Source organism: Pipistrellus kuhlii, unplaced genomic scaffold (genome assembly GCF_014108245.1).
Source record: "Pipistrellus kuhlii isolate mPipKuh1 unplaced genomic scaffold, mPipKuh1.p scaffold_m20_p_2, whole genome shotgun sequence".
Classification (NCBI taxonomy): domain Eukaryota; kingdom Metazoa; phylum Chordata; class Mammalia; order Chiroptera; family Vespertilionidae; genus Pipistrellus; species Pipistrellus kuhlii.
In genome coordinates, this window is record NW_023425515.1 from 155,963,734 (window position 1) to 156,093,104 (window position 129,371).

Here is a 129,371-nt window from a genome sequence, read left to right on the forward strand (position 1 = left end):
TAACTTCTGCTACAAATGAAAGATCATATACCATGAAAGTCCTGAATAAATAGATAATAGTATAGCTGTACAAATATCAGATAATGTAGGCTTTAAGGCAAGACCCATTAGAAATTTTTAAAATATATATCGATATTTTATAAGATAAAAAAGATTTAGTATTAATTAATGTGAACTCAATTGAATAACATCACAATATAAGAAATATAAATTGACATAAGTTAAAGGCAAGATAATTCTATACTAATAGCTAGAAATATTAACATACCTCTCTTAATAACTGATATATATACAACAAAGATATCAGTAAGAAAAAAGATTTAAGAAACACAAATGATACTTTAAAACTGATAGATATAGAACAATACAGTGAAAGAACTTGTAACAGAGCATACATTACTTTCAAGTATGCATAGAACATTTATCAAAATTAACCATATGCTGGACCATAAAGCAAGTCTCAACAACTTGTAAATAAATAAAGTCATACAGAATATGCCCTATGAACACAGTGTTATGGCTATAAATTAGAAACAAAAAGCTAAATAAGAAATCCTAAAACTAAATATTTTGTAAATTATTTTCAAATGGCCTTTAAATGAAAGAATAAATCACAATGGAAATTAGAAAATATTTTTACTAAATTATAATAAAAACATATATCAAAACTATCAGAATGCTGCTGACATATTGGCTTAGAAGATAAGGTACAGCCTTTAATGCATATTTTAGAAAATAAATTTTAAAGGTCAAAATCCAATGTTTTCAATCATCTACTCAAAAAGTAGAAAGAAAGCACAGCCAGTGTGGCTCAATGGTTGAGCATCAGATTTTGAACCCAGTAGTTACATTTTGATTCTGGGTTGCACACTTGGTCCTCACTAGCAAGTACACAGAAGGCAACAAAACAATGAGTCTCTCTGATCATTAATGTTTCCATCTCTCTGTCCCTTCCTTTCCTTTCTGAAATCAACAAAATATACATATTTTTAACAGTGGAAATAATAAAATTAAAAAGCAGAAAATTAAAAACTACAATATAGTCCTAACCAGTTTGGCTCAGTGGATACAAAGTTGGCCTGCAGACTGAAGGGACCCAAGGTTTGATTACAGTCAAGGGCATGTACCTTGGTTGCAGGCACATCCCCAGTAGGGAGTGCACAGGAGGCAACTGATCAATGTTTCTCTCTCATCAATGTTTCTTTTTAATCCCTCTCTCTCTTCCTCTCGGTAAAAAAATCAATAAAATATGTTTTGTTTTGTTTTTGTTTTTAAAAAAAAAAATAAAGAAAGAAAGAAAGATTACAACACAGAACAGTAATGAAGGAAAAGTGATTATTTGAATAAAATAAATAAAAGTTTAGTAAGACTGAGGAGGAAGGGGAGACAGAAAAGTATTGTAGAAGGGGGTACAAATGGGAGGGAGAGAGGGAGAATGAGAATACATCTTTTATAATAAAAGGCTAATATTCAAACCAACCAAATGGCTGAATGACTGGTTGCTATGACACACACTGACCAACAGGAATCTCAATGCAGGAGCTGACCCATGGTGGTCAGTGCACTCCCACAGGGAGAGTGCTTCTCTGACAGAAGCTGGGCTCATGGCTGCGAGTGCAGTAGCAGTGGAGCAAGCCTCTCCCACTTCCATGGCAGCGCTAAGAATGTCCAACTGCCTGCTTAGGCCTGCTCCACCTAGAGAGCAGGCCAAAGACATTAGTTGGACATCCCTCAACAGCTCCTAGACTGCAAGAGGGCACAGGCCAGGCTAAGGGACCCCCACCAGTGCATGAATTTCATACACTAGGCCTCTAGTCTGTTATTAAAAAAAAGCATATCACAACATATTCTATATATTGTTTTAAAAACAAAGAAAAATTAGATATTATGAATAGCTTCATGACCATAAATTTTACATTGTAAATGAAATTGCAAATTTATTTAAAAACAAAGAATAAAACTTGGCTAAACTGACACAAGAATAAGTAGAAAACTTGAAGGATCGGTAGCTATTCAAAAAGTTGTTTCCAATTAAAAAACAATCCAACAAATGTAGACATTTCCTTTAAGCTTAGAGAGCCTCACTGGTTAATTCTTCCATATATTTAAGAAGAAAATATCATCAACCTTGCACACATTTTTCCAAATAATAGGAAAGTGGAGCTAACTTTATGAGACAAGCATAACATTGACTCAACAACCTGGCAAGGATTTTACAAAAAAGAAAAATGTTAGAGAAATTTTTCTCAAGAACCTGTAAAAATCCTAGACATAATATTAACATGTCTAATCTGGTATTATGTAAAAAATAATAGTGGCCAAGGCCAATTAAGGTTTATTTCAAAAATAAAATGTGTAGTTGGTTTAGCTCTCAAATTCAAACCATATAATTCAGCACAAATGGAATAAAGAGCAACATAATATAATAATCACAATAGTTGAAAGCATTTGATAAAATCCAATACCCCTTACTCTAAAAATTCCTAGAAAACTTGAATTAGAGTAAATTTATTAATTAGATAGATATCATCTTTCAAGTACTAGAAGCCCAGTGCCAAAATTCATGCATGGGGAGGAAGGAGGGTGTCCCTCAGCCTAGCCTGCACCCTCTCCAATATGGGACCCCTTGGGGGATGTCCAACTGCCAGTTTAGGCTCTATCTTTGTGGATCAGACCTAAACCAGCAGTTGGACATCTCTTTAACAATCTGGGACTGCTGGCTCCCAACCACTCAACTGCCTACCTGACTGCCTGCCTATTGCCCCTAACCACTTCTGCCTGCCAGCCTGATCAATGCCTAACTGCTCCATTGCCAACCTGGTCACCCCCAACTACCCTCCCCTGTCCGCCATCCTGTGGTAGCCATCTTGTGACCACGTAGGTTGGCCATCTTATGTGAGGGTGTGACGGTCAATTTGCATATTACCTCTTTATTATAGAGGATAGTACTTAATGAAATGTTGAATACTTTCTCCTGGAAATTGGGAATGAGACAATAATGTCTGCTATTACCATTTCTATTCAACATTGTATTGAGTATTTGGCTGATATAGCAAAGGAAGAAAAAATTTAAAAGTATAATAACTGAAATGGAAGAAACTAAAATGCCTTTGTTCAATGATAACATGATTATATGCAATAAGTAATCTAAAAAAATATATACAAATTAGAATTAATAAGTGAAATTAGAAAGGTTACCATAAAAATTGTATTTTATATAGCATTAATATAGAAAATAATATTTTTAAAATAATAACATTCACAATAGCATCAAAGACATGAAAAACTTATAAATAAAATTAACAAAAGATGTACAAGACACAACTATGAGACATTACTAAGAAAAATGAAAGAACACCAAAATAAATAAAGACATATGCCATACTTATGTATTAGAAAACTCATACTGTAAAAATGACAATTCCCTCCAAAATGATTCAATGGGATAGTCTCAATTTAATATTATCCCATTCAACATTTCCAGTAGGATTAGTTAATATGTTTTTGTGGAAAATGACCAGCTGTTTCTAAAATCTGTGTAGAAATATAAAAGGCCAAGAATAGCAAAGACAATTTTGAAAAAGGCAATAGTGAAAGATTTACCTAAAGGATATAAAGACTTGTTTAAATCTACATTGATTAAGATATTGTAGTATGATGCATGAATTAAACAAATATATCAATAGAAGACAAGAGAGGACTTAAAAATAAACCTATGCATACATGGTCACTTGATTTTGACAGATTTTTCAGCAGTACAGTAGGAAATAATGGACTTTGCATAAATGGTACTAGCTCATCTGGAAATTCTTATGGGGAAAAAAATGAATCTTGATCACTTCCTAACAATAAACATAAACTAATCCCCAATGAAATGCAGATGAAAATTTTAAAAGTGAAACATTAAAGCTCCTACTTAAAAACAAAACAAAATACTTTTATGATCTTAGGGTAAGAAAAATTTCATTAAACAGAGTACAAAATTGCCAATATAAAAGAAAAAAATAATCAATCTGACTATATAAAATTTAAAAACTTTTATATGCTAAAAGACAGCATGTAGAGAGTGAAAACTCAAACCACAGGAGCCTATATTTTCCATATGTATACACAGCAAAAAGTACATATCCAGAATTTTTTTTTAAAGAGGCCTACAAATTAAGAAAAAGAAAAATTGAACAGGCATTTCACAATAAAAGATATCCAAGTGGCCAACAGGTATTTGAAAAGTTACTCAACATTATTAGGCATTACAGAAATGCCAATTGAAATAAAAATACCACTATGTACCCAACAGGTGGGTTTATCAAGGAAAGATTACTGCCATCACTACAATGCCAACAGGAGTCCCCAATATGGAATGTAGTAAAGTAAGACAGTATTCTGATGAACAGTTCGTAAACTGAGAGAAAGCAGCCTCCAGAGGAAGCCAAAAGTACACTCCCAAGATAAGGGAAGGCCTGCTTACATAAAGAAAATGCCTACCCTGTCCCTGATTGGTCCATTTCTATGCAATGAAGAATCCAAATTTGCACCGTTTGATTGATCCACATAGCACTGTCCTGATTGGTTGGAATTACACATGCTAATTGGTCATTATGAAGCTACTGTGCTTGGAGGATAAAGATGCAAATGAGGATATAGCTTCATAGCTCTAACTGGACCAAAATAGTCTCAACCCATGGGTTGAAATACAAATCTAGGAACTCCTTTATAAGATTCAGCTCAGAAGGCAGGAATGCAGTCCCAGAGACTTGGCAGCCTAGTTCTGGAAAGTCAGAGATGTTTGATAAAGACCAATAAAAAGTAAGAAAGAAATATGTAGTAAGTTATATGAAGATTGGTGGAAAGGAAAGAAGAGAGGGAGAGAGAGGCTTCAATATAGTCAAGGATATTAAGCCTTGGGCAACTTCTATCCTGCTAGATATCTGACTCACTGACATAACTTGTACAAAAAACTTTACAACTACAGCATTCAATTAACTCCTAAGTACCAAGCTCTGAGTTTTTCTTTAATTAATGCCCATCAGGTATTTTATACCCATAATACAGGTGGAGTATAATGAGGCTTAGAGAGGTTAGATAAATGTAAAATATCATAAAACTAAAAGAAAGAAGCAAAAATTGGAATCCCTGTCACTTCCAGGCCATATTCTTAACTGCCACTATCTACCACTAACATAATAATCAGTAGTTACCTATCCAGATATGTTTAAAAACCTAACTAAATCACAAGGCCTAAGGTTCTCCCACTTCCCAAACTATTATATCTTCCTAACATTTATCTTCCTCTATCTTTGATGAACAGTAAAGATGTTACTCAAGAAAGGAAAAGTGATACGACAAACCACCAACTTGATTTCCTACAAGCTGTCAAAAATTGGGTCACTTAGCCTGGCCAGCGTGGCTCAGTGGTTGAGCTTTGACCTATGAACCAGGTGGTCACGGTTCAATCCTGGTCCAGGCATATGCACAGATTGCAGGCTCGTTTTCCAGTGTGGGGTGTATAGGAGGCAGCCAGTCAATGATTCTCTCTCATTAATAATTTTTCTATCTCTTCTTCTCCCTTCCTCTAGGAAATCAATAAAAATATATTTAATAAATAAATGAATAATAAATCAAGTCACCTACAATATGTGCAGAGTTTGCACATGCAGTTTAAGACAGCAGGACTCTAAAACAGTGTTACACAGTTCTACCCTCTAACGGCATGGAAAGGTATATGAAATTAGCAGCCCTAGCAGATTACCAAGAAAAATGTTCTACAAATGGGGCAATTTTCCAAAGAAGAGGGGCAGAGGGAAGGATGCTGGAGTCAAGCCTATACTACACATAGGATATATAAGATCTATAGATTTCTACAGACACCAGACAATCCTCTAGCTATATGATTTAAGCCCAGATACTTCACTTCTTCATTTTTCACATCTATAAAATAAGGCACTCAATAGGGCAGTAAATAAAATAGTAAACCCAAGGTGCTTTGTACCCTGAACACAGAATTGCTCTGTAGATGGCAGCCATTAATTATAACATTAATCCCCAGCTCAAAGACATGAAACAAAGCCCCAGAAAGGTTGTGACTTGCCCTTGGCCACATCCATTGAACACTCTGAGGAGATCACAAGTACAAGAGCCTGGAGCCCTGCAGACATCCTTTGCACTCTGGGAATTATACAAATGATTTATCAATGATGACATCTGTTCCTGAGGGAGAAAAGGCTCACTTTTAGCTGTGCTTAAGGCCAATCGTATAATAATCGTAATGCCTTGTGCTGCACGGTGCTTTTATTTTTCAAAGTGTTTCCCATCAATTACATCATTTTACTTTTAAATATCCCTATGAGTCAGGGAAGACATTATCACCATTAGTTGTTGTTCTTATTGATTTTTTTAATGCTCTGGTTGGTATAGAGCAAATACAGCCATTCCTATTTTTAAACTGTTTGTAATATATTTGTCCTGAATCCTGGTGCTTAGCTTTCTCTGACTTAATTGTTGTCTCCAAATTAGAAATGGCAAATTTCCTTGACAAATGTATGGTAAGATGGCTTAGAAAGAGAATCACTAAGGAGAAGAGCTGGAAAAGCATTTCTACTGTACTACACACAAATGGATTACAGAACCTGTATTTTCCAATCCTGAATTTCTGCAGAAGTCCAAGTTCGGAAGACCAAGGATTCTGTGAACTAGCTAATGCCACAAGTTAGCAGCTATTCACGTGGGTCCCAGCAGTTGCCAAATGAATGCATTTCTTAATGTAAATAGAACCAGAGGAAAGTCTAGGCCTCAGGGAATCTTTAAATCTGCCAAGTTACTTCAGCTACATGAACATGAGTCCTTATCTACTTTCTCATTCTAAGAGCAGAAAGTCTAATGCAGAAGGAGGGTTCTCATCTAGGTAAAGGTCAAGAGTCCCCAGATTCTGCCACTCAGTTCTGCCACTGTCTAGCTGTCTGATGTTAAGAAATAAAAGAAAGAAAGAAAGAAAAGAAAAGAAAAGAAAAAAAGAAAGTGACAAAGGCTTGCTCCACCAGGGATACATACCTAGGGAGAGTACCTGGGGAACACATCAAAGGGCCACCACACTCATCCTCAATAGAATGTAGCCAGATGAAAACAGGCAGAACATTCTAGATAGAGCAATGGGCATGCATGCATTAGCTTTGAGGAAGTTGCTAAAAGACATTCCTTAAGGCAGAATTTATGGGAACTGCTTGGTTATAGATGAGATCCTTATTTAATAATCCTATATAATAAAAGGGTAATATGCAAATTGACTCTAATGATGGAATGATCAGAACAACCGCTCAACCAGTCACTATGAGGTACACTGACCACCTCTCAGTCTCTAGCCAGCAGGGTGGTGGAGGGGGGCAGGGCCAGCTGCTGCAGCCAGGGGAAGATGGTCCTGATCGCAGGCCAAGCCTAGGGACCATACCTGTGCATGAATTTCATGCACCAGGCTTCTAGTATAAGATAAGCAGCAACCTTGTGAGAAAGGTCTATCTTTCCAGGGAATTTCGCTCTTTTTTCTAAAACAGTGTGCATATCTACAAAAACAAAGCAGAGAGGCACTTAGCTGCTCCACTTGCTTTGCTAGCTAAACATTATTGAATGTAAACATTCAATAAGGCAAACAGTTTCACAGCCCATCCAAAGCCCTATGAGGAATCTGATTTCATAGTCCAACTAAATCACTCACTAGCCATATGTCCTTGAGCCTCAATTTTCCCATTGTTAAATGTTGACAGTCAACTAGTTCATTTTTCTTTTCAATGTGCCACATAAGACTAACACTTTAATCAAAGGAGAGTTTTGATGTCACCTCCTGTTCTATGATTTTATGCATTTATCATAAAGCCTGATTTTATCAGTTATTTTTTTAATGGAAATAGCCTCGTATAATAAGACTCTTGAGGGAATGGTACAGGAATTGGAACTCACTTATAAAAATCAAGTAGCAATATGATTCAGCTGCTGGTTCTCTCCAGCCTGGACTGCACTTTGCATGAGAAATGAGCTCATCTTCAAATGTAGCAGATTCTGCTTGTTTGGGTAGTGCTTCTAATCGAGGCATATATATATTTTCCCTCAATCACAGGAAAACAAATTGTCAGTGGCATATTGCTTTGATATTTCAACCATTTGCTGAATTTCTACCCCTCCAAAATTGTGTTCAACAGAAGCATGAAGCATGAATAGACCAAACCAGAGAACCCAGTATTTATGAGCCCATTCAAACCTTATAAAGATTTGATCAGCAAATATGCCAATTGATACATCATAATGTTTTACAACTGCAGTTGTCTTGGTCTATAAAACTTATTATAATTCTGAAGGGATTTCTGCTTTCCTGGCAGACATTTCTGTTTTACTGCCACCTAGTGATGTATATTACAGTAGAACTGGCAATTTTGCTGCTGGATTTTCAGGAGGCTGAAGAAAGACTTTTTTAAGCGGAAGACACAAAATAATGATTCTGATAGGCATCTTTCTATCCTGCCTCACTTAACTTATCTCACCCTTCCCATTCCCCATCCAAATAACCCCCTCTACACACACACACACACACACACACACACACACACACACACTACACAGTATTCTATCCAGAATCTATAAAGCTCTAATATGAATTTATGCCCTGTGAGGTAGAATAGAGCCCATATTTTGTTAAAAAGCCCTAATTTTTAATATCTATCAGCATATTAACAATGTCAATATTTTTACCCCCATTTTATTCCTCTCTCCAAACTCTCTACCAGTTGGAATGCAATACAGAGACACTTCTAGTCTTCTGACAACAGAGATCCAGAGTTGATGTTGAGGAGTCACGATTGGTTCCTCAGGAGAATATTGGGCTAACCCTGGCAGACTCATGGCCCTGGACAAGCACACTGGAGTGTCAAGTGGAGCTCCTTTCTTGTGAAGGAGCAAGAAAAAGTCCCAGTTACAATGTACTGAATATATGAAAAGAGTTCCCATTCTACAGAAGCTCTATGGGTTCTCACAGAAATATGGGCTTTTAAAGTTCTATGATAATTTTGAATCCCTTTAGATCAATGATTTTCAACTTCAGGAAGTAGCATCCTCACAATGAGTATTTGAAATGAGGTCGAATGTATCTTTTGCAGGCCACAATAAATGGAGTGTACTCCTTGAATCGCATGCTCAGAAGTTAGGGATGCTAAATATTCTCATCATCTAGACATCCTCCATACTGAAAAATGTTCCATTCAGAATGCCAACAGTGTTGTCCCAGAGAAACATAGCATTCACTAAAGGACAGTGTTAATTCTTCATTCTTCCTTTTATTCTTGATAAGGATTTTCTGAACTTCTTCATGTCAGACTTTGGAATAGAATCTATGGATCTGATAATAAACACATAGCCTCCTGCCATGGCTGGTGTGGCTCTGTGGTTAGAGAGTCAGTCCTCCCACCAAAAGGGTTGCAGATTTTATTCCTGGTCAGGTCAAGGGCACATACCTGGGTTACAGGTTCAATCCCTGGAGCCAGTTTGGGTGCATGTGGGAGGCAACTAATCAATATGTCTCACATGTTTCTCTCTCTCCTTTCATCCCCTTTCATTCATCCCTTCCATTCTCTCTAAAAATCAATGGGAAAATTAACAACAACAAGAAAAGATACAGCCTCCCATTAATTTAAAAGGATCCCAGTGGGCATTCTGTGCATTCTCACCAATAGACCAACATTGTACTATTGTTGGTTTCTTTCTTTCTCTTGAAAATATGGTAACTGGCCAGGAAACAACTTAAAGATAACACAGTCTTGCTCAATCCAGATGAGGATACCCCCCAGGAGGAGGATGACTGCCAGCCAAGGACATTGTGGTCCAGAGCATCACACCCTCAAGAGACTGCTGAGCTGCGTTCTGATTCTCATGGAGATCAGACCAAGTGGAGGGAAATAGACCCTGGTTTCTCTTGTGAGCTACACTTTGTCACCTGCTCACCTAACAAGCGCCGCTTGTGTATCAGAGTCTCCCCATCTTTATCACCTACTTCTAGTTGTGTATGAACATGGGTAATAGGAGGGACAGCTACATTTCAGACAAACATTATATTGTCCACTTTGTTTCAGGCTCAGACCTAAACACCCAAATGAAATCATTTCATTATTTTCCTTCAGTAACTCCTCTCCACTCCTGGAAAAAACCCTCATGCAATCCCACCGCTGAGGCTCATCTGTTCAGTCCATGAGATACTTTTAAATCTCAGGGTAGAATCAATTTTAACACCCACTCCCACTACATATAAACTGAATTAGTGTCTTTATATATGTTGATTAAAGATATATGATTGACAGACATATAATAGAATATCACATATAAAATATTTGACAATTTTAGCAATTATCAACTTGAATACATTTTGACAATCCTGTTGTTACCCACGTCATTTTTTTTATTTTAATTGATTTCAGAGAGGAAGAGAGAAGGAGAAAGAGAAGGAAACATCAATGATAAGAGAAATCATTGATCATCTGTTTCCTGCCTGCCACCCACTGGGGACTGAGCCCACAACCTGGGCATGTGCCCTGACCAGAATTGAACTATGATCTCCTGGTTAATAACTTGACACTCAACCACTGAGAACAATAGCTGAGTATCCATGTCAAGTGAAGAAACTGAGTCTCAAAAGTCACAGAGCAATTAGTTCATAGAGTGAGGAACTTATCTCTAAGTTCAAAGCTCGTGCACTCTAAAACCACACTAGCTCTACATTCCACTCTCTGTAAAAGAAAGAGACCTGGAGACCAGCTAATATTATTATCACATATAGGTGACTATGTGTATGTACATTATATAGATGTTCTACATTCCTAGTCCACACTTTTCTGCTATCACACTGGGACCAGGAGATGTTCCTTTGAAAGCTGCAGTCTGTGATGGTTAGACTGCAGCTTGCAGCTGAAGTCAAACGAGGTGTCAGCTGTGTGTCAGCAGAGCCTACATCACACATAATGTTCACCAACGTAAGCTACTCTGGAGGTAACAGCAGCCCAATAAGTGGATATGTTTCTTTCATTATGTGGATAAATCATCATTTCATTTAACTGAAAGTGGCACATTGGAAATTTTCTGTTAATAGTGTATTAGAAATCTTACATATCTCTATTTTGTTTGTAAATACAATCTTGTTCTAAATCCTAGTGATTTTTCTGGAAATGTGGGTGTGGCAGATATTCCCAAGGCTTATCAGTAACCACTCTTCCTCTCTTCCCAGCTCACAGAGATCATACTTCTCAGCCCCCTTTCTTACTAGGTAGAGTCATGGTACCCATCTAGCCAGCAGGCTATTAGCAGAAACAGTACATGTGTGACTTCTAGAACTAAGTACCAAGTTTGAAGTGAGTAATCCTCCAGAACTTCTCTTGCCACAGCCATCATGGAGGCATGTGTTGAAATGGAGGCACTATGGGATCCACAGAGACAGATAACTGAGGCAACACACATAAGATCATCATCCAGAAGACTTGCCCAAATCCACAGCAGAGTCCGCATGAATTTAAATAAACTTTCTCGCCCTTGCCTGTTTGGCTCAGTGGATAGACTGTGCTGTGGACTGAAGGGTCCTAGGTTCGATTCTGGTCAAAAGCACATGCCCGATTGCAGGCTCAATCCCCAGTAGAGATTGTGCAGGAAGAAACCGATCAATGATTCAATCTCATCATTGATGTTGATGTTTCTATCTCTCTCTCCCTCTCCCTTCCTCTCTGAAATCAATAAAAATATATAATTAAATAAATAATAAATAAATAAATAAATAAATAAACTTTTGCTTTCTTAAATCACTGAGGGCCGAAACCGGTTTGGCTCAGTGGATAGAGCATCAGCCTGTGGACTGAAAAGTCCCTGGTTCAATTTTGGTCAAGGGCATGTACATTGGTTGTGGGCACATCCCCAGTGGGAGGTGTACAGGAGGCAGATGATCAATATTTCTCTCTCATTAATGTTTCTAGCTTTCTATCCCTTTCCTTTTCTCTCTGTAAAAAAATCAATAAAATATATATATTTTTAAAAAAAAAACAACACTGAGATTTAGGTGTTGCCTCTTACTACAATATAACTTGGATTCTTCTCACTAATACTGTGGGTGAGGTAATTTTATTTAAAAAAAAAGCATACACTCCTCTCTCAAAAATAATATACCATATGCATTTAATCCAATAGCCCGGGTCTTCTTCAATCTGGTCCAAATCTATCTTCTCAATTTTCTCTTCCACCATTCTGGAAATTAAACTAGACACTATTTCTTGACCACATCTCACAATTTTTGTGCTGTTTTGTTGTTGTTCTTTTTACCTCTACTTATATTATTATTTCCTCTGCATACCAGTCTCTTCCTTTTCAAATGTCAAGTTACTATCTATCTTTAAAAGGCCTTTATATGCTAACTCTTCCATGAAATCTTCCCTAGTTCTGCTATTCTGAAGTAATTTTTCTTTTCTTCAAATTTTATGTTTAGTTCTTATTAATACTTTTCACTTTATATCTTGCATTATGGTTATTTATGACCATCTTTTATCTCTCCTATTGGTAATCTTGAGAGGGACATTTAAATCTGACTCTTATTATTTCCTCAGCAACTCAACCCAGTGCTTAAAATTATGCTCAATAAATATTTAATAGATACAGATATATCAGTGATATTAATATAGTAAGTTTTATCATAAAATCAACTTAGACCCTTGGGGATGCTATCAAGAAGCATTCCTTTCCTCATCTACTTTCTTACTGTCTCCCAACCCCAAAAGCAGCATTATCTTGGGTATTAGTGGGTGGAGATATAGGACATTAAAAAGTTCTACATCTATATGGTGTCCCTCTTCTAGGCCATGAAGCACCATTAGGAAATGGAGCAGGTTTCTCTCTTTTCCCAGAAGCACTCAGGAATTGAGGGGCTATGGCACTTGGGCTTGGGAGCTGGGTAAGAAGCTTGGGACTGGGAGGAAGGTAGCAGCAACATTGATATTTATTGACAATGTAGGGTGAGCCTGTACCTGTGCTAAATGCTTTATGTATGTTTTATCACTTTCTCTTCCCAAGAACAGTAAGGAGACTGTATATAGCCTAATGGGTAGTGCATAAGCTCTATAACCACATTGCATGTGTTCAAATTACTGCTTTGTCCTCTAGAGTATAATAAAAGAGGTCTGAAAAATCTGGTTAATTAACTGTGTGATCTAGGACAAGGTATTTAACTTATCTCTGCCTTAGTTTCCTTAATTGAGAATAATGCTTCTTATCTCATAGAATTATGATGATGATAAATGTGATGGTAAGTATAAGACATTTAAAAGAGGGCCCTCACATAATACGTGCATAATGGATATTTCTCTGGGGGAAGAAAAAAAAAGAGTGATATAATTATTGTTATTATCCCCTCTTTCCAGCTTAGTAAGGCTCAAGGATATGCAAGTATTAAGTGGTGCAACTGAGATTTGTACCCAACCTTTCTGGCCTTAGAGTCAATGTTCTTAATTCTTCTACCATACAGTCTCTTTGAAACCCTCAGAATCACTAAGCAAAAATGTAGCAAAGAAAATTTATTCTCCACCTGACTGGATGAAGGAATGGTTAGACAAGATCACTTATAAGGTCCCTTTCAACCTTGAAATTCTGTGATTTATAGATGTCAACACCTAAGAGCATGAAAGTTTCCTAACAACCAAGGGATCCAGAGCAGAGGTGACCAGACGATCTCTCTTTGCTTTAGAACTTCTATTCTGAAGTGGCTCTCTAGAATCTTTTATTATAACCACATTTTCCAGGCCTCTTTTATTATACTCTAGAGGTTAAAATCATATGCTCCAAGGAGAAAATGCAATGCTTTAGAGTCAGACAGATGTGAATATGAATCATTGCTCTGCCATTTATTTGCTTTAAGACCTTAGGCAAATTACTCAACCTCCTATCAAATTAACCTCTACCAAGTTTCTGCACCTTATAACTTTCTGGATTCTGTCCTTCCCCGTAGCTAAGAATATTTGTAAAAATAAAATGTGTACATGACTCTGCTATTATCTTCCTTTCCCCATTGCAACAATTCATCGGATCAGATTTTTTTTTAACACAAACTAAGCCAAACATATTTTTTTTCCTATCAAATGAGACTAACAAAGTCTGGGTTTACTATGAAATGATATAAACTCACCAACTGGGATGGGTGACTTTCTTTCTCATGGTCTAGAAAACACCAATATGTATCAGAGAAAAGAAAAAAGGAGATTGATTCACAAAGAGCATCAGAGACAAGGTTAGTAATAGAAAATTCTCCATATCCCTGCCTGCCCCAGAGGCCTGGGTTCATTTCTCCACTTTGGTTCTATGAGAAATGCCCCTTTTGTTAGAGTTGGCTTTAGTGGAGTGTATGCTATTTATCACCAAGAGTCCAACACTCTGAGGCCAGATTTCTCATCCGTAGAACAAAGAAAATAATATATCTATAGGATCACTAGTGGCCCAGTGCATAAAATTCATGCATAGAAAAGGTGGAGGAGGAGGAAGTGTCCATCAGCCTGGCCTGCACCCTCTCCAATCTGGGAACCCTCAGGGGTTGTTCAACTGCCAGTTAAGGCCCTATCCCACAGAATGGATACTATCCTTTGTTACTATTATACTCTTGGAAGTTATCCAACCTAAGTTTGTTTTCCTAACCCTCAGTATCTGAGAGCATGAACTTTTATGGAAATAAGGTGATTGCAGATGTGACTGGTTAAGAAGAGGTTATGCTGGAGTAGAGTGTGTCCCTAATACAATATGACTTGTGTCCTTATAAAAAGGGGAAATTTGGACATAGATCCCCACACACACAGGGAGAAAGCTATATGAACATGAAGAAAAATATCTACAAGCCAAGGAATGCTATAAATGATCAGTGAGTGACCAAAAGCAAGGACACAGGCATGGAACAGATTCTCCCTCACAATTTCCAGATTCATCAACCTAGTGACACCTTCTCAGATCTCTGGCCTCCAAACAGTGAAACAAAAAATGTCTATTGTTTTTTAATCCACCCCCTTGGCAGTACTTTGTTATAGCAACCCTAGTAAAGAAAATATAGGGCCCCAAATTGGCCTACCTAATCAATATGCTACACAGTCCTGTATTTCCAGAGCCATGATAGAATTTTAAAGAGGAAAGAAACATAGCCATAATTACATTCTATTTTAAAATCAGCCTGCCCTTACTCATCTTTTTATCATTAATCATATAGAATGGGCCTGGGTCTTGTATGTTTCATGGGGAATGGATGCCCCACATTCTTTCCAGTATAGCTCAGTGTTATGTCAGTATTTGTCTCTTCTCTTTTCAGACAGGAACTTCACTGCAAAGTGTCTCATTTTTATAGTTCTATGATTAAACTGTTCAAAAGAACAGTGCTTTATAGATTCCTGTTTATAAACCCATTCTACTTTGGCTTATATGGGAAAAACAAAACAAAACATTGGAGTCCTTTTTTCTCTTCCTTATTCTGTTCCATGGTAAATGTAAAATCATGAAGTTTTAGGAGAGGGCATTCTTTGGTTTCGTTATTACAGCTATTCATCTTTCTTTGGAGGAAAGAAAGAGAGAGCTTACTCTATTGGATAAAGATGTTTCTCTGGAATCTTTCTCTGGTGACTCATAATCTAAAGCTGTTGAATTCAAGGAAGGCAGTTTTAAACACAGTATTTAATCTTATGGAGACATTTATTGCACAGCTTTTTGTTTTGCCTTGTTTAATATAAACCACTAGAGAGATGTTTCCTGGTTATATCATTTCATAAAGCAAAGTGTGAGGAAGAAAATCCAGATAAGAAAAAGCCATTCCAAGCCTCGCCAGTTTTGCTCAGTGGTTAGAATGTTGGCCCATAAATGAAGGCTCACGGGTTCAATTCCAGTGAAGGGCAGATACCGCTGTTGCAGGCTTGATCCTGGCCTTGGTCGGGACATGTGTGGGAGGCAACCAGTGAAAACATTGATGTTTCTCTCACTCTGTCTCTTCCCCTCGCTTCCACTCTCTAAAAATCAATAGGAAATATTCTTGAGTGGAGATTAAAAAAAAAAAAAAGCCATTCTTCCTTAGGAATCCTGATTTATACTTTGTCTCCTCTAAGGAACCTAGATAATAAAAACAATACCACAAATAACATTAACAGTAATAATAATGATGATAATGGTTAACTAAATCCACAGGAGGAGGTATAGAGTAGTGGCTATAAAGGCTACTTCTAGAGTCAGTCACATCTGAATTTTTAAAGCAGCTCTGACTCTTCTAACTATGCTCCATTTTTTATGTTCTCTCAGCCTCAGGTTCCTCATCTCTAAAATTGGAATATTAATTTCCTTATTTTATAAAATTCTTGGGAACATTAAATGAGATTTTGAATGAAAAGCTCTTATAAATAATATTCACTAAAAGTTAGTCGCTTTTTTTTTAGAAACAATAATACAATTTATTGGAAATCTATTGGGTATCAGTGGCTTTAAGAATGTTATCTCTAATCCTTACAGTAATCTTCAAGGTAATTATTGTTTGTTTCCACTTTAAAGATAAAACAGTTAAATTGTTTTTCCAAAGTCACTTAGCAGGAAATGGCAAATCAAAGTCCCTTAGGTCTGAAAAAAATATATCAAATTCCATCTGAATGCCTCCAAACTGATGGAAAGCTGAGCAATGGAAAGCTCCCTCCAATTCCAGGTTTCCTGTTGCCGTTTATAAAACTTTAAGTCAAGATAAAATAAAAAAAAATAGTCTTTAGTAGTAGAATATCTGATTTTGAGAGCAGGGAAGGTCATGTAATGAGAATAGAGCCACAGTTGTCTAATAATTATTCACTAACTACAGATAAGAAGTTTTCTTATAGACATTGGGAAACTGCAGAATGAAACAAGGCTGGAAAAAGATAATGATGCCAGATGGGTCCATTACTCAGAAAAGAAATACATTTTTGAGAACAGACCAAGGACAGGAAACCCTTTTATTGGTGGCTGCACCTGGACCTTGATGCGCTCCAGGAGTTTTTCTCAGGAACAATGACCATTCTCCGGACCCAGGAATGGACTGAGCTGTTTGTAACATCATAGAATATTAGCCACCTTGTAATCAGACTCCTGAAGGCCAGATTGCAGACTCTACCCTTTTCTTTCCATTTCATACTTGTAGCTCACAGTTGCACGTAATCTGTGTTTTTCCAGTAGTCTTAGACTCTACAGCAGCGGTTCTTAACCTGTTCAGATCTGCTAACAGGGTCACCTAAGACTGGAAAGCACAGATATTTACATTACTATTCATAACAGTATCAAAATTACAGTTATGAAGTAGCAACGGAAATAATTTTATGGTTGGGGGTCACCACAACATGAGGAACTGTATTAAAGGGTCGAGGCATTAAAAAGGTTGAGAACCACTGCTCTAGAGGAAGATCCACATCCTTGCTTTTTCTAGCTTTTGGAGGCCACCTGCATTCTTAGGCTCATTACCCCTTCTTTAAATCACTCTAACCCTCTGTTTCCATGGTTATATCTCCTACTTCCTCTTCTGTGACCAAATCTCCCACTGCCTCCCTCTTTTCTGAGAGTATCTGTGATTAAATTTAGGGTCCACTTGGATACTCTCCTCTTCTCAAGATGGTTCACTTAATCACATCTACAAAATCCCTTTTGCTACAGAAGGTAATATTAAGAAGGTTCCAGGAATTAAGAAGTGGGCATCTGGGAGATGAGCAGCATTATTCAACCTACCACATGCAAACTCCAAGAAGATATGGAAACTAATGCAAACAAATAGCAATACTTTCAGTTAAAGACAGACATCCTAAATAATAAAGAGACAATATGCAAATTAACCCTCACACCTTAACACCACCACAAGATGGTGGTGCACACAGCAAGGGTGGGGCCAGTTGCTCCGCCCACCACTGCAGTTTCTGCCGCCCCACTAGGGAGTGGGAGGTCTGGCAGCCACTCCATGCACCTGCCACCTGAGTTCCATCAGCCCCACTAGAGGGGCGAGTCTTGGTTGGTGCTCTACGCGGCTTCCATAGGGGTTGACCAGGATGGCAGAGGAGGGCAGTTGGGGGCAATCGGGCTGGCTGGGGAGCAGTTAGGCATCAATCAAGCCAGCAAGGGAGTGGTTAGGGGGTTATCAGGCAGGCAGGCAGGTGAGCAGTTAGGAGCTAGCAGTCCCAGATTGTGAGAGGGATGTCCCACCTATGGTTTAGGCCTGATTCTAGGCCTAAACCATTTGTCAGACATCCCCCAAGGGGCCCCAGATTGGAGAGGATGCAGGCTGGGCTAAGGGACACCATCCCCTCAAACACAAATTTTGTGCACCAGGTCTCTAGTATTTTATAAGAGAAAAAACAAATTATACAAAAAATGGATAAACCATTTTTGGTTCCTAGGATATGATTTGGTGGCTGCTTCTTCTTCTTCTTCTTCTTCTTCTTCTTCTTCTTCTTCTTCTTTGAAGGTAATTATTGTTTGTTTTATATATCTTCTCACATCCTTACCCAGGGAGTGAGCAGATATATTTTCCATTGATTTTAGAGAGAATGGAAGAGAGGAGGGAAATGGGAGAAAGAGAGAGAGAGAGAGAAAGAGAGAGAGAGAAATATGAATGTGAGAGAGATACATTGATTGATTGCCTCCACATGGGACCACACTAGGGCAAAAATGGGATCTGCAACCCAGATATATGCTCCTGACCGAGAATTGAACCCACAACTATCTGGTGTGTAGGCCAATACTGTAACCACAAATAAAGGGCTGACTCAGCTTCCTGATAGGTAATCCTATCTAATAAATAGGGAATATGCTAATTGACCCTCATGCCATTGCAAAAGATGGCAGTACCCACAGCCAATAGGATGGAATATGCTAATTGACTGCCCCACCTTCAAAGATGGCAGCGCCCACAGCCAATAAGGTGGGAATATACTAATTTACTGTCATGTCCTCAAAGATGAAGGTGACCACAGACACAAGATGGTGGCACCCAGTCCCCTCAGCCCTGCCAGGGCTACAGGCGCATAGCAAGGCTGAGCCCGCCCCCAGGCAGGCATCCCTACCTCCAGAGTTTCCCAGTCCCCTCAGCCCCCCAGCCACCTAGGGCCAACTCAAGTCACTGGCAAGCCTCAGATGGCAGCTTCCAAGCCACCTAGGGCCACCCAAGGCTCAGGTAACCAGGGCTGGCAGCAGCAGAGGTGTGATGAGGGCATCGCCTTCCCCTGATCACCAGGTCGCCTCCTGCGCCTGAGGGCTCCTGGATTATGAGAGGGGGCAGGCCAGGATTAGGGACCTCTCCACCCCTCCAGTGCATTAATTTTCATGCACTGGGCCTCTAGTTATAATAATAATGATAGCAAACATTGACATTGCTCATTATGTGTTAGACATTGTTTACTTATAAATCAATTAATCTCCACACAAAAAAAAATTATCCAGATTTTATAAAGAAAAGGAAACTAAGCTACAAAGTTAATAGATTTTCCCAATTAGCAAAGCTAGAATTTGAGCCCATATTCTTGACCATTTGAAATGAAATTTAATGAATGGACAGCAGTGGGGGGGTGGGCAAAAAGGTGAAGGGGATTAAGAAATACAAATTTCCAGTTATAAAATAAATAACTCACAGGAATGTGTGTAGCAAACATGGGAGATCAAGGTTGAAGTTAGGATATAGATTTTGAAATCATGGGCTGGGCAACCTCCATGGTTGATGGGAGCTCTTTGAGACACTGAACTAGAGGAAGGGGCTATCAGAGTTGAACCTTGTAACAGTGACCATGTGAAGGCTGGGCTGGAGGAGTGAGAAGGGAGCTGGCCACTCTCCTCTATGCCATGGCATTTTGTATATCATAGAATGTGCATGTGTGTCTTGCCCACTAGAGAGTGAGCCCTGGAGGGGACCTGATTATATCATACATTTCTGGCTGCATGTGCCAATAGATAAAACAGTAAACCACAAAACACAGTACAGTTAGAGGGCAGGAGGCAGCTGGTATGGATACTGGGAAGCTGCTGCTGCTGATGGAAAAAATAACATCATTTTGGAGTCCCTTTAAAGTGCCCTTACCCACATATGCTGAAGTCTTTAGCATAGTAAAATATACTTGAATATTTGTCATGTAGGTCCATATTCAAATCTTGGCTCTGTCAATGGCCTCTGTGGGCCTCTGTGGGATCTCAGGAAATTTCTCAACACCCTAAAACCTGTTTTCTTAATCTTTAAAATATAAATAAAATTATTTTATTGGACAATGGAACTTATAAGGTAATAGTTATCAGGTTCAAATGAAGTATCTGGCATATCCATGCAACTCAAAACTTTTTTTTTTTGCATTCTTATTTAATTTCATCACCAACTTAACTTTAGGTCCATGTTATTACTTCTCTCCAATTTAGAAATGAGGAAACTGAATCTCAGGGTAAAGTGTGGATTTATTCAAAGCCATAACACACCTGGCCTCGGATCTTCTAGTCTGTAATGTAGGTATTTGGATTAGAATAATTTCTAAAGGCTTTTCAGTCTCTGAAAGATTCTAAAAGAGAGTCGCCAGCCTCTGGCCAGATTTACAAAACTAAGTTCCCCTTAGCATCAGACCCTTTGAAACTCCCAGTGCTTATCTAATGCAAGATCTCAATTTCAGATTCATTAGCTGGATTTGAACTGACAAGTGTAAAATTTCCAACTATGTGCATATATCATAATGGGGGCGGGGAGAGAAGAGAGACATATATACTACTATTTGTAATACTTAAAACAATAAAATATTTTTTTTTAAAGGAAATGAAGCTTAAGGGAAAAAGAGGGACAAATGTGACCACAACAGGTGACATAGGTGGATTTCAAGGAAGGAGCTCACAGATCCTTGAAGAAGCACCAAACCACAGATTAGTAAACCTGTCAGCAGCCACACAACCTGGCACCTGCCTCCCCCAGGTGGATAGAAACCTGTCCTCGCCCAGCAACAGCCCTCAGAGTCCTTAGTGATCTGGGCGGCAGCAGCCGCAGACCATGAGCCAGGCCCTGTGATTGGCCAGCCTCCTGGGCTCCAATCCCCAGTCCCGCCCCGCCCTGCTTCCCCGCCTCCACAGGGTTACAGGGAGTGTGCCAACCCAGCACCCCTGAGCTGCCTGAATGGGGAAAGACAGCTTAAAAGGTAAGGATGTCCCCTCTGTTCTCTCCTAGTAAAGGGCTTAGGACTCGAAGATGCTGGGAAGAGAGGAGACCCCACAATCATAAATGTTGGCCCTTAAAAGATTGCAGTTCCTACTGGAGGGGGCTCCCCCTACAGAGCAGTCCTAATGCTGACCACACACCAAGGGAAGCTGGGGCCTTGGGAAGAACACTGGAAATAGATAGGTTCTCATTCTCTGTGAAACCTTGGTCAAATAACACACCCTCTCTGGGCCTCGGATCTTCTAGTCTGTAATGTAGGTATTTGGATTAGAATAATTTCTAAAGGCTTTTCAGTCTCTGAAAGGTTCTAAAAGAGAGTCGTCAGCCTCCTGCCATTTTTATAAAACTAAGTTCCCCTTGGCATCAGACCCTTTGAAACTCCCAGTGCTTATCTAATGCAGGATCTCAATTTCAGATTCATTAGCTTATTGCAAAGGCAGAATAGCCATAGAAACAAACAATTAAAGAAAAACACCCTCTTTCCTATGATTGGTGCTACTTCAGGTAAGTTATCTCATTGGATTCACCCCGAGTCCCTAGAATATAACTGGAATTATCCAAGTTTATAAAAGGGGAAACATCATCATAGCTGGTTATAAGATTGTATGTCCCACTAAGGTCCTGGTTACCATTCTAACCTCACAAGAATGCTATCTGGTGGTATCAGGAAGGAAGGTAGAGTCACCAAATTGCTCAGCAGACCAATTGTGCAGACCTTTTAGGTGGCAGTCCCAACTCTGTTAATGACTATCTATGTGATATTGAGTTAGTTACAATAACTATATTATGCCTGTTCCCTTAACTGCAAAACGACAATGATAATAGTAATTAAGAGTATTTTACTCCTGTCTTCCTTGGGAGTGTTAAGTGAGACAATATAGTTAAAGCACTTAATCCACCATTTTGATTGTTATTATTGGCAAGGATGTTATAGTTGCCGACTGGAAAGTCAATAGGAGAGACTTACTTATTTTCCACCCCCAGGGGTTCGAGGGGTTTTGAGAAGAATCATGTCTTCTGTGTGGAAGACCCCCCGTGCATCAGATGCAATGCCTGAGACTGTGGTGAAAATCATCGGAAGTAAACACTTTCGGTACCTTGTGGAGAAGCCGACGATGTAAGTTTATTGTTTGAAAAATATCTGTTTTGCCTAGATCATAATAAAATTTGGGTGTGTTTTTAATCTAGAAATTTACATTTTAACAATGCCATTCATGGAAAATGAAGTCATTAAGCAGTAACAGTAGAAGTAAAATAGCATTGAAAACTTCTATGAGCACTGTTTTCCTGATATTTTTCATCTTTATAATTCCCCATATTCCTTAATTACTTGGGCTGATTTTCCAAATAGATGGGAAATAGAAGCAGTGAGACATTTATAAATATTAATGGAGTATTGCTGCTTCTCTTTATCAAGTTTATAATCTACCACATGTAGTAATTTGGGGTGGGGGGATGTGGTAAGAGAGAAAGTCATTAGTCAATTTGCTATGAATTAAAGGAGTGGAATTAAAAATAAATTATAAATTGTAAAATTTTCACTTCTTCTTCTTATCCAATACTCCAAGCAGGGGCTTCTCAGAGCATAACTAAGAGGTCTTTCTTTCCTTCCAAGGTCACCACAGCCGTGTTTAAGGGAGCACACTTCTATATCTCTAAAATTAACTACACGTGTGGCACAGAACAGTGTGACCAGCTCTTCCTTCGAGAGTTGTGGTCAGAAGAAGGTACTAGACCTGCCTTTCATCTTATAGTCATTTCATAAATAGTATCTAGTCAATCCTTGGCTTTCCTTCCTAAGATGATTTCCACAGTCCTTTTCTCTATTTCAGAACCCAACAGAACAAACAAACAGAAAAAAAAATATCTGGCCTTACAAAACATAGGTGCAGAAAGCAATGGCTACAAAATCTGGCTATCATCAGAATCATCAGAGTGTCCCTTAAAATAAATATTTGGGGTCCAATTCAAGATTTAAATAATCAGAGTCTCTGAAGATGGACTCCTTTTATGGGGTGTAGGTTTTAGAAGCAAGTCTCAGATCCTCTGCTATAGAGTATATGTTTCAGTAGCAACCATCAGGACCACTGTTATGTGGTATCCTCCTATCTAATAAAAGATTAATATGCAAATTGACCATCACTCCAACACACAAGATGGCTGCCCCCATGTGGTCAAAGATGGCCACACCCATGTTGACACAAGATGGCCACCACAAGATGGCTGGCAGTGGAGGGCAGTTCGGAGGGACCAGGCCAGCAAGGGTGAACAGTTGGGTCAACCAGGCTGGCAGGGGAGGGCAGTCAGGGGAGACCAGACTGGCAAGGGAGGGTGGTTACCAGGCCAGCAGGAGAGGGCAGTTAGGGTCAATTAGGCTGGCAGGGGAGTGGTTAGCCTAACCGTTAGGGGGTGTCAAGATGGCAGGCAGAAGCAATTGGACATCACTCGAGCAGTCCCAGATTGGAGAGAGTACAGACTAGGCTGAGGGACACACACCCCCTGCCCCATGCATGAATTTTGTGCACCGGGCCTTAGTAAGCTTTAGAAGGAACCATCAAGATCACTGCTATGGAGTATAGGCTTCAGAAGGGACCATCAGGACCACTGCTATGGAGTATAGGCTTCAGAAGGACAAACTGGTTTTACCTTGCCTCCATCATATTGTCAGCCCCAAGAGGTTCCAAAGAAAGTGCTATGATCAGTAATGTTTGCCATAGCACTGGAAGAGGGTTTTGTAGCACATTAGTTGGGGTTCCTTCAGAGCTTAGCGATGATAGTGAATCTTGGCTCTTTGCCTTCCTGACCTTTGGACATTGAAAAAGTTAATATCTCAGCTTCAGATTGTGGAGGAAAAACACATCTTTCTAGTAGGGTTGTTGTGAGGAGCCAATGTTAAAAATATGCAAAACATCTTTCCATGACCTAACAGTATATTCAATATGCTTATAAATTGTTCTGCTATTATTATTGAAGCAAATTTTTCCATGGATACAAATCTCTTTCTATGATATGTTTCCATCCTTTTGGTACTCTATGCCTAGGAGACACACTAACTTTGTTTGTAGGTGAGGAAACCTGAGACACTATGATTATTGTAAGATCTCCTATCAAATGCCAGTTACTGTAAAGAAAAGTAAATAGGATCAGTTTGCACTCCATGCTGAGTTCTGCTACCCAGAAAGCAACATTACTGCTCTACTAATTCCCCTCCTCTCTAAGTTGTTAGTTTAGTTTCTTTTATCTCAACCCCTTCTTGTTTTCCAGGAGTCTAATATGTTCCTGAATGGGTGATAGGTGAAGGATACTTATTTTTTTAAATAATTCCCTTTGTCTTATAAGAAGGTGCCTTTTATTTTTCCTGTTTGTTGTTTTATTTTTATTAATCCTCACCTGAGGATATTTTTTCCGTTGCTTTTCAGAGAGAGTGGAAGGGAGAGAAGGAGGGAGAGGAGGGGTAGAGAAAGAGAGAGCAAAAGCGAGAACAAGTAAGAGAGAGAGAGAGAGAGAAGCCAATGTGAGAGAGACACAGGAACTGATTGTCTCCCGCATTCGCCTGACCTGGAGTAGAGAGTGAACTTGCAACCCAGGCACATGACCCTGACCAGAATCAAACTCAGGACCCTGTGGTGCCTGGGCTGGTGCTCTAACCATTGAGCTTACTGTCCAGGGCTTTCCTGTTTATTCTTTAAACTCAGAATCCAGGAAATAAAGGAGTACATTAAATCAGCTATATTAATCCTATATAATGAGAGGGGAATATGCTAATTAGCCATTATACCATGAGGCGTAACAACTGACCGAGAAACAACCAGATCAAAGATCACGCCTTGGATGTCAGCTGCCCAGGGCCAGCCCAAGGTACAAGCCAGCCTCAGATGTCAGCTGCCCAGCTGCCCAGGGCCAGCCCAAGGTGCAGGCAAGAGAACTACAAGTGGGCGGATGGTGGAGAACTCAAGGAGGGAGCAGGGCAGCAAGCTATGGGGGGATAGAGGGGGCTACAGAAGGGTGGGGTAGCAGGTAGAGAGCTACAGGAGGGCAGCAGAGAGCTACTAGCACGTTGATTTGTGCACAGGGCTACTAGTTGTAAAATAAAAGACATGGTTCAATTTTTTCTATGACAAATGTTTTTTATATTAAGGCCGTTATTTTTGTTTTCTATGGGCTTGATATTACTGTTGCTTGATTGACTTAAGACAAGGCTTTGCTAAGGTATTCCAGTTTTGTTCAAAAATAAATAATTCTCGCCAAAACTGGTTTGGCTCAGTGGATACAGCGTCGGCCTACAGACTAAAAGGTCCCAGGTTCGATTCTGGTCAAGGGCACGTACCTTGGTTGCGGGCACATTCTCAGTAGGGGGTGTGCAGGAGGCAGCTGATCAATGATTCTCTCTCATTGATGTTTCTAACTCTCTATCCCTCTCTCTTCCTCTCTGTAAAAGAATCAATAAAATATTTTAAGAATTTTTCCATTTAAATAAATAAATAAATAAATAAATCTCAAAAGCATTCTTATTGTTGATGTAAAGTCAGCCTCACTGCTATCATTTCATGCATGTCCCACAACATGTCCTCAAAGCATTTAGTCATACTGCTATATCTACACCTTTTAGTAGGGGGTCCAAGAAGGTGTTTTCTTTGGATTTAATCAGTTGAGCCTACTAGTATTAGTAAAAAGACCTACATAAGAAGCATAAGTAAAAAACAAAAAAAGAAAGAAGACTCTAAATGGAGAATCTGAATTTAAAAGAAAAATCACAAATGAATAATGGATGGAAAAACAGAAGTCTTTCTGTTTAACCACATTTAGTTCAGATTTTCTATAGGATATGTGGAGAAGATTAAATAGTATGTTACATCTGAAAGTTATCTTAAATATATACTAGTTAATCAGTATAATTTGGTAGGGCTGCTATATCATAGTACCACAAACTGAGTGGCTTAGACCAACAGAAATTTATTGTCTCACAGTTCTGGAGGCTAAAATCTGAAATCAAAGCATTGGTAGATCTCTCAACATTCTTTAATCCACAGTTAGTAAACACATAGGTAATAGAATGCTTGGACACCTTGGCAGGAAAGTGAGCTAAAACGAGAGGAAATCAACAGAGATATATGCAAAGATATATTGTCTTTAGTTAAGGATACGTGTAAATGATTATATATAAAATACTTGGGTTTTACATGATTTGAAATACTAGAAAAACATATATTGATTTTTGCTCCCAGGTCCTGGCATAAAACTCCTAAAAATCCTTGCAATTTTCTAAGAGACATCAGTACTAGGAACATTTTTTGTTGTTGTTGTTCTAATATTTGGTCTTTAACCCTGTTTCCTTATGCAGAGTTCCTAAATCCCTTGAAATTTTCCTGGGTAATGGAATGTCTTTTGCTTTAATGAGGATACTCTCAATGGGTTCCTAGAGAGCTTCAGGCTGGTCACCAGAAAGACTAGACCATAATTAAAAGCTTGGAACTGTCAGCACTCCCCCATCCAATCCACAGAAGAGATGGGCTGGAGACTGAGTTAATGATTGATCACAACTATGAGATAAAGCCTTAACTTAAAAACAACAACAAAAGAATAAGGTTCAGAGAGCCTCTGGGATGCAGAATGCTATGTGCTGGGAGGATAGTAGGCCTGAAGAGGCAATGGGAGTTCCATGCCCCTCCCCACACACTTTGTGCATCTCGTCCACCTGACTGTTCCTGAGTTATATTCTTCTAAAATAAACCAATGACCTAAAGGGTAAATAGTTTTCTTGAGCTGGTGGAGCCAGTCTGGGGAATTAATCAAACTGGAAGAGGGAGTTAGGGGAACCCTGAATTATAGCCCATCTGTCAGAAATACAGGTAACAACCTGGGCTTGGGATTGACATCTAAAGGAGGCAGAGCAGTCTTACAGGACTGAGCCCTTAACCTCTGGGATTTGCAATAACTCCATGTAGATGGTGTCAAAACTTAATTGAATTGTAGGGCACCTAGCTGGTGTGGGAGAATTGTTCGCTGTTAGGAAAATCTTACGTATTTGGTGACCTGTGGTGTGTTATAGCAATAGAAAGTAGAGGATAAAATTGAGTTTCCCCTTTACACCTGTGTTTGAGCTCATCATGAGCGGAATGGATCCAGATAGATAGTGTGGGAGGCTCATTGTATTCAGAATGGGACTTGTCACCCGAGGGGTAGTGTGCTTCATTCTGGATGTCACTTTCTAGGAGGTTCTCTGGCACACTAAAGGAGTGGACACTAAAGGTGTGGCATTATAGATGATCCAGTGTGTGAAATGTGGCTTAAGAGAACATTTATAGAATCTGGGGATTGAGTTGTTAACTAAAAGAGGAGTTGGGTTCATTTCAAGAAACTCCTGTGAGTAGAGATATTTCCAGTGAATAAAATTGGCCTCTATGGTTACTTCCAGTGCCAAGAATCAATGACCCAAAGCACTTTATTCCATAGTTACATTGCTGTTGGTACAGCATTGTTAAGCACAAGGGAAGGTGACTGCAAGATTTTATTGGAAAAAGTAGCAAATATTTGTAATAATGTATTTAATATTTATAACCAAGAAATATATAAAGTCCTTATATTTTCCCATGTGACTCTCCTAGAGCCTATATCTTATCATTTTAGCCCCTCAAAACCATTCATATTAATACATTATTTTTTACTTTCTTGTACTTTTTTAAAGTGTTAACATTAACAGCTATAAAAATTAATGCTTATATGGAATCCCATAGACATTCTTTCCATAGACAGTAACTGAGCACTTACTGAGTCCCAAGCTTTGAGGATACAGCAATGTACCTAAAGTTCTAGTGATGAGAGACACACAAGAAACATATAGACAATGACGATTCATGCGAGGATAGTGCAATGAACAAACATAAAGGAGGATCATAAAGGTATTTCAAATCTCAAAGGTATTCCCAGAAGGCCTCTCTGCATAAGTGACATTTGAACTGAGACTGCCTGGAGGTAAGAGCTAGAACTATCCAATGAAAATTATCCATGGTTAGCTACCAGTGATCTGGCTAAGCCTGGCCCAACTTTATCCTATTGGGCATGGCTCACTAGATTCCAATGTTCTATAAAATATGGCGTAGCCATACAAACATCAGACAGGCTTTAAGGTAAGACCCATTAGTAGGAATTTTCAAAAGAATATTTTATAGGAAAAAAAGGAAGATTTAGTTCTAATTAATATGAACTCAATTGCATCACATTACAATGCATGAGACATAAATTGACCTAAGTTAAAGGCAAAATGAATTTGTAGCCATAGATGTAAATATTAACATGACTCTCTCAATACTGATATGTAAACTAACATATATCAGTAAGAAAAATATCTAAAAAACAGTTTGGAACTAACTGAAATATAGAACACTACAAGTGAAAGCAATAGTTAACAGAACACACGTTATTTTCAAGACTGCAACTTTCTATAGGCTCGAAGTTCTTCAGATGTTAGACATCTGGTGTGCCTAGCAACTACTACAAGCAGCACCTAAGTCAAACACCTGGAATGCAAGCAGATATTTTTTTCACAAGACTGCCTCATCTTGCTCTATAAAAAGTGGGACAATGTCTCTTTCTGGGAGCACAGTGCCCAAAGATCAGGGCACTGATGTAGCTGCTGCTCTCCTGCCCGTGAAGTCCAGGTTGTGCCCACTACCATCCTCATGCCTCATAGGTCTACACAGAGAGTAAACATGCAAACATCTGAGAAAAGAGCATTCTGGCCTGAGGAAACTGACAAAAGAAAGCTTCTTGGTGTGTTTGAGGAGGAGCAAGGAAGCCAATGTTGGTGGAGCAGAATGAACAAGGGAAGAGGAGTAGGAGATGAAGTCAGGTAGCAGGTCATGTGGGCCATCGTAGGAACGCTGCATTTGTTCTATGGAGAATGGAATGTTCTTTATAGAATTGAGAGCAGTGGATGACACAAATTATTATTTTTTTAATTTTGTTGTTGATTTCAGAGAGGAAGGGAGAGAGAAAAAAACATCATTGATGAGAATCATTGATCAGCTGTCTCCTGCATGTCCCCTACTGGGGATTGAGCCCACAACCCTGGCATATGCTCTTGACCAGAATCAAATATGGGACCCTTCAGTTCACAGGCTGACACTCTATCCACTGAGCCAAACTTGCTAGGGAGGGATGATTTCTTTAGAGCAACTTTACATTTACAACTAAATTTAAGGGTAAGCTATAGAGATACCACATATATGACTCTCCTTACATATGCATAGTCTCCCCCATTAACAACATCTCCCGCCAGAATGGTACATTTGTTAAAATTGATTAAACTAGACTGATATAACTTAATCACCCAAAATCTATAAGTTACCTTAAGCTTTGCTCTTTTGTTGTCCATTCTATGGGTTTGGACAAATGTATAATGACAGGTGTCCATCATTATGTGTCATACAGAATAGTCTCACTGTCCTAAAAATTCTGTCTATTCATCCCTCTTTTTAAACCCATGATCTCTTTTCATACCCTTGATTTAGTTCAAACTCATTCAAGAAAATAACATACAAAAATTATTGTTCCCCATTCCATAGACCACGTGTATGTATCCAGAAGGTGGCAGGGAGCGAGGAAAGTTGTTGGTGCTGCCTCCTTTCATAGTATGGACAGAAGACCTGGCTCAGAAACTGTACCTTAAGGCACTGAGATAATTGGTGAAGAGCACCAACAGTTGCATGATTATTTTGCTTAGAATTGCAAAACAGGGGAGAGTGCAAGTGCAAAGGACATTAAATTTCAAGCCGGTAAAGGCTGGCTGAAAGATTTAAAAGCAGCACAGTCTGCAAAGCTCCTGGGTATCATCCACCTGTGGACATTGTGGTGATGCTCTGTTGTTGTTTTCTATAAAATGAAGGATTCTGAGGATTTTAAATCCTAACTACTCTGCTTTGTTTCTTTAAAGTGGGTGATTTCTAGAACTGGTAATTACTGTTATTAGACAGATTAGATTAAATCTCTATTTTTTTAATCTAGTTAAATAGATTTTCCTCAGTTCCTGTGTACTATAGAACTTTGATCTTTCGGATGCTAGTTTTATCTATCAGTAAGAAAGTTTGGAGGATCCAAAGGAAAGAGCATCTTCTCTGTACCTGGGTGAAGCGAAGGTTTGGATAAAGGAGACAGCACTTTAACTGATAATTAACCTACAATTGCCATGTCAAGGGCTGCCTGAGCACCAGGCTCAATGCTAAATATTTTATACATCTTATCTTGATAAATATTATTTTTCTTATATCACAGATGAAAGACTGAAAATCAGAAATGATAACTAATTTGCCAGAAGTCACACAAAATCAGTCACACAGAATCAGGCTAGGATTCAAAATCAGTACTACACTGCCTGAAATTATGTGTAAACTTTGCACAATTATGGGGAAAAAACACTTCCTTTTTCATTCTCTATGCTTTTATTTCTCAAACTTTAGTGCACATCACAACATCATGGGATGTTTTCCAAGAAGCAAGATTTTCTTGTCCTATTTAATTCCAATTTAATAATATCAGAGTGGTCCACATATCTGTTTTATCATCCAGCATACTGCATGATTATGGCCCATCTCAGGTACCTGACGTTCAATGGTCAGGAATCACTGTCATTTCCTTCAAGAACAAGCCCTTCACCCCATTTGGAATGTTTTTCCACATCTTATTTTCTCCTTCAACTGCTATTTTATATCTTAATTCCTTCATGAGTCATTTTCATCCCATTTAAGTAGATTGGGTTGGAAACTCCTCTATGGTCCCATATCTCTTTTTATATAATTCATTTTTAAGTTATCACCTACTTTTATAAATTTTAAGACAACATAGTCTGAAGACAATGAGTGGATTAGATGCCCACTACTACCTTGACTGAGTAGGTAGTAATGAGTAGCTCAAAGACCGGTCAGATAGAAGAAAATGTCCATAGTGTAAACATGGCTAATGGTGTAAGTGAAGAAAGAAGATTGCAGAAGAAAAGGGCTGTTGGGATATCATTGAAAGTACATCATACCAAAGGACAGCTGCTGATTGATTTGGTTACTAAGTCATCATATTACAATATGACCTTAATTTGAGAAATAATTTTTATTCTGTGAAATACTGTAGTGCAATTGTCATTTAAAATACATTTTGGTTATTTTCATTGATGTAAGAATTTGACTCAATATTATAAAGAAAGAAATGGATATTTGGGGAATAACTTTGAAAATGCATTGAATTCCTTGTCCTCGGGAAGGTTAAAAACCAAAGCTGAATGACAGCCACTTCAGCATTCTGTAGAGGGACTTTAGGTCTAGGTGGGAAGATGAACTAGATGCCTTTATATATGGTATTTAACTGATATTTTTAAAGAGAAGCAAAATCTAGTTGCTTAAAACAGAAGTTGTAAACTATAGGTGAAGACTTGACAGTAATGTAGAGGAAGGAGCATTTGGTCTGAAGTCTGAGCCTGAGTCCTGGACCTGTGCTGACGAGCAAGGTGACCTTGGGCAGTTAATCTCTCTGATCATCTGTCTTCTCATCTGTACAATGGTGATAATAATACCTACTTTTCAGGATTATTAGTACAGCATGAAAAGCATTATGCAAATTCATATGTGATAGTTGACACAGAAGCTTTTAGAAATGTTAGCTTGTATAATTACAATAACGAAGAAATAAATGATTCGGGCATAGGGTTGGCAGTTAAAGTCTTTTAAAATTTTTGCTGCCGAATAAATTTCTATGATAATAATACACACTATGGCTTAGGGAATTACAAAAGCAGCAGCAGCAGAAGAAAACCCCCCTCACAATAACATGTGCTACATTAGCACAGGCTTCATATTACAGCTTCCCCATGGAGTTCGGTGAGATTTTCAGTTGCACTCCCTCCCAAGTCTCATTTTATTTTTTATTTTGTTGTTGTCTTTTTTAAAAAGGGAAAGTCTGGTTGTGTTGATTATCTGCTATTACTTCCAAATAAGAACATGCTTTCATTTGCTGAAATTAGATCCCCAGTCACTGCCTTCGCATACTCTGGGCCGCCTTCTCCAGAGGGTTTGGGCCTGTTAGATAGCACACAGTTGGAAATCAGTGGCATTGAGTGCCTTCCAAGACTGGCAGACCTTTAAGATGGCATCTGGTGACCTTTTTGCCGAGTCCCTCGAGTTCTACATTTGAGATTTGATGTTCTTCAGGAAAAGGATGCTTCTAGCCACCTTTGCAATGTTCCTTTCTAACTCTGAGCGGTAGCAGAGGGTGGCACCAAAAGGCTGGTATGCAGGAAGAGCCCAGTGTGAGAGAGGGAACAATTGGATAGTTTTCTCCACGTTTATTTATCATTCAGTAATATAATAATCTCCCCTAATTACTGTAGTTCCCAGAGGACACAAAACTCTTCACTGTGTCCCAGCGAGCAGCAGCTGAAGTCAGAAGTACATGTGAAGAAGCGAGCTGTGTCTTGCTTCCAAGAGAGTACTGATGGCATTTTTTTTATTATTCTATTGAAATGGCAGATTTCTAGTTTCAGTACCACAGGTAGATAGCACACAAGCTTAGAAGAAAGAACTGTGAGTTTGTGGACAGCATAATAACCGAGGCATGTTGACTAGATATTTGTGCTAACAATAGACACCATTTCTCAGCTGGGAAGTCATTTTCATGATAATTTTAAACTTCTATGTATTTGTATTTTTTTTAAAAACAACAACAACAGATTAACAAGTTATTTTTGGTTTTTATATCAATATTTACTGTGGTTGTTTAAACAGACAGGCAGATATATTTCACATTTCTCAGGCTAATCTGTCCTGAGACTACCCATAAAAACATTTTGAAGGTGATTAAAGCAAAGATAATTGATCCCTTTATTTCATCTGGAAAAAAATAACTCTCTACCACTGTGCCCAGTCTCGCCTGTAAATCCTGCACTACCTGCTTTCATTGCCTCCTCCTCTATTTTCTGCGCCTCATATAATCCCAAACTTCCATGCAGTCTCTCCTGACTTTTCTATGGGCAGTAGGAATTTAGGTGCAACCAGGTAGACCGAGGTTTACATTCTGGCTTCACTACTGAAAAGCCATGTAGAATTGAACAAACCAAAAAATCTTTCTGAAACTTAATACCTTCATCCTAAAATAAGACATATATGAGCACCTATCCCTAGGGTTGATCTGAAGACTAAATAAACTAGTGTATGTAAGTAGCTAGTGTGACTGTCATGGGTTAAATGCTCTGTAACATTATTTTTGCAACCATTGCAAACCGTAGCTATTACTCATTCAGTTTTTTTTGTGGTAAAATTGGGGTACAAGATTACATACATTTCAATTGTACAAGATTATAATTTGATATCTGTATACACTACAGTGTTCACCACTGTATTTCTAGTTACCATCCATCACCATATAATTGGTCCCCTCATTTCCTTTCCCTTTCAGCCTCCCCTTAAGTCCCTTTCCCTCCCATAACCACCAGTTAATTCTTTGTATATATGAGTTTGTTTTTGTCTTGTGTGTTTTTCTTAGATCCCACAAATAAGTGAAACTATGTGGTATTTGTCTAATATTTTTCGGTTATTCCTCTTATGAACTTCAAATATCACTAATTCTTTATAACATTCACTTGACATTCATCTATAAGTTAATGAGATATGTTTCATATTATTTATATGAAATTTATGTCCATTTCTTTAAATACTTATATCTATATGCATAGACATAGATGTGCACATCATAGGTATACTCACTGAATTCTCACAAACATGATACACCCATGCAACAACCATCCAGATCAAAAAACAAAATAGTACCATTATCCTAGAAGCCCCCCTGAAATTCCCTTCTGGGCTCTACATCTCTCCAAAAGGTAACCTCTAGCTAGGAACTATCTGTATAACGTATAGAATCAAGTTATACCAACTGTTAACTTGATTATTTTGTTATTTTTAGACAACTAAGTGAAATTAAGTTCCTTAAGGTCAATGACCTTATACTACACATCTTCTTTCATTGCAAGAACTGTTTATACATCTTTCTTCTATATTCCCATCTTGTTCTGTTGTTATATGACTGTACCTGTCTGTCAAGGCCCCAGCCCTGAATGTGCCCCACTGTGTTCTTTGCATCTCCATAAGGACTACTGGGCAATCCTGGAGGAGAGCATTCACCCTTTAGGCTGATGCCACAAAGTCATGATCTGCAGCCTTCATGGCCACTAACTTTGGCCCCGCCAACTTATCTGCTGTCTTCCACTCTTCATAGCAGCTATTTCAAGCCATCTACCCTTAATCAGACTTCCTATCCTAGCACTTCCCCCTTGAGAGCCAACAGGTAGCCACACCATGTATATCAAAAGAAAATTCAAGCTGTCAGCAATTTTATCAATATCCTGGCACTAAATGTACAATAAATTTCCCTGCACCCTCACCTAGATCCCTATTACCCAACTTTGAGATTTCATTTTCACCTCTGTTCTCTCAGTGACACCCCATTTCACTTTGTCAGGGATCATCTTATTTTATCAATGATATTCTCTCCTTTTCTCTAATTCAGTTGGCTCTTTTCACAGCCCACTTCAGTCTAGTATACACCCCCATTATCTCACTGAAGTTCTTTTGCCAAGATTCCTAGTAATATCAATGGACACCTTTCAGTGCTTACCTTTCTCAGGAGTACCTAACACTGTCCACTATGCCCTCTCTCTGGAAACATCTTCTTCACTTTGCTGCTAAGAACTCACACTTTTGGTCCACCTCTACCTTACTGAAAATTTATTCTAAATTGCTGTTTAGGGCTCCTCTTCCCTCTATAAATGTAGGAGTTTCTCAGAGTTCTTTCCTAGGCCTTCTTTCCTTCCCATGCTGCCACAACCAAGAAGATTACTATAAAAAAAAAATCTAAATTATTGCCTATGGATTGGTTTTACTAAATAAACAAATACTGGGGTGACTGTTTTGTGCTCAGAGAGTATAACATGCTTTTAAATAGATCCTTTCTACTATGTTAATAATAACATCTTGAATTTATAGAATCCCTTCTAGACATACCTATTTTTAAATTTATTTTCCCAATTATAAAATAATATTTTCTCATGTAGAAAATTAAGAATATTTTTATGAGATGTAATGTAATATAATATTTGTATAATGTAATAAGGTGCAATGGAATCTTCTGAGTTTTACTACCCAGAGATACTTACTGTTTACTTTGGCCTTTATCCTTCTAGATATACTATGTTCTCACACATAAACACATATATTACAGACATACTTTGTACATAGTTGAGATAATTATATTTTCTACTTATTTGTAAACTGGACTTTTTTGTGTCATTGAAATTAATCCTAATTATTTTAATAGCTCTATACATTTTATCGTATAGACATAGAATTAAATATTCAACATATCCACTTATAACTAAATATTTAGAGTTTTTAATTTTTCTACTCTACTTTTTTTTCATAATTCACAATTATAAAATTTTGATTTAATAAGCTAAAGAGTTTCAATTTTCTGGCTCTTTAATACATCTTGTCAGATTACCCACTCAATTACTTAGATGTTTTGGTGTTGCCATTCACTTTTTTTTTTTTTTTTAAGTTTTCTATATTTAAAATGGTACCTTGCAATTGTTTTGACTTGTAAGTCTTTAATAATGAAACAAGGTTGAATACTTTTAAAATTTTATTATTTGCATTTTCATGAATCATTCCTATTGGGTTTTTATTTTGCTTTGCTTTTCTCTATTCAGGGGTGGAGAACATTTTTCTGCCAAGGGCAATTTGGATATTTATAACATCACTTGAAGACCATACAAAATTATCAACTTAAATATTAGCCTATTATATTTGGTCAAACATTTAATTAACTCACCCCTAATGTCCTGGCAGGGCCAGACCAAACATCTTTGTGGGCCTTATACAGCCCTCGGGCCAGAAGTTCCCCATCCCTGCCTATGTAACATTAAATTTAAATGGAGGACTAATGAAAGGAAAAGAAGCTTCAAGATGAGAGTTGAGGGAAGACACAGAGCAGACCTGGAGCTGATGAACTGCCTAGACTTCCTTCTTTATCTAGTTACAAACAGCAAAAATACCTTTCAGGCTTGTAAGCAAGATATGTGATTATCTAGCAGGGGTGTCGAACTCAATCAGAGAAGGGGCCAAAATCTAAAATCCAGCCTAAATCGCGGGCCGAATGGTTTACTGAACAGTCATAAACTGTCATTGTGATGGAAACGCAGCGGAGTGCAGTGATGACAGCGTGGTGCGGGCCACATTGCAAGGCCTGGCGGGACGGATTTGGCCCGCGGGCCTTGTGTTTGACATATGTGATCTATAGGGTTCATTTTGACACTGTCATTACTTACAATAAGATCTTTGGAGCACGTGGACAGATGATCTTTATGAGTATGAGGAAGAGGGGAGGGGAAACAAAGCCTAAGGAAATAGTTGCATGGCTCTCCATGGTAAATGATCCCTAGACAAATAACCAACATTTACTTCCATGTTCCCCAAAGGTGGGACACTACTGTTCTAACAAACACCTTCTGTTTTCTCATGCCAGCCTCACACATGCAAATCCACCCTGTGAGTAACAAAGTGCAAAACCTTTCTTCACAGCAAGGAGAAGGAGAACTTGAAGGCAAACACTCAAAGAGTGTTCCAGAAATCTGTGACTGATAATGCAAGGCAGATGAACAGAGACCCCCCAGCTCCTAATAATCTCACTGATCATCAAATCAGTCATGGCCCAGAAGAAATGCAAGAGAACAAGCCCCCCAAGGACAATCAGAAACTCCTAATGGGAGCACTTGGTCGCAGACTTCTGGATGGCAAAGTGAGTGACAAATACCTGAGCTATTCCTGGTAATGGGCTAGGAAAATTCAGTTAGAATAGAGGCATATATTCACACAAATGGTAATTGATGTATTTTGCATAAGATAGACTTAGAATGAATTTTTTAAATCTGAAAATGAATTTTAGATTATTGCATCTCTGTTGACCACAAATTGAGTTGGTCAACCTACTCTGGCTATAACTCATTCAATGATGGACATCCTTGAATAATAAAAGGGTAATATGCAAATTGACCTTATTGGAACCACTAGGAACTTGTTGCCATGGCATGCACTCACCACCAGGGGGCAGACTCTCAATGCAGGAGCTACCCCCTGGTGGTCAGTGAGCTTCCACATGGGGAGCTCTGCTTAGCCAGAAGCCTGCTCATGGCTGGCCAGAACAGCAGTGGTGGTGGGAGCCTCTCCTGCCTCTGTGGCAGTGCTAAGAATGTCCGACTAACGGCTCTGAGGGGACGCGGGCCTAAGCCATTAGTCGGACATCTCCCAAGGGCTCTGGGCTGTCAGAGGGATACCTGGCTGCTATCTTAGGCCCAATCCCCAGGGAGCAGGCCTAAACTGGTAGGTGGACATCCCTCAAAGTGTCCCAGACTGTATGAGGATGCAGGTTGAGCTAAGGGACACTCCTCTTACCCCCCAAGTACATGAATTTTCTCATGCACCTGGCTTTTAGTATAGTGATAATTATCACTATATATGTAAATCTGGGGTAGGTTGGAGGTAGGGTGGTCTGTCTTCTTTAACATTCCAGGGAAAGATCACTTACTTTCAAAATCCAGTGCAACCATATATAGAAATAAAAAAATTATCAGCTCAAAACTGTCTGGATAGAAATCTATATCACTGCACTCTTGTTCAGAATCAGCCAAATCATCTACAACAAACTAACATGATAATGAGGAATCTAAATGATTAGTATTTTGTAATTAAAAAACAAGAATAGCAGCAATTGCAAACTGGATCCAAATCAAGATAAAACTAACAATTCATTGATAACAAAAGTGCCATTTCCAAAAATTGTTGAAACAGCAATTAAACAGATATGTAGAGTAGGAGTTTTGCAGTACTGCCAAGCAGTAAGTGATAGCCAGATATTTTAGTAGAATACTGAAATCTGCAGTACACTCTAATATATTAAACTATTTTTAGTTTCTAATTTTAATAGCTCCTACTAAATCTCTCAGATACAAGCTAGTTTTCAGTTATATGAGAAAATAAAAGCCTATGAATTTGTGACTTTTGTTCATAAGAACTCTGAAAAAAATGCAATTTGGAGTAGTTAACAGCCCAACAATGGGACCTCAGATCATACTCTGAAAGATCTACTTGAACAGTGGGGTCCAGAAATAAATTGACTTGCCCAAAATGTCAGTGGCACAGCCTGTGCTGGAACTCTGGCTTCCTGTTTCCCAACTTATGTGTTCTTTTGGCTTTCTCAAAATGAGTCCTTGAATTTAGGACTTGGTTGGAGCAGAACATAATACATCTGCAGAGGTAAACTAATCTATTATAAATGTCTAAAGACCTCTGATATTTCACCTAATTTTGACTCTGGCATTAATATATTTGTTTTTGTTGCTCCCCAAGGATGACTTTGGTAAGAATATTATAGTTATAAAACACTTCATTATTTCCTGGTCATTTTCAGGTAAATTTTATTATTTGCTCCTTGGAATTAACCTGTGAGGTTATTTCTGCCACTATGGTATATAAATGATAAAACTGAGATGCAGAAATATTAAAGTTATAAACATCCAGATAAGATGTTTACCCAGATTTTCTTTTACCTTCTTAATATTGATCTTCCTAATTATAAAATATTATATACTCATGTAGAAATTTTAGAAAATGCAAGGAGAATACAATTGAGAAGAAGACAAAACTCGATTGAAAAGAAAAAAACAGCAGTATATAGCTTTCTCTTCTGTCCTCCATGCATAGATATAAAATAAGAAGCATGATGCATATACTCTGTTATCCCGCTTGACTCACTGCATAGTAAGAATTCTGTCCCAACTTCACAAAATTTACCTTAAGCATCCTCTTTAATGGCTCTATGAGTCATACTCAGGACACTTAAATAACATTTACTCTGTGCCAGGAGCTATATTGTAAGCTCTTTACATAGATTAACTTAACTACTCTCAAGCACCCAGTGAGGTAGGAACACTTATTACCTTCACGTGTGAAGGAACTGAGAAACAAGAGTTGAAGAGCCTTGTCCAGATCATAAGACTGAGAAGAGAAAGAGCCCAGCTGAAGCCCAGGTTCTAGGTCCTTAATCATCAAACTGTATTTATTCCTTTATACTATAAAGTTTATAGGAATATATCATGGCTCGTTTAACTAATTCCTTATTTTTGGTATGTAAGTAATTTCTAGATTTTCTCTTACAAATAGAAACTTCTTAATATGCCCCCTGGCACACTGAGCTGCCCATTCCTAGAACAGACTCTGTGTTAGTCATTATAATGGGCAGCATGTTCGCTGGGTAAGCTGTTCATGAGCCTCCATAACCTGACTCTTTGCTAGCACTGGAGCGACAGAGGGAGATGATGTGTCTCTACCCCACACAAAAAAACTCAATGAGGTTTCTCAGGGGAGGCTCAGTAGGGCTAACACTCAACCACCAAACACAGCAAGGCCTCGTGGGAGGTGTGGGCCTAATTGGTTCTGTCTGCCAAGTGTGTGGAGCTGGCCTGCCAGATGGCTGCCACAGTTGCTTGGTACAGAGACCCTCATTACCACCTTGATAAGTGGTAAATGGAATCATGCCTCAGTGAAAAAAACAAACCAATCAGAACTCATTCTAGATCCTCATCCCTCACACATCAATGAAAATAAGCTTTCCTGCGTGGTATCTAACAGACAATCTGGACTGAATTTGCTTCAAAAGAGGATTTACTGATAAAGACTTAAGCTAACATGGGTGAGGATGGGGCAAGTGAGAAACTTTTCTAAAGTAAAGATGCTGCTTGATGGGTATCATATCATTAATAGGAAGTAAGTAAAGCAGAAAATGTTAAGTAAATCCACTATTTCATGTGTGTGTGAGAACAGTTAGATATCTTAGAAATCAACCAGTACAAACCTTCATTTCACAAATGAAGAAGGAGAGGCCCAGAGAGCTTCATGTTTAGTTCAAAGTCTCACAAGTGAAGAGCCTGCCTCTTCTCACCACCAACCTTAGGATCTTTTTGTCTCCAAATTCTTCTCCTTATGTGTTTTTGAAAATATATATGTTGTTTACGTTATTTCTCAGAAAAATCAGTTCTGCCTTCTCTCAGAAAATAAAAAAGAATGTGTGACTAGCAACAAACTCAGTAGCACAGTTTCAAAAATAAAATTAAGAGTGTGCTTTTTATATCTGGCAGCATGAAAACGAAAGTGTTAGTGCTTTCATTTTGATAATTTTCACGGCTGATTGGTGGTGTTTCTTTTAAACCCTTTTTGTGTGTTTTATATTGCTTATTCTGCTCAATAGCACTGTGAGAAAACAACAACAACAACAAAAACAATAGCCCTGTGAGGGAGATAGAGGCACAGAATGTTATTTCCTTTAAGAAATGAATAGACAGATATGAAGGATAGTTCCACTTGGTTATGCATTGGTGGCTCAGATTCAATATGTTCAAAGCAAAATCTCTCATCCCACTCTTCATCTTGTGGTCTGTCACGCAAAATGGTCTCCCAGTTCTCCAAGTTGCACAAGCAAGAAACCTGGGCATGCTTTACGATCCTCTCTCCATAACTCTGATATCCAACTAATCACTGAGCCCTTTAAATTCTACTTCCTTTATATCTCTCAAAAATTGCCCTCTTCTTTATATTTCCTCTGACATCATCCTAGTCAGACCACTATTGTACCTCAGACTTTAATTATCATCAAATTGGCTTTCCCTTTCCCTCTCTGTATTGGTCAGCTATGATAATACTTCTGTGTAAGAAATTACTCCAACACTCACTCAGTAGTTTATAGTAAGTTATGCTTACATCAGCAGATATAAGCTAACACAGCATTAATTTATTTCACTTGGACATTCCCAGGCTTGGCTCCAGATTGAAAATTTGATTCAGGTCTGCTCTGTGTTTTTCTTATTGGTCTCAATCAGTGCATAACCCTATAGCAGATGTCATCATACTATTAAAATAAGTTGTTTCTTTATCTCTCTCCTTCAATGAGTCTATAAGTCCCCTGAGAATAAGATTTTATCTTGTTCATTGTTATTTCCAAAATTCTTTCTCTATGTAAGAAATGCTAGAGGCTTTCACATCAGAGCCTGGAAGAAGTAAATGTATGTATTTTTCCCCCACTGGTTCTTAATATTATGTTGGAGGTATTCACCAATATAATTAAACAATATAAAGCAACTAAAAGCATAATTAGAAAAGAATAGGAAAAATTGGTTTTAGATTATAAGATTATACACATAAACTCTCAAAACAACTAGTGAATAAACAACTAAAACAGTAAGAGAATTTGCAAAACAGAGTTATAACATCAATATATACAAATCAATAGACTTAATATATATAGAAAAAAGCAAGTTAAAAGATAAAATTCAAGACACCATTTACAATAACAAATAACTAAACAATTAAATTAACTAAATAAATCAAATGCTTAGACATAAGATTAACAAAAAATGTCTAAACCTTTTTGAAAAAAATAAAACATTCTTAAAAGACACAAGAGTAGATTTGAACAATGGATAGGCATGTATCTTATACAGAAAAAGTTAACATAATTAATCTATATCAAAATTCCCAATAACCTGTTTGCAGAAATATCAAAAGTCACCCTAAAATTCAGATAGAACCTCAAGTGTCTCTGAAGATTCTAAACCATCCTGAAAAAGAACAACAAAGCTGGAGAACTTACACTTCATTATTTCAAAACTAACTATAAAAGTACAATAACCAAAACAGTACGGCATTGGCATAAAGATAGATATATAGACCAATGAAACAGAATAGAGAGTCCAAAATTAAAACTTCACATAAATGGCCAAATAATTTTTCACTAGAATACCAAAATTGTTCAAAGAGGAAAAGATGGTCTTTTCAGCAAATGGTACTGGTAAAACTGAACAGCCACATGTAAAAATATGTAGTTAGACTCTTACCTAACATCATGAACAAAAATCAACTCAAAATGGATCCATGACTTAAATCTAAGATTTTAAACTATAAAACTTTCTGAAGAAAAATAAGGCAAAATCTCTTTTTAAAAAATATATTTCTACTGTTCTGTTGATTTCAGAGAGGAAGGGAGAGAGAGAAGGAAAGGGAAAGAAAGAAAGAAAGAGAGAGAGAGAGAGAGAGAGAGAGAGAGAGAGAGAGAGAGAGAGAGAGAGAGAGAGAGAGAGAGAGAGAGAGAAAGAGAGGAAGGAAGAAAGAGAGGAAGGAAGAAAGAGAGAAACATCAATGATGAAGGAAAATTATTGATCGGCTGCCTCCTGCATGTCCCACACTGGGGATTGAGCCCATAATCCAGGAATGTGCCCTGACCAGGAATCAAACCATGACCTCCTGGTTAAACCACTGAGCCATGTTAGCTGAGCAAGGCAAAAAATCTTTACATTGGGTCTATCAAAGATTTCTTAGATATGACTACAAAGGCATAGGAACCAAAACACAAAATTGACAAATTGGAGTTTATAAAAATTTTTAAATGTACATCAAAACACATTACCAACAGTATAAAAAGTCAGACCACAGAATGGAAGGAAATCATCTATTCAATAAGAGATTAATATCTAGAATATATGGAGAACTCCTAAAGCTCAACAAGAAAACAGAGTTTTAAAATGAGCAAAGGACTTAAATAGACATTTCTCCAAAGAAGTTAAATAAATGGCCAATTGCTCATAAAAATATATTGAACACAATTATTCATTAGGAAAATGTAAATTAAAATTACAATGAGATACCATCTTATGCCTATTAAAATAGTTACCTTCAAAAAGAAAAAAAACTAGAAATAAGGAAAGTTAGTGAAGGTATGAATAAAATCTGTTGGTAGGGATGCAAAATGGTTATAGGTATTATAGAGAACAGTATAGTGGTTTCTCAAATACTAAAAATAGAACTATATCATACCACTTCTGGATATAGAGTCAAAAGAATTGAATGAAAGGTTTCAAGGAAGTATTTGTACATCCATGTCCATAGTAGCATTAGTCATAGTAACTAGAATGGGGAAAGAAACCCAACTATTCACCAACAAATGAATGGATAAACAAACTGTATATGCATACCATGGAATAATATTATTGTAAAAGCAATAGGATTTCTAAAATATGCATTTGATGTCTCTGCAAATTGACATGACATCTACAATATAACTATTTTTTAAATAGTTTTATTTATAACTAATCTTTTAAGAAAAGTTGTTTACATTTCTAACTCTTGCAAGTTCCAACACCCCCCAAAAAAGTTACTAACTTTGTGTTAAATTTCTGTGCTTCATTTCTACAAATTCTTTGATGGAAACATCATAAAACCAGCCTTGCTCAGGAGTTATTTTGGCCATGGCATCATCTCCATGCAGTATTTTGTGATTCAAATTGGACCAAATTAGAGAAACCTATAGCATCAGAGATTGTATAGGTAGTCTGTCAATTCCTAAAGTCAGAAACATAGTGATTTTAAATATATATATTTTATATATATATTCAATGATTTCAGAGAGGGAGGAAAGGAGAGAGAGAGAGAGAGAGAGAGAGAGAGAGAGAGAGAGAGAGAGAGAGAGACATATGAAAGAATCAATCATCAGCTACCTCTTGCACTTCACCTACTGGGGTTCAAGCCACATCCTGGCATGTGCCCTGACCAGGAATTGAACCATGACCTCCTTGTTCATAAGTCAATACTCAACCACTGAGCCACACTAGCTGGGCAACATGGTGATTCTTGATGAAAATTTCCCCTTTTATTTTCATTGACACTTTGGGGACATTCTTTGCTTTTAAAAAACTATAACCAGGATGATTTACATTAGTAAAGGAACAAATCTGAAACCCTGTGTGCACTTGGTGTGAATAAGAGGTCATCAACATTCTGACACTATTTCTCTGTTCTTCCAATTTGGTGCTGTTCTTAATGCTAGGAATCATCAAGACATAGTCTTGGCCCACACAGAGTTTACAGTTTATTGGAGGGAGATATAGAAAATAACAAATAAAAACATAATGTAGTTTTAGAATTTACAAAATATTTTAAATGCATTATAACACATTCTTCATACCACTCCTGTAAGAAAAACGTATTTTCCCCTTTCATAGAGGAGGGCATAAAATTTAGTCAGTGATGTCTAGGTCAAAAAACTTTGAGGGCAAAAATTATACCTGCCTTGTTCATCTGACTCTATGGTGGTGAAAATAAAGATTCTCAATAAAGTTTGGTATTTAAATGAGAGCAAAAGGAGCTAAAGAACACCTTGACCTCATTAGCATAATGAAGTGTTAATAAGTACTTCTTCAGAACACTGTAATATAGAAGTATATCAAATTCTCAGAGACAGAAAAAAAAATGTGCTTGTAAATAGAAGTATTTTATATTGCAAGTAATTTTCAAAGACACCTACTGTTTGAACAATATGTCTAAAATACCTAACCAAATATCTTATAGAATGAAACTACTCTATGTACTGAATGTGGAACCTTTCTCATTCTAGTCTATAAATCAGGGTTCATATCTTATCTGCACAATTTGCTAGAGAATAAACTTTGGACAATTCTGACTTCAACAATGCTCTGAAAGCACCCATCTCTCTGTGTGAACAAATAAGATTTTCAATGTTTCCTTTCCTTTTCCCATACTATTCCTTCTCTTCTCCTCCTCCCTCATGGTTCAGACTGCTCAAATCCATATTTTACTCAGCTTCCAAGCCTGGACTTAAATATCATTGTTTCCAGACTTGGACCACCAGGTCCAGGTTAGGTGGCTCATGGACTGTTCTGATAGTGGCCCTCATGCCATGTTTTGCTTTCTGTGTCTCTCACACTCTGTCAGCTCTGTTTGAAAAGGACCAGGTCTACTTTGTTTACTGTAGGGCCTATAAGAGTTCGTAGCCCAGACTAGGCAAGCCATAAATATTTCTTTAATGAAGGAATAAAGTTACTTTATTTCTGCAAGCCTCAGCTTTCCAAGTATAAATGGGTGCTATATATAGGATCTACCTTATAGGATTATTGTAGGGATTAAATTGAACAAATTAAGCAAAACACCTACATGATGCCTGTACAGAGTATGTGGCCAATAAATGTTTTACTTTTATGGCTATTCTAGAACTCTCTGCTACTTCTGCTCACTCCACCCACTCTAGAGAGCCTCTTAATTTCTCTTTAAAACTAGAGGCTCTGTGCAAAAGATTCGTGTACTTGGGAGTCCCTCAGCCTGGCCTGCACCCTCTCAGTCTAGGAGTCCTTGGGGGATGTCCAACTGCTGGCTTAGGCCCAGTCCCCCTGAGGGAAGGAGGGGTGGGACTAAGCCAGAAGCTGGATATCCTTAGCATCGCTGTGGAGGTGGGAGAGGCTCCCACTGCTGTGCTGCGCTCCCCAGACATGAGCCCTTCTCAGGGCTTCTGACTGAGTGATGCTCCCACTCTGGGAGTGCACTGACCACAAGGGGGAAGCTCCTGGGTTGACCATTTGCCCCCTGGTGGTCAGTGTGCATCATAGAGATGGTAGTTCTACCATATTAGCCTTTTATTATATAGGCTGCTTTACGACGATAAAGCATCAAGAATCATAGGTTGCTATCTATACTAATAGGTCATTATTCAACATGACAACCAACTGAGTATGGCTATTCAGTTTTCAGTGAATGCTTCTGATAATGTCTCCTTCCAATTGCCTGATATTAATAATAACCATGCACCCTGATTTGTACCTGGGAGTTTATTTTCATCAGATATGGCAAAGTGACAGATATAAAGACAACTGCCTTTGAAAGAAGAGTTTATTATGTTTTCCAGGAAAAGGGGCATACCACACCACTCAAGGCCACATAGGAAAACAACAAAGAAACAAGGTCAGTCAGGAGGTAGGAGAAGTGAAGAGAAAGCACAGGCCATGGCCTTTATTGGGATTTCCTTGAGAAAGGCAAGGCAGGATTAACAGAGTAGAACTGGATAATTTAAATAACCCAGGGGACTTTGGGTATAGGTCTCCAATTATCTGGTATCTAGACCTTGGTTGATTCCAGGCAGGGGAAATATCAGCTCTGTGTGTGAGGGTTAGATAAAGGAGGTGGATGGGGATATGAACCAAGATCTGGCTGGTTTTCATATGAATAGCGTGGTAGCAGGAAGCTGTTCACTATCTCTAGGAATTATTTAGGACTGTGAGGGACAGTCTCTACCAGCCAGGCCCTCTAAAATATCAAACTCTTATAAAACACAGGAGGAAAGCATGATTAATACACATACTCCATGGCAAGAGGGAATGGGATGTTATCATTAGCCCTCGTTCCATCATTTATTCTATTGCAAACTTTAAAAACATTGTTCTTGGGATGTAATAGTCTGGGCTTTTAATCTCTTCTAGTCCATTCCTGACAATGCTCACAATTGTCTTTGTTACCCTTTCTGAATCTTCTAATTACAAGAGCCTAAGGATACCCCTTCTCTAATAAGAACCCTAATTTGCCTATAAATACCTTATGTTCCACTTAATTTTACTTAGCGCAGACACCTTCTTTCTTACACAAATGAAATGCATCTAATAATATATTTGTCCAACACTTATTAATTAAATAATGCTGAAATTAATGTTGAGGCTGAAATTAATGTCTTTGGGGACTCAATGAGACAAAGACTCCATGGGTTAAGTCGATTGAAACTGGGAATATGTTAGAAGGAATTGGTTGGCTCAGTCATATTCTCTCTTCTTTCCTCTTTCTCTTCCCTGCTCCCCTTCTGAAACTTAATACCATTTATTTGTCTTTGTTTATTTAAAACTCCCAACCAGGCAAATGTTCACTGCAGTTCTGTACCGACTGGAGACCAGTCCCTGTCCTATATCCATGGCCTCCCCAGGAGAAAACTTAGAGACTGGTCTTCAGAGCAGATGGAAAGGGTACGCTCTGACCAGCCAGAGGTGGGTATACTGAGAGTTGGTGAGTTGTTTTCTATTGTGGATGAAGGGGTATTATCTAATTGGCTTTTCAGGAAGCTTTCCTGGGGAGTTCACAGGAAGACCTCAAATGTCCCAACTGAACTTCTCACCTTCCTTCCACCTTTCATCTCCCAAATCCAATGGGTTTCTAAGATGTCATTCTAAATTATCAGATAATTAAAAGGTTATTTTGTAAAACAAAGATGATATACCTTAAGTATGTATGCACTCTGAAGTTATTTGCTTCTTTTATTCTGAAAAAGATTATGAGGCATTGTAAACTAATAAATATACCCAGGTTGAACACTTACCCTCAGGTTATTACTAACTTGTCCTATACTAAGCTAGGCCTAAAAGTAGATGCTCTGATACCAGCCCTACTAGACTTTGGCCTCCTTACATGAGCCATCTTATTTCAGAGCCCTGTTAATTTTTGGTGGTGATTATTTTTTTTTTTTAGCAGGATATTGGCCAGAGGCTAAGTGAAATGACAAAAGAAGATACTTTTCTTCTCACCCTAGTCAGAAGAGAACTCGAAACTCGCTCTTTGAGTTCTGGTTTATTAGACAAGCTTCAAAAAGAGCTGAAAATCCTGGATCCCATCGCTTCTGGATTTCTTCTTCAGTCTCAGCTGAGCCACCTCTTCCTGAGGCATGAAGTCCCTCTGCAGTTACCAACAGTCAAGATCCTCTGCCAGAGGTTTGCCAGGAGTGGCTCTCCTAAAATGGTATGGCCATCTCGAAATTTCCAGTGTGCATTCCTTTCCTTTATTTTACTTGAACCCACCAGAGTAATAGAATTAAAAATCTAGTTTCTTTTTTGAAAAATAACCTTTACTATTGACTCCTAAGATGCAGATGCAATACTTATTTATACTTATATATATAAATTTCTAGAATACACCAGAATAGAAAATAGATTTAAGTCTCTCTCTCTCTCTCTCTCTCTCTCTCTCTCTCTCTCTCTCTCTCTCTCTCTAACATATATATATATATATATATATATATATATATATATGTTAGAGAGGGAGAGAGATAAACATCAATGATGAGAGAGAATTATTGATTGGCTTCCTTCAGTATATCTCACACTGGGGATAGAGCCCACAACCTGGGCCTGTGCCCTGACCAGGAATTGAACTGTGTCCTTCTGATTCATAGGTCAACACTCAACCACTGAGCCTCACCAACCAGGCAAGTTAGGTCTCTTAGTCCTGCTTAATTTCTCTTTAATGAGCTTTTCCTTCCCAACTTTCATTATCTAGTCCTAACATAGTCAAGATAACAAGTGCACTTAAATCCATTTACAAGCTGAGCAGTTGGTAAAAGTGGAGAACTTGACTTAAAAAGTGTGATAGTTCCTAAAGCATTAGAGACTGCGGGGTGTGGGGGTGGTAATTTTTTAAATATAAATCACCACCACAATTTGCTGATTAGGAAACTGAGACCCAGAAGGGTTAAGGAACTTGCACAGGGCACCTAGAGAATTAATGGCAGACCCAGTGCAGAGATAAATGTTCCCCAACACAAGGGCAGGGTTCTTTCTCTGCTTGTACTTTCCAAGTTCACATTGAAAATGAATACAAAACAAGATCCAAGTGTAACCATTCAGGGAGTTAGAGGAAAGTGCCCTAAAAGAGGAAGATGTAATAACAATGGGAAAATCATTAGTAAGCATGTGATGATAAAAAACCAGGCCAAAACCAACCTGATTTCATGCTTAGCAGTTAGTAGGTACACAAATGAATGTAAGTTCTCGCTCCTGCCCATCTTTAAACTGAAAAAATAAAATTAGTTTTATATGTATGAGAAATATTTATAGTTCAATGGCAACTTATTAATATAACCTCCTTGAATCTTTAATTCAATCAAATTGTCTAGTCTGAAATCTAGTTTATATCCAGGTCCCTGTCTAGCTTCCTTCTCCCATGCTACTCCCTCCACTGTTCTAGAGTTGTCTGTCTACCATGATCCTTAGGATGCCATCTAGCCCAGCAATGAAAATCTACAACATTCCTCCAGTCCTTTTCTATGTAAAAAAATAATAATAATTAAAATAAAAATCTATATATAAAAAAGCCTCAGCGACTGTCCAACATTTGTCCAGTAGCTATGATGTACAATGACTACCAGGGGGCAGATTCCCCAACCAATAGAGGAGGAAGCCCAATTCATTGTGGAATTGGCCATGGGTTAGGTTGCTTCTGAGGTACTATCAGCCCTGAATCTGGTCACCTGTACCCTAGACCCAGAGAAGAGGGAGGTGGGAGCCAGTGGGTGTCCACGTCCTGAGGCTGGGCCTGCAGGTGGGGTCTTGCAATGTGGGACCCCTTGGGGCATGTCAGAGAGCCTGTTTCAACCTGATCCTCATAGGCCAGGTCGAGGGACCACACCAGTGCACGAATAATATTTTTACTTACCTTAGTAACTAAGATCTTATTCCCAAATAATCTGAATATATCTGCTGAGTATATCTAAATATAAGTACATATTGTATATAATCCTATCAAATAAAGACAGAATATGCAGATTGACCATAACTCCACAATAAAGATGGCAGTGCCCACAGCCAAGAAGTAGGGAATATACATATTGACGAGACAAGGTGAGAGGTGGAAGGTGGCTTTAACTGGAGTGAAGGCAGTGCTGGCAGCCAGGGGAAGGAAGGCTTATTCTTGCACAAATCTTTGTGCATTGGGCCTCTAGTACATATATAAAAGAGAGAGAGACTAAAGGCTATGTTATAGCATAGTAACAAATAGTCCCAAATCTCAGTTGCTTAAAACAGCAAAAGCTTATTTTTAATTTACATTACATTTCTGTAATGAGTTTGCCACAGGCTCTTCTTGGCACTGTCATTATCTTAGCTCCAAAACCCAAGCTGATGAAGCAGACACTCTGGAATGTTTGGGACACACGGCAGATGGGAAAAGAGCTCTGAAGGCCTCATGTCAACAGTTTAATCCTCAACCCAGAAGTAGCACATGTCCCTTCTGCTTATAATTCATTGGCCAGAACTGGTCATATGGTCCTACCCAGGAAGTGCAATTTTACCATTTGTCCAGGAGGGAGAATAGTAATATTTGGTTAAAAAACACTAATAATTATTATATTTTAAAGCTGCTTTAAAAAATCTTCATGGTATAATATTTTAAACACATTTCATTTCAGCAGGCCTCTTTTCCCTACATGTATTGTAAATTAAATGAGGATTTTCTGCTTCATATTTAATTTTCAGGTGGATTATGAGAAGCTACTCTGTTTTCTGATAGTGGCAGCCTCAGATGATCCACAGCAAAGCAGAAGTGCCGTGGACAGCAACCTGAGGGAAGCTCAGGGTGGTACCCATCACAGTGAAAGGTACTTCCTCCCTTTCTGTGGGCATGTTATTCCTAGACTTTCAGAACTGGCTGGGCTGTTGGAGGCAATTCCCTATTAGGTGAGCAGTGCAGAAATATAGCTGTTCACCAACACTCAGCTTGTGCCTACAGTTTTCTCTCGCTGTGTTGTAAATAGGTGGGCATAGGAAATTATTTGCAACAATTGTATATGTTTCTTAACAGCAGGGTATGTCTTTTTTTTATGAGGTTTTGGTGTAAAGATGAAAAAAACTCATTCTGAAATAAAATAATGATTGTGGCTCTGGCCGGGTGGCTTAATTGGTTGGTGCATCATCCCATAAACCAAAAGGCTGTGGGTTTGATTTCCAGTCAGAGCACATACCTAGGTTGCAGGATTGATTCCTGTCAAGACATGTACCAGAGGCAAATGATCAATGTTTCTCTCTCCTCGTTTGCTCCACCCTTCTTTTCTCTCTAAAAATTAATAAAACATATCCTTGGGTGAGGCTTTAAGTAAATAAATTAATTAAATGAAAGAAAGTATTGTGTCCTGGTGCAGTACTCATCTAGAGTAGGTTCTGGAAATATGTTCAGTCAGTGAACTTCTGAAGGCAGGTACTAGCACAGAAAAGTTTGAGGTACAGAATCAATAATCCCTTCCCATAATCTCAAGGGAAAGAAATAATTGAAAGCAAACACAGGAAATGAGGAATATTATTAGAGATGAGACACAGTAAAGCATGACAGTCTCCACATTCTCTGAGAAAACTGGCAGAGGGCTATGGCTAGGAGCATAGCCCCATTGCCAGAAGCCTGGGCTCAATCCCTGTCTCTGTCACTAGGTGGAGCCTTGAGCTAGTCACTTACCCTCCCTGTGCCCCCACTCTCCAACTGTAAAATGGGAATAATGTATAACAGTGACCCAGTTAATTCATGCAAAGTTCTTAAAGTCAGTCCTGGTATACAGGAAGTGCTATAGAAGGGCTTGTTACTACTTTTTTACTGTCCTTCCAGAAGATACTCTTTCCAGTTACAAATAATGTGACATAGCGATTAAGAGCCATGGGATAGGAACTTACCTCTTTAAGAAAAAGGTATGGTTTTCTATACAAATGTCCCTGGGCCAAGGGTTAGATTTAATTCCCTTCTATGTATTCTCTGTTGACTCTGATACTTCATCCAACAGTCATTGAATACCAGCTGTGTGCCAGGCACACTTTTCTGGGCACAATGAACTCAGAGGTGGGCAAGGCTCAGTCACTTCTTCAAGGGCTCATAGTCCAAACAAATATCACTCTGGGAGTAACTGTCCTATGGAGACCCATAAAGCCCTATATATTTTTTTAATACTCAGCAACTACGCTTCATACAATACAGATTGTGAGAGGTGATATGCTGTGCACAGGAAAACATGGCCACGCACTGACAGATATGGTGGGTCTTATGAGTCCTAGACAGGAAGCCTCTCCTGAGCTCTAGACGGTTATGTCTCTGCAGTGTGGTGCCATAGACGTCACTCTTCATATTATTTGGCATTTGAGGTTAGGAATAGCGTCTGTCCTGGACCACTCAGTGTCTAGCACAGGTCTAGCATAGTTCCTAGTACATAGGAGATGCTCAGTAAATACTTGTTGGATGTAATTGGCACTTCCCATTATCCAAAGAGCTTGCATCACTTCATGTGCAGGGGCATCTGGATTTCTACCCCATAAAAAAGGTGCCTGAAGAGATCATTTTGAACTCATCCCAGAAGGTGCTGTTTACATGAACCAGGTAGTGTGTGTGTGGAGGCGAAGGATGAATGGCTTGTAATGAACCCAGGCTCTGTGTTTATAAATGTGCTGCTCAGGAAAACACCCTTTTGTGTTCTGCAGGTAGAGCTTTACATGAGGTAGCTCTGTGATGTTTTAAAAGCAGCCAGCATCACTAATGGGACCAGATGAAATCCACTCCGGCAGCAGGTTTCCTAAGAAACCCCACCAGCTGCAGTAAATGGGTTCCATACAACACCTGCCAGTTCAGGACTCGGTGTACAGAGACAGGGGCCAGAGCCCCATGAATTCCCACCCCCAGAAACTGGCATTGAAAGAAAAGAAGAAAGGAAGAAAAACCTCTGATTAAAATCTGAGACAGATACTTCTGATTGACAAGGCCCAACTCATGTGCCCTGAGCAGCAAAAAGAAGCTGGAAATGCAAATAGCTGGCATGCAGACTCCTGGGCTGGGCAAGTGGGTGCAGAGTTAGGTGACCAACATAAAATAAATAGCCACTTTTCCTCCTTTTCTGTACCAAACTTTTGGAAAATATTAGCTATTGTTAAATAATTCAGAAAGGTATAGTTTGGTGTCAAGGCTCAAGTAAGAGTTCCAGAGCAAAAGGAAGATACCGTATGACCTTTCGGAAAGTTAAATACATCTAAAAATAATTTATTGCAGGTTTTGTACCACATCTCCCAGAAATAGTAAGGAACAAAATAGACTCTACTCACATCTTATGGAGCAAGAAGATTTCCCTTAAGTAGATGGCTTCATAAGATGTGGGTCAAATCTATTAACCAATTCCAGCCCAATAAATTTAATTTAAAAAAAAAAAAAAGTTAATCCAGCAGGGGGTGCTGGAGCATCCTGAGGGCCTACTGTGTGCATCAATTCCCATTCAGTGACATTATCTTGGTAGCTTGAAACCAGCAGTGGTGGGAGTATTCACACCAGGAAAATCAGCAATGCTCCAAATTAGGACTTTCTCTTAAAAAGCTGGTAGTTAAAGTTTTACCAGCACATCAAGGTAAATAAACGAGTAGGGGTTGGGGGGTGTCATAGAATGTCCCTCTAGAAAAGTGGCACTGAAGCTGAGACAATGGAAAATAGGAAACGCTTCACTGCTGAGAAAATAGTTTGGCCATAAAATATGGCCTGGAAGGATACACACTTTTGAAAGTGAAATACTAGTATGTAAACACCTCAAACTAGTTTCATAAAATAAATGACTCTTGACACTTTGTCACTCTGGTAATTTTCACCTGTTATGGAAAGTATCAAAAGCCAGTTTTGCTGAACTGCCTGAATAATTACATACATTTGCATTCCATCTGGTAAATACATAATTACTCTCAAACTTTTCTGGGTTTTCCAGCTACAAAGAGCAGAGTCAAGGATAATGCAGGAAGTTTGCTTGGGTCAAAATTTCCTCCTCTACAGGTTCCCTGGTCACAGGGATCTGCCGGTATCTGCCTTGCTTTGCTTGTGACGTGTACCATTAGGAAATTTATCTGGGCTCAAAAAAAAGTAAGAAGTGTGTAAAGTAAACTACCATTGACACATCTAATTTTTTTTTCTCTCAACCTGGTAAGATTACAAATTTGGTCCATATTCTAGTCGAATGGGTGGGTTCCTTCTGGAGAAGAGACTTGAACTCCCTAGAATGGAACAGATTTGAGTTAGTCTGTGAAGTCGCCACATGCAGTCCCATGACCAGGTTCCCAGGGCTTAGAAGGTGTGTAACACAGGTGAGAGACACAATATGCAACACACGGCGACTTCCTTGAAGGGTTCACCTTTTCACAGACTTTCCCATGTCCCTCCAAGTAGTGCTGCCCCTCAACACGCCGACTTGCCATCAGAAGTGGCTAGCAGCCTGCTGGAGATCCTAAAGCTGGCACTCAGTGCAGCCAATGGCAAGCTCAACCTAGAGAGCCTCAGTTGGAGTTTTCGAAAAGAAGATCATGCGTTGTCCGGCTTCCTGCCCCCACCCAAGGTAACAAAATTAGATTTCAGCTCTGATCAGCCCTAAAAGTCTACCCTGGAGCTTTGGGTCTATAGTAAGAAGGCCCAGTTATGATCTGTGTCCTGCCTGTGGATTACATCGCACAGTGTTTTGTCTTCTGTGCCAGAGAGGAAAGAAACAAAAGAGAAAAGAAATTGGGAAATGTGCAGCCTTGATACAGGAATTACTTATATTAAGCTATATTTTGTGCCAACAATATGGAATAATATAGCAATACCCAAATAATATTTCACAGTGGAAAACAAGTGTTTGCCCAGACCAAATGTCCATTCCTCACACCCTCACCAGCTTCCGGGAGGTTAGCATGTGGTATCCATTCCTTAGGGATAGTACATTGTAGGGATTGGTGTGACTTATTGCTGATAGAGCTGAGTGTGCTGTTTTGGGAAGCATTAATTAACAGTGCAGATGTGTTTCATGGAAGAAAATCCAGAATCATAAACTCGAGTCATGAGGCTACCTAGGATATAGGCACAATAATAATTACCACGAATGCCACAATTCCTTTAACACCAAGGCATAACCACCAAGCTTGCCAGTGTTCTCACCAAGTGCCAAATCGCTAACACAGAAAATACAAAATCTAAGTAGTTGTTAGAACCTGTTTAATAAATTTTAAAAACTGAGCCTCAGGAGTCACCCAAAGACCTCAGTTAGCAAGTGGCAGAGGCAGGATTCAAAGTATAGGACAAACTGAAAATTAAGAGCTAGAATCGGCAGAAGCTATCTGGAAGGTTCCATTGAGCTCAGGACACAAAAGTTAGAATTCCGGAGGAGTAGAGAAATAGAAGGAATTGAAAGTTACAGCAGGGGGTGGGGTGTGAGTCCCATTGGAAAGATTTTAAAAAAAAACCTTTCATCTAAGTCAGTGGTCAGCAAACTGCGGCTCACGAGCCACATGCGGCTCTTTGGCCCCTTGAGTTTTTAGCAAAGGCCATCTTAGGAGTACCATAATTAAGTTAATAACAATGTATCTACCAATATAGTTTAAGTTTAAAAAATTTGGCTCTCAAAAGAAATTTCAATCATTGTACTGTTGATATTTGGCTCTATTCTAAGTAAATAGGGGTTAGAATTGAGAGCAGAGAATTTAAAAGAACAAGTGATGCTTGCTAAGGAAGCAAAGACATAATATGCTAAAAGTGGGATCTTATTCTGTCACAGAAGTAGCTTGCTCTGTGCTTTCATTTATAAGTCAATGAAGCATGCAAAGGCAAAGCTTGTGTGTGTGTGTGTGTGTGTGTGTATGTTATACTTGCATGCATGTTTTACTAGAAAGATAGGATACTACAGGAGATTCCACACATCCTACACACACTTTTTTTATGCTCAGGAATAAATCAGTAGGAATAAGTTAAGAAGCATCAATTCTTTGTTATTAGAAACTACATAACAGCATCAGTAATGCTCAAACGTTCTCAGTCGATGCTCTTAGAGTGGAACATAAATGACTTGAAAATCAAAGTAAATTTGCTTAACCTCTTGATTCTCAGGTTTTTCATCTGGAAACACTGGGTTCCAGATGTCTGCCTCCTGTCTGTTGTTAAACAAGATAAGTATGTGAAGGCACTTAGCACACTGGGTGATCCCTGAGTACAGGCAGGCAGAGTGGGCCTTGAACTTCTCCCCCCACAGCTGGCCCTGCAAGCTTAAATTCATGGTTCATATCCAAGGAAATGGGACACATTTTCCTGAAAGCTGGTCTGCCTCTCATGAGCCATCTGGCATCTTTTAAGACATCTGGAACTCACTCAAAGTATAGTACAGTTCCGGGAGGTATGTAAGACAGAATTCTGTTTCCCCAGGACGTGAGAGAAATTGAAGCCCAAGGGACATTGGATACAGAAGGCAGTAGTTTTAGCTGAGCATCTTTATTTCAGGACACAGGACTTCAGAGTGGCCTGGGAAGAGCCATCTGAATTAGAAGGGGTTTTCTTTTTTACCAGTACTAAATCTCCTTGATGTGAGAGAGTCACAGTACAGAGAATCACGGGCCTCCTTAAGTTTCTTGTAAAATCTCTGCACCCTGGGCTAGACAGAGGTGGGGTGCTGAGGCACCTCCTCACAGCCAACATTTCAGAGGGTTCACAAATGATTGATAGCTTCTCTGATAAATAAATGCAGTCTTGAAGGGTAATATGAGTCTTGTCACTCAAATCAATGGAATTTTGATCACTGTCAGAGAACAATATGAAAACATATCAACTACCTATCATCTTCATCCTATGCACTCACACATCCTGTTCATCTAGACAATGGTTCTCAACCTTTTTAATGCCATGACCCCGTAATACAGTTCCTCATGTTATGGTGACTCCCAACCATAAAATTATTTTTGTTGCTACTTCATAACTGTAATTTTGCTACTGTTATGAATCGTAATGTAAATATCTGTATTTCTGATGGCAACCCTGCTAGTGGTTCTCAACCTGCTGTAGAGCCTAAGACCATTAGAAAACAGATATTTATATTATGATTCATTAATAGTAGCAAAATTACAGTTATGAAGTAGCAATGAAAATAATTTTATGGTTGGAGGTCACCACAACATGAGGAACTATATTAAAGGGACGAGGCATTAAAAAGGTTGAGAACCACTGCTCTAGCATGTTGTTAATACAATGATCACTCCTGGAAAGACTGCTGAGGCATCATGAATCCACATACATTTATTGACCACCCTGATCATTACTCAAGTAGGTTCAATGGGTCTTTATAAACTAAGATACTCCCAAGCACATAGGCTCAGTTTAACCTTTTTTTTTTCTTTGAATATATTTTATTGCTTTTTTACAGAGAAGAAGGGAGAAGTATAGAGAGTTAGAAAAATCGATGAGAGAGAAACATCAATCAACTGCCTCCTCCACAGCCCCACTGGGTATGTGCCCACAACCAAGGTACATGCCCTTGACCAGAATCAAACCTGGGACCCTTCAGTCCACAGGCCAACGCTCTTACAGGCGTCTTCAAACTACGGCCCGCGGGCCACATGCGGCCCGCAGAGGAGTCTGATCCGGCCCGCCAGGTTTTTTGGGCAGTGAGCGCAGCCGAGGTGTTACAGTAGGAATTAGTAGTTCATATAGTCCGGCCCTCCAGCTCTCTGAGGGACCGTGATCTGGCCCCCACTTTAAAAAGTTTGAGGACCCCTGCTAGCCACTGAGCCAAACCGGTTTCAACAGTTTAACCCTTTTTATACATAACCTATATTCATTTTTTATCTCATGAACTCACTCTCTTTCTATTCTACATCCCAAACTACTCCCAGACTTCCCTCCCAGGAGGAGTTATCTAGAACACAGGTAGCTATCCTTCTAATTACTCTGCTTCATTTCCATGCAACTTCCTTACTACCATCAACAGGGAGTCTCATTACTAAGGGAACTCTGGCTTTGTGAACTAAGTTTGTTCTGGTGACAAGACACTATGACACTAGTTTAACTATTAAAGTGAGAGTTTTCTGAAGTTTGTCAGCTCCTCTTTGGTAGTTTGTTGTTTTTGTTTTTATATCAGTACACTTTGCCCTAAAATTATAAAATTATTTTTACTAACTTCAAATCCTTCCTCCTTTCAGTTCAGCAGCCATCTTTCTGATCCATGTGGCATGTTTATCCTATACTTGCATTCAACATGTTATTCACTCAATGTGTTCTGGGAACTGTGATAAGGCTAAGGGCAACAGACTAATTACAATTTCGGCAGCTCAGTGGAAAGGTGACATTTTTAGACATGTCACAGTCCTATATAACAAATTCAGTGATGGCCATAACACTGTGCACAGAGAAGAAACTCCAACCTAGCCTAATCCAGAAACTCTTCACAGGAGAAGATACAAATGCTAAATCTTGGAGGATAGATTAATTTGGCAAAGAACTGGGGGAAGGAACAGAGGAAAGATTCAGAAAGGTTTTCTAGGTAAAAGGAGCAAGGAGAAATGGCCCTGGAATGAGAAAGAGCATGGTTAATTCTGTGTGGAGGCAGCACACAGTGAATGGTGGGATGGTGGGATATGATGCTCAAATGATGCCAGAATGGGGAGTAGAAGCTAATTTATGACATTCTTAAGGAGTGTAAATTTTATCCTGAAGGCACAGAGGAATCATCAAAGGATATTAAACAAGTGAATGATATGATCAAATTTGGAATTTGAAAAGAGCATTCTAATAGAATATGGAGAATTAGAGGCAGATAGATCTCTAGAAGGCTGGTCCAGTAATTCAAGCAAGAAATCATGAGGGTTTAAACCAAGGAAGTTAACAAGAGGGATGAAGCTATTAGGAAGTACAAAGTAGTTCTTGATGACTCATTGAATGGGGTCTTGAATTATGAAGAATCAAAAATGGCTCCCGAGGTCCTGGCTTTGGTAACTTGATGGCTGGTGGTGCCATTCTCTGAGATAGGAAACAGAAAAGTTGATGGGTATAGGAAGGAATAATGAGTTCAGTTTTGAACATGTTGACCTAGGTTTAGAGATTAAAACTAAAAAAAAATGATTTAAGATTCTTCAATACAGAGCTGAAGTCACATGAGCAGTTAGAGTTACTAGGGACACAAGGAAAAGGGTGAGGGTGAAGAAGACACTCATTAATGAGGAATAGGTAGACAAAAAGAAGCCAATAAAGGAGACAAAAAATAATCAAAAGACATGTGGGAGTGGTCAAGAAGCCAAGAGATAAACCATATCGCATGCTGTCATCGATAATTAGGAATGAGAAATGTTCATTAAATTTGAAACTAGAGAGGTGACTAGTGACTTGGTAAACACAGTTTAAGCATCCATTGTGATGGAGCAAAATGCAAATGAAGTAAATGGGAAGAGAGGAAGTTGAGGGCATCTGTGCACCACTCTTTCAATGAGGATTTAGAGGAAATGAACATTTATTTCACATGTCAGTTTCTAAATAAGAGATACTTTATTTACATTTGATTTTTTTAAAATCCCTGATTAAACAGGAGAAATTTCACATAATCACTTTCTTATTGAACAAGGGTCATCCTTTTAATATCTAACCTCTAAAGGATTTTAATAATAATTCTGAAAAACACTAAACTGCCAGGATATCCTGGTAGATATTTCTATTATTCCTCTACAGCTGTCAGCAGTCAGTTCTTAGCAGCTATCAATCAATCTGCTTCTAGGAACCCTGATGTACTATTTCCAATCTGCTGCTCATTTTAGCCTGGAGCATAATTCAATATTGCCAGCAGTAAATAAATTGTTTTTAGAATAACATTTTAATATTGATGTTTCAAAATATGCCCTGGCCAGTGTAGCTCAGTTGGTTGGAGCATCATCTCATATACCAGAAGGTGATGAGTTTGATTCCTGGTCAGGGCACATGCCAGGTTATAGGTTCCAACCCGAGTTAGAGGCTGGGGTGTGGGAGGCAATGATGTTTCTCCCTCATACCAATGCTTCCTTCCCTTTCTTCCTCCTTCCAAAAAGTAAAATAAAAATACATTAATATGCTGTAATCATAACTATGCATCAATTCTCATTTATGGAGTGAAATGGAATAATGTGACTAATTTCCTCTCAAAATTTATTCTTTACTAACTTCTGCCTAAGCACACTCCGCTGTTCAGTGTCTTTTTTCTTTAATATATTTTATTGATTTTTCACAGAGAGGAAGAGAGAGGAATAGAGCGTTAGAAACACTGATGAGAGAAAATCATCAATCAGCTGCCTCTTGCACAACCCCTACTGGGGATGTGTCCGCAACCAAGGTACATGCCTTTAACCGGAATCAAGCCCGGAACCTTTCAGTCTGCAGGCTGACACTCTATCCACTGAGCCAAACCGGTTTCGGCCCACTGTTCAGTGTCTTTAATTCATTCATTCACTTCCTCATTCATCTATGTATTCATTTATTCAATAATTATTGCTCTCTTATTTTTTAACAGTATGATAGGCAGTGGTGATGAAATGAATGAAACACAATTCCAGGCCTCAGTAGACCACTGTCTTGTAGAGAAGTTCTAATGAACAGATAATTACAGTTCAGCATGGAAAGAGGTATAAAACTAGAGAGTGAATAATGTCAAAATACATTTAGTCTCTAAAAAGCACCATGCTCTATCTCACCCATTATTTACAATGCTTTTCTTCTTCCTGGATTCTCCCCAACCCCTTATTCTCCTAGCCAAGTCTTTGAATTTTTTCATGTTTCAAATCCATTGTGTGTGTGTGTGTGTGTGTGTGTGTTTATTTGTTTGTTTGTTTGTGTTTGCTGTTAAGCTTCCCTGACACAATTCCTCTCTCTACACCTAATAAGTAATGCTTGCAAGTTTCAAATCTAGATTTGTTGTTAATTTTCTCCATATAGACAAATGAAAATTATCTCCTTGTTTCTGTTTAAGTCTGGGTTTTATTATAATTCAGGTATGGTCAGACCAACAGATCAGGAGATGATTGCTATTGAAAATCTAGTGTGGTACTCATAGTTCCCAACAGGAAGTGCATGGCACCCTCCTTCCACCCCCACCCTCCCACCCCAGGTCACACGGGAAAGCACCAGAGGCTATCAGGGGACATGTGGGAAAGGCCTTCATTGTGGAATGAGCAAGACAAGGTAACTAGGTTTAGGGTTGACTAGGTTAAATAATTTGGACCCTGTGACATAGGTTCTCTTCTGATTTATGTGGTACTTGGCCCCAGAGTGAAAAGGGCAGGGAAACAGTGGCTCAAGCCTGAGAGCCCAATGAAGGAGGTGGTTGGTTTGCATATGAGGGGAACACTTTCCTGCCAGTCCATTACTTTGTCTAGGAATTGGCTAGCCCTGAGAGGAGCAGTCTCTCCAGAGTCAGCAAAGCCCCATGATGTTAATAAAAAATTAAAATTAAAAAAAAAAAACAGAACAGAAGAGAAAGGCATGCTTGATGCACTTGTTATACTGAGATTGTTCTCAAAATAATAATAGTAGCTAGTATTTAACACTAAATTAGACATTTCTTTATTTTTTGTCCCTTCCTTTCTTCTTTCCATTCTCTCTCCTTTCCTTTGTCCCTCTTTCTTATTCTTTCTCTTGCTACTTTTTTGCTTTCCTCTTTTCTCTTCCCCTTTTTCTTCTTCTTCCCTCCCTTCCTTCTTTTCTTTATTCAACAGATGTTAATTCAGTGTCTACTGAAAGCTGGGCACTATCCTAACTGCTTATTTTCTTGTGTAATCTTTACAGAATCCTGGGAAGTAGAAAACAATTTTATTTAGTAGATGCAGTAACTGAGCATAGCAAGGTTAAGCCTGCCTGCTCGCTTCCAACTGCCCTCCCCTTCTGGCCTGATCACCCCTAACCTTCCTAAGGTCACACAGATAACAGACAGCAGATTGGGTGTTCAGAATAAGTCCTGTTTTATTCCAAAGTCTATATGCTTAAACATTATGCTAACCATACAACATATGCTATCACACCCCTAAAAGTCTGATATGTTTGAATCTAAGTATCACCCACCCACCAAGTTGAGAACTGAAATGGTTTGTGAACTAGACTCAGAATACTCAATACATAGGAAAGTGCAGTGACACTTCATTCATTCATCCAACAAGTAATTTATTGAGCGTCTGGTTTCTAGACTAAGTTCCATGATTTATGTGACTTTGAAAAAGTCACTTAATCTTTCTAAATCTTTGTTTCCTCATATATAAAATACAGGTAATATTAACATGTGAACACAACAAGCTTGTTTTGTAAATCAAAGTAGATGTAAAAAACATTTTGCAATTTACCTTTATAATCTATATTAATAAAGAGCTAATAGGCTCATGGTTGACCATGACGTTAACTGGGGTGTTGCTCCAGAGATGAGGCAGAAGTGGGGAGGTGCCCCGAGAAGGCGGGACCATCCTGTGCCTGGGAGGGCAGGGGTGAGAGCCCATAGCATCCTCCTGACCAGTCCTTCACCACCCACCACTCACCTACCAGGGGAAGGAGCACAGTGCAGCAGGCAGGAGGCTTCCACGCTCTCCTCTGGTGCCATGATGGGGTGCAGCCACTGCATTGCTCTGGAGAGGGGGCAGAAGTGGAGAGAAGACAGGACCAGCCCGAGGCGACCCTAGGGACTGAGGGTGGGACTTGAAGCATCCAGAGAAGGCCAGAGGGTTTGGGGGCTGGGCCAGGCACACTGGAACTCTGCGTGAACAGGTCCAGGTGTCAAGGCAGGGCTGCAGGTGGGTGGGCAGTGCCGCACAAATTTGTGTGCTGGACTCCTAGAAGTATATAATTTCTAGTACTTGACCACCAATTCTGTGGCTAACAAATATGTAAGATCAGAATTTTAAAGTTCAGTGACTTCTGGGTAATGAACTATACTCTGTATCAACCAAATAAGATCTTGCTGTTGCTGAGCATTTAGTTGGACATTCTTGTCTTGAATGATATCCTATTGGTCAACAGAGTGCTCTCTGGAATATTAATTCTTTGTCAAAATCATATAGGTTTTAATTTTTAATTTCATTACAGTGACAACGTCCTTTTTATGCGCAGGTCAGGGCTATCTGTGGGAAACATGGATTATATCTGACTTTGAGCCTTCTAGAAACATTGCTCAACCATCAAGATTTGGCTTACCAAAATGAAATAAAGTAAGTTGATTTTTTTTTTATTCACAGTCCTCTGAAAGGATTCCAAACACAGAGATCCGTCTCTAAATTACAATTTTATGTGTGAAACTATCAATTTCATTACCTACAGACAGAATTAAGAAATGATTGCTTATGTTAAAACACATTGCCAACCAGTAGTTTTTGAAGGACCATTGCATTTTGAAGTTATTTATTACATGTTCTTACAAGCTAATATCTTTTGAAAGTATGATACTTTGTAAAACACTGTGTAATATGAAACAAGAATTCTTGCGATTCGCAAAGTGTTAAGGCCAAACACTTTCCGATTTGTAAAAATATAAACTATTCCCAGCCGCAATGTATTAAGACCAAAGGCTTTACTTAGCCAGAGAAAAACAAAAGCACTGAATTTCTGGCCGAGAGGCAGCCCAGAGCAGTGATTACTGATGGGGGGAAGGGGGGAGTGTGAGGTAAGCTCATCTTATTGAACACTGGGGAACCTAAACTTAGCCCAGGAATTTTCTTGAGCTAAAGAGGAAAATCTCTCTAAATCGTGGTTTCCTCATATAGAAAATTCAGGTAATATTGTATTCTACTTCTTGTGGAGTTCAGGAAGGCCAAGGAGGCTAGAATGCACAGTACAGGGTAGCAGAGAGGAGAGATCCTCAGAGAGTTCTTTCTGGAGCTTTCCCAAGAGTTGGGAAATGTGTGCATTTGAGGAAAGTACCCAAGTTCAGAGAAAGAAAAACCAAAAGAAAAAGGTGGAAAAATGCTTTAGATCCCACAGGGCTGGGAATAGTACATATTTTCACAAATTGGAAAGGAACACATGTAGCATTGAGTGGAGTCATCATAAGGATGTTGTGCTATAGTGAGGTCAAATTTCTCTGGACAAATTAACAAATCTTATAAATCCTAATAATGCTTAAAATGAGCAAACTGTTTCCAACTTACTTAACTATATCCAAGAACAAACTACTAAAGGAATAAAAAGAAGATCAAAAATATAAAATTCACGATTTCTGGCATTCATATAAAAATTACCAGGCATTAAAAGAGCATCTTACTTCACTCAGATGTTTGAAAAAAATCCAAGTCTTTACAAAGTATTCTACATGATCTGCTTCCCCATTACTTCTCTGGCTCCATCTACAAGTTTCTTTTTTCATTGCATTTCAATTACACTGTCCTCCTCTTCTTCCTCAAACATACCAGATACAAGTCCACCTTAGCATCTTTTTTCCAAATGTTCCTGCTACCTAAAATGCTTTCACCAGATATCTTCATGCTACTCCACTTTCCAAGTTTTTGCTCAGATGTCACCTATCAATAAGGCTTACACTAACTACCCTATTTAAAGTTGTAATTCCCCTCCATTCTACCCTTAACCTGCTTTCCTTTGCTCTTTTCTATACATTTATCAACTTCTAATGTATTTGGTAATTTGCTGGTGTGATGTTTATTATTTTTTGATGATTTTTGATAGACTATAGTGTCATAGGACAGGCGGGATCTTTGTTTTATTCATTGATGTATCCCAAAGGGTCCCACAAGCATGTCAAACTCATTATTTAATTTGAGTTTGACATGCTTGTGATTGCCTGTTCATGTAGAAGGCATTCAAAAAATATGGAATTTAACTTAACTAGAAAAGTTATATAGTCTCAAAATACTCTTAAGGATATAGATACATAAATTCTGCCTAGTCCCTGGCTCATGATCAAATTGAAGAAAGCATTCTCTAATCACCTCATCAAAATCAGACCCCCTTTTAATATATTTCCTAGCACCTATCATTATTTGTAATATTTATTTAACAATCATTTACTCAGTGCCTGTTGTACACTGGTCACTATTCTAATTGTTGGAAATATAGATGTGAATAAAGCAAAGCTCTTTCCTTCATGAAGCTTGTAATCTAATGAGAAAGAACAAGCTAGAACATGTGACATATCACATGGTGATAAAAGCAATCCAGAAAAACAAAGAAGACTAAAGGTTAAAGGAAACATCAATTAATAAATAAATTATGATAGAAGGTTGAGCTTAGTCAGTGAATTTCTGCCAGACCAACTTTGGACAAGGGAGTTTCTCTTCTCTAAAACCTTGGAGGGATGATTGGCAAGATTGTGCCTGGCAAGAAAGTAAGGAGATGTGTGGGAGAGTGAGGGAACAATAGAGGAGTGTGTGGACATGTGTGGTGTGTGTGTGTGTGTGTGTGTGTGTGTGTGTGTGAGAGAGAGAGAGAGAGAGAGAGAGAGAGAGAGAGAGAGAGAGAGGGAGAGGGAGAGAGAGAGAGAAGAGCGCTAGAGACAGTTAGATCCTGCAGATTTTCCAAGGGGCTGCCAAACTGGGCAGTCTTAGACAGTGAAACCCTGCAGCCATCGTGGACACTCTGGGGTTGGCCATAGCAGTCACAAAGACCACACCATTTTGAAAAACAACTATTTGAGATTAGTATCCTAGCCTCAGCATCACCCAGTCTGGTCTCAGATGCAAGCCAGGACCCTGCAGCCACTAGGGACAAAGACCTGCGACCATAGCTGCAGACCCACAGACACCAAGAATCCGGACATCCTGGCAGTAGATTTCTGAGTCACAGAGACCACCCCCCTCCCCACAGGCTTGTTGCAGAGCCATAGAAATTGTTGGACCCACCCCGTGCAAGCAGGCCTCCTGCCCACACCAGGCTGTTCCACTGCCTGAATATGAGCCTGGGGGCATGGACACTGGAAATCTGTTTCCCATAGAGTGCAATTACGCGAGGAGACCCAACACCCATACAGGGCAGCTCTGATGCTTGAATTTGAGCCTGGACTGGCAGACACTAAGAATATGTTTCCCAAAGTGTGCACTCCTGTGCCAAACTCCATGCCCTCACAGGATGGCTATGCTACCTGAATTTGAGCTTGGGTGTGTGGACACTGGGAGGCTGTTTCCTACAGTGTGCACTCATGCGACCAGACCCCACACCCACACAGGGCAGCAATGCCACCTGACTTTGATTCTTGGAAAGTACACATGGAAGTCTGATTTCTGCAGCACAAGAATGGATCTCCTACCAACACAGGGCAGCTGTGAAACCTGGTTCCCCAAGCAGACCAGGGACCCTGATTCTTGGCACGAGCCTGCACCAAGCAACAGAGACTCTTATATTTAATTTACTGTTTGGGCACAGTAATTTAGCACATTTTCAGCACATGCCAGCAGGGTCTCTTTTTTAGCTCAGCGCAGGTGGGGTCCCTGATTCTAGGTGTGTGCACAAGGCTGCACTGAGTGCTGGTAACTCTGTTCCTGTGCGAGCATGGCTCCTACCAATCCATGACAACCACATATCTTGGTGTCAGAGCTCTTCAGTGACACTCAAGTGGCATGAAGCTCCCACTGCACATGGCCCAAGCCCCCACAACTCAGCATTTGAACCTTCTGGTGATAGTTAGAATGGGGAGACAACAAAAAAATCCACAGAGGAAAGAAAAAGAGGAATCGCCAAGAAAGGAAATAAGTGAAATGGAGGCATTCAACATGACAGAAAAAGAATGTAGAGTAATGGTCATACAGTTCATACACCAGATGGATGAGAAAATTAACAACCTATGCAAAAATCAGGAAGAAATAAAAAAATGATATAGCCACAATCAAAAACATCATAGAAGGTTTCAACAGTAGAATAGAAGAAGGAGAGTACTAAATTAGTGAGTTAGAAGATAAGGTAGAGAAACAAGCCCAATCTGAATAGCAACTAGAGAAAAATATTAAAATCAGGAGAGCCTAAAGGAGCTTTGAGACAACACAAAATGAAGTAACATAGATATAATAGGGCTGCCAGAAAGACAAGAATAGCAGCAGAGATTAGAAAATCTATTTGAAGAAATAATGATAGATAACTTCCCTGATATGGGGAGGATAAAAGTTACACAAGTACAGAGTCCCAAGCAAGATGAATCCCAAAAGCCCCACAACAAGACACGTCATAATTACAATGGCAAGTGTTAATGGCAAACAGAGAATCTTAAAGAGAAAGAGAGAGAGTTCCCTACGAAGGATTCCCCATCAGATTATCAGATGATTTCTCAATAAAAACACATAAAGCTACAAGGGAATGGAAGGAAGTATACAAAGTGATGCAAAGCAAAGGACTGAGTCCAAGAATACTCTATCCAGTAAGACTATCAATCAAAATTTAAGGGGAAATCAGGAGCTTCATAGACACACAAAAAATAAGCTACAGGAGTTTACCACTACCAAGCCAGCAATGCAAGAAATGCTAAAGGGACTGCTGTAAAAAGAAGAAATAGAAAGGGAAAAAGGAACACAGGCATAAAGTAAAGAAATGGCTACAAACAAATATCTATCAATAATAACATTAAACTTAAATGGATTAAATTCTCCTATCAAAAGAAATTGATTGAATGAATGGATAAAAACACATAACCATATATATGCTATCTACAACAGACCCACCTCAGGACAAGGAATCCACACAAATTGAAAGTGAAGGGATAAAAAAAAGAAAAAGTGAAGAGATGGAAAAATATCTACCAGGAAAATGGAAATTGAAAAAAAAAAAAAAGCTGGGGTAGCAATACTTATATCTGACAAAATAGGTTTCAAAGTGAAGACCATGGCAAGAGACAAGAAAGGCCACATCATAATACTAAAGGGAGAAATCCAACAAGAGGATATAACTCTGGTAAACATTTACACACCCAATGCAGGATCACCCAAATACATTAAAATAATAATAATAATAATAATAATAATAATAATAATAATAAAATAAATAAAAAAACAACCTTTGGAAGTTATCAGAAGAGAGATTGACAGCAACACCATCATAGTAGGAGACTTTAATACCCCATTAAAATCATTGGATAAATCCTCTAGAAAAAAAAATTTTTTGGCAAAGAAACATCAATCCTAAACAACTCACTATTTCAGATGGACTTATTTGACATCTTTAGAACATTCCACCCCAAAACTACTGAATATACATTCTTCTGAAGTGCAGATGGGACATTTTCAAAGATAGACCACATATTGGGACACAGGCAAAGTCTCTCCAAATTCAAGAGGATTGAAATCATTGGAGGCTGAATAGCATGCTATTAAACAATGATGGGTTACCAAAGAGATCAGAGAAGAAATAAATAACATCTTGGAAACAAACAAAAATGAAAACACAATCCAAAATCTTTGGGACACAGTGAAAGCAATCCTGACAGGAAAGTTCATTGTATTACAAGCCTACCTCAAAAAAAAAAAAAAAAAAAAAACCTGGTAATAAACCATCTAACTCTACAATTTAAAGAATTAAAAATAGAGCAACAAGAAAAACCCAATGTAAGCAGAAGGATGGTAATAATAAAGATCAAAATAGAAATAAATGACATAGAGACAAAACAAAACAAAAAAATAAAAATAAAACAAAAAACATACATGCACACAATACAAAAGACCAATGAAACAAAATGATGGTTCTTTGAAAGAATAAACAAGATTGATGAACCTCTAACCATGCTCACCAAGAAGCAGAGAGAGAGGACCCAAATAAACAAAATCAGAAACAAAAGATGTGAAATAACAACAGACCCCACAGAAATACGAAGAATCATAAAAAAATAAATACATAAATATTATGAGCAACTCTACTCCAACAAACTAGTCAACTTGGAAGAAATGGACATATTCCTAGAAAAAATATGACCTTCTAAAACTCAACCAGGAGGAATCAAAAAATCTAAATAGGCCAATAACTATAGAGGAAATTGAAGCAGGAATCAAAAAACTTCCAACAAACCAGAGGGCTTCACAGGGGAGTTTTATCAAATATTCAGAGAAGAAATAAAACCTATTTTCCTCAGACTATTTCAAAAAATTCAAGAGGAAGGAGTACTTCTAAGCTCTTTTTACAAAGCCAGCATTACCTGAGTCTCAAAAATAGATAAATATTGTACAATGGAAAGAGAATTACAGGCCAATATCCTTCATGAACATAGACACCAATATCCCTCATGAACATAGACACCAAAATTCTAGCATATTGAATCCAGCATTACATTTTAAAGATCATACACCATGACCAAGTGGGATTTATTCCAGGGGTGCAAAGATGGCACAATATCAGCAAATCAATATATGTGATACATCACATAAATAAATTGAGCAATAAGAACCATATAATCATATACATTGATGCAGAAAAAGCATTTGACAAAATCCAATTCCCTTTCTTGATAAAAACTCTCAGCAAGATGGGAATAGAAGGATCATACCTCAATATAATAAAAACCATATATTACAAACCCATAGCCAATATCGTACTCAATGGGCAAATCTAAAACCATTTCCCCCGAGAACAACAAGACAGGGATGCCCACTCTCACCACGCCTGTTCAACATAGTACTGGAAGTACTGGCCACTGCAATCAGACAAAAAGAAGAAATAAAAGGCATCCAAATTGAAAAAGAAGAAGTAACTCTGTCCTTATATGAAGATGACATGATATTGTACATAGAAAACCCCAAAATACCATTAAAAAAAAAACTACTATACTTAATAAATGAATTTGGCAGTGTAGCAGGATACAAAATTAACACCCAGAAGTCTATGGCTTTTCTATACACCAATAATGAGCTCATAGGAAGAGAAATTTAAAAAGCAACTCCATTTATCAATGCAACAAAAAATTAAGATACCTAAGAATAAACTTAACCAAGGAGACAAAGGACCTGTACTCAGAAAATTTCAGAATGCTATAAAAAGAGATAGAGAAAGACATGAACAAATGGAAAAATATACCAGATTCATGGATTGGTAGAATCAACATTATTAAAATGCCCATACTACCCAAAGCAATCTATAAATTTAATGCAATCCCATTAAAATACCAATGGCATACTTCAACGACCTAGAACAAATTCTCCAAAATTCATGTGGAATAAAAAAAGACTCGAATAGCTGCAGCAATCTTGAGAAAGAACTATGTTGGAGGGATCACAATACCAGATATCATGCTATACTAAAAAGCCATTGTTCTCAAAACTGATAGGTACTGGTACAAAAACACACATATAGACCAGTGGAACAGAACAGAGAACCAAGAAATTGACCCAAATCATTATGCTCAATTAATATTTGACAAAGGAGGCAAGAGCATACAATGGAATCAAGACAGTCTCTTCAATAAATGGTGTTGGGAAAATTGGACAGATACATGAAAAAAAATGAAACTAGACCACCAACTTACACCATACACAAAAATAAACTCAAAATAGATAAAGGACTTAAACATAAGATGTGAAACCATATAAATCTTAGAAGAAGCCATAGGCAGCAAAAATAGCAGATATTTGTTGTAGCAATATCTTTACTGATATAGCTCCTAGGGCAATGGAAACTAAAGAGAAAATAAACAGTGGGACTACATCAAAATAAGAAGCTTCTACACAGCAAAAGAAACCATCAACAAAATAAGAAAGCCCACTTCATGGGAGAACATATTTGCCAATGCTATCTCCAATAAGAGTTTAATCTCCAACATTTACAGGGAACTCATACAGCTTAACAAAAGGAAGAAAAACAATCCAATCAAAAATGGGAAAAGGACCTAAATAGACACTTTTCTTTTCTTTTTAAAAAAAAAAAATATTTTATTGATTTTTTACAGAGAGGAAGAAAGAGGGATATAGAGTTAGAAACATCGATGAGAGAGAATCATCAGCTGCTTCTTGCACATCCCCCACTGAGGATGTGCCCGCAGCCAAGGAACATGCCTTTGATCAGAATCAAACCTGGGACCTTTCAGTCCGCAGGCTGACGCTCTGTCCACTGAGCCAAACCAGTCTTGACCTAAATAGACACTTTTCGAAAGAGAACATTCAGAAAGCCAAGAGACATATGAAAACATGCTCAAAGTCACTAATTATCCGAGATGCAAATCAAAACAACAATGAGGTACCATCTCACACCTGTCAGAATGGCTATCATCAACAAATCAACAAATGACAAGTGCTGGAGAAGATATGGAGAAAAAGGAACCCTCCTTCACTGCTGGTGGGAATGCAGACCTGTGCAGCCACTGTGGAGAACAGTATGGAGTTTCCTCAAAAAATTAAAAATGGAACTGACATTTGACTCAGTAATACCACTTCTAGGAATATATCCCAAGAAAACAGAAACACCAATCAGAAAGGATATATGCACCCCTATGTTCATAGCAGCACAATTTACCATAACTAAGATTTGGAAACAACCTAAATGCCCATCAGCAGAATGGAATAATAAGTTGCTGTAAAAAAGAAGGAATTCTTACCATTTGCAACATATATAGAACTGGAGAGCATTATGCTAAGTTAAATAAGCCAGTCAGTGAAAGAAAAATACCACATGATCTCATTCATTTATGGATAATAAAGGAAATTATAAACTGATGAACGGAAATAGATACAGAGGTAGAGAAGCATCTAACAGACTGTTAAACGACAGTGGAAAAGCTGGAGAGGGCTGAGGGGGTGGGGGTGGGGGGTGCAGGGTGAGAGGTAAGAGATCAACTGAAAGACTTGTATGCATGCATATAAGCATAACCAATAGACGCAAGACACTGGGGGAGGGGAGGGAATGTGAGGAGGGTAGGGAAGGTCTGGAGAAGGTTAATGGGGTAAAAAGGAGATATATGTACTACTATTTGTAATACTTTAAACAATAAAATAAAACTAAAAATAAATAAAACCTTGGAGGGGTGTTTGGGTGAGTTTGGAGGGAGGTAGTTAAGCAGCAAAAGCAGAGAAGTGGACTAAGAGTAGAAAACCAATAAGCTAAAACTGGGAGGCCTCAAAAGGCAACAATATAAAGAGAGGAAATGCAAGTATCAAAGCTCACATTATATCTGGTATATAGTATACCCAATTAAAAACTGATGTTCAGAACCAAGATTGTAAAAATCAGAGATATGAGAATAAGAGTGAATGGAGAGCAAGTGAGGTTAGGCTACTAATATCAATACTTTCACTTTCCCACTGTTTAATGTGCATATCAGAGGAGCTGATTTTTTTTATTCACGTCTTTGACCTTTGAATGTTCAAGAACATCAAAACAATGAAACCACTGAAGCATTGCACGTATAAGTGATAAACCTGTTTCATCCTTAAACAGTTATTGGCTAAAGCTTCTTCTAGTGAATTAAATCCATTTTGTTAAGGGCTTTGTATGCAAACCTATATCCTTAAGAGATTAAAGATGCAATTCAGAAACACATTTCAAGAGCTGAATGCAGGAATCATTATTTTAGTACATATTGTCCATTAATCTGCTGTTCAATTGGGAACCCATTTGGAATGTGGCTGCTTGCTAATTAGCAGGATTCTAGTGCTGAGCTGCTTCCTGATTAAATGTCCTTTAGAATCAATAAAACATCAGGAGGGATTATGGTGATGTTGGATTAGCCCTATCTAACCAAATAAAATGAATTGTGATATCTTCTTAAACTGTCATGTTGCAAGAGCTGATGGGAGGAGCAATTTTGAAAATGCAGTTGCAAAAATGTTGCTGTGTGTGTGTGTGTGTGTGTGTGTGTGTGTGTGTGTAACATTGAAATTTTATTTTTTTGCAATTTGCCTACCAATTAGCAGAGACATTACTGAATGACTGCCAGGGTAAGGCGATTTTGAGAAAGACTTGATTACCATTCAAATCTCTACTCTGAATCACCCTGAGGTAAAATGAGTTCAGGTTGTGTTTGATGGAAATTATTATCCCTCTTCTTGGCTGGGAACATGTAAGTCAGAATTAGCATTTAATATTTCTGTGTGACTTTGCAATAAATGGTAATTAAGGAGAGCAGAGAAAGAACAGGAGGCAAACTAATACTCTGAAATTGTATTGGCAAAATTAAACACTTCAAACCCAGTTTAAAATACATGCACATAAGCCAAATTGTGTTGGGGTAGGGGATAAATAATGAAGTTGCTATAGAAGCTTCATAAATAGAGTGGAGCAATTGACACAGCCCCAAGTAGGACTTATCATACACATCTGGCCCATTATTAAGAGTGCAATTAGGTTGAAAAGGACTGGTTTGAAAATCCCAAGAACAACCAGAGTATTTTAGGAGATAAAGGAGACATGAGGAGTCTGATTCAGCAATTACTTTTAATGAGAATAGGAAAATTGTTAAGCAGGGATTATTACAGATGTGTCTTGGATCTATCCATTGATTTGGTCTTGGAAACTGGACCTGGCTTTTAAAAGTTTATTAATTCTAGTCTTCTCTTGCAGAAACCCACAATTCATATGTGGTGAAGATAATAATAATAATAATAATAATAATAATAACAACAATAATAAAGTTATTGTTATTATTAACTAGTGGCCTAGTTCATGAAAAATCATGCACATTAAAAGGAAATTAATTAGAAGAAATATGTTAATATTGCTATTTGCCCTTTCTCTATAATAGAAGTGTCAGAGATGAAAGAAAATTAGTAAAATGTATATGAAAATCTTGCTCCTGTCAGAGTGTGGGGCACACTGTGGGACCCAGAGTCAAGTCCCCACCCACCTGTATGCACCTCAAAATCATGTGAGACCCAGACACAGCCGGCCCTGCCCCTGTCAAGCTCCACCTGGTGGGGGGCACAGCCTCAGGTCTCCAGGCTCAGCTCCATGCAGCCTCAGGTCCCTGCTGATCACTCATGGGAATCCCACCTCTGCTGTGGGTGCAGCCATCTTTATGATGGCATGACAGTTAATTTGTATATTATCTCTTTATTATATAGGATAACCAGCACTTACATAGTGCTTATTATATTCTAGGTCATTTCCTACATACTTTATAAATGTTGACTCTTAATCTTTGCAAGTGCCCACATGAGATCAGTACTATTGTTTATCAGGTGAGGAAACTGAGGCACTGAGGCAGAGAGGGCTAAAACCAATATGCAACTGATAAATGAATCCATCAATAGGCTAAATCAAATGCAGACTCTCTAGCTTAGGAGTTTTGGCTCTTAATGTACCATACTTACTCTTCTACAAGTTCTGTGAGTTTATAGGATGGTGGCTAGGCACAGGGGTCATAGGAAAACTGCCTGAGGTCCATGGTAGGCTCCACCTTTGAGCTTGATACTAAAGACAGTTCTGAACCAGTCACTGAGTGTCTCCTGGCCTCTCCTCCAGGACCCAGAAGAGGTGTGGGATACAAATACAAAAGCAGGTAGGCTTTTTAGCTCCTGGAGCAGATATGATCCAAAGAAGCTCAGGGTTTGAAGGTAACTTCTTCTCACTGTCTGAAACTCCCCATATCCCAGCCCCTTCCATGCAGAAAGGCAGCAGGAGCTCCAGAATCACCTAGGCCAAGAAGGAAATCCTCTCCCAGAAATGCACTGGCTTTGGGAACTTGGGAAAGTAAATATTTTCTCTTATTTTCCATCTATCAAGTGAAAAAAGAATCCTTTTGTCTGAATTTGAGTTTACTGCCTGTGTGTCAGGGAAGGACTTTGCTATCAGGGTGAATATGCAAAAAAAAAAAAAAAAAAAAAATATATATATATATATATATATATATATATATATATTACTCAAACTACATGACCGAGAAGCTGTGAATATGCAAAAAAAAAAAAAAAAATATATATATATATATATATATATATATATATATATATATATATATATATATATTACTCAAACTACATGACTGAGAAGCTGAAAGCAAAGGAAGACAATGCAGTTAAATGAACACCCAGCTGTAGAGGTGTTGCTAAATGATTAGAGAGCTGTCTACATACCAAAGGGTTGTGGGTTTGTTCTCCAGCCCTGCAGGAGCACAGGGAGAGAAAATCAATCAATATGTCTCACTAACTTTGATGTTTCTCCCTCCCCCTTCCACTCTCTGAAGATCAATGGAAAAAATACCCTTAGGTGAGAATAGAAAACAAAGATAAATGAGCACCCAGCAGGTGAACAAATACCCACCTGAACTAAGGGTGTAAGAGATTGATGCAAGGCACCTAACATGTCCCAGGCACAAGCTAGATGCTTTACATGGGTTATCTCTTGTAACACTCCCAGCAGTCCATGAGTTATATTTTTCATACCCACTTCAGAGATGAATAAACTGAAATTCAGAAATCTTAAGTAAATTGTTCCAAAAGTTGTGTGTCTTTGTTCCTGTTATAGGCTGAATTATATCCTCACCCCCACTCCTGATTCTTTTTTTTTTTTTAATATATTTTATTGATTTTTGTACAGAGAGGAAGGGAGAGCGATAGAGAGTTAGAAACATCAATGAGAGAGAGTCATTGATCAGCTGCCTCTTGCACACCCCCTACTGGGGATATGCCCGCAACCAAGGTACATGCCCTTGACCGGAATCGAACCTGGGGCTCTTCAGTCCCCAAGCCGACGCTTTATCCATTGAGCCAAACCGGTCCCAGCCCACTCCTGATTCTTAAATTGAAACCCAAGGACCTCAGATTATAACTATATTTGCAGATAAGGCCTTCAAATGGGTGATTAAGTTAAAATGTGTTCATCAGGTTAGGCCCTAATCCACTCTGCCTGGTCTCCTTATGAGATGAGAAAATCTGGACCCCTACAGAAAAGACACAACACAACAAGAAGCCTGCCATATGTCAGCCTTCAGAGAAGCCAAACCTGATGACACCTAGATCTTGAACTTCTAGCCTCCAGAACTGTGAGAAAATACATTTCTGTTGTTTAAGCCACCCAGTCTGTGGCATTTTGTTATGGCAGCCTGAGTAAACTATACAGCCCCTAAAACAAGGATGGGGAACTTTTTCCTGCTAAGGGACATTTAAATATTTATAATCATTCAAGAGCAATACGAAATTATTAACTTAAAAATTGCTATATTTGCTCAAACATTTAATTACCTGTATTTTTCGGACCATAAGACGCACCGGACCATAAGACGCACCAGTTTTTAGAGAAGGGAAATGAAGAAAAAAAGATTCTGAAACAAATAGTGCACAGAAAGTCTCTGCATACAATATACCCGTATGAAGTTTGTTGCAGTACAAACATTTTGACAGTTACCGGTATAATAGTATGAAGAGAAATTCTGACGTAGCGGCGTTATCAATCAGGGCATCCAACGGAGGGCAGAGTTTACTGGTGGGCGGAGATCTACAGTAGCCTACCCAGTAGTCAAGCACGGCAACAGAGGGCGGAGAGGAATGATTGGGGGAATAGACGCGGCATTCTTCCGGGCACGGAGTACGGGCCAGCAAGGGGTACAGGCGATGATTACAGTTTGGATTACGCAGTTACCGTACACCGCACCTGGGCTGACATGGAGATATGGCTGCAGCGAGGGCATGGAGGCTGACTACCATACATGGGAACTCCTCTACCACTCGGGGTTTACAGAGCGGGGCAGACACTCTGGGCACGGAGGAATGGACAGTGGCTGCAGCAAGCACACAGAGCCGGGCAAGCACACAGAGACCACACAGAGCCGGGCAAGTAAAAAAACTTTTTTTTAAAGTATATGTGTAGGCTATATTTGGACCATAAGACGCAGGGACTTTTTCCCCCCACTTCTGGGGGGAAAAAAGTGCGTCTTATGGTCCGAAAAATACGGTAACTCACCCCTAATGCCTTGGCAGGGTCAGACCAAATGATTTCTCAGGCCTTACATGACCCTCTAGCGCCGGACATTCCCCATCCCTGCCTTAAACACTAACAGTCTCCTCCATACTTCCCTTACCATCTGCCTCCTCCTTCTAACATATTTTGTACGTTCTCAGCTGGAGTAGATTACATTCCCAAAGGAATGGCTAGAATGATTAAACTCTTCAAATCAGGGGTCGAAGATGCCTATGTGTATTCCTTTGACTCAAAGGCTTTGAGTCTAGCAATTGAACAGACCTTCTCTTCAGCACTGTTGTATTATGAATATCAGCTTAACTTCTAGGAACTAATTAGATGAGAGATGGGGAAGAGTATTTCAAAGACAAGGAGCAAAAAAGTGAGCAAAAGCATAGCAAGTTTGGAGAACTACACTGTTGTTATGACTGAAGTGTACATTTCACAGGGGGAAAAGGTAATAAGCTTGGGAAGGAAGCACCTGAACATCTTTGATTGAAGCCTATATGAAGCACAGAGAAACATGCCATCTGTATTTAATTTCATCATTACAGGTGTTTCATGAAAAAGCTCACGTTTTGTGTGTTTGGCTTCTGTTTTGTCTTGTTTTGTCTTTTTTTGTCTTGTTTCTCTTCATAAAATGTTCCATATAAAATGTCATCTGCTTCACAACCCCCAACCAAAATCCAGTAGACAAATAGACACAAACAATGCACCAGCAACAAAAACTAATAGCGCCACAATCTAAAAGGAATCTCTACCAACTATAAATAAACAGAATCTGGAAAAAATAATGAGTTGATTCCCCAAGTTTTACCCTACCTACCTAAAAGACATGCAGAAGAAAGAAGACATTTTGTGCCTTCCCTTTGATTTGAAGGCTCCGTGTTTTAACCAACCACAAAGTAACACAGGTGCTCTTTGTAGCTGCCTGAGCTCTGTTTCCACCTCCTCCAACCCTCACTCAAGGACACACAAACATACAATTACCTGCTGTCAACAAAAGGTCACTGTCACCAGTCTAGTGCCACTGGATTTCTGAGTCTGGGGTTCGTAAACAGGACAAACTTTATTCAGGTAAACAGTTTGCAAACCAGAGAGTCCTACAGAATGAAAAAGAGTGATCCCCACCTGGTAAAGGGAAGGCCTGCTTATATAAAGTTTCCACCCTCTTTTATCCCTGATAGGTCCACTTTTATGCAAATGAGAACTCCAGATTTACATACTCTGATTGGCCCAAATAGCACCATCCTGAATGGTCTGATTCACACGTTCTGATTGCTATTAAGGAGCTGCTCTGATTGGTCAGTAAAGATACAAATGAAGTATAGTTGTATATTACTGATTGGATAGGGCAGGTCTCAACCCATTGGTTGAAAGAAGATTACAGGAACTCCTTTATAAGGGACCGGTCAGCCTGCAGGAACACAGTGCAAGAGGCTGGCAGCTCAGTCTGTGGCTTTATCCCTGAAGTGCAGTGTATGTGCGAGGGCTCTGTCAGCAATGGCTGCAAGATTCTGGTTATTTAATTTAATTAAATTAACCACAAGAAATCCTTGACAGCTTATTTCTCCTCAGAATCTACACTGCTCAGGATCTATACTTCCTGTACCTATGTAGAGATTACAACTCCCAGGATTGACAGAGCAGTAAACTGGGGAAAGGAAGCAGGAAAGGGAAAAGCTGGCTATGGTGTTTACATCTGGTGAAGCAAAAATTCTTGAAAATACTGTTGTGTAGGTTGGTAATTGTATTGGGTATATGCTGAGGGGTATATCGATTAGGACATAATGAACTGATTTAGTATCTGATATTCAATAGGTGGGGTAAAAAGACCCCACCTGAAGTGGACTCAACTGCGGGGCATCAGGCAACCAGGCATTGGTGGAAGTTGCCACCTGCCCTTTATCTACAGGATTAAATGAGCAGCCCGTAGGCCAAGAGAAATCTACACAACTCACCTGCTGTATTGTGTTGAATGGGAACAGTTCCTCTTTGACCTTGAATAAAGAGAAAACCCAACATGGAAGGCCCAATTTTTTTAAATTCTGCAGACATAAAGAGGGAATCGTGATTCTGCAAACTCCAAAACAATAAACTTTTAAAAAATGATTTACTCTAGAAACTTGAAAACCAGCTGTGTTCTCTACACAGGATATAAGAAGGTATGTCCTCTGTTGAAATAATAAGCATAATGAGATTAAAAGGCTATAAAAATGAATTTTAAAAGCACAAAAGGTGAATAGAAGAAATTAGTAAAACCTTGGAGAATTCTGGATAGTTTCAAGCAAACAGTTAAGAGGTAGAATTAAGAGGTAACCAGATTGTAACTATGTGTGGTAGTGGATTTTAGCTGGACTTACTGTGTTTGTCATTTTATAATATGTACGTATGTTGAATTATTTTGTTCTACATCTGAAACCAACACAATGTTGTGTAAATTATATCTCAATAAAAATTATGAAACAATTAAGGAAAAGTGAATACTACTAGATATTTGAGGGTATGATGGCATTTATGTTAAACTAGAGGCAAGAATGGGCCTTCCTTCCCCTGACTGCTGGCACCACCTTCACTCTGGCCATAGCTGCCTTTCTGCAAAGGCTCCAGCCTGCAGCCACCTTTTTTACCTTCCTAAACTGCCCAGAGGCCTGGAGCTGCTGGGGTAGTGTGGAATGCCTGTGTCCCTTCCTGCCCCAGCACCTGCATATGCAAATTAGCCCACTATCTTTGTATTGATTTGCATACTCACTCCTGATTGGCTGATGGGTGTCATGAAGGGATGGTCAATTGGCATCTTTCTCTTTTATTAGTGTAGATGTTTACATCAGCAAACCTTTTCTATAAAGGGCAAGAGAGTAAATGTTTTAGGTTTTGTGGATCTACAGTCTGTTGCAACTACTCAATTATATGATCATAGCCTGAAAGCAGTAAAAAAAGCAACACATAACTAATAGATGTGTTACAATAAAATATTATTTATCAAATAAAAGAGTAACCAGTACTCAACAAAAAAGCAAAATTAACACTAAAAATAATTTCATAATGTCAATTTTGAGAGGTTCCCACAAAATCTGAAGAACAGAGAACAAAATAAGATACAATAGTAGATGTAGAAGAATAAGACTAAATCAAACCCCCAAAGCCTTGGTATCCTATATAATTCCTATATAATAAAGTGCCACTATGCTAATGGCCGTGACACCCTCATGCCATTGTGACGAATCAGCAGGAGGCTGTGTGCATGTGCACAGCAGGGCATAGCCTCCATGTTGCTCTGGAGGTGGGGTGGAAGTGGGGAGGTGCAGTATGAAGGCAGGACCATACTGTGGTGGGGAGAGCATGTGTGAGAGCTTATAGTGCCCCCCTCACCAGTCCTTTACTACCCATTGCTAACACTCAGCACACACACCAGCCACCTGCCAGAGGAAGTAGTGCAGCATGCACGCTGCCAGGAAGCGGTGCTCAAAACTCTGTAGCAGGTGGGAAGCTTCCACACTCTCCTCCGGTGCCATGACAAGGCAGAGCCACCACATTGCTCTAGAGATGGAGCAGAAGTGGGGAGGCACCTGGAGAAGAAGGAACCAGCCTGAGAAGACTCATAGGACTGAGGGCGGAGCTTGAAGTAGCCAGAGAAGGCTGAAGGGGTTGGAGATGCAGCCAGGCTCGCTTGAGCTCTGGGTGGTGAGGTTAGGGTGTCAAGACGCGTGGCAGGTGGGTGGGCAGGACACATGTGGGTGGCAGGAGCAACATGATTTTGCTTGTTGTAAAATAAGAAAACAGAAAAATTGTTCATGATATAAAAACAAAAATTGCAACTGAAGAAACTTTGCAAAGATGGGAAAAGAGAAAAAAGTTCTCTGTGTACAGATGAAAATGATTCACATTGCTTTAAAATAAAATAAGAAAAAAATGTAGCCCCAACTGGTTTGGTTCAGTGGATAGAGTGTTGGCCTGCAGACTGAAGGGTCCCAGGTTCAATTCTGGTCAAGGGCATGTACCTTGGTTGCGGGCACATACCCAGTGGGGGCTGTGCAGGAGGCAGTTGATTGATGTTTCTCTCTCATCGATGTTTCTAACTCTCTATACTTCTCCCTTCTTCTCTGTAAAAAAATCAATAAAATATATTTTAAAAAGAAAGAAAGAACAAATGTACCCATATCAATCCTGACAAAATGTATGTATTAAAAAGACAAAGAAAAGTATTTAAGGCTCTCGGCCAAAAACAAAATAAAACTAAACCAGAGCAAATAAAAGGAAAAATAATTACAAATGAACAAAAAATCAGACGAACCTCAAACTTCTGCAATAGTAAATGTCAGAAGACAGTGGAGCTGTGCTCATGGAATTCCAGAGAGGGAAATGGAAATGTAAGATCACATAGTACAATGGTCAAGGGCACAGGATTTGAGTCAGACAGCCAGGGTTTACATCCTGGCAGCCTCATTGATCCATGTACTGGGCAAGTTATCTACATGTCTCAAAAAGTGGTTTTTTCAGTAAAATGAGAAATGCACATAAAGTCCTCAGAAAGTTAACTGAAGGCCATTTTAACATAATAAATTAAATCAAAGTTTGAATTTGAACTCAGATCTGTCTGAATCTAGGATCAGCCTCACAGACGTGTCCTGATTTCTTTGACTTGATATTAGGAGTTTGGCCTCTGCTTCTGTGATTAGAATTATAGTCTTGTTATGACACCCAGAGCCCATTCTCATATATAGCTTTTTAAAGGTGGTAAGGTCAAATAAAGAATATGTAAGATTGTACCTTGGGTGATTGGCACATAATGCAATTTACAGATGAAGTATCATAGAATGGTACACTTGAAACCTATATAATTTTATTAACCAGTATCATCCCAATAAGTTTAATTAAAAATATAGATGAAAACATTTTATTCAAATAATCTTAAGAAATGTGTTGGTCATATTAGTCCTATGCACCATATAAATAAGGTAATATTCAAACTCAATACTTAGAAAATTTTCCCACAGTCTCCTTCCCCTACTAGCACCACATGATCAAGAAGGGGCAAGAAAGCTAAAACGGGTTTGGCTCAGTGGATAGAGCATTGACCTGCAGACTGAAAGGTCCCAGGTTCAATTCTGTTCAAGGGCATGTACCTTGGTTGCAGGGACATCCCTAGTAGGGGGTGTGCAGGAGACAACTGATTGATAATTCTCTCTCATCGATGTTTCTAAATCTCTATCCCTCTCTCTTCCTCTCTGTAAAAAAATCAATAAAATATATCTAAAAAAAAAGGGGGGGGGGGGGGACAAGTGCGTTTCTGGTGCCATTTTGTCCAGAGGCTTCATCTCATATTTAATAACTCCAATCAGTTCTGAAAAAAATAAATGTTATGCAGTGTGAAAGTATGAATATATCTGGGTTTTGTTTGTCAGGCTGTTGTTTTTCAACAGATTAAAAGATGCTCTAGATATAAGGTTGGCCCTCCTGAGAAGGCCTAGAAATAAATTGCAGCAAATGTAAAAGACAGAAACTACTTCTACTGCAGTTTATTTCCAGATCTGTGCTAATATCAGATCCTGCTTATCCTGCCTTGCCTAGCCTTCAGCAGCTGATGTAGTCATCAGCTTATCTGGCTTCCGGTTCTATATACCTATGCTTGATGTACTTATGTGCCCCAAAATAAATGAAGCTCTGGAGGCCATATTTGTCTATACTAATCTAAGAACTTTGCTAATTTGTAATATCATGTACAGGAAAAGTTTTATGCAATGTAAGCAAAACTAGTTATATAGCTAACAAATTATTTTTATTTGAAGAGAATACAATCACGTGAAAACCTAGGACATATATCTCACAACTTGCTCTTTCTTTTTGCTTAACTTCTTATGGATAATAAGGAGATAAAAATTCTAATCAGATATAATATGGTTGCTAGTAACAGAAACTGCCCTTGGCTAACATAAGCAAAATAAATGTTTGAAAGGATGTGAAATATTACACAAAATTGGAGGAGGGAATGGGAACTTCAGGAAGTACCAAACCAAAAATTAGGAAAGATAGAGAGACAGAGCCTGAGAGAGAGAAAGAGGAATTGGGAGTGGAGAAAGTGATAGATAGTGATTATTCAGACAAGGTGTATCACAGCACTATCCAGGGAAGGGAATGGGACCTTGATTGTGGTCCATTGCCCCAGATAAAAACATATTTGTATATAAATGGAAAGTGGATGGATGCTGGACAAAAAAATATAAGTGATTTTCCAATACCAAAGCATTCCTAAAGTACTTGTAAGCTTACATGACTCTGATTGTCACATGCAGATGTATTGCTCAATGCAATTTCTGCTTCGGGACTTTGCTAAATAGTGTCTATTTGCACTCAGCACTCATTCCTATTCCCTTCTATTCTCTTTCCTGTGTTGCAATATATCTCATATTTGGAAAGGCTGAAAAGAACATTTTTTAAAACTCTCTTGACACCAAAGTTCTGAAATTGATTTAAGTTCCATCAGAGATTTAAAAGACAGAAGGAAGTAGGACAAATATATTTTAAGTATTTACTTTCCCTGCAGTAGTAGGAACCTCAGACCCCGGCAGGCATCAGTTTTCCAGTGGTCAAAATACAGTTGATGACAGCCAAGTCATCAACCTCATGGTCAGGGGCAACTGAGACATGAGCCAGAATTTCCTGCAATGTCCTGGTTTCTAGATTATATCTGCTGATGGAGGTTGGTCCCTGAGCCTAGCAGCAGACATCAACTTCCATTCTACTGGCCTTGCAGTCATTTGTGGGCACCTATTCCTTATATTAAAGCTCCTTATATAAAGGAGCTTCTGTTTCCTACATTTCACCCTGAATGATTCAGGTGTCAGAAAGCTCCTTCAGGCCCTGCAAGAGTGGCTCAGTTGGTTGAGTGCCCTCCCTGCACAGAAAGGTTGCTGGTTGATGTCAGGGCACATACTTGGGTTTCCAGTTTGATATCTCTCTCCCTCTCTCTCTCTCTCTCTCTCTCTCTCTCTCTCTCTCTCTCTCTCTCTCTCTCTCTCTCTCTCTCCCAGAGCAATGATATTGACCACCAATATTTTGTCTCCATTTTTGCACAGATGGCAGAATTTTGTTGAGTTGTTGAGCAGAGCTTCCTCTGATTTGTCTTCTGATTTGCCTACAGGTGAGTTTAGTAATATTGTTCCTCTGAGGACCTCCTATTTCCCAGAGCTATTGTTGACTCTGATGCTTAGCTCCAACTGTTTGCTTGTTGGGTTTGATTTCATTGCTCCCAGAAATGTAAATGGCTCACCAGTGCAGAAAAAATAAGAGTGAGAATTACCTTAATGACTATTCTTTTAGGACAGTTGGATCATAAAATGCATAACTCTCCAATTTGTATGATATCATGAAGTATTCTCTAGTATTATCCCTTTATGGTGAATCCAGCACACTTATGGAAGTTGGTATTATTATTTTTTATATATTTTATTGATTTTTTACAGAGAGGAAGAGAGAGGGATAGAAAGTTAGAAACATCGATGAGAGAGAAACATTGACCAGCTGCCTCCTGCACATCCCCTTCAAGGGATGTGCCCGCAACCAACGTACATGTCCTTGATGGAATCGAACCTGGGATAGTTCAGTCTGAAGGCCGATGCTCTATCCACTGAGCCAAACCAGTTTCGGTGGAAGTTGGTATTATTTATTGAAACTTTAATCATGCAGCTCTTTAGATCAAGGGTACAGACCTATCTGACTGATAGCTCACAAAATACTACTCCACACCCATGTGTGTGTGTTTGTGTGTGTGTATATTTATGGCAGAACTTTTTAATGTTTTAATAAATGAAAACAACATAAAAATTATTTAGTAATCATTTCCTTAGATGACAAATATCCAACTGATAAAACTATGCAACTGTAATAACCTGGCTGGCCTAATACAGGAAGATTTCCAAGACATATTATTAAGCAAAATTATAAGGATGAATTGGACAAAATATTTAGCAACTGGGAAGTTTTAAATATGACAGGTAAAAAAATATGCATTGATATTAATCTGCTGTTGCAATTTCTCTATGTACTATATCCATCAACCATTTACTAATTACCTTAAGATCAAAATGCAAGGTATTGAGCATCTGGGGGTGGGGAAATATGTAAGTTTCTATTTTAACTGAAAACAAAAACCTTACAAGGTATGTCAAACAGAGAAAACTCACAACAAGAAATTGGGGTATTGGTTATAGGAATATTGAGAGACTGAGAGAGCAAAAAGAGGATAGTGAGTGTGTTCATTTCCTTAGTGCTGCAGTAACAAAATGCCACAAACTGGGTGGCTTAAAATAATAGGAATTTATTCTCTATACTTCCAGAAGTCTGAAATCAATCATTTCCCTCTGAAGGCTCTAAAAAAGAATCCTTTCTTGCTTCCTCCAGGTTTGGGGGCCCAAAGCATTCCTTGGCTGTGTCTGCATAAGTATAAACCCCATCTCTGTCTTCTCATGGCTTTCCTTCTTCTGTTTCCCTCTTTCTAATTCTTCTCTCTTTTCTCTTATGAAGGCACCACTCTTCATTGGACATAAGACCCACCCTAGTCTTCAACTCTTTGACACCAAACCTGGAGTTGAAATATTCCTTCCACACCACACACTGGGATGGGGAGGAGTGGGCCACAGAAAGCAAAAGACAGTTGCCATTACTATAAGAGAGTAATGAAGGGAAGAATATCAGAGAAGGGATGAATGCTGGGAAGCCAAAATAATAAAAAATCAACTCCAGGCACATGCATGGCTCATTGAGGCCCTTTAGTTGTGTGAATACTTGACCCACTTATCTTCCCTTTACATTCTGGGTCTGAGAGGCTCTCTTCTCAGCTATTGCTGGGACACACTAAGAAGGCTCTCTGAAATCTTTGCCCTTGACATAGTTTTCTTCTGGAATGCTCTTTCCCCAGACATTTTTATGCCTTTCTCTCTTGTTTCCTCACTCATGGATCTATTTATATGTCACTTCAGAGGGGTTTTTGGCAAATTCCCAATCTAAAATAGCAAACACCACTATGTTCTATGCCCATAATTGGCTTTAGATGTATTCTTAACATTTATCACTACTTGACATTATTTTACATATCTATTTGTTTGCCCCACCACTGGAATGCACACTCCATTAAAAGATTATGTCTTGTTCATAGTTGTATTATAGTGCCTAGAATGGAGCCTAGTATAGAGTAAGCACTTAACAAATGCTTGTTGAATAAATAAATGAATTAGAATCCCAAACCTATCCCTACCACTGTTGTCATAAGCAGGTAACTGAAACTTTCATTGCCTCTGTTTCCTCATCTGTCAAATGGAGATAGTTTCTACCTCACAGGGTTAAACTCAAGATAAGAAAACATGAGGGAAGTGCCTGGACTATATAGATATTTGACATATATTGTTTTCCTTCTCACAAAAACTTCATTCTGTAGGTCCATTGAGACCAGAAGCCAGTATTTAAATTTGTTTTTAGCTACCCTGGCTTCACTAGAAAATTATCTAGGGAATTCTTTACAAGTCCTGAGCTGGGTTCTCACCCCTAGAGATTCTGATTTCATTGGCCTGATGTGATGCCTGGGAACTGATAATGTTCAAAGCTCCCCAGATATGAGCATGTTAGCAGCCAGCACTGAAGGCCACTGATTCAAGTTATTTGGGGGGAGTCAGCAGATGGGGGAGGACAGGAGAGTGGGGAGAGGGAGGAATGGGAGCACTGACTGTGTAACTATCAGAATCCACGGGAAGCCCTGTAAAACCTGACCCTTCTAACACCTGGAAATCTCTAGAAGCCAGCTTGGCTGATTTCCTCCAGTACAAATCTTCAGCTGGCAAGTTGACTAGACAGATGGTTATTATTTATCCTTCCTGCTGTGTTAGAAAGAAAAAAAAATTGTTCTGCCTTGGGGTTTGTCCACGGATTCTTACATGTGCAAATCATTAGCTTTTTATAGGCTTATAGGTATTAGGAGGAAGACAGAGAAACTTAAAAGACACCCCTGTATTTTCTCCTAAAAGAAGTTTCAGAAGTGCAGACAGTAAAGAGAAACTGAACTAGGACAAAGACTAGATTCTAGACCTTATACTAAAAGGAATAATGCGTATGAACAGTGCCCAGAAGAATGCCTGACACATCTAGTTAATGTTAAATCCTCTTCTAGACATGCTTATGGTCATATAATTATAACTAGAGGCCCAATGCACAAAATTCATGCAAGCGGTTTGGCCCTCATATTTCCTTCCAGCCTTCGGCTGTGCAGTCTAATTAGCATATTATGCTTTTATTATTATAGATAAAACAACAACAAATAATAAATCCTGTTTTGAGCATCTTCTCCATGTTAAGAAGTTTTTAAAAATCCCCATGGTACTGGAGATTACTGATATCATTCCCTTTTCATAAATGACAAAATTAAAATCCAAAAGGAAAGAAGCAGAATAGCATTTGGGTCTGATACCGAAATCCACCTTTCTGCCCTTATGTTATATACTGTTTCTAGAATCCCTTTAACTCTCTGACTCTGTGTTTCAGAATAATGTGAACCTTTTTTCATTTACAGGAAACATAAAGCTTCTTTTACATTCTGGGTGAAATAAGCAGGGACCATTGCTACTAAGTTCCCATGACAACTTAAGTTTTCAGCAGATGAAATTAGACCTGCCTGGAAGAGGCAGCCCTAACTGGTTGTCATCAAGATCCTTATTAAGCATCTATTAATTTTTACTCTGTATCATGGCTGGGTTAAGTATGGGAGGATACAGAAATACAGAGAAAACTCCTTCTCTTCTAGGGCCTGAAAGGAACTGGGGAGACAGAATTATATATGTAGTGATTTTATTTACCAAACTCCAAATTAAGGCACAAGGTTATTCACTTAGTCAACAAGCATGCATTGAGTCCTTATTCTAACACTGGGTACTGGGGCTTCAGAGGAGATTATGATATTGCATTGTTTTCTCCATCAAAAAACTGAGGGAGAAGATTCTTAATGACTTGCAGGTGCAGTGTTAAAAGCCTAACAAAAGGCTTTTAATCTGATAGATGAATACTTATATAAACATGCTTCGATAGGTAATTCTATTAATTAACATTTAGTGAACACTTGCTGTGCTGGAGGTATTTGCTTTATCTTTTCTAGTTCATTTAATTTTCACAATAGCCTCTAGGTGGCGTTCTCCACATTTTACAGAAGGAGCAATTGAGACACAAAGAGGTCAAGTAACTTGCCCAAGGTCATGCAGCCAGTAGAGAAAGGAGTCAGAACTTACTAAAAAACTAGAGGCCCAGAGCATGACATTTGTGAACACAGGGGGCAGGGGGAGGGGGGGGGGAGGGTCCCTCAGCCTGGTCTGTGCCCTCTTTGCAGTCTGGGAGCCCTCAGGAGGAGAGGGCCTAAGCCATCAGTCAGACATCCTTAGAGCTACTGCAGAGACTGCAGAGGCTCCTGCCACTGAAGCTGTGCTTGCCAGCTGTGAGCCTGGTTCCTGGTGCACTGACCACCAGAGGGCAGCTCCTGCATTGAGCATCTGCACCTTAGTGGTCAGTGCACTTCATGGCAACTGGTGGTTCTGCCATTAGGTCAATTTGCATATTAGCTTACTATTATATAGGACTAGTGGCCTGGTGCATGAAATTCATGCATGGAGATGGGGATTGATGTGCCTCAGCCCAGCCTGCACCTTCTCCAAACTGGGAACTTTCAAAGGACATCCCTCTCACAATCCAGGACCGCTGGCTCCTAACCACTCCCCTGCCTGCCTGCCTGATCACCTCTAAGAACTCTGCCTGCCAGCCTGCTCACCACCAACTGCCTGCCCCTCCTTGCTGGCCTGCTCACCCTTAACTCCCAATTGCTCTCCCCTCCTGGACTGATCACCCTTAACCACCTCTGCCTTGGCCTTGCCACCATGCTTTTGTCCAAAAGGACGTTTAGAAGGTCTCCCAGTCTAATTAGCATATTACCCTTTAATTAGTATAGATAGTGAAACCCAACTCAGAAGCAGTATGTATTTCTTAATGTCACTCTTTAATCTGCATTAAATACTGGAGCTGAAGCATCCAGAAATCTGGACTGTGTAGTCATCACATAGATTTGCAAAATAAATCAGTAGCCAATCTGATGGAAGGTACTAAGTGATGAATGAGGAATACTCACAGTAACTCTTTGAGGGTTTTAGCAGAAGGTCTTTGGGTCTTTTTCCTGAATCCTAAAGAAATTTGTTCTATCCATGAAGACAGCCAACTGAGCAACTTGTAGAAGCCCTGGGTTAAGGAGGCTGTTCAAACATATGCCTGCACAGGACCTCTGACCACTCAAAGGAGCAAGGAAGTGAGAAGACTAAGGTTTTACTTGAACTTCAGGCACACACCTTTGTGGAGGGGGAGGCAGAAGTGCCTGCTTCTGTATTAAGAGACAGGACTACTCCCCAGACTGTAAAAGCCCTCCTGATTCAGGGAAGTTCAGGCTATCGTCTGTGCTTCTCTGGAAATCTCTGTACCAAGTGCACCCCACCATCACCTTTGCCTAGAAACTCCTATTCATGCTTCAGGTCCCCAGTTTAAGTGTCACTTCCTTCAAGAAGCCTTCTTTGATGCTCTAAAACTCACACATACCCCAAAATAAGTTTAAATATTTTCATATTCTCCTGTGTTGTGTTTATGATAGTTGGTAATGAAATGATAATTCTGCCTCCCTTTTGAGCGCTCTATCAGTCCAGAAATCGGCAATTCATGCCCACCAGTGTATCCCCACCACCCAACACAGTGCCAGCCATACAGCAGAGCCTCAACATCTTCTTTGCCTGGAGGCATATGTGTATGTATTAAAATGAAGAGACCAAACTAAACCCTTCCACTTTTTATTTCTTGTTCAGGAAAGGAAGGAAAGGAAGCCTCTGCCACCACAGTGCAGGCTGAAGGCCCTGAGATGTCTCAAGGCAAAACCGAACATATGGTACGCACCTGGCTGTATGAAGCTCGAGGAGGGCTTCAGCAGTCCTGCCCCTTCTGCCTCTGATGCTGGGTGGGGCCCTCCCTTCTGGGTTTTTTATTTCCACCCAGTGCCTTGATGTCAGATTATCTTTGACTTTGAGACTCTCCTTCAGCAGAGAAGGGAAGTAGGGCTCCTAGAGTGTGGGCTGGTCCCTGTCCTAGCCAACATGCATGCAGAGACCTCATCATCACTTGGTGATAGGCATGCCATCTGCCCCGAGAAACTGGACCTGTAGCATGTGTACAGGTGTCCCTCCAAAGCCTGTGACCCACCCACCAGCTGCTATCAAAATAAAGGATGGTCAGGAGACCTATTTTAACATCTTCAGCCCAGCTTCCCGAAACTGAGGGTGACCTTTTCACCAGACATCACATTTTAAAATATAATGGGTTCTTTCTTTGCTTTAAAAAAAAAAATCTGGCAAGCAATAAAAATCTGTTTTAATATTCCCAGCACTTAGCCAGGAGGAGATGCAGACAGAATTGAAAACCAGCCTGAGTTTTTCTGTTGTTGTTGTTTTTGAAATGCCCGGATTAGAACATAATTCATCTTAAAATGACGGGAGGCCTCTTCATGCACTTCACACTTTGAAATATTTTAGAAAAATAGTATCCATTTTGGCAAGCCGCTTGCAATGCAGGAAACAGCAGCAAATGCTTTCTCCTTGAGTGTTAAGTCTGTTGTGAATATGATTATGAAAAATAGACTTTGCTCTTTTATTTTGCCTCTTTTGGAGGGTTTTGCTGCATTTCTGCAATAATTGATGCTTCTCAATCCTGTATCAACAGAATTCAGAAAGGGAAATTGAAGTGGAGGTTTGGTAAAGCAACTTTCTTATTGCCCCAAATAAAATCACTCACTCATTCACTGATTCACCCAGGAAGCATGTCTTAAGAACTATGTTCCAGCCACTAGCCAAACCTTGAAGACAAATAAGTGGCTATGCCACAGGCCCAGTCTCCATTTCTCTGATGGAAGAGAGAGGTTCTCTAATAACTATTAATATTAGAACAGCCCACAGTAAGTGATATGGTAGAGAAAGGGGCTGCAAAGAAGCTGCAGAGAACTGCCCCTCACCCAGCTGACAAGGAAAGCTTCCCACAAGAAGTGAAATAAGACTCCTGTCTTGAAGGATAAGTAGGAGGAGCCCAACCAATCAGTGCATAAGTGGCAAGAGGAAACAGCATGTATAAGGCATAAAACAACCTCATTTTTCTCTGGTTCTATGTGGCTGGAGAAAAAGATGTATAAGTAGGACTGAAAGAAGATAGCAAGAGCAAGAACTTGAATGTTCTTATTTGCCGAGCAAAGCATTTGGACTTCATTTAGATGCAATGGGACCAAAACAGTATAAGATGTGTGAGTGAGTGAGTGAGTGAGTGCGTGAGTGAGTGAGTTAGCTTAATTCAGGTTCATACAAATTTACCCTTTCCCTGTCTTTAGTGGTCAAATAGAAAGTTGAACTATCTAAAGAAATATAAAGTTATTTAAAATCAGTTTCACACCTCCAAGGATCTCTTTGGACCCTCTAAATATCCACAAAACTATCCAAATGTGCTTTTACATGAGTAGATAATCTAAAGCTTCTTTCAGATTTCTAAAGTGACCCAAAGCTCTAACAAGTATAAGACTCCTTCACCACTCAATTTTCTTTATGTAGCCTGCAGCTTTTCCCAAAATTGATTTTATTAAAGAGGATTTTTTAATATTAATCTCTTAAAATGTACTGGTTGCTGATCCTCCATATGGGTACAATTTCATATATCATTCTGTTATTTTAAATGAAACAATTCTTCACATCCCTAGTAGCAGCTAAATCCACGTTTGTTAACAAACTCAAAACTTGGCTTCTTATTACAATTACTATTGTTTAGAACTATTGGATTTTTTTCATAGCTTATAAGTGAGAAGTTTGAAACAAAGGTATAAATATTAGAAAAACTCAGGTATTTGAAAGTTGGGGAGAAGCACAGATGTTATACACAAGTTAGAGGCATAATTCTATCGCAAATTAGTTAACATTCTTTGGATTGCAATTATGAGACTCAACTCTACCAGCATAATTTATTGGGTTAATAGAGAAGCATATTATGCTACCTAAAGTTAGAAATGTAACAATGAATTAAATCAGGCTCTTAGACATTATCATAACTTTCTCTCTCTTTTCTCTCCTCTCTTCTGTCAACTCTACATCTCTCTTATCTGTCTACCTACTTGTCTATCTATCTATCTATCTACCATCTATATCTCAAATGACCAGCTTTTACTCATTTCAGGTACACAGTGGAAAACCTGCTAGAGTACCTACCTCTTACCCAAAGATCTCCGTTTGTCTGTCTCCCTGTCTTTACCTCTCACAAATATTTCCAAAATCACTAGGCAATGTGTTTATTGTGACCCACTTTGTATTAGATGCCCAGCCCTATACTAAGTACTTAGATATATATTGGTTCTCTCTACAACTGTGAGAGAGCAGCAATTCCTGGAAAAGTGGAGTTGGGTAGAGCAAAATATAACCTGCTCTCTCTAAATGGTAGGTGACAGGATGGCCCAGTTGGGACTTGTTTCTCTGTTTATTCTTAAAAAAAATATCTATTTTATACTGAAGATGGGTTATGATACCAAAATGAACTAGACATAACCTCTACACTCTAGTTTTGTCTACCATTCAATGTATGATCTTAGCAATCACTTCCACTCACCTCAGTTTCCTTTGTTAAATGAATGGAATGGGCAGAACTAGAGATGCTTTATGGTCTGTTATAATTAGCCCACTAGCCTAAGGTAATATCACTGTTGTTTCAACCACTCTTTGTCAAGAAACTCACATTCATGATCCAGAGGTTTTCCCACCAATATGTTGTAAGCATTTCCTGAAGCCCATGCCCTGTTGGTGCTATTAATATGAAGATTAGGCTATCTTGAAAAGTCTCAGCAGTTACAAAAATTTTGCTTTGTGTAAATCAGAAATGAAACTGAATAAAAGTCATGATTTCACCCTTCTCTTTAAAAACACATACATGCACACTCAGAATGTAGCTTACATCTAACAACACTTGGCAGATATGGCCCAATGGCACTGAGGATTTGAAACTCATCCTCCAACCTTTATAAAGCCAGACCTTGCAATAAATCATACTAGTTGTGTGTCCTCGTCTTCGGCCAAAAGAGTGGAGGCACTCTGGCTGCTGAATGTGCTGCCAGTGAGATGCTTGTGTCTTTTTTTGTGTATAGAAATCTCCCAAAGAAAAGCTGCAGCCAGAAACCCTTCCTGCTGAGATTTCAGACCCCAAAGATACCCTGAGCTCTTTGAAGATCAGACCAGTCTCACAGCCATTTGGGAGTCCAGTGATGGAGAACAAATCTGAAGAATGTGAGATGTGGATTGACAGGTTCAGGAAGCTAGAAAATGCCCTCTACCTGTGTGATCTGAGTAATACAGGTGAGTGTGTGAGGCTGATATACCTTTCTTTTCATGTTCCAGTCTGAAAGTGGGACACATCTTTTTTCACTTCTTAAAAAATACAATTTTCATATAAACCTAGTGCTTGGCACTGTGCTAAGAACAATCAATAAATATAAAGATGAATCAAGATATGAATGAATCCCCCACCAGCTACTTACAGTTTCCTTGTGTCTCTGATCCTCTGTCCACTCTACTACCTGAGTCTAACCTATAATCCAATCTCATTCTCCTAAATAAAATACTTCAGCATGCCTGCTAACAGGCTAACTCTAAACTTCTTAGCAAGTCAAAACCTGGGCTCTATTCATCTGACTGACCAGTCTTTTCTCCTTCAATTGTTATTCTTTCAGCATATCTTACCCAGACATAATGAATAACTTGCCTTCCTCAACTGGCCTTGCTTTCTCCTGGAGTTTGCCTTTTCTAACCCTACACCCTCCATTTGAGCTGTTTGCCTCTTTTCTACCTACCCCACCGCCTGACACCTCCCATCTTTTCCACCTGGCTACTTAATACCTATAAATATTATATGTTGGAACTGAAGCACTATTCCTCTGAGACTTCCCTGATTTCCCCAGACAGACCCAGCCAAATCTTTATCTGATCTCTCAGGGTTCTTTAACATCCATTATTATATTTGATATTAGTGTATTTTTTTTTTAGTCTAAGGTAGGGGTGTCGAACTCAATCAGAGAAGGGGCCAAAATCTAAAATCCAGCCTAAATCGCGGGCCGAATGGTTTACTGAACAGTCATAAACTGTCATTGTGATGGAAACGCAGCGGAGTGCAGTGATGACAGCGTGGTGCGGGCCACATTGCAAGGCCTGGCGGGACGGATTTGGCCCTCGGGCCTTGTGTTTGACACATGTGGTCTAAGGGCTTAGTACTATCTCACCAGTAGACTAAATTACCTTTTTACTCAAGCACCTTACACAATTCTGTTTAACATAATTTTGAGGCAGCAAATAAATGCATGAATGTACACAAATAACTAAATCCAAGATGGAAGGTGCTAAATGCCATTAGGATGTGCCATGTGGGCATTCAGAGAAAGGAGAATTCCTTCCTAGTGAGGTGATCGGGACTGGATCGTAATGTGAAATGGATCATTAAGGTAAAAGGCAGTTTATATACAAAGGAATGAAATACAGGGTCCTCCCTGGCAAAGGTGCAAGTTGGCCAAGCAAAGTATTATGTATAAAGCTCAAAGCCAAGGAGTTTGGTTTGGTTTGGGTAGAATATAGGTGCTATTAAGAAGAATAGTAATTGAATGTCAGCTGTAAATTAAAACAAAAAATAAACAACTTTGAAATAAAATAATAAAAATTTTAAAGAAGAATATTAAATGATAGAGATGGATATATGAGATGGGACCAGATCTAGAAAGCTCTTAGATGCTGGACCAAGGAATTTGAACTTAATGAAAAGATAGTGAGTAGTTTCTAAGCAGGGGAATATGTGATAAAGTTGTACTTCATAAAAATCCTTGATTGTGTGCTTGAATAAAGATGAAAGAGAAAAAAGGAATGGAGGCCATTACAATGTCCAAGTGAGAGAATTAATTACAGAACCCAGAGACTTGGAGAATGGAAAGGAGAGAGCTTATAAAAAAGCACATGGACTGAAACTGTTGTATTTAATCACATATTGTGGTTAATGAAGAGTTAGTTTATGATATGTGGAATCTAAAAACATTGAACTCAAAGAAATGGAGATTAGAATTGTGGTTGCTAAAGAAAATGGGGAGACATTGATCAAAGGGTGCAAACTTTCAGTTATAAGAGCAGTAAGTTCAGAGGATCTAATGTGTAGGGTGGTGATTAAATAATATTCTTTGTATACTTAAAAATTGATATGAGAGTACAGCTTTTATGTTCTTACCATAACAGTATTGACAACAACAAAATGGTGATTATATGAAGTAAAAGTTATTTTAAATAAACTTATTGTGGTAAACATTTCTCAATATATATATATGTATCATCAAATCATCACATTGTACAACCTAAATTCATACACTGTTATATTTCAATAAAACTGAAAGTAATTAATTTTTTAAAAGTTAGCATACACATCATTACTCCCTAGAAGTAATTATACAACAATATAAATGCCTGTTTTTTCATTCTCTCTGTTTTTCTTTTTGTTTCATTTTTTTTTAATTTCCCAAGGAAATTAAATATAGACTGCATGAAGTATAACTACCCTCTATCACTCAAGGACTTGTAATAATTATAACAAAGAAAGGAAATTTTCCAATGAAAATTTATTTAGCTGAATCAAAAAATAATTTATTAAGCATCTCTTATGAGACCAGCACTGTACTAGAGACTTGACTGGGAGGGAAACAAGAAAGAATGAGACATGATCTCCGACCTCAAAGGGCTTTTAGGTAAGAAGGTAAAACACAGGAATTAACAATAGTTTGATACCAATCTTTAAAAAAAACAAACAAAAAAAAAAAAAAAACAGCATACAGTAAAGTATTACAATTAAAGACACACATAGAGTTAAAGAGTCCAAAGGACAGTGAGAGAGAGGAAAAGAAGCTCATTGTCTAATATGAGCTGGGATACTCAGAGAGGGCTCCATGCAAAAGAGAGGTTGAGATTAGCCTGAGGAGCAGTAGACTTTGGGTAAGTGGGTAGTGCATTCCAAGTTTGAAACCATCTTCTACAAAGTTTGGAAGTTGGAATGAAGTTTGGTGAAGGTTGTGAACAGGTCAGAACTTGAGACTCATGTTGGTTGAGTAGTGAAGTTGAGGCACTAATATGAATCCTGAAAGTTAGGGTGGGGCTTCATTCTCTACCCAGTATTCAGCAAAGGTTCACCCAGAGGACAACACAAGAAAAGCTGAGATTGATCATTTAGGGAAGATACTGGGGAAAAAAGGAGATTAAAAGGTTATTGAAATAATCATGATTCTACGTATTCAGACCAGTACTGTGAGAGTGGTGATGAGTTACAAACAAAAATGAAACAAAAACAGAAAACTGAGTAGAAATAAAAGACATTTTCAAAGAAACAAATGCTGACTTATAATGATGGATGATGGATCATAAACTTAGTTGCTAAGATACTTCCCAAAGACCAGGACCTTTCTCATGCTTCTAAACTGTTCTAAGGAAAAATGGCATTTTGTTGACTTTGGAGGCAGAGTTCAGCAGATCTGAAATGCCTTTCTCATGGCCTCTTTACTATTTATGTCTGTTTTCTCTGTTTCTATGAAATTCAGTAGTTCTTCAACAGCCAAGGAATGTGTCAGGCAGATCTGGAAACATCTATAACTATCTTTAATTAGGAAAGAGGATTAACTGAAGTCATTTTGTTGGCTTATTAACCCCAGTATTTAGCAGACCACCACTGCCCCATTCTAGACACTGAGCAGATGATACCTATTTTGCCCACTGATGAATCACTGTTCTTTATTATGTGTAAGGAAACATGTAGGCCAGGATGTCCTCCATCCAGGATGATGGCAGACCATCCATCATTAAATTGGCATTTCTGGGAACCTACTTGGTGCTTATTTTCTAATGGGGGTTGTCAAGAAAATATCCTTGGCCAAAGCCGGTTTGGCTCAGTGATAGAGCGTCGGTCTGCGGACTGAAAGGTCCCAGGTTCGATTCCGGTCAAGGGCATGTACCTTGGTTGCGGGCACATCCCCAGTAGGGGGTGTGCAAGAGGCAGCTGGTTGATGTTTCTCTCTCATCGATGCTTCTAGCTCTCTATCTCTCCCTTTCTCTCTGTTAAAAATCAATAAAATATATTTTTTTAAAAAGAAAAAATATCCTTGAAGAGAAGGAATAAGAAATGACTGAATAACTGATCATGTTTTCAAAAGAAGGAAGGGAAGTTGAGATAAATGTTGGGATGAATGGTAGATTTGGAATTTTCCCAGTGAACTAAAGGCTGGATAAAAAGTATTTTAGAGTTCAAGGTGACAGAATACAATGAGAGCCTTCAAGGACATTCTCTGGGTGGGTCTACACTTTACATGTACTGCCTCACTAACACCTCACATTAACCACATGTTGAAGGAATTAGTGTCCTTACTTTGGAGGAGAAAGCCAAGCTCAAAGTAGGAAGTTGAACAATAATTCAAATCCAGATCTATTGGACTTCCCACTACACCAAACTCCCATGATATACCGGAAAAACATTAGTTACTTTTGTTGCTTTGTTGACTTTTACCAAAAGACCTAAATTCAAGTTCAGATGTTATCAATTTCTGAGTCTTTAAAGCCAATCACTTATATTCTGTGACCTTTTCCCTCCTCTATAAAAGAGGAAGGATAATAATAAAATGTACCTCCCAGATCTGAAAAAGGGTCACATGATATCTGAATGTGCTTTGTGAACTATAGAATGAAGTGGATGCTAAAGAGGTTCTTCTTATTATTTCTTTCATTTTTATTCTGGTGGGAGAAGGGCCACCTTTCTATCACTAAGATGCATTTTAAGGGTTATTTTAGGCAGCTGTCCTGGGCTGCCCCTAATGACTGTAAATCAGACAGATACAAATTCCAGTCAATGGGCTTCTTTTTTTAATCCTTACCTGAGGATATGGTTATTATTATAATTATTATTATTATTATTGGATTTTGGTAACAGCGGAAGAGAGAGAGAGACAGAGAGAGAGAAATATTGATGAGAGAGAGAAACAAGAACAGTTGCCTCCACCAGAAAACGAACCTGCAAACTAAGTATGTGTCCTGACCTGGAATCAAACTTGAAACATTTGGAGGTATGGGACCACATTCCAACTAACCACCCAACCAGGGCAATGAACTTTTTTAAAAATATATTTTATTGATTTTTTTTTTACAGAGAGGAAGAGAAATGGATAGAGAGAATCATTGATCAGCTGCCTCTTGCACACCCAAGGTACATACCCTTGGCTGGAATCGAACCTGGGACCTTTCAGTCAACAGGCCGACACTCTATCCACTGAGCCAAACCGGTTTTGGTGGCAATGGACTTTTGTTTGACAGTAGGGAACCCCTACCAATGATAAAGCTTAGAAAGTAGTAGAAAATGTCCCCCTCCCCTACACACACACACTAGTGGTGATTCTTAAATGTGTTTTTAACACTATTTAAAATTTTTAATTAAAATATACACTGAAGTATATATGGATATATGTTTTTAATTATTTCTTTTTATTAAAATGCATTCTTATATATTTTAAACAATGTTGATGTTATAATTGCTATAATTATTCTCTGGTATTAACTGCATTAATGAGTGCTTCCTAGTTCTGGGCCTTTTGCTAAGCACTTGCTATTTTACTGATTTTTTTAATACAATTTTATTATCCCTATTTTAGAGTTGAAGAAACCTAGGCTCAAAAGGTTAAAGTACTTTTCCAAGGCAGACACTCCAAAGACAGGGTCTGAGAAAGTGTCCTGAGGGATCAATTCAGAGATCTGCAGCAATGTCCTTAGCCAACCCAATCCAGAGATCTGCAGCAATGTCCTTAGCTAACATCAAGGAAAAAGGTTTCTGCAGATGAAAGGACCAGCATTCTAATAGAAGAGAGAGACAATAAACAAATCTGAATAGGATAGAAACAAACAAACTGGGATAAGATGGGCAGGATATAGACTAGGACTGGACAAGAAAGAATAGAAGTGGAAGGCATAAATGACATTAGGACCACCTGTCTGTAGCCCACTGATAAGAACACCCATTGGATGGCAGCTCAGAGGGGCACATCTTGCTTAACAGTCCTTACACATTCCAATAGAAACAGTATTTGGTAACTTACACAGAGAAGGCAGACATCCACTAGACCTCTCTCTCATGGACTGGCAGTGGCTTTCGATAAATGACCAGGGGACCACCTTTGAGGTCTTTGAGAACAAATTTTACAATCATTTACTATACAGTCTGCACAAGTACAGGAAAGTAGTAAAGGAACATCTAAGGAATATATCGTTCATCCCGATATTTAAAATCTTCTCATTGATACTGCTAGCATAGAGCTTCACAATCAAGGAACATATCCAGAAAACAATATGAGCCTGACTAAAATTCTATAATCTAGAGAAGTGCTTTAATGCATGGACTTGAGCAACCTTGGACAAGTGATTTGCCATCTCCACGTCTGTTTCTCACTCCTAAAATGGGTTCTCATGGGGAGTAAATGAATTGTTATTGGTAAAATGCTTGTAGGAGTGAAACATGGTGAATTTATATGTAAGTATCAGTCATTATTGTTACTGTTGTTGCACTTTAGTTAATTTTTTGCATAGCTTTTAGCTCCAACTGGTTGGAAGTTCCTTGAAATAATAGACCAGCTTTATAACCCCTCTAGATTCCCAACTACAGTGTCTGACATATGTAAGTTCACAATTAGGGGCATATGAATGAGTCGTTGATCTTAGCTGCGAGTATGTTCAACACTTAAACTCTTTGCAACCTTTGAAATCTACCTAACCTTACCATGGAAAACACGTTGGCACTGGTATATATAACATGTGGATACCAGAGTAAATCCAATAATGATAAACATTGCCATCTCTAATAGACACATTCAGACTCTGAGCCACAAGAAGTTATGTGGTTTACCTGTGATTACACAGAAAGGTGGAAGGAGTCACAGTAAATACATTTCCAGAAAGACATGAGAATGCTTTTTGAATCCTGCATGTTTAGGAATATGTTTGGACACTTCACAGATAAAAATAAACCAGAACAATTAAAAATTATTTTTAGCAGACACCCATCTATTTCAAAACTTGGCTTTTTAAGTTTTATGGCCACAAAAAACAAGCTTAAATTGCTTTAGAATCTATCTACACATTTTACTGCCCCCCCCCCCAATCTCCTCTCCCCAAAGTCACCCTAAAAGTCCTCCTGGCATCTATGATGCATACCTGGACTAGAAATATCTTTTTAAGGTGTCACTTGATTTTTAAGAAGCTTAAAGTTTCAAAAATATTAGTATTTCATGATTACTCCAAAGTCATTCAAGCTAATACATTTTGTATTTTTTTTATTTTCTCTGTCCTCTTTCAAAAATGTCCCTCCAACCTCACCTAATCACAGGAGTCCTGGAGAAGGAACGAGCCAGGCGCCTCATTCACAACTACAACCTCATTTACAACCTGTCCCTGAGTCCTCGGAAAATCGACCAGGCCTTGAGGAGATTCCGTTCAGGAGAAAATATGCTCTTGGAACCAGCACTCCAGTACTTAAAGGAGCTATGATAACAAGCCCATATTGTGAGAACAGATGTTTGCTTTATCTCCCTTTTTACCCGCACACATGTTGATCCCCAGCCCAAATGTAGTGGTGGAGGCAGGCGCTGTCAGAGTAGAGGCCGATGCAGCTAATGTAGATGCTTTGGACTTGGCCTTGGTTTCTGGCTGTGATGCTCACTCATAAGCAGCTCAAAGTGATCTGAGAAAAATCAGGTTTTCTCTTTCGAGGTGGCAAGAACCCAATTTCTTAAAATCCCCTTCTATTCTAATAAAGCTTATTATGAATATCACATATTTTTTCTACATTGCTGATCAAGCTGTGTTTTTGCAAACCCTACATTTTCATATTATAAAAAACAGGCTAGATGTTGTCAATTCCCCAGAATGCCTGTCACATAATAGTCCTAAATACATCATTGTTGGATAAGTAAGTCAGCCTTTCTTCTAGTCACTGTTCTGGAAACGATTTCCACATTATAGGAAAAATAAAACTATTAACACTATATTATCTTAATACTAAGAAGTAGAATTCCACCTGAGGTTTTCAAAACAAGCCCAATATTTTCTCAAGTACAAAACTAGATAATGTTACACTGTCTCCAGGGATGTTTTCCCAGAATGCTGGATAGAAGTTTTGAGGAGGGACTCCTGGGACAAAGAATTCTAGAAATAAGTAGCATTTTCTACTCTTCTTTTGGCAGAAAAATCAAACAAAACTTTCCAGCAATTTTCAGTTCTTCTATCATTAACATCCCCCACACCCTCAACTCTGCACTTCCCACACCAATACGACACTCACACACCACACAGGTAGCAAGATCTCATTGATGAGCACTGGTCCAGGACTTCAGATACAAATGTGTTCCCAGGACCACCATTAATGCCGAGTGACCTGGATCCTGGTTTTCTGTATGGGAGATAACAAGAAAAGTTGGGTATAAGGGAAAAAGCAAACAGACAGCTCACTGAGTACCCTCTTTTATCCATGTCTTTTCATAATGTCTTTTGAACAAAACCTAATGAACAAAATAATTTGGATCCACTAACATAAATGACCTCTAAGGGCCCTCTGGTCTAACCTGCTTTCATTTTTAGAATCCTTGAGTTGCCCAGAGAAATGCTTCTAGAGGCAGACTGAACTCTCTAACATTCTAGAACTCTTGTACCTGATAGCTGTCTTTTAGGTTATTGAAGTAAGTCAACAGATGTGACTTTCTCTTGCTAAAAATATCAAATGAGGAAAATTAGAATGTTAGATCAAATAATTCAATTATTAGATTCAAACAATGCACGAGCAACTACTATGCACTAGGAACTTGACATATTCTGTTTAATTCAATTCTAACAACACAATAAGGCAGTTTTTACAGCTCAATTTCACAGATGAGGAAACAGAGCTTCAAGGAAGTGACAAGAAAGCTTTTGGGTTGGGCCAGATGTATAGGGCATTTTGGAAAGTACTGGTCACAAGATACCTCTCTGTGGGAAAATGGATTGGAAAAGGAATTGAGGTAAAGGAAGGCCCTGAATGTGAAGCTGGAATTAGACTAAGTAATAAGGCCCTGAAGGGCAATGATTATACCTGGCTCAATTCTTTTTTTAAAAATATATTTTATTGATTTTTTACAGAGAGGAAGGGAGATAGAGAGCTAGAAACATCGATGGAGAGAAACATCTACCAGCTTCCTCCTTCATACTCCCCACTGGGGATGTGCCCGCAACCAAGGTACATGCCCTTGACTGGAATCGAACCTGGGACCTTTCAGTCCGCAGGCCGACGCTTTATTCCCTGAGCCAAACCAGTTTAGGCAACACCTGATTCAATTCTTTATGTCCAGAATCTAAGTATAGCTCCCAATAGATGAGAACCTCAGCACCCACCAAGTCAGACAACTGCAGGGAACTCCATTGGCATAGCATGAAAGGTGACCCCAGAGCTAGATGACTACAGATGGTGCATACCCTGTACTTCTGTAGTGTTGATTGGGTGAATACTTCTACAATATAAATGGGACAGCCATGGCCAGATCTATATCCACAGTCACTGTCCCTGACCATCAACCACACTCAAAACAGAATAGGCTTTAAAAATAGCCAAAGTTCAGCTCTAACAATTAGGAAGTAGTAGTCTTGGCAAGTTGTTGGCTCTCCCTGAGCTTCAGTTTTTCCATCTGTAACATGGGAGTAATCCTATCTCTGCAGAGGAATGTTATAAACCCTGAAGGCTATGTTGTTTGAACAATTCCTTGGGCATGGTAGAGATGGAGCTTTCTGATGTCCCTTCCCTTAGCTGCTGAGCATCAGGAAGCTTTAACAGTCTGTGTGAGATGGCATATAGAGGTGAAGTTTTCTGCTACAGCAAAAACAAATTTTGAGATATATCTGCCTTCTAGAGCCAAGTGGTCATTGCTCTTGTATCAACTCCTATCTTATAATCTTCACTCCTTTACCCAAGATCTGTCGCATGTGTTTCTGTGTATGTGGGTTTATATGTAATTGTGCACGGACATATAAAACTTGCTCTTTGCAGAAGTACATATTCATGAGTTTTTCTCTAAACACTTAGAAGAACCAAAATTCCACTTTAAACATAGAGAAAAGTTTAGACATCAAGTTGACAATGTAGAGGTTCAATCAACAAACTAAACCCTTGGACACAAATAGGAAAATGCTATGAGGTTATCACACTTCAGGATATTGTTGTGACCTCTATGCTAGGAGTTTCCATGGCTTGCTTATGAAAAAAAACCTTTTATTTCTCTCTCTCTCTTTCTTTTCAGATTAGTTTTGTTTGGGATACTCCTCATGACTCTGTCATTGTGAAGTTCTAATGAACACAGTAGAGGGTGTCTGTGGTCTTGACCAACTTTCTCTAGCCAAACCTTTCCAAGTGAGTGTCTGTGTGCAGTGGACTGGTTAACTTCCTATATGCTCTGGAGTGTCATGGTGTCAACTGTTCAAAAGCCTCAGCTTCTGAAGACAGAAAGAGCCCTAAAGACAGGCACTGGGTCTCCCTAGCTGGGCAGACTCTTTCCCAGATGTGTGATGCTGAGCAATTCACTGCTTGCTCTTGTGGTAAGAGAATCATGTTTCCAAATAGCCCATCATTATTCCTGGCACATAGATATGCTCCATAAAGGGAAATTAGCTTAGTATTTTACTCTTAGACAGTATTTTGATTTATCCTATTCAATAAGCCAAATCATTAGTTGTCTTTTTCAGGTACTGTGTGACCTTCCAGGCCAATAGTTGGCTCACTGATAGTGGGATCCTGAGAAACTCTATCCTCCACAATTCCTGTTCCTGATTCTCTCACCTGCACTTGTCTTCACTATAACCCAGTGAGGTTGGTATTACTATGCCCATTGTACAGATGAGAAACTGAGGTTCAAGGTGATAAATTTACTTGCCCAAGAACTTACAGCTTGTGAAGGACTAAACAATGGTTAGAATTCAGTGAGCACTTCAAGTTCAACAGTGCTCTCTGGATCACAGTAAGAGCAAATAACCCACAGATTTTTCTTTAGTATGTGAGGTCTGTCTCCCTGGCAAGTCTCAAGCTTACTCCAAGCCAGGACCAAGATCTTGCTCACTTTTGTCCCCAGCACAGAACCCAGATTCACCAGTAAGTGAGCACCTGGAAATAACCCACAGATTTTTCTTTAGTATGTGAAGTCTGTCTCCCTGGCAAGTCTCAAGCTTACTCCAAGCCAGGACCAAGATCTTGCTCACTTTTGTCCCCAGCACAGAACCCAGATTCACCAGTAAGTGAGCACCTGGAAAACATCTGTTGAATGGAGCTCTCACATAAATATTTTGAAAACTCAACAGCTTTCACCCTATTCTAGTTCTCCCAACCTCATGACCACCTTCTGGGGACTGGAATAAAGGGTGTTTTCAGGATTCTCAGCATGGTCTGTTCACACAAGCAGAAGTACAACAGTACGGAGCACACTGTCCAAAACGTTTGCTAAGTGCTCACTGACTCTTCAAAGGAATTCCCCAAGATTATTAAGAGAAACAATAACAGGGTTTGATATTCTAATTGGGATCAGAAATTGGACAGCTTTGGAGATGGTCAGAGAACTGTGAAGCTCTGAACACAAATGCTTGCCTTTCTTCTCTCCCTCTCCTCATTCTTCCCTCTTGTTAGAGCCTTTCAGCTACAGTTCCAAGGCTCCTTAGCAACAAAGGCGGGGTTCCCAGAGCTGGGGTGCCTCAGGAATGCCAGCAGTTCCCCTCATTAGCATTCAGGGCCCCTCATCTGCCTGCACAGTTGGCCGACGGACTGTGCAAAAGGCAAAGCGGCTTGGGGGAGGACCAGCATTAAGTGTGGCTTGTTGGGAAATGGGAAGCCTCCACAAAGAGTTTCCAAACAAAAGGCATCAATATTATTTGTGGCAGCATCAGACTGAGTGGGGCACAATATGGCTCTGGCAAGGCCATGTGCTCTCTCCCTATGTTCTGTGTGAAGGCTTGGTTGGTCCTCCCCAGACACATCTTGGACCTGAATACCAATCTGTTGAAAGACTTCCCTCCTCTCCTCTCTCCTTTCCAGACTCTCCTCAGACTCAGTTTATCCAGGTTGAACAATGGGTTGACTCTGTCAGTGAACAGGTGTTGTTAGAGGGTAAATGGTCAGATGTTAGAACAATTGTGAGCATATGGCTCTGCTGGGAATGGATTCCAGAATAATTCACAAGCAGATTGAACTCTGACAAAGACTCATCAGATGGAAAGAAATTGGCACCTTGTACCAAGCCCTTGCTCAAAACACTCTCTCACACAATCTTCAACAGCTCCAGGAGTGGGTGGCTACCCAGATTCTGTCTCACAGGAATAACAAAACACTGATTAGTAGGCCAGTTCCTAGGAGATTCCAACCAGCAAAGCTATTTCTCAACATTCTTATGGAAACAACCCTAAGCAGAGTTTCCTTCAGCCTTCCTAGGTTTGAACACATTCAGAGATGTGGACCTCATTACTTGTCATCATTTTCCTCTCTAAGCAGCTCCAGCTCTAATTTGTTTTGCTAAAATTGGCCTCTCTTTTAATCCACTCCCTACCCTTCCTTGTGGCCAAAGAGAATGTAAAGTTTGACCAATGATTGCAATAATGATTGTATAAACCTGGACCAGAGAAGAGAGAGAGAGAGAGAGAGAGAGAGAGGAGAGAGAGAGAAGAGAGAGAGAAGAAGAAGAAGAGAAGAAGAGAAGAAGAAGAAGAAGAGAAAAGAAGAAGAAGAGAAGACGGAGGAATAGCAGGAGGAGGAGTAGGATGCGAGGAGAGGTGGGTAGGATTTGGGCGAGTGACGGAGGGAAGGAGGGCGGGGCGGGATGTCGACCTCAACGTGAAGAAAAGGCATGCTAACCCAAAATGTACGAGACGGGAAAAACCTTCAGTTCAGTTATAATCACATCAATTTCTTCAGTTGACTTGAGGGCCACAGACTCAGTCTAATAAGACCCTTGCTATTTCTCAGGCAGATCTAGAACAAAGGCCTGTGTACAGTGGGAGCTTCCAGAGCCTGAGATCCAATGTAAATCCTGCCTCTGAAAGGAGCATTAATCCCCCACCTCAGGAGGGAATTTCTCTTCTCTCCAGGTCCACTCAGATGCATTGCCCAGAGCAGTGATCGGCAAATGCATTAGTCAACAGAGCCAAATATCAACAGAAAAATGATTGAAATTTCTTTTGAGAGCCAAATTTTTTAAACTCAAACTTCTTCTAACGCCACTTCTTCAAAATAGACTCGCTCAGGCCATGGTATTTTGTGGAAGAGCCACACTCTTCCACAAAGAGCCGCATGTGGCTCGTGAGCCGCAGTTTGCCGACCACTGGCCTAGGACATGTTTCCATGCATGCCCAATACCTTCAGAACAACACACAAGAGCAGGCCAAGGGTAAGGTGGCACATGGTGACCATTTTGCAGATGAAGATGTGACTTTGCTAAAGGTCCAGCAGGAGTTGGAGATTGTGGTGAAGAGCTGCATTCCCTCAGCACAGTTCTTAGTGGCCATCTCTTGCCAAACCTGCCAATCCTACTCCATCCTTGCATATTATCCACCTGCCAGTAGCAGGTCTGCCCCATTCTGAGAGCCTGACTGGCAGGGTGCAAGGAACTGCATTATCACACACCAGTGTGGCTTGGGATTTGTTTCCTGCTGTCTTATGCCAAGGTTCACTGGGCCCAAGGGAAGGGGAAGAGAATTCTCCTTTAAATACACACTCTGGGTCAGATTTTGTGATCTTACACATCACTCATGACAGGCTTCAAAGGTGGGAATTATGAAGAAGAACTGAGACTCAGAGGCTCAGCAAAAGAGTGGTAGTTATAGTTATGATTTGAGCACAGCCCTTCTCAGCTCCAACCTACCCTGGATTGCCTGTAAAAGCCAGTAAAGGCCTGAATTGCTTCTTTCTGGAGCTTTTAATTACCATGGGTCTCTTGTGTCCAGGGAGGGAAGAGAAGAGCTCTGCCCTGTATATTTCTCTCTTTTTTATTTAAAAAGTATTATTGAGCACCTACTACAGCCACACCTCAGTAAACAATTTAAATGGACTTCCTAAGGTTTTTCCAAACTGCCTAGATAACAGTCTTGTCCAAATACTACTGACTAACTCAGGCTTTCTTCCCATACTGGTCCCTCTCTGGAATTGAATCGTTGGTAGCTTCCTTTCCTGTAACTGGTCAGAAAACACATGTCCATTCCCATCTACCTCTGTCCCAGCTCAGGCCTACTCACTCTGAGAAGGCCACTCAGTTAATACCATGGTTTCCCCCAGCCCTTTCTCTGGGATCCAGATAAGATATTCATGACTTATTCCTAAATGGATGACTTCTTTGTTTACAAGGCCATCATGAATACCACAGAAATACCACATGGATGCTTTAGCAGATAGCACTTGTCATTCTTATCCATCCAATAATTCAGTTACTCACTCATTGGTTTAACAAACACAAACGCTCCACTGTGCTTGGAGCTATGCTGAGTACCAGGCATCCAGAGATGAGTAAAGTAGGGCTCATAATCAGTTAGTGAAGGCAGACACTGAAGGTGTTGAGTACAACAGAGTGTAGGTGTTATGTGAGGGGAGAGCCAGGAGTATTTGGCCCCAGCGCAGGGGCACACGACTCAGCCCAGTGACAGCAACACCGCTGTTGTCAGGAAAGGCTTTCTAGAATATTTATAACTGAGGTGCACCTGGCACAGGAGAAGCAACTGGTCAAAATAGGGTAAGAAGTGGGGTCCTAGAATGGCAGGGCTGAGTGTTTTGAGTAGACCAAGCAAGATGACCAAAGCCCCTAAGCCATGAATCCAGTCTTTGTTCTGAGTACTGGCAACTCTGGTTACATACATCTGAAGCATGATGTGAGGGTAAAGGAAACTGGATAAGGTAGGCACAGATCTGGAAGGTTCTTGATACCCTGCTAAGACTCCATGTAGAGGTCAACAGGCTGTGATATGATTGGATGAATGTTTTGATTGCTGGGGAGCCCTTGGGGAAAACTCTGAGATGCAAGAATAGAGGCAGGAAAAACTCTTACTATTGTATGACTTGGGTAAGTTATTCAATGTCATTGAATTTCAGGGTCTTCATCTGCAAAATAAACTTTAAAGTAACTCCTTTGCAGGATCATCAAAAGGGCTGCAGATAAGGTGTAGGAAACACTACATACAATGTGTAACACTAAACAGGTCTCCTAGGGTGGCAGCTAGGTATTTTATAACGTCCGTGTCCTATAATAACCTCATCACAAAGACAAAGGACCTTGCAATGAGAACAGCCTTTGTTAGGAAGGGCATGAGGAATAATGCCAGCAGCAGAACAGCTTCAAGGGAGTCACTGACACTGATGCACACACACGAGTAAATAATTTATGTGTTTGGACCATTTTTTAAAAGCCCCATTATTATTCCTACTCCGTGCCTCACAGTGACGCTGGTAGGTGCAGTGCATTAGTTAATTTCATGGCCCTGTTGTGAATCTTGCAATATTTTATCCCCCTAATTTAAAATACTCATTCCAAGTGGCTCCAACTTCACAAATAAATAATTCCTGTTGGAAAATGGAGTTTTTCCATCTGCCCAGCCTATTTTCCATCTGTTCCTACGAGCTCAGGGTAGGACGGGGCTGGGTCTTGAGGCCCTGTTGATTAGTCCTGATTTAGGAAGGAATGACATTCTCCCAGATGGATTGTGCATTAGTGATAAAGATTAGTTTCCACTGTTATTAGTTACTATGTTAGAAGACAGTTTGAGAGATCTGGAAGAGAATCAAAAAGTGCATTCTAGATAGGAAGGAGAGAGAAGTCACACTGACTTCACTCCCACCATGCAGGTGACATCCTTCCAGGCACTGTACCATTGTAACAACCCCGAAGGTAGATATGATTACTCCCATCTGATGTGTGAGGGAACTGAGGGTTAGAGGAGCTGACAAACATGCCTCAGATCACGTAAGTTATAAATATAGAAGCTGAGACTGATTCCAAACCTCAGCCTCTTTTCACAACCCCAGAGATTCAAATGAGCTTTTTGAATGAAAAGTACATTGACCAAAGAAATGTGATATTGTTTTATTTCAATAATCCTGTCATATCTAATAGAAAAGTACCCATGCAGTGCAGGTAATCTATTTTTAGTCCCTTACACTAATTCAGAAAGAACATGGACTATGGGTTAGGAAACATGGACTTGATTTCAGATTCCCAAATTATTTTCTTAATGGCAAGGACAAATTGCTGAGCTGTCTGAACCTTGGTCTCCTCACATGGAAAGGGACAACTGTCTTATGTTGTCTCTGCAATAAACCTCACAAGGTCTGGAAAGGAACTTCTATAAGAAGCAAGTAAGAATTACAGAAGGGCATACAACTCATTAATGTTCAAGTTCTATGAGAACAGTAGATGACATTTTCATTTCTGTGCCTGCTTGTAACAATATGCTTGCCTGCAACAAGATAAGGAACTTGGTTCTAACCAGTTTGGCTCAGTGGATAAAGCGTCAGCCTGCAGACTGAAAGGTCCCAGGTTTGATTCCAGACAAGGGCAGGTACCTTGGTTGTGGGCACATCTCCAGTCGGAGATGTACAGGAGGCAGCTGATCAATGTTTCTCTCTCATGGACATTTCTAACTCTCTATCTCTCTCCCTTTTTCTCTGTAAAAAAATCAATAAAATATATTTTAAAAACAAAGATAAGGAATTTGTATCAGGGTATAAATCTATGCAATGCTTTCTTCTCTGAGAAAGTCTGGATACAAATATTATATATATATATCATATATATATATATATATATATATATATATATATATATATATTAGCTGCACTAAACAATTAGCTTGGTGATGTAATTCATTTACTTCATCATTTGACTATAAGCAAACAATCCATAGATTGACACCAGTCTGTGACCCCAACATGGAGTGTTGCCATCTACTCTATCTTGAGGGAAGCAGATGGTGAAAGCACTAAAGTCTCAGCTCATTGCTTATGAGCTTTGTGTGACACTGATCATGTTATTTAATCTGGTGTGCCTCAGTTTCCTTTTCCATAAAAAGAAGTAAACAATACTAAATCCATAAGGTAGTTGTGAAGATGAAATGAGAATACATCTGACTGTATATAACAGAGCCTGGAACATAACAGCTAGTGAAATAAATGTTGTTTATTATTATTATCATCATAATCATTATCATCAACCTAAAGCATATGTCCTGCTGGTCTACCATAGTATGTGTTCTCACCATTAGAGGCTTTGTCTTACTAGTATTGTCACAACTTAAGAAGGCTGTGGTGCTGCTGGCATCTAGTAAGCTAAGGTCAGGGATATTGCTAAACATTACACAATGCACAAGACAGTTCCCCACTAGGAATTACCCAACCCAAAATGTCAATAGAACCTTGCCTTAGAGTCATTCATTTGTGTTAAGGTCCCCTGCCATCAGATCAAGATTTAATAACTTGAGGTTGATCCAAACTTGTTTCTTAAAATGTAAGCCCTAAAGACCTTTGATATGTATGTTCTAAATACCTATTTTACTCCAAGTAAACCTCATAGGAGCAAGGACTTGCCTTTTCTGTCTAGTGGTAAAAATGAAATTTCTTTTTCTCTTGTCTTTCAACCCTGCCTCCTGAAAGCAGATGGCTGCAGATTGAATAGAGAGACAGTGTCAAGGTCACCAGGCTACCAAATGAGAGTGCTAAAATTGCACCCCGTTCATGTCCTGAGTCTCAAGTAGGGGAGAAGCCAGTGTAGCCCAGGGCACCTATGGCTCAGAGACTATGCTTTTCTATCTCCTGACCCCTCACCCCACAGAGTCTGGCACAGGGGAGAAAGGTGTGCAGAAAGTGTGTAGTAATGAAAAGCACTGGACTTGAAGTCAGACTTTGCGCTGAGTCTTGCTTTCTGACATTTTCTCTGTGTTATTAGACAACCATATGAAGCCTAGATTATTAGCACTGTTTAGGACTTCAGGACTAAATTTCTGAAGTTCACTCTTCTTTCTCTCTCTCTCTCTCTCTCTCTCTCTCTCTCTCTCTCTCTCTCTGCCTCAGATTTCCCACTAATAAAATAATGGTAATAAAATGTACTTACCACACAGCACTGTTTGCAAGACTAAATTGGATCAAAAGTACAAATATCATCAGCAAGGCATTTTACAGATAATAGTTAAGAATGCAATTATCTGTGTAGCCTGGGGGAAGTTAGCTTCATATCTCTATGCCTCAGTTTCCTCATCTCCAAAATGGGCATAGTAATATTATTCCCTCTCTTACACTACTGTTGTGAGAATTTAATGAACTAATACACACAAAATACTAGAACAGTGGCTGGCTCATGGCAGGTTTAAGGCAGGATGTTAGCTAATATTGTAACTAACCATCCTATGTCCTTTAATTCTTCCTAGTGAAGTCTAAGAGCCAACCAAATGCAATGCTACTAAGTCAATCATAGAACTTTACAATGGCAAACAAGAAGAAGCCAGTTTCTTCCATGTCATCTTCTTGCCAAATCTCTAGTTCAGGATTAGGAGACAACAGCTCTCTCTGCTGCCCAGAACTGCAGCAGCACCGTCATCCCCCCTGACAGCTTCATTAATATTCTGTCCTTTCTGCCCTGCCAATCTTGCCTCTTGAAAATGCGCTTCCCAGACTGATGAAATTGCTTCTATGTACTAATATCATCAGCAAAGCATTCTCCTAAGCAGCTGACTCATGACTTTTTTTCAATCAAAAGGAACCATCCTTCTAGGCTCTAGTTAGAATTTGAATAGCTGCCTGTTCTCCAGTTCCCATTAGGAAGCAACACTCTGGAGCCTCCAGAGGAGGGCATTCTCCCCATGGGGAAGGAAGCAGTGAAATTGGAGCATTATAACAAATTGTTCCCATCCAGCAATCACTTTGTAATGTGACTGTTTTCAAGGTAAACTCATTCATCTTGTTGAACAGATGGAGGGGAAAAAAATAGAACTCTGTCTTTGCATTTTTGACTCTCTTCAGAAACACTTTTCCAGATTCAGAGGTGAGCAAACAGGCTTTTTACCCAAATGGATCCAATGACCAGAGTAAAATAGGACACTGTGTTCCTGTTTCCTCAGAAGGAAAACTAGAGTTCACTGAAAACCTACTATGTTGGTCATATTTTCTCTTCAATCCTCACAGCAGGCATTATGAGCTAAAATTCACCATGCCTAGTAATAACTGCAGAAATGTGGGCCTGAGGTCATAGGATGATCTGTACTAGAGCCAAGGATTTGAGCTTTTTTTCACAGTATCACACTGCCTCCTCAAGACTCAAAATCATTCTGGGTATACTGTGACCAACAAGTTGTGAGATAACACTAGAAGTGATCAGGGAAGAGGAGACTTCCATGTGTGGCTTGGGGAAAAGGGGTCCCCCTATTCCTCTGTTCATGGGGAGCTTCTAAGTTTTCCACAGGAAGGACCCTCAGGTGCCCTGAGGCTGCCTTGAATATGAAAAACCTTCATAGTGAGGACATCTACTGGGAAGTTCCACCAAACATTTCAGGAAGAAATAATATTAACTCTACCCAAAATATCCAGAATATAGAATAGGAATCGCAAATAGAGATGTGAATCTCCATTCATTTTTGAGATTATCCAGATACCAAAACCAGACATTACAACCAAAAAATTTTAGAGACCAATGTCACTCAGGAATATAAACCCAACATCCTTAACAAAATACTAGCAAGTCAAATCTAATAATACATTAAGTGAGGTTTCTCCTGGGAATGCAAGGCTGGTTTAACAATTAAAAAGCAATCAATGCAATTCACCCACATCAGCAGACAGAAGAAGAAAAACCACATGATTACCTGAATAGACACAGAAAGTGATGGAGTCCAACCTGGTGTTCTCCAGATTAGAGGCTTGAAAATACATTCCCAGTGTTACAAGGTACTACCACATCCAGCTCTCCAGACCTCAGAGCTGTGTGGTGCTATCATACATGCTGGGAGCCAGAGTCTGATAGTATAGAGAACAGTCACTTAAGACTTCATTCACTGTGCTCACATGGCTAACTGAAATGAGGCAGTGAGAACAAGCTACCTCTAGCCCACCCAACACTGCAAAATGCCTGAACTTCATGTTCATCAGCACCACGTCAAGGGAGGGGCTCATGGAGAGGGATTATAAATCTTCTGGAACTTTCTGAGAGGTGGAAATTATAACTGTTGCAAATGTGATATAAAAAAATACACTTGATAATTTGAGAAATGAGCCAAGTTACATTTCTTTTGAAATAGAGGTTTTTTTAAATCACAAATTTTCATTTTGATAGAAAAAAAGGCTCTAAGCACTTTGGTAAAACCGAAGTGGCAGAGCCCCTCAACTCTACTGTTCTTACCCAGTTGGGGTTGGCTCAGCAACCTCACAAATGTTCACTTTTGTCAATACCCTTCATCAAACCATTTGGTAAGAAAATTTCTTATTCTCCTTTAGTAATTTGATATCTTGGTCACAGTCACAAAAGTGGTAGTTGTGGTTATTCAAAAATAATGTCAAAAATCAAAGTGTGGTGTTTTTTTTCTCAAGGCAAATTCTCAGTTGTTCTGTCCCTGGAAAACCCTCTATCTGTCATCCCCCTCCCTAGAACACACACACACACACACACACACACACACACACACACCTCCCTTCTCTGTCTCTCTCTCACTCCTGGGTCAGAAACTCGTGGAGAAGGTGAATTCTATACACTCACATCACCAGGGAAATAACCTACTGCAAACCAGCCTCAGCCCAGTATCTTCAAAGTGGAGCAGAAAGGGATGTGCCTTTGTTCCATGCACTTTCTCTCAGGCTGGCCTTTTAAATGGACTCCAATTGTTTTTTAACTTTACAGTTGAAAATGTACTCAAAGTTTAATGCTCCCAATTATCTCATCACCCCAATTTACAGACAAGGCGGTGGGACTCACAGATAGGGTAAGTCTCTGCTACTGTATATGACAGGAGCTGGGTGTACATAGGTATCATGGCACCAACTTCAAGAAGGGCACAGTCTCCTTGGTGGGTGGCATCAGGAAAATATGTAAATAGAAACTTAATAATAGCAACCATTTAATGAGCCCCTCGTGTGTTCCATGCACTGGGCTAAGTATTTTTTCTTCAGTATCTCATTTCATCCACACAGTTACCCAGTAGAGGAAATGTGATCATGCCCGTTCCAATAATGGGGGAAACAAAGCTGAGAGGTCATATAACATGTCCAAATTGCACATAACAAGCAAACGGTAGACTCAGGACATGAACCTGGGCCTAAGTCCAAAGCCTGGGCTCTCCACTTCATTTGGCTGGGTCTTGACAAGTCCAGGATCTCAAAAGAGAAGCAAACAGTATATTGTGGAGTTCAGTGTGCAATAGAAGTGGGGGTGTTAGGGAAATGGGTTATGATTGAGAAGCGATCAACTTTTCTTGGAAAGGGTATACCAGAGAAAATGACATGAACAGCTAAGCGCTGTCTTGATTGATGACCAAAATTTGAATAGGTAGAGATGGAAGAGAGAAGATACACCAGGTTTCTAGGTGGGGGTGATGCTGCAAACAGAGGCTCGGAGGTAGGGACATGTGCCTCGAATGCAGAGAATAAAATTTTGTTTTGTGGGAGGTCATGGGCACTTGCTGTCCTGGCCAATTGTGAGGTGCTTTACAAGAAGTGTGATACTCACAGTAAAGATGGCCCTTTTATTTCACTTCATTTTTATATAAATTATAGTCAAAATTATACCTATAAATATCATAGCTTCTGCACTCAAGAAATTCGCCTTTTATTGGGAAGATAAACAAGCAATTGCAACACAACAGTACATTCTAGGAAGGGTAGGCATGCTAGAGAGTGAGGTCGGGTGAGAACCGAGGGACGTGAGGGCATCACCCACACGACAAAGGATGGGGTGCTTTGGACAGAAGCCACATCTGGTGCGAAGACCCAGACAAGGAGACAGCCGGTGGCTTGTTTGGGAGGCTGCAGGTGTGGAGCAGGGCAGAAGAGGAGAGAGCAGGTGGGAATTGATAACATGCAGGGCCGTAGGGGCCTGCGAGGGGTCAGCTCGTGATGAGACTGTGTGCTGTGTTGGAGAGAATGTGATAAGGTGCCTGGGCTCAGCGCTGGCACTGGCTGGCTTCCCACCGCAGTCAGCAAATCAATTACGCCCTCCACCGACTTTCGCCTTGTGTATTTAGAATGCAAGGAGCTCGCCTGCCAAACATCTGCTCTCGCTATTAAAGCGTGCCATGGTAACCATTGCACTCCCCTGCGTCAGCGCCACCAGGATCGGTAATAATCACAAGTGTCAAAAAACGAGAAAGAATGGAGAGGGAAAGCTGTGCAGAACCCAGCGGCAAGATGATGGGCTGGCGGCTCTGATCTGGGGGCCTGCCAGCTGCGCCTTCTGCCGCCCCTGTTGGGGGCGGGGGAATTGATGCGGAGCTGGCCTCCTCTGGCCCCTTCTGTTGATCCCTCTTCTGGATTATTCATCCACTGTTCCCACCCACACTGGAGAGCGCGTCTGGCCTCTGCCAGAACAGCATATGTGTCCCTGCGTCGTTGTATGTGATGGATAAACCCGCCGACAGCCCGCTGCCCGCCCCGGGGCCTCTGGGTGAAGACCCCACGTGGACACAGGCAGGAGAGCTGCTTAAAAGACAGGCAGGCCCGGCTAGGATTTAAGCAGCCCAACCTCAGAGGTTGAGACGCTGGACACATCTCTTACCCTCTTTGACACTCGCTTACCTCTTGTAAAATCAGAGTAGGAAAGCTCACCTCTTGGGCTGTTGGGGGGCTTCGAGATACCGTATTTTCCGGCGGATAAGACGACCCCCTAATTTTACAGTTAAAACATAGGTTTATGCCTATATTCACTGTATAAGACTACCCCCTACTTCCGAGGCAACACCAGTTCTTTTTTTAATAGACCGCCTCTCTGACTCTGGCCAATCTGAGCAGGCTTTTTACTAGAACACAGTGTAGCTTAGGGTACAGAATATGTATAATTTGCATGCAAAGAAAGCCTGCTTGGATTGGCTGAGTTAGAGAGGCGGTCTATTAGAAAAAGAACTGGTGTTGCCTCGGAAGTGGAGGTAGTCTTATACAGCGAATATAGGCCTAAATCTATGTTTTTACTGTAAAATTAGGGGGGTCGTCCTATACACCAGAAAATACGGTAATGGGTGAGAGATGGCAAAGGTGCTTTCCACAGAATATGCGTTCAAGGTTACCTACTATAATCTTTTTTGTTTGTTATTTGAACTCTCAAAAAAAGAAAAAAAGCAAGGCACTATGCTGAGCATTTTATTTATTTATATTTTATTGATTTTTTATTTTTTACAGAGAGGGAGGGAGAGGGATAGAGGGTTAGAAACATTGATGAGAGAGAAACATCGATCCGTCACCTCCTGCACACTCCCCACTGGGGATGTGTCCGCAACCAAGGTACATGCCCTTGTCTGGAATCGAACCCAGGACCTTTCAGTCCGCAGGCCAACTCTCTATCCACTAAGCCAAACCGGTTCTGAGCACTTTATTCATATGTTTGAGTCTGCACCAGCTGCAAAGGCAATGTCATTATCCCCATCTAGAGAGAAGAGGAAGGAGCCAGGAAAGGTTAGGTGACTAACCTGTCCCAATCACCGAGCTAGCAGGGACAGGTCAGAGTGGGAACTTGGGGCTTCCTCCAGAGCCCATGCTCCTGCTGCTTTCACTATGTGGCAAGTTCTCCATGTGGCAGGATGAAATCTGTCTCAAAAAATATTATTTATAGGTCCCACCTACGTCTGCTGCTAGAGACACATAAAACAAGCCTAGTCTCTCTTCCAAGCAAAAGCCTTTTAAAAATGCAGAAACAGTGCCCATTGCCCCCTAATCTTCTTCACCCCAGGCTAAAAGGCCCCGAGTCTCTTGGCCTGTTCTCACATAGCCTGTCACATTCTGCAGCACTCCCTCCTCCAAGCTGGCCGGACCCCTGAGCTGCTGGGTTCCTGAGAGGAGTGTATACCCTCCCTCAGTCACTGCCTCCTCCAGGGTCTACACAGAGTAGACCTGACCCTGATGTGGGCAGGGCTAATGCCACCCTCTGGAACACACCCAGGTTGCTTTTTCTGCCTTTCCCTTCATCCTAGTCTCCAAACAGAGAGCACGGTAATACGGACTCCAGCGCCCTCTTGTGCAAAAGAAGGGAAAATCTGAGGGAAAGGAACATACCTTTAGGGTGGAAAAGAGGAAGAGGTTGTTTAAAATAAAAAATGCTCACCCAGTCCACTCTGCAGCAGTTGTGTGTTTGTGTCTCTGGCTTGAATATCCCTCTAGGTCATTGGGAGATGGGGTCATTAGGGAAGCCTAACTCTTCCGATGATGGAAAGAGGCAAATGTGTTGCCCAAGTACCCTGAATTTAATAGGACCTCCTTCAAACCCCTACCCACAGCCTTCATTCAGCTGGGCTGGGACACAGGAGAAGGGACTTGCAGCCATACCTGGGCCCATCTGAAGAGGAGAGATCAGGAGGATGACAGCAGTAATGGACATAGGAGTGAGGAAGGGTATGCCTGAGGCACTAATTGGGGAGCAATTAAGAGCAACTTGAGGTCAGATAGTTCCTTGAACTGGCTGGCTCTCCGGATTGCTGAAATTTCCACCACTGGTCCTACACTCCTGCTTCCTGCAAATGTTATCTAGGAGGGTCTGCCTAGTAAGTCAAACAGCCATCACTCTCTCTACCAAACCTCAATGGGGGATGTTGGGTAAGTCACTTTTCACGCTCTGAGCAAGGTGGTGTCAGAGGTCCCTTTAGTTCTAAAATTCCCTGAGCTCTAACAGAGACCCATCACCAGATGAATGCCAGCTATCTAGCAGGCTCCTGAAGGATGTGTCCCTAAATTACTAAGCTTTTCTAGTGAACCAAAAATACAGGACATATTTCCATAAAACACAACTGATCATCAAGTATTTGTTGAGCATCTATAGTACCTATCAGATACAGAGTTGATGTCAATGGTTTTTTTCCTGAATCATAATTGCTCGGTCTTCAATAAACTAAGAATAAGTGAAGGTGTTTTTATCACCTTTGTTTAGCATCCTTACAACCAAGAGAATGTAGAAATAGAACACAGAAATTATAGCTATCTTATCCCTCATACAGAGGGTTATAGAACATCAGTTCTCCCTGTTAAAACTGTTCAATGTTTTCAAAACTTTAAGGACAAAGCACAAACCATAGAGTTACAGCCTTGGATGCAATAGCTGGGATAGGCCCATGGCAGAGATGGCACAGAACTGCTATCTTAGTAATCTAGTCCCCTAGTGTGCCCTCATTCCTGCCCCCTAGCTCTGCAGGTCCATTCTGACTGTCACTGTCCTTCTGTCTGTGGACCCACTGGCCTTGTCCATGCAGCCAGTAGGATGAACTGCACTGGGGAATTCATGGCTCTAGAGCACATGTATCAAACACAAGGCCCACGGGCCAAATCCGTCCCGCCAGGCCTTGCAATGTGGCCCGCACTGCGCTGTCATCACTGCACTCCGCTGCGTTTCCATCACAATGACAGTTTATGACTGTTCAGTAAACCATTCGGCCCACGATTTAGGCTGGATTTTAGATTTTGGCCCCTTCTCTGATTGAGTTCGACACCCCTAGTAGAGGGAGCTGAGAGCCAAAACCAGCAGTCCTGGTCAGGCTGTGTCCCCTCCCCCCATCTCCTCCCTGAGACTCCAAGCTCTCCAAGGACCCCACAAGCTTATCTTTTCTGGGAGGGTCCAGTTATTTATTCGTGGGAGACAACTGGGACCAAGGGGAGAAAGGAGTGAAGTCAGAGTGGCAAGACAGAAAAAAGACACAGAGAGAAGAGCAATAAGGGAGGGGGGGCCATAATGTGGTATAAAATAATTACAAATATTTCATTTGACTTTACTTAAATCATTTCATCTCTTATTTGATAACTTTGAAGGTCTTTTTTAAACAAACACTTTTTGTGGGATGGGGTGGGGAGAAGGTACAGGCACCACAAGGTTTATATCACAGCTATAGTATTGGTTTCAAATAAGCCATTTCTGATTTATCTCTGTTTCTGTTCATGATATCATCTGCAGATGGAAACCCCAGTGAGTGCAGACTTAACTGCATTACTTTAAATTCACATCCCACTCATTGGGGAAAGTAGAGGAGAGTTATTCTTGCAACAGAAGATTTGTGATACCACAACTTGGGGGCTTACTGGGAATGTGAATCTCACAGACCTGGCAAGACTGGTAGACTGTCCAACAACTTATCTTTTCACATATGTCGAAAAAGTTGAGTCTTTGATCTTAAACTCGAGACCCGAAGAATTCAGATTTTAGATTTTTTTTAAAGTGCTAAGAAGACAGTATCATACTACTATATAAGGCCAGTATGTCAGTACTTAAAAACAGCATGGTACGGCATAATCCCAGCATGTCTATGTCCAATGCAGCCTATTTCTTCTCATGAGATAGGAACGGGAAATGAACTTCGCCCCAGGACTTAGACATAGGAGGCAGAGGCTGTGTTGAGTGTATTTTCCATCTCATTCAAAATTAAAGCTCAGAAAACCGAGCCCTGCTCACAGATACATGCTCAGAGACGGCACACACAAAGGCAGGCCTTGTCTGCAGGAGGCAGATAACAAGGCAGGTGCAGGCAACCAGAGGCCACTGCAGCCTGGCAAGGAAGCATCAGCCCAGAGAATACATTGATAACAGAATCCCTGTCCATCTCTGCTGCTCATGGTGGGCCATGTTAATGCAGCTTAAGGATTATTTTCTCCTTGAAAGAATAGGTCGAGTTTTCAAACCGCATCTACTTCCAGCCGACAGGCTCAAGCTTTGCCAAGCTCTGTTAAACACTGACTCATTGGAAAGGAACAGCCCTGTCCAAAGAGGAAATTGGATGTATATTTGTGTAAACCTCCCTTAAGAGGTCTGCATAAACCCCTGTGATTACATGGCCTGGAGACTTGTTCCTGGCTTTGTGGCTCCTCCTGCAAGAGTTTTTTTTAGTGGTTATCTCAGCCCATTCTTAAAACTGGTGTAAGCTTTTGTATCTGGAGTTCTCAAGCTAAACCATAAAACTACATCTGCTCAAAGTCTGGCTGGTTCAGACTCAGAGGCCAAGGTCATATTTCAATGAGAAGAAGAATGGGGGAACTTTGTTATACAATGTAAATGATTGGTCTGGGAAATAGTTTTGCCTGAAGATATTAGATTTCCTTGATCTAAATATTTTGTCCCTTTCAACCACCCACCAACAATGCTATCTGAGACATAAACATCATGACTTCATAATGCATAAATAATTACCCATAAAGTCAAAAATTTAATCATAGGTGTTTGGTTTGGTAGTATGGATAAATATTTATACTATTTACCTTTTTCCTCCAAAGTGAACTTAGCCAAATTCCTTGGTGTGAATGACAGTCATATCTGCAACTTGTGTTTGCCTTCATTGTTACTCACCTTTTTGCAAAGATGTTTCTATTAAAGCAATTCAACTATTGTTTTTGTTTTTTCTATTTGTTTTTTGTTGTGTATTTTTTATCAGTCCACCTGCACTTTTTCTAGTAAAACCTACTTAGCCCTCAACAGCAACTATTAGCTGATTTATGTGTTTTTACTTAATATATAAGATGTATTATTAGCAAAAAGCAATATGATATAACAGAATGAATATTGGCTTTGGAATCAAACAGCCCTAGATTTGGTTCTCAGTTCTGCCATTTGCTAGCTGCATGATCTATCTAAACCTTAGTTTCCTCATTTGTAAACTGGGAATAGTAGGGATTAAAAATTTGATTCCAGTCAAGGGCATGTACCTTGGTTGTGGGCACATACCCAGTAGGGAGTGTTCATGAGGCAGCTGATGGATGTTTCGCTCTCATTGATGTTTCTAACTCTCTATCCTTCTCCCTTGTAACAAAATCAATAAAATATATTTTAAAATAATCAAAAAATATATATATATATATATGTACATCATAGGGTTGCTCTGATGATATAATTAAATGAAAGAATAGATATTTTTAAGATACCTATTTTTAGGATGTAGCAAGCCCTTCATAAGTGTCCATGAAGACTGTCCAGGAAAGCCCAGGACAGAAGTAAAGATGAGGAAGGGAAAGAGTGCTGTGATGAAAGGTTGAGATGTCATCCTATGAAAACTGAGCTAAGCTTACATTACTACCAGCTAAGGGTTAAGCTTAATCAATATTACTTCTCTCTGCCACCATCTTGCCTCAAGGCCAAATAATGACAAGACATGTAAGGAGTCAAGATAGAAGTCAAAAGGTAGCATCAGATCATGAACATCACAAAAAATCTTCCAAAATAAATAATCCTACCTGCTGGAGGCAAATTCCAGCAGGTCATAATTATGCAAGAACTTCATCAGAAGGCTGATAGACATTGGGGCTTCAGCAGGGATAATAAAATCTGCATATTATCACCTGCTGCTGAAATGCTGTAGACATTTCCCCTAATCTGATAATACTTTCCTATTTATCAAACCTTACCTTTGACATTATATATGCTTTGCTAAAGGGAAAAATCTTATCTAATAAAAGAGTAATATGCAAATTAACCATCACTTTAACACAAAATATGGCTGCCCCCATGTGGTGAAAGATGGCTGCCCCCATGTGGACACAAGATGGCAGCCACAAGATGACCAGCAGAGGAGGGCAGTTGGGAGGGACCAGGCCTGCAAGGGAGGGAAGTTAGGGGCAATTGGGCTGACAGGGGAGCAGTTAGGCATCAATCAGGTTGGCAGGGGAGTGGTTAGGGGATAACTAGGCTGGCAGGCAGAAGCAGTTAGGGGCAATCAGGCAGGCAAGCGAGCAGTTGGGAGCCAGCAGTCCTGGCTTGTGAGAGGGATGTCCAGTAGGATTGGGCCTAAACGGACAGTTGGACATCCCTCTAGGGCTCCCAGATTGGAGAGGATGCAGGCTGGGCTGAGGGACACAAACCCCTGTGCATGAATTTCATGCACTGGGCCTCTAGTGTGTTAATAAAAAGCCCTTGGTCCAGAGATTTGCAGAGCCACTTCACTAGAGAGCTGGTTTCTGCCTGGTTCCCCATGCCTTCCAAATTTACATTTCTTGTCTAGTCTCTATTTATTTATGCACAGCCCCCTCCAGATTCTTAAACCCTTGCTGCTAAAAGACTGCGGCACCTACCACACAACAAAGACACAGGAACTTACCCATGCTTTTGCAACTTGCCCAATTAACACAAACTCATAATACTTGTGATCATCAGAATTCACATATACCCATATAACACTATACCATCAAGCTCACCACAGCTCACTACTATCATTACATGGAGATGCTAGTCCCAGAACAACTACATGGCAGATCTAGGAGTCAGGCATTTGGAAATCCATCCTGCTAAACAGGAAGCTAGGCCATTCTGACAGTGGATGGCCACTCACAGCATCTCTTACACTCTGTGTCTTTTCTCATAAACATAATTCTCTTCTTCTATTCATGGCACAGAGAGTAGCCCAGGGTTCAGCCCTCTGAACTCTGCTCTTGTCCATCTACACACACTCTCTAGTTTATTTCATTTAATCCATGCCTTTATGTACCAATTACATCCAATGCTTCCCAATTTATATTTCTAGCCTGGCCCTCTCCTCTGAGCTATAGGCATCTAACGCCTCAATATCTTCAATGTCTGAGTTATCTCCAATTTAACAGTACCAAAAATGAATCCTAATTCCCACACATCATCACTCCAAACTTGATCCACCCTCTTTTAGAAAATGACATCTCAGTTGATCAAGCCAAAGCCTAAGCATCATTGTTGGCATCTCTATTTTTCATATAGTCAGTGTTCATGCTATCAGCAAATCTTACAAACTCTCATCTCAAAATATACTCTCAATTTGTCCTATTCTTATGACTTTCCAAATATCATATGGGCCTAAATTATCATCTTTCACCTAGATGATTAAAATAGACTAACTGAGCTAGGCTTTAATTGTGTGCCCTGATACAAATATTCTTTTCACATTCCATGAAGAGTTATTTCTTAAAATGAAGCCAAATCTGTAATTTATCTACTGAAAGCCCACCTTTGTTTCCCATAGGATTCAAAATAAAAGGCAATCAATCACTTTACAATTTTGACAATCACTCAAATTTTGCTGAATTAATCAAGATTCCTTTAAGTAGCCGAAACCAGTATGGCTCAGTGGATAGAGCGTCAGCCTGCGGACTGAAAGGTCCCAGGTTCAATTCCGGTCAAGGGCATGTACCTTGGTTGCGGGCACATCCCCAGTAGGGGGTGTGCAAGAGGCAGCTGATCGATGTCTCTTTCTCATCGATGTTTCTAACTCTCTATCCCTCTCCCTCTCTGTAAAAAATCAATAAAATATATTTTTTAAAAAGATTCCTTTAAGTAAATTCATATATGGAATAGTTATCCACATTTTCCAGCGGAATATTCAGGAAAGAATCCACAAACTCTGGATTTATTTTCTATATTTGAGGAACTCCTCATATTGTGCAAGCTATCTCCCCAAAGTAGAAGCCAGAACTCTATTTTCTAGTATCTCTTGTAACTAGGATACAGGCACATGACCTAGGCTCTGCCCATAGTCTCAGCCTTGGCAAGACTTTCATTCACAACCTAAAATGTGAAGAAGCAGACACTGGTTAATCCATTCCTGGAGTGGGTAGGAGGCAAACAGTGAGATGATGAACTTCTATGGACATCAATGCCAGACATCCTAGTAGTAGTACTGCCAGAGCTGATAGAAGTGAGGTTGCAATAAAAGGTATTCCAAAAGGGTGTCTACATATTAATCTGGCTGTGTAACCTCCAGGCCCTATTCTCTATCTAACCTAAAGGTTCCTTTTACCTACCTATATAGTTGTATACATTTTGCTTAAACCATATCAAATGAGCTTTGTTTCTTGTCATTGTTAATCAGAGACCAAATCTCTCAGCACCTGGAAAAAATTAGGAGGGTAGTCTTGCGATTTCAGAAAGAGGCATATTAATGTGCTAAATAGATATAAACTGTTATCAGTAGTCTTTTGTTTTATTTCTTACATATCAAAATAGCATACATTATGGTCATTGTTTTGCATTATGAATTTGAACTTGTAAAATATATTTGTACTAATAGAATACAATTTTTATCTATTTATTTTTCATGTGAAATCTTATGTAAAATCCTGAACATCTATGTGTGTTCTAATTTGAAAGAAAGTGTTCTAATAAAAATTTTAAGAGCCAGATTTGAGGGCTCTTGATCCCCAATTTCATGTATTTTGATATCAAGAAGATGTCTTAATTGAAAGCAGGAACTCAAACAGGTTCTTGTACACCAATGTTCATAGTAGCATTACACACAATAGCCAAAAGGTAGAAAAAAGCCAAATGTCTATCTACAGATGCATAAATAAATAAAATGTAGATAAATACAATAAAATAAAATATAATTTACTCTTAAAAAGCAATGATGTTCTAATTGTACAAAATGTAGATAAATACATGCTCATCCTAGATGAACCTTGAAAACACTATGCTAAGTGAAAGAAAAAAAAACAGTAATAAAATGACAAATGCATAATTTCCCTTAAATAAAATATCTAGAACAGGAACATGTTAACATAGTAGGTAGGTTACACATTACTAAGAACTAAGTAGAGGAGGGATGGGTGATTATTGTTGAATGAATATAGAGTTTCTGTTAGTGTAATGACTAAGTTTTGGTATTAGATATTGACGATGGTTGTAAAACATTGTGAATGAAATTAATGCCACTGAATTATATTCTTAAAATGGTTAAAATGGAAGATTTTATGTTATATATATTTTTTACAACTAAAAAAGTTTTAATGTAATATCCAAAACTATGAAATTGTATGCTTTCAATGGGTAAATTATAAATCTCAGTGTGAGATTATACATATATAGGTATGTGAATTATAGCTCAACTAGAGACCCAGTGCATGAAATTCATGCACTGGGGGTTGGGGGTGTTGTCCCTCAGCCCACCCTTCACCCTCTCCAATCTGGGACCCTTTGGGGGATGTCTGACTGCTGGTTTAGGGATCAGGCCTAAACCAGCAATTGAACATCTTTCTCACAGTCCAGGACTAATAAAGAAGTAATATGCAAATTGACCATCACTCAAACATGCAAGATGGCCACCCCCATGTGGTCAAAGATGGCTGCCACAAAATGGCCAGCAGGGGAGGGCAGTTGTGGGCAATCAGGCCAGCAGGAAAGGGCAGTTGTGGGGGGGAGGAAAGAGGGATCAGGCCTGAAGGATGGGGCAGTTGGGGAGTACCCAGGTCTGCAGGGGAGGGCAGTTGGGGGGATCAGGCCTTCAGAAGAGGGCATTTGGGGTCAACTGGGCTATCAGGGGAGTACAGTTAGGAGTGACTGGGCTGGCAGGGAAGGGCAGTTGGGGGCTATTAGGCTGGCAGGGGAGTGGTTAGGTGTCGATCAGGCTGGCAGGCGAGTGGTTAGGGGGTGATCAGGCTGGCAGGCAAAAGTGGTTAGGAACAATTAGGCAGGCAGGAAGGCAAGTGGTTTGGAGCCAGCAATCCTGGATTGTGAGAGAGATGTCCGACTGCCCATTTGGGCCTGATTTTACTGGGATCAAGCCTAAACGAGCAGTCGGATATCCCTTGAGGGGTCCCAGATTGGAGAGCGTGCAGGCTGGGGTAAGGGACACCCAATTTTGTGCACCGGGCCTAGTATAGGATAAAGCTACAAAAAACAAAATGTCCTGGATAAAAATGAAACACACACAAAAAAATGTTGGAACATTAAAAAACGATAGTGTCTCATCAGTTCTTATTTGTTGGAACTGTTTTTTAATTCCTTATTGTGAAGGGTGTGAAGTCAAGGTCCAAAATTCATCCTTTTGAATATGGATATCCAGTTGTTCCTGCATTGTTCATTGAAAACACTGTCATTTTCCCCATTGAATTGCCTTGGCACCTTTGTCAAATCTGCTTTTAGTATTGATTGGCAGTTTGGTTGAGTATTCATTCCAAAATATTTATTGAGCCCCTATTAATTTCCAAGCATGTTCTAGTCTCTGGGTATACAATGGTCAAAATACTGAAAAAGTTTCTACATATCAGACACAATCAGTGCTTTGAACCTTTCTGAGTACCCAGAGTACTTCTCGCTATCACTGTCTGCATCTGGAAAGTGTCAGGAAATCAACTCCTTCTGGGATTACCCTCAACTAATATCAGAGGGAAGCTGATTTGTGTAATTACCTCAGCTCTGTAGGGCCTGGTGTACAATTAGGGCCTCAAGATGTATTTGTTGAATAGATGGATAGGTGAACAAATGGTGGGCCCCAGTTTATATTTCCTGTATGTTTATTGTGTGCCTATATACATAGGACACACTACTAGGTAATGAGTTCTCAGAAAAGAGCCAGTCTCTCTTCTGGAGCTGTTGCTAATTTCCATTGTCATTGCCTTCTCTGGTTCTGCCTGCCTCCCCAAGCAGCAATCTCCCCCTTCCAGGAAGGGTATATCCTAATGTCCCTCTCAGCTGTCCTCACTGCCCCCAACACCAATTAGAAAATGCCTATAACTTCACCTGGCATTGTGCACATTGGCATCTGGATTCCCCACCCCTAACAAGTCCCATGCCTCCTCTTGAATCTGCCATCGCTAAGCACCAGCTGATGATTGCCCAGACAGAAGCCATCTGCTTATTATTAAGGAAAGTTAAATTAGCAAAGGAACTCCAGGGAAGTTTAGCAAAAAAGAGCACCATGTGCAAAGAGAATTGGCAACCGGTGGGCTCCTCTGACTCGAAGTTCATTATGGCTTCACTTGAGATTATTCAATTTATTGGCTCATGGGTAGCCCTTCTGATAGATAAAGCCTCCTGCTCTTCCCTGGGGCAAAGGCAGCCCCAGAGCACATCATTAAATACCACTGTCATTCACTCTGAACCACAATCTCATTAGGGACCGGGGCTGGCCTGGCTGAGGGCACCGAATCAGTTCAATCACTATAATCTTTTTTGTACTTTGTATTGGGCATCCAATGGTGAATAAAACAGACAGGCAGTGGAGTGGAGTGGCAAAGACATGGACATGGAAGTCAAATTGATCAGAGTTCAATCTTGGGCCTGCCACTGAGCCCTTGAGTGAGCTTGGACAAATTTTTTAACCTCTCGATGCTTCACTTTCTTCAGCTGCTGTGGACTTGTTTTCCAAAGTGGCTGCAGCATTCCCTCCCACACTCCTTATAAAGTGATTTTGCCACTCTTCCCTTCATAAAGAGGATTCTGGTTCCCCTCCTTTCAATTTGGGCTGGTTACTTGTTTTGACCAACAGAATGTGGCAAAAGTGATGCTAGGCCAATAAAGGCTTAAGCAGCCTCGTAGCTTCTGCTTTCAGCCTCCTGGAAGCCAGGCATCATGGAAAGATGCTCAAACTAGCCTACTGAGTGGTGGGAGACCACATAGAGAGAGAGAGGCCATAGGAAGGAGAACTAAGGTGTCCCACCAGCCAGTCAGCATCCTGGATCCATCTGTTTCAATCCAGTCACTATAGGAAGCTCACATGGAACTGAAATGCACCTCTTTGCTGAGCTCTGAGAGTCTGAGGTCATGACCCACTGAATTATGAACAATGAAATGGAAATAGTTCTGAGCTCCTATGTTTTGGAATGATTTAGATACTGGCTACAGCTGGTCAACGGCACAACTATCTTATTCATTTTATACACCTCACTACCATGAGAGGTGGCAGGATTTGGTTAGCAAAACAGAAAACACTCAATGCATTCCAGGTGAAAGGAGTTCAATATAGGAATAAAGGACTTACCCACTGGAATTGCTAGGGAAGCCAACACCGAAGACTCAGCCTGAGGAACTGAAGTGGGTGGTTCTAAAGAGCCTGCTAGACAGTTAATGATCTCTGGGAAGTTCCCACCAATTGTGTCAGCCTGTAAGAGCAAAGAAATGGACCCAAGTGCTTGTAGGAAAAGTTCTGAGAATTCCCTCTCTGTTCGTGCTGTGGCTGCAGCCATCTCCAGGACAACAGCCTCCCCTCCACCCTCCACATCTTCTGTTAGTGCTACTCATTGGCCAGTTCTAACTGGAAACTGCATGGGGAGGGGATTCTGGTAAATGGAGTCCAGTGCTTCTCAGAGTCCTAGGATGGGGTGCTACCAACAAGGAATTGACAACAGAACATCCAGCCCAACGTGTAATTTATTAATTGTTAGAAAGTCTTAATTCTCCTGTTTAGTTTCTTCAGTTGGACCATTCCACTCCCTTACCTAATCTCCAGCCTCCTCCCCAAAAATCATCAGGCCAGTGATAGAAAAGGTAAAAAAAAAAAAAAAAAAAAAAAAAAAAAAAAAGAAGAAGAAGAAGAAGAAGAAACCTAAATATCCAAGAATGTCTGTGGGATATTCCCCCATTTTTTTCTTTGAGTGGTAGTACAGACAATAAGAGCATTCCTAGGGTGGAATGGAGAGTAAGGAGAATTATCCCAGGTAACTGGGGCCACTAAGAAAAGTCTTGCAAAGGAAGAATAAAAAGGCTTCTGTCCTAGAAGGCCAGGAACTCCCACCACAGATTAGGACCTGTCCCTCCTGACTGGGATGACTGGAAATTATTGGGGGACATACACAGTCTGTAGTCTTAATGATAGGTAATGGCATTCACTTATTTACTCCACAAATATTTTTGTACTCCTTCTATGAACTGGGAAGGTTGTCATAGATAAACAGGTGTTTTTTTTCTCTTCCTTCAAGTCCTGCAGAAAATGGGATAAGTAAGTTAAAAACCCACAATACACTAAGATATATATATATATATATATATATATATATATATATATATATATACACACACACACACACACACACACACACACTGTAGTTGGGGGAAATGTAAAGATGTCTTTCAAATACCAAAAGAGGAATCCATGGTTCTAGAGGTTTGGGATGGGATTTACAAAAGCTAGAGACAAATGGTTTCTATTGATATATGCATAGTTTAAAAAAAATGACTAGTAATGCAGAGCAGACAAAGAAGGTCAAGACATTCCATTTATATGCATGTGCAAAGGCAAAAACATGTGAAAGCATACGGTGCAGCCATGGACCCATACGTTGTCCAGTAGGTCTGAGATCAAGGATGTCAGACACATAGAAGACAATGATCAGAGACCAGGTAGACAAGTAGGTTAGGTCAGGCTTCCAAGACTCCTGAATGCCACTTTGGAGAGTTCAGATTCAGTAGTTTCCAAAGTGTATTTGCCCTTGTATGAATGGTTATGCAAGACTTTGTTGGGATAATAAACAGTTTTTTGAACTTCTATTATTATTGTTACAACAACCATAAAAAAGGAATATCCAAATAAACTGAAACAGTGTCAAACAGATTTTCAAAAATAACCATGTACATCCAATCCCATTACTCTCACCATAGTATATAATTTGATGGAAAATGTTTTTTTACACAGTCAATAAAATATTGTTCTTATTTTTAAGCCTTTAATTTTTATTCTATGTGTTTTATAACATACACAAGTTAAGCTGGTAGAGAGACATGTATGTGATTTATAAATACCTAAATAAATCAATGTAACGGATGCATGCTGAAGAGTATTTACTAATAGAGGTGCGTGATCAAAGTTTTTGAAGGCAGCTCCACAAGTAAGGGAAAGCCATCAAAGGGTTTCACGTAAAATGGTGGC

The 129,371-nt window shown here is 39.6% G+C and overlaps 1 protein-coding gene across 1 annotated transcript; it reads left to right on the forward strand.

The window, feature by feature from the left end:
• The first annotated feature begins 22,192 nt into the window (after window positions 1-22,192).
• On the forward strand, window positions 22,193-100,414 carry CUNH1orf87 (chromosome unknown C1orf87 homolog). The gene is made up of 11 exons (XM_036445610.2): window positions 22,193-22,313; window positions 36,814-37,032; window positions 47,015-47,153; window positions 47,635-47,898; window positions 50,409-50,530; window positions 54,100-54,265; window positions 62,773-62,870; window positions 83,538-83,602; window positions 89,334-89,413; window positions 92,687-92,894; window positions 99,973-100,414. Exons 1-11 carry the CDS (start codon window positions 22,207-22,209, stop codon window positions 100,131-100,133), a joined length of 1,629 nt encoding a protein of 542 aa, XP_036301503.1. The 5' UTR covers window positions 22,193-22,206; the 3' UTR covers window positions 100,134-100,414.
• Window positions 100,415-129,371: the final 28,957 nt, after the last annotated feature.

Coding starts and splice junctions, on each gene's coding strand:
- CUNH1orf87 (XM_036445610.2), top strand. CDS start 22,207: ATGTCTTCTGTGTGGAAGACCCCCCGTGCATCAGATGCAATGCCTGAG. Junction 37,033..47,014: donor AGACTTCTGGATGGCAAAGT/GAGTGACAAATA, acceptor TTTATTTAAAAC/TCCCAACCAGGCAAATGTTC. Junction 83,603..89,333: donor GTCTTCTGATTTGCCTACAG/GTGAGTTTAGTA, acceptor TTTCTTGTTCAG/GAAAGGAAGGAAAGGAAGCC.